The sequence below is a fragment of the Pteropus medius genome, unplaced genomic scaffold, assembly GCF_902729225.1.
Source record: "Pteropus medius unplaced genomic scaffold, Ma_sr-lr_union100, whole genome shotgun sequence".
In the NCBI taxonomy this organism is placed as follows: Eukaryota; Metazoa; Chordata; class Mammalia; order Chiroptera; family Pteropodidae; genus Pteropus; species Pteropus medius.
In genome coordinates, this window is record NW_024341893.1 from 685,566 (window position 1) to 820,589 (window position 135,024).

The window sequence follows — 135,024 nt, forward strand, 5'->3', positions numbered from 1 at the left end:
TTTTTTGGTTTCCCCATTCGTAAAGTTACATTCATTTTATCTTGTAGTCTATTAAATGTGCAATAGCATTATGTCTTTAAATATGTACATCCCTTATTTTAAAAATACTTTATTGCTGTACATGCTATCATCTGAGCCTCCAGCGAGTCTTATTATTTTTGCTGGTGGAGGGTCTTGCCTTGATGTTGATAGCTGCTGACTGATCAGGGTGGTAGTTGCTGAAGGTCGAGTGGCTGTGGCGATTTCTTAAGAGAATACAGTTTGCGGCATCAGTTTGTAACTGAACACAATAGGTTTGCTGCTTGGGGTGTTCTATTTAAGATCGAGAGATGGTAGGTAGTTTTATTTATTTGCAGCAAGTAACAGAGAGGGATTCACATTTAAAATCTCATCTTCCCAAAGGGAAGCTTGGTCATTGTTTATGTACACTCATTGGTTAATTACATGTTGAGTTCTTTGCAGTTGGCTGAACTTGGGCTCTGGGCAGCCCATCCAGTTATAGCTGGGCCTGCAAAATACTGTGCTACATTTTAACATTTAGCGAGAATAGCATGTAGTAAGGACTGCTCAGACCTTGAGACCCTGTCCCCTCTAACAAATTTCTCTGTAGCGTGCCATGCTGTGTGATAGCATTTTATCCACAGTAGGACTTTCAAAATTGGACTGAATCCTATCAAATCCTACCACTGCTTTATCGACTAAGCTTATGGAGTATTCTAAATCTTTTGTTTTCATGTCAACAGTATTAACATCTTCATTAGGAGGATACACATGACTTTTCCTTTCACTTGAACACTTAGAGGCCATTGTAGGGTTGTCGATTGGCCTAATTTAAGTATCGCTGTGTCTCAGGGAATAGGGAGGCCTGAGGACAGGGAGAGAGATGGGGGCACGGCCAGTTGGTGGAGCAGTCAAAGCATACCCGTTTATCAGTTAAGCTCACCATCTAAGGGGTGCAGTTCGTGACGCCTCAAGGGAACGACAATAGTGATATCAGAGATCGCTGGTTACAGATCACCGTGACAAATAGAATAATGAAAAAGTTTGGAATTTTGCAAATGTGACAGGAAATAAATGCTGTTGGGAAAAAGGCTCCAGGCAGGGTTGCCACAGTCCTTTAAAAAGCGCTATCTGTGAAGCACGTTAAAGCAAAGTACAACAAAGCGAAATGTGCCTGTAAACATTTTATTGAAGTATAAATACAGGAAAATCCACAGATTGTTCGCTCGCAGTGCGATGAATTTACACTGCAAGCACACCCACATAGCCAGTACTCAGATCAAGACACCAAACGTTAGCAGCTCCCAGAATCCCTGCACATGCTTCTTTCCACCACCCCATCCCCTATGAAAGTTATCACCTGATTTCTAACAGCATGGATTACTTTTGTCTGTTTCGAACTCCCTAGATACCCATATAGTGTGTATTGTGTGTTTGGCTTTCTTAACATTATGTTTGCAAAATTCATATTGTGTATAGGAATAGTTCTTTCGTTTTCATTTCTATATGGTTTCCACTGTATGAACATGTCTAGAACTGAATAGTTTCCAGTTTGGGGCTATACTGGTGCTATGAATATTCTAGTACATTTCTTTGATGAACATAATGCGGATATATGCAGGCTTGCTGGTCATAGGGCAGGTATGTGTTCAGCTTTGGCGGATGCTGTCAAACTGTACTAACTTGTACTCCCACCAGTTGTGCATACACTTAGTATTGTCCATCCTTACATTTTTTTTTTCCATTCTGGTGGGTGCATCATGGGTTGTCACACCAGACACCATTTGTACATTCCTAGTTTTAGCCAGGCAATTTCCAAACCATGATCTCTGAATTTTTACAACACCCTCAATGGTAGGTTTGCTTTTCCTCATTTTATAGGTGAGGAAGTCGCAGCTCAGACAGGGGAAAGCCACTTCTACTCAGTCACAGAGAGAATTAGCGGCTCCTGCTCAATGCCAGCCCTAAGTTGGAGGAACCCGAAGATCGATCAGATTTAGTCCTCGCCATCCTAGTATTTTTATTTCCACAAAAAAAAGGAAAATAACAATAAAAAGAAATACTTCCTTTTTTTCTCTGCATTGACAACTCTTAGTTCTGTCTTCAAGGTCTCCACCTAACACCCAGAAGGAATCCTCAGTTTCTCCTTGAGGCTTGGAATCCGTCACTTCAAAGGGAATGTATCATTTTCCTCCATGCCTCTTGTTCCCCATCCTCCCAGTTTCCAAGCTTCAGACTCAAATCTATGAGAAGGCTTTGCCTTCGTGACCCCCACGCTCAGTCAAATCATCAGCAAGTTCTCTCTTCTCCTTTGGCAATGACACATCAAGGTATCTCTTTGGAATGTTTATGGAAAATAATCACAAATAACCATTTCCTGAACACTGACGATGTACCTTGTTCTTTGTTAAGAACTTTAGCTCATTATCTCATTTAATCTTCACAACTTTGGGAAGTGGGTAGTAAAAGTAATCAACATTTATACAGTCTTTACCTGGTGACAGAGAGTCCCAAATGCTTTATACATATCATCTGACTTAATCTCAGATTAAAGTGAGATTTGAAGTGGGAACTCTTGTCTTCCTTTTTCAGGTCCTTCATGAGAAATGAGGCCCAGAGAGGTGAAGTCACTGGCCCAAGATCACGCAGCAAGTAAATAGAGCTGGCATTCAAATTCAGAGCCTGTGCTCTTAAGCCCATGTGATAGTTATTATTTAGATTTGCTGATGACATTCGACAGGTAAACCAGTCATTCTCAGAGAGGTGGACTTCAAATTACTTAGGGAGTTTTTCAAGCTAGACCCACCTATCATTTCGACCTTCTCTCCCATCCCCCAGTTAAGAACCAACCATCTAGATAACTTAACAGATGGGCATTTAACTAGAGCCGGAACCAGCTAAGTTGACTAAAATTCATCTCAGTTCAAGCCTAGGGCTTTCTTCCTCTCATCTGCATTGCCTTCTGAAAGAAGCCCTGAGCAGCTGTTTTGAGTGAGGGTGTTCCCAGATCTGGGGCTTTAGAGCCCTGGGTGAGGCCGAGTGCATACGGGAAGCCAGCAGACAAGTAAATAAAGACAGCTGGGCGGGCAGAGAACCTATTCCTCACCTAAAGAGTGGCTGAAACGCAGCTCCAGACACGATCGCCAGGCCTGAACGTGGGCCCATCGCTACCAGGTCTGATGTTCAACGGAAGTTGAAATTTGGAAGCATCTGAAACCTTGCTCCCCAGCCTGTGTTATCAGTTCGGCTCACATAAGCTCTTATAAAAATTATCTACAGGTTTGGGTGTTTCTTACCTTGGATTGGTAGTTTCCAGAGGTGAGTGGTGGGAGGTGGGGGAAGTGGGCGAAGGCAGTCAAAAGATAGAAACTTCCAGTTATAAGATTAAATTAGTTCTGGGGATGTAACGTACAGCATGGTGACTTTAGTTAACAATACTTTATTATATATCTTTTTTTTTTTTTTTGCGAAGAGAATGTATCTTAAAAGTTTTCATCACAAGAAAAATACTGTAACTGTGAGGTGATGGGCATTAACTAAACTTATCGTAGCAATCATTTAGCGATGTATACATTCATGGAACCGTGTCGTGTGTGTACATACAATGAAACAACATTATGTTGTACACCTGAAACGAATACAATGCTATATGTCAATTATATCTCAATAAAACCGGAAAAAAAATCTTAAATAGAAAAAAGAGTGATCCATGGATTTGAGGAGTATTTTTACATGCAGATTTGGAGTTTCACCTTCCATAGAGCACTCTTTTTTAGAATTTCCTTCCCATAAAAAAAACCCTGAAACTAATATAAAATGTTATTGAACGTCGACTATAATTGATAAAAAAAAAAAAAGAAGTAAAGAATCCAGATTTTCAAGCGAAATCTTTTCATTAATGATGACAATAAATTCAAACTCTTAAAAACGTCATGCGATCCAAACAAAACCCATCCAAGGGCTTCAGACAGTGAGCAGGTGACCCCTGGTCTGCGCACACCATCTCCCCCGTGTTGTCATCGAAGGCCCAGGAATGAATAGCTTTACTCATCCCAGGGTGTAGAGAGGGGCCTGAATCATTCAGAAGGCAGCAAGAATATGGGGTAAAGGGTGGGTAAGGATTAAATTCAGGGAGAAGCAAATGTAAATGTCTGATGATAACCGGTGGGTTAAATAAAATTTGAACCATCCATCTATTATGGAGTATAACACAGTTATTTTAAATTAAATGTATTGGGGCGGCATTGCTAATACAATTATATGGGTTTCAAGTGCACAATTCTATAATGCATCTTCCGCATATTGCATTGTATGTTCACCACTCAAAGTCTAATCTCCTTCTGGCACCACATGTTTGACCGCCTTTATTCTTTTCTGCTTCCCCCAACCCCCTTTTCCCTCTGGTAACCACTATACTATTGACACAGCTTTTAAAGGCGGTGTAGATTATTTAATTATACACAATGTCTAAGAGAAGAAATAGATGACAAAGCAATAAAGTATAAACGCTTTTTAGTAATCTTTTCATTTTGAAATTTACAGAAAACTTTTAAGAATGATACCTGCTCTTTGCCCAGATTCCCCAGATGTTAACATTTTAACACATTTGCTTTCTCGTTTTCTTTTTCTCTATTTTTGTGTACTTATATATATATATATGTGTGTGTATGTGCGTGTATTTACACATACATACATATCCCTGCTGGGATTTTTATGGGATTGCATTAAATCTATAGATCGATTTGGGGACAATTGGTATCTTCACAATATTGAGTCTTCCCATCCATGAATGTAGTATGTCTCTCCATTTATTTAGTCCTTTGATTTCTTTCTTTAGTGTTTTGTCCCTTTTGGCATACATGCGTTTTGGTAGATTTATACCTATTTCATTTTTTTCAAGCTATTTAAAATAGTACCTTTATAAAAACAGGTATAATTGATATACAATAAACTATACATATTCAGAGTATATTTTGATACATTTTGTCACATATATACACACACATAAAACCATCAAGATAATGAACATATCTATTACTTTCAAAAGGTATTTTTTTGTAGAATTCATTCATTTATTTGTTTTTTATTTATCAAATATTTATTGAGAATCTAATTTTTTTTAAATTTATTTTTAAATTATAGTCGACATACAATATTATATTAGTTTGAGGTATACAACACAATGATTAGACATTTACATACCTTACGAAGTGATCACCACTATAAATCTAGTATCCGTCTGACTCCATAATAGTTACCATATCATGGGCTATATTCCTTAAGCTGTACATTACATCCCTGTGACTTCTTTTGTAACTGGCAGTTTGTATTTCTCAGTCCCCTTCACCTTTTTTGCTCATCCCCCTACCTCTCCCATCTGGCAAGCATCGATTTGTTCTCTGGATCTAGGAGTTTGTTTCCGTTTTGTTTTGTTTGTTCATTCGTTTTGTTTTTTAGATTTCACAATAGGTGAAATCATATGGTATTCGTCTTTCTCTATCTGACTTATTTCACTTAGCATAATACCCTTTAGGTCCATCCATTGCAAATGGCAAGATTTCATTCCTTTTTATGGCTGAGAAAAAAAAAAAAACATATATATGTTTATACATATATGAGATGTCTTCTCTATCCATTCATCTATCCGTGGACACCTAGGTTGCTTTCATATCTTGGTTGTTGTAAATAATGCTGCAATGAACACAGAAATGCACGTATCTTTTTGAATTAGTGTTTTCCATTTCTTTGGATAAACACCCAGAAGTGGAATCGCTGGGTCGGAGGTAGTTCTATTTTTAATTTTTGGAGGAACCTCCATACTGTTTCCTGCAGTGGCTGCATCAATTTACAACCCTCCGATGGTGCACGAGGGTCCCGTTTCTCCACGTCCTCGCCAACACTTACTCTTTGTTGTTCCCTTGATAATAGCCATTCTAACAGGTGTGAAGTGATAGCTCATTGTGGTTTTGATTTGTATTTCCCTGATAATTAGTGACGTTGAGCATCTTTTCATGTGTCTGTTGGCCATCTGTATGTCAAATGTTTTTTCTGCATCTATTGAAGTGATCTTGCAGTGTTTAATCTTTATTCTGTTAATATGATGAATTTCACTGATTGCTTTTTGAATGTTGAATGAACCTTGTATTCCTAGGATAAACCCTATTTACTTGGCTGTGACATATTACTCTTTTTATATATTGTTGGATTCAATTTGTTAATATTTTGTTAAGGATTTTCCTGTCTATGTTCATGGGAGATATTTACTTATAGTTTTCTTTCTTTGTAATGTCTTTGTCTGGTTTCTGCCCACTGGCCGGCGCACCCACTACCCACGGCCACAGCCCTGGCCTGCTCCTTTGGTCCAGCTGGGCCTAATAGCATCCATGGCCACTAGAGTAGCCCTGGGCTCAGCTGTGAGACAGGTCATGGGCAGCACCCTGATGGAGCCTTCAGCGGGGGGAGCTCAGAGCCCCCCCACCCAGGCTGAAGCTCAGCAGGCCCCTACCTGTGCTGCCCCCCAGCCCCTGGATATGGGGCCTTGCGCCTATGAGATTGAGCAGTTCCTGAACTGCTCCACCACTCAGAGTGACCCATATAATGAAAAAATCTGCCAGTACAATCAAACAGTGCTTTTTCTTGAGACAGTCAACATACATCAATATACAGCTTATATATACCTTGCATCTTGTCACACAGTGTGTTAAAATGATGTGTACTCAAGGGTAGAGATTTAACAAAATTAATAATTTTTACCATCTCATCAAGGACCTTCTTAAGTAGAACTGGTTTTTGTCATTGCTTTTATTATTGTTATTTCTGTGTGTTTGCTTTTTCTGTGAGTGTTTGTAAAAAAAACATAATGACTTCTAGGTCATTTGAGGCAAGGGCCAGCAGTTTTATCCATCATGGTTTTTGCACTGTCTGTGCAAATGTCGACACAATGAAAAATCTGAATAACATCTTAATTTTATTATGAAAATAATTTTGACCTCAGAGATCCTCTGAAAGGGCCAGGGACACACAGGGGCTTGTGTATTCCACTTTGAGAACCACTCCGCTAAGGGCAAAGATAGGGAAGAGTTCGGGGTTCTCCCACAGGAATAAAAAAAAGAGGGCACATACCCCAGCCTGGAGATTGTAGCCAAACCGAGACCTGCAGGAATCAGTCAGATAAGGGATGCATGAGGGCATTCCAGACTAAAAGAAGATGCGGGACCAGTGAGACTGTGTGGGAGACGTGGAGGGTGAGACCAGGAGCGATGGGTTGAGAGAGAAGAGGGAACCTGAGGGCATATTATGGATATATGCTGGATGTCATGCAGGTCCATCGGTGGTACCTGTCGGGACTGGGTGCAAGCCCACCCAGCAATGGGCAAATTAAGCAGACAGGAAAAACAGTGCAAGGGCTGGGAAAACTCAGCTGTCATCGGAACCACAGCACACAAAACTAGCCCAGGACCCGCATGCTAAATCTAAGCAGGTGACTGCCTGCTAAAATGGAAGCGTTAAATAGGATCTAGAGTTTCCTACTATAATATCTAAAATGGTTAGGATATGATAATATCTGAAATGTTCAGGGACATCCTACCAAAACCCAGGACAATTGTAACCTGGTTGACAAAAGACAATGAACAGATGCCAACACTAAGATAAAGTAGATGTTGGAATTATCTGACAAAGGTCGAAAGTAGCTATTATAAAAATGCCTCATCGAGAAATTACAAATACCTTTGAAACAAATGAAAAAAATATAGAGAAAATCTCACCAAAGCAATAGAAAATATAGAAAGGAACCAAACGGAAATGATGAAACTGAAAACTACAATAACTGAAATAAAAATAAAAAAGGACTCAAGAACAGAATGAATATGACAGAGGAAAATACAAGTAACTCTGAAGACAGAACAATAGAAATTACCCAAGACAAAAAATCAGAGAGAATTGACTGGAAAAAAAAAACAAAACTAAACTAACTAACGAAGTCTTCGAGAACCTGCAGGACAATTATGAAATATTTAACATTTGTATTACATTGTAACAAAGAGGGAGAAGAAAAAGAGTGGGGCTGAAAATGAATTTAAACTTAAATTGATTAAAATTAAAATTTAAATTGATTAAAATTAAATTAAAAATTCAGTTCTTCCATTACATTAGTCATATTTCAAGAACTCGATAGCCACACGTAGCTATTGCCTGCCCCATTGTTCCCTACAAAATATAGACAATGTTCATCATCAGAGAAAGTTCTATTAGCTTGGCGGACATGGCCAAAATCTCCTGGAGAAAAGATAGTTAAGAGAAGAAAGCAGAGAAAGAGAATCTGAGCACCACCAATATTAAAGGAGTTGTAAGAAACAGACCAAAGTAACACAAGAGCCAGAAGAAAGTGAGGTCACGAGGCCAAGGCATTAGTAATTTTCAAGGAGGAAGTGCGCACGTCAACTTTTCCAGAGAAGGAGCTAGAACAGGTGAATACGAGGTCACTGGAGAGTTTAGCAAGGCAGTTTCGACGTGCATGAAGTCAGAGTGGGGTGGAGGGGAACTGATGGGTGGGGCGAGGGTGCGGAACAGAACACAGATGTAGCAGGACTAAAACCAAAGGGATTTCCATTGAAGCAAGGCAGCAGAAAGCCAGTGTCACATGAGAGGATTAAAAGGTTAGCCTCAACTTGGGTTCTCTGGAAATGACTCAGGCGGAAAGTGGTGTCCGGATTCCAGATAAGGAGTTCACAGGTGGATGGCAGGGGAGGGTGCACCAGGCGGAAAGAACTGCACAGGCCACGGCCAGGTGGATGGTGCCAGAAGCGGGCTTGAGAGCATCCTGCTCCGAGAGTGGACTTGCATTTACAGGGACTGGGCGGCGTGGAATGGTCCTGAGCAGGGGAGGAACACAGATTGAGGCTGAACCTCGGGGACAATAGCGGTGGTGGCTTATGCTAGATGGGGTTTCCCCAAGCGGGTAGGGAGACCTCTTGTGGGATCCAGAGCACAAAGAAGCGAAGTTAGAAATTACCGCTCGTCTGAATTCGGCTGCAGAGAGCAGATTCGCTCCAGCTGTGCCTGGTCTGTAAAGCCCAGACAAGCCAGAGGGTCCCAGGGGTCTCAGCGGGCACCACCAGATCTGCCCACTGTGGATCCGCCTGCAAGGAGAGGCCGGAAGCTCAGACACACAACCACCGCTAGTTCGGGCTGAGAGAGGCTGCCGGTGGCGGCACAGATGTGGTTTCTCTGACCATAAGAAAGTGGCCCCACAGGTTATCTCCCCCTATAAGAACGTGGCCCCACAGGTTATCTCCCCCTATCAGTGGGATTCCTGAGAATAGATATGAAGTAGGACACAGGGTATAGCATACCACACACCTCACACTCACACCCCACCACACGCTCCTCCTCCTCGCCTCCCCCCGCACCCCACACACCCTGAAAAGGCTGAGAAGGTCCCGGGGGTGTCGAACCCCAAACATAAAAGATTTCCCACACCACCCCACTTCTGGGGACTATGGCTGCAGATAGCAATGACAGAGTCTGAGCGGGGAAGGCTTCTCTCTGGGGTCAGCCAGGGCTTGGAGGAAATTGGAGGGGCAGAATCACACCCTCATTCTCTGCCACTTCTCGTTTCTCTGAGTGTCTCACACTACCAGAGGGGTATCTGACATGGAAGATTTTGACGTCTTGGTTTGCAATGGCTGCTTCCTCCTTAGGAACCCCTGTAGCCCCCACTCCTTCTTTCCCTCAGGGAACCAGATGACCTCTCTGCCCACGCCAGACTCCTCAGGGACCCAGGCACCCCTCTCCCCACAGATCCTCCCGCCCTTGGGATTCCCCTGACCCCTGACTATTTCTTCATAGTTCTGGCTTTTATCCAGTCTCCTGTTTGCTCGCTTCATGTTCCTGGTTAACTTTGTGTCCCAGTAAACTCAGGCTTTATCTCTCCCTCTGGGAACCTGCCCTGGGTGGGGGGTGTCAAAGCCCCCACCCACGCTGGCCACCCAGAGGTGATAAGAGAGGAGGAGTCCTGGGGGCGGCAGCTGCTGGGTGTTGTCCGAGAGGCCATCCATGCTTTGCAGCTGCTGTTTCAAGGGGAGACTCCCCAGCAAAGTCCTGGGGTCAGGAGGAGGGGAGCAGAGCATGGGTCAGGCCAGCCCCCCAGGAGGAACAGACTCCATCTCAGAAAACTCATGCCACCCGTCAGCGGTCTCTTCTCCCTATGTGCAACTGAGACCCATCTCCCATCCCTGGCAGGTCCTGGGGTGATGGGGGACACAAAGTCACCCAAAACTTGTTCGGGCAGTCCCTTTTCAGGGCAAGAAAACCTCCCAGAAAACAAATAATTCTCCAGGAAGTGGAACCTGATATCTGCGTGGAACCAGAAAACAGAGGCCTCCATGCTTCTTCACGCACAGCTCTAGCCCCCAGTTCCCACCAGAGGGGCCCACCTCCCATCTAAGGTCCTTGAGAGTTTTCAGCGTGCCCTCTGGGAGATCAACGAGCCCAGTGAGACGAGTTTCGATGTCCCCATTTCACAGCCAGCGTCTCCAGGAGGCACCATGGGTCCGGGGATGGAGGCATTGTGTCTCTCTCCAAAGGCCTGGGGCAGGTGCTCAGATTCCTGTCCATCCCAGACTCCGGACCCCCACCAAGTGGTGCCTGGAAACAATAGTGGGTGGTTGGAGATTAGCTTGTAGGGGCTGGGGAGCAGCCAGGACCCGGATGCAGGTCCTTTGTTATTATTCCTGGCAGGAGCCAAGGGAAGAATCTGCAGGCAGGTTCTAGTTAGCAAACAAGACCAAATACTGTCTTCCACCCCACTGCCCGCTCCCCAACCTACTCCCCGGGAACCCAGGGCCTCAGCACCCTGCTCCCCAGCTGTTTCCCTCAGGAACACCGCCCTTCCAGAAATGAAGTTCCCAGAAGGCTCCCAGGCCACAGCCACCACCTGTTCTCACACGCCTCAGGACCCAGGTGTCCAGGCTTGCCTTCCACCCTTCGCAGGCCTTTGGGGTCCCCATTCCACCTGGCCCTGGAATCAGCAGCCTCTCCAGGAAGTTAGGACTATCTGCTTGGCAGGTGGCCCAGGGTGTGGCCTGAGGAGCCAAGAAACCCCACTATATAGCCCAGCCCAGGGGCTAGGCTTGCAGCTCCAGGGACCTGCAGGTGAGAGAGGCTGGGGTCTCGTTTGGAAGTGGGACATCAGGTCTCCTACTCTGGCCCCTGTCCTGCCCTCCCCACCCACCCCCAGACCCACTGGACATCCAACTGCCCTACACGCACACGCTGCCTCTTCGATCCAGCCCACCTCAGCCTTCCCGGTGCCCATGGGGCCGTCGTCCAGAGACTGGGCCCTGCTGTCCTCTCCAGGCCAGCCTCCTATGACCCCTTCTCTGTTCTCCCTGCAGACATGGGCTCCCTGCGGAGCTGGTGGACACTCTGGGCCGGAGCAACCCTCCTGTGGGGTAAGTCAGACCGAGAACTCATCCCTGTCCTCGTTCCCGTCCGGGGGACTCTGCCTGCCTGGGTCAGCACCCTCCGTTCGTGCCCCCTCCACAAACCCATCTCCCGACCTCACCCCAGGCTGGCTGCGACGGGAGAGAGGCCCCTTAAGCTCTGCAGAGAAATGTGGTAAAGTTCACCCAGTCTCTCTTCTGTAGTCCCCAAATTCAAGTATGCAAGGACTGCCGTTGCCTTGATGTTCTGCAACTCAAAGTTTGACTATGAGCCTTGTTCTGCTGAGGGGATGGAAAATTTCACCACAGTTATTCTTGGAGGGCTCGGTGCCCAATTCTCCAGAATAATGTCCAGGACTAGAGTCTTGGATGAAGCCGAAGGACTGGGGGAGGGGCAGGACGCCAGGGCCCTCCGGTCACTAGTCAACATCCATTTGGCTTACATTTCGAACATTCATTGTCCCTGATTCCTTGGCCCCGTGGGACACGGGGATACCCTTATTCAGCAGACAGTCCTAGTACAACTCCCACACTCTCTTCAAGACCCTATAGACTACCCCTCTCTTCTGGAGAATCACTTCCCACTTGGGGGTGTTGGAAAAATGCCCACTCTATTATTATTATTATTATTATTATTATTTTATTATTATTATTATGTATGCCTACAGTACCTAGTCTTCCTAGGTGGTCTCCCATCCAAATACTAACCAGGCCCGACCCTGCTTAGCTTCCGAGATCAGAAATCTGGCTTGTTCAGGGTGGCATGGCCGTAGACCATGGACCATGGCTCCACTGGGGCGTGAACCCAGGACCCTCTGCGTGTAAAGCAGACGTGCCAACCGCTACACCATGGAACCACATCTACCCACTGTGTTTCTAGGAGACATTTTGCCCACACTCTCAATCTCCTTCTTCCCTTTACCCACTTAACTCCCACCCCCTCCTCCCTGCCCCACGCCGCCACCAAGTCCTAATAAAACAGAAATCACAACTGGCACCTGAATCCAGCCACTCTGGGCCCCATAGTGCTTAAATCAATTTGAGGTTGGAGATTTCACATGAAATCAGAGAGCCAGTTTCTCTTGAAAAATGGTAAAATTTGGCAGAGAGAGACAGAGAGAGAGAGAGGGCAAGTGAGCACTTATGATGCGTCATAATAACAAAAGGCTAAAGCTAATAGCAACAGCCCGCTGGTGATGGTGTATGAATTCTCCATTTGCACAGTCACAGGCCTGCTGTTTCCCACATTTACTTTACTTGCCTGCCCGCCCTCCCCGCCACCCCTAGCATTTTGAGTTTGAGACCCCTGTCCAAAGCATTCGGGCTTTTGGAAAACAAAAGGCAGAAAGGCCAGTAGGTGAATGGTGCATGAAAAAGGAGAAAGGAAAGAGAAGAGGCGGGGAAAAGCCCAAGGTGACATTTCGACAGGTTATCTAGGCGCGGGGCAAGGGGTCGGTTCTCTGATGGGTAAGTGGACCCACGACTGCTTTTTCTCACTGCAGGGTTGCCGGCCTCAGTGGACCCCGGCAACACTGGAGGGAAGGAATTCCTCACGGCCTTCCTGCAGAACTATCTGCCCGGGTACAGATCGGCCAACCTCCACCTCCTCCTCTCCAGTCTGTCAGACGGCCCCGCCTCCGTTGCCATCCTCAGCCAGGCAGATGGCACCTCGCAGAATGTCACCGTGAGGCCTGGGCAGTCGGTCATGGTCAACATCAGCACCAAGGCCGAGATGATCGGCAGCAGTACCTTCCGGCACGCGGTGCTGATCCACTCTGACCGCACCATCTCTGCGCAAGCCATAAACACGAAGCCCAACACGGGGGAGCTGACGCTGCTGCGGCCCGTCCAGGCCCTGGGAACCGAGTACTTTGTGCTCACACCTGCCGGAATCTTAGCCAAGAATGTCAAGGAGTTTGCCGTGGTGGCCGGTGCAGCCGGTGCCTCGGTCAGTGTGCATCTCAAGGGGGTGGTGACATTCCGGGGCAAGTTGTATCCAGCGGGCAATATCTTGAGTGTGACTCTGGAGCCCTATCACGTGGCCCAGGTGCAGAGCACAACTGATCTCTCAGGGTCAAAGGTCACAGCCAGTAGCCCTGTGGCTGTCCTCTCTGGCCACAGCTGTGCCCAGAAACACACAAACTGCAACCACGTGATAGAGCAGCTGTTACCCACATCTGCCTGGGGCACCCAGTATGTGGTGCCCGCTCTGTCCTCCCAGACCCGCTACGATCTGGCCTATGTCCTGGCCAGCCAGACCACAAAGCTGACCTACAGCCACGGGAGCACCACTGCCTCCAGGAGGCTCCGGGCAGGTGACGTGATCGAGTATGAGGTCCGGCCATCCCAGCCACTCTACCTGTCTGCAGATGTGGGCATCCAGGTCCTACTGTTTGGCACAGGTGCCATAAGGGACGGAGTAACCTACGACCCCTACCTGGTCCTGATCCCAGATGTGACAGCCTACTGCCCTGCTTATGTGTTCAGCAGCATGCCAGGCTCTAAGGGCGTGGCCCTGGTGGTGGCGCGGACCAAGGCTGTGGACGATCTCACTGTGGACGGGCACAGGCTGGGGGCCAAGCTCACCTGGACGGCTGTACGAGGCAGCGAGTTCTCGTACGCTGAAGTGGACTTCGACACTGCTAACGTGATCCACACAGCCAAGGCCACTGCCAACTTCGGGCTGCTCACCTTCGGGCTGGTCCAGTTTGGGGGCTATGGGACAGCAGCTGCCTGTGGCCAGAGTGAGTGATGAGAAACAACCCTTGGCCCCCGTCCACCTGGTGACCCCTTGGTGGGCTCTCTCGCCTCTCCCCTTTACCACCCACTGCTCCTTTGTGGTTTCCTGGCTCAGCTGGGCTGTTCCCGCCTCACCTCCATCTTCCCTGCCATCCTTCCTTTTTTTAAGGCTCCCAGCCCCTCCCTACCTGCACCCTGGGAACAATGCTCTAAATATTAGTAATGGGTATGATCCAGGCTTCCAGCCTGTCAGGATTGATGCCATAACACTGCAGCAGGGTCCCCGGCCCCAGCCCTTGTTGCTTGCGGGGGGAGGATGCGTGTTGGAGAAGCGGTCCCAGGGGAGAGCCAAGGAGCAGAGAGGGAGGGATCTTGGGGTGGTGGGGTCAGGTCAGCAGCTTCTTACAAACCAGTTTGGGACTGTTTCGGCAACTGATGCACAACGATACCAGTTGCTAACTGCCACTCCTCCACACCTCACATCGGGATGTTTATGCCCAAACTAAGGACATCTAAAAGTATAAAAATAATAAGGCCTATGGTGCTCGGGGGTCATCTCTCAATATAACATTCTAGGTGCCTCGCACGAGTTAACGTAGTTCAGCTCCAGGACCTGGCCCTGTTTGTAACCTCGGGCTGGGTGCATTGAGAAGCTGCCTCCAGGCAGTGCAGCGTCGGAAGGCACAGGTGTGAAAGGCAGACTTCTCGGGTTCCAATCCCATCTCTGCTTGTATGACTCGGGGCATGTGACTTCTCTTCTGTGGGCCTCAGATTCCACATCTGTAAAAGGGGTTTGATAACTGCACCCCCTTCACAGGAGTGTTAAGCAAGGGTGTAATGAGTTAACATTTGTAAAGCACTTTGGGGGTACTTGGCAAGTGAATCGGGCGACGTAAGGGTGAGCTGCTATTACGAGCAGACAGAAGCCGAGAGCTTCTGAACACAGGGAGGCAGGGGAAGAGGGTCCTGCCCCTTTGAGCTAGGATGGTAGACACTAGGGTTGCCAGCACTGGCAAAAATGCCCCTCCCCCACACCCTCCATGACATGGAAGCCACTCAACTTCAAAGGGCCACTTCGGGCTTGACTAGTAAAATGGAAAAGGGATAGGTGGTTAATTATAACAGGTAAGAACACCTGAGACAGTTCCAAAGCCTACTTATATTTTAGCTTATTTAAGCCTGGCAGCACCACCCCGTCCCCAAACATCCCTGTGAAGAAGGTGTTATTGTCATCCTCATGTTACCGATGAGGACCCTGAGGCAAAGAGAGTTTAAAATTCCTTGTCCAGTGTCACACAGCTGATTAGTCGAGCCAGGGCTCTAGCCCCGGCAGCCTGACCACTCACATTTCCATTCTGTGGAACAGTCTCTGTGCTCCATCTTGTCCTCAAAGACTACGCCTTAGCCTTTTGACCTGACTGGGAAAGTACAGGGGAGAAGGAAGCAGGGAGGGAAAATGGACAGACTGACACTCCCTTGATCTGTCTGTCTGTCCTTCACTACCTTCCAGTCCTTCTGGGCTGAGCTGCATTAAACTCGAGTATCAGGAGCTCTGAGCTGGGCTCAGGCCTGAGCAGCTCTCCCAGTGAGATTCCAGACCTCAGTTTCTCCACTTCTGGGATGGGCAGTTGCTCCAGGATTCCCACCGGTGTGGACACTCCTGACTCCTTCTCTGTCGCCACCCCTCTTCCCTCCCCAGGCCTGCTCCAGGAGGAGAAGCCCACCTGCCAAGGTGTGCAGTGCCCTCCCTCGCAGCTCTGCCAGGTGGCAGGCGGGAAGGCCAGGTGCGTGCCGGTCTCCGTGGCCACCTGCCGCGCCCAGGGTGACCCCCATTACACCACCTTCGATGGCCGTCGCTACGACATGATGGGCACGTGCTCGTACACGATGGCGGAGCTGTACAGCGAGGACCAGACCCTGCCCGCCTTCAGCGTGGAGGCCAAGAACGAGCACCGTGGCAGCCGCCGCGTCTCTTACGTGGGCTTCGTCACCGTGCGCGCCTACAGCCACTCCGTGTCGCTAGCCCGTGGGGAAGTTGGCTTCGTCCGGGTGAGTATCCAGAGTCCTCAAGGTTTAATGCCCATCGGTCAGAAGGAGGAGGCAAAGCCTGGGTGTCAGGCCCCGGACCCAGCTCTTTGCCGTGAGAACGAGGGGGCGGAGAAGTGAGCCCAGGCATCGGGTTGCGGGGGAGGGATCTGAACATTCGTGCAGGACCTTAAACCCCTTTAGTCCAACGGTTGTACTTGTAAAAACTTTAAGGATGTTCAGAGATATGGTTAGGGAAAAAGTTTATGCCAATGTGGTTTATAATAGGAAAAAATACATTAAAAAATAGAGGTTGGGGTAGGGAGAGGGAGCGAGAATAAAAAATGTCCAACAATGAGGAATTTCTTAAGTGACCAAACACTAAATTTAGTGAGCACCTACTATGCGCCAGATTTGTTTCTTAGCACTTTCTGGGTATTGCTGCCTTTACTGTTCACAGCAATCTGTGGGGTAGGCATTATTTTCAGCCCTTTAGATGAGGAAACCGAGGTCCAGAGAAATGAGATACTTCCCATGGGCTTAGAGCTATGAGACGGAGCTGGGGACAGCTCCCGAGTCCCTGTTCTCAACCTCTAGGCCGTTCTGCCTCTGCTAAACGCATTACTACTCAGCCAACACAAGTAACAGCCTGGAGCAATTACGTATCTTTTCCCCATCACGTTATTATGAAAAGGTCCCAGCATCCTGAAGAGTTGAAATCATTGTGCAATGAACACTCATATGTCAATCAGCTAGATTCTAAACGTTTTATTCTTCTTGGTTTATCACACATCTATCATTTTCCTATCCCTCTGTTCACTCAGTAATCATCTTATTTTTTATGCTCTTAAAAGCAAGTTCTAGACATCACTACATTTCACCTCTAGATACTTCAACATTCACCTCATTAACTGGAATACAATATTTTTACATTTCTCATTGCCTACTTTTGAGATAAAATTTATACATAATAAAATCCACAGATCTCAAGTGTACAGTTCACTCAGTTTTGAACAAATGTGCAACCTAAACCTCCATTAAGATATAGGGCACTTTCATCACTCTGGAAAGTTCCCTCATGCCCCTTCTCGAACAATCCCCAACCCGCCCCCCTCGCGGCAATCAGAGTTCTGACATTCCTTCCACCGTCCATTAGTTTTGCCTGTTCACGAACTTCATGGTAATGGACTCACCCAGTGTGAGAAGCCCCTCGCGTAAGGCTTCGTTCGCTCACCGTAATACTTTGGAGGTTCTTCCATGTTGCCGCGACTTTTTAAAGAGGCGAAGCCTTCACATAGCTCACAACAAAAAGGGCATTCATGAGAGGTCTTGTTTTCATTCCTGTCTTTGTCTGCTCTTCCCCCATTCCGCCCAGGTAATGACTTTTACTGATTTCTTGGGTATTCATCTAGGGTTTCTTTATGCCAAGACAAGCAACCATAAACTTGGTCCCACCTCTCCCCTTTCTTAGTGAAATGTGCTGTACTGTCTCTCTCTGTTCTGCTCTTTGCTTTTTTGCTGCAAGTTGTACATTCTGGAGCGGTTTCTGTGTCCGCGGATACACCCTTTCCCATCACATGGGTGTAGCACAGTGCATTTCACTCAGTCCCCTGTGGAGGGATGCTGTTCTCGATGGCAGACAGCACTGCAGTGAATATCCAGGTACCGCCCTCATTTTGTGAGTGTGCGGGTGGATCTGCAAGATAATGGCCACGTGCATTAAACTGAGTTCTGCACGAGCTCAGTTTCGTGCAGAGTTTTGCACGTGCCATGCAGTTTTCCAAAGAGAGGGGCCACTGCTCTTGTCAGGGTCTCACTGAGGTCAGTGAGTTGACAAAGGTTTAGAGGTCCTGGTGGAATCATGGCGGGACGTCCGCAAGACATTGTTAAGAGGGAAGAGGTGCTCATGAAATGGTGACCAGCATGGTCTCATTACTGTAAAAAAAAATAATAATGATAAGTATAAAGGTATTTAAAGGTAGGAAAATATCTGGCAGGATTTCTAAATCGTATGTGTGTGTGTGTGTCTACAGCAAAATGGATGATTTTTCTCATTTTTGCTCGTGTGCATCTTGTAAGTTTTCTGTAATGAACAAATATTACTGTTTCATTTAAAAATGAAGATCACTGGTCTTAGGGGAGAGACAGATTTGAACAGCGGTCCCTGGACTGAGAACCTGTGATGGATGAGGAAGGGGCCGGGCCGTCTCGGTCACTGCACTCAGTGTCTATAACACTGCCCGGCACAGACCTGAACACACACGACGGCTCGTAGAGGCCTCGCTGACTGACTGACTGACTGATCTGTCTTACCTTTGCCCCATCGCTCATGCTGTTCCCTGATTATTACTCCATTTCCATAACCCATCCTCTTGGATAAGACGAGAATGTGTGGGGAAAGAATAAAAAAGATCCTCCAGAAGAGGCAATGGGTCGAGGAGACAGACACACACGCCATTTCTCCAGGCCAGACTTTCTCTCCACTCAGGACATTTGCAAAGGAACAGCTGTCTCTTCCTCCAAGAAGCTTTCCCTGACCTGCAGGGCTGGGTCTGGCCCCTCTTCTAGGCTCCCACAGCCTCCTGTGCCTCCACTATCCCAGCCATGCCCACTCTGATCCGTCAGTGTCTAGCGACAGGTCTGCCTCTCCCATTGGACTGGGAACCCCAAGAGAGCAGAGTCAGGGGTTGTCCTGGTCATCGCTGGATCTCCAGATCTCCCAGCCCAGGCCAGGCACAGAGTGAGTGCCTGTGATCATTTATTTAACACAGCAGTGCCTTAATTCATTCATTCACCGAACACCTGCTATTTTACCAGGCACTGTTCTAGCTACTGGAGATGACGCAGGAATCGAAGCAGACAGAAATCCATCTTTATGGAGTTGACAGTCTATGGAGTTAGACAGCTGATACATGCAAATTATATTGTGAAAGATTAGGAGCTATAGAAAAAAGAGCAAGAAAGGAAAATAGCGAGCAGGGAGAGGCTGCATATAAAATAGGGTGGGCAGAGCTCACCTCACTGAGATGGTGACATTTGAGCAAAGCTTTTCTGAGAGGCGAGGGCGTGGCCATGTGTGTGCCCAGGGGAAGAGCAACTCAGGCCATGGGGATGGCAAGGACAAAAATCCTGAGGCTTGGTCAGTGGCAGGAACAAGAGGGAGGAATCTCACTATAGCTAGAGTAGGGGAAGAGCGGGAGGAGGTGAGGGGGGAAGGCTGGACCACGGGGATCTGACCGCTCGCTTCCCTGCTCACCCCCTCTGCAGATCGACAGCCAGCGCTCGCGCCTGCCTGCCTCCCTGGCTGAGGGCCGCCTGCGTGTGTACCAGAGCGGCACACGGGCCATAGTAGAGCTGGACTTTGGGCTGGTGGTCACCTACAACTGGGACTCCCAGCTGGCGCTGAGCCTGCCGGCACGCTTCCGAGACCAGGTATACGGACTGTGTGGCAACTATAATGGCGACCCCACTGATGACTTCCTCACGCCTGACTGGGAGCAGGCTCCTAACGCTGTGGAGTTTGCTAAGAGCTGGAAGTTGGACGATGAGGACTACCTGTGTGAGGACGGCTGCCAGAGCAACTGTCCCTCCTGCACCCCAGGCCAGGCCCAGCACTATGAGGGTGACCGTCTCTGTGGCATGCTGACTAAGCCCAATGGCCCATTTGCTGCCTGCCATAATACTCTGGCCCCCCGGCCCTTTCTGGAGGAATGTGTATATGACCTGTGTGTGGCCAGCGGGGACCGGTCCAGCCTGTGCCGTGGCCTCAGCGCCTATGCCCAGGCCTGTCTGGAGCTTGGCGTCTCTATCAAGGACTGGAGGTCACAAGCCAACTGCCGTGAGTGATGCCCTGGTGGGAGCTGGGAGCACATGTGGGAGGCAGGGGACCCCTGACATCTGCTCAGTACCCGAGCACTTCTTGTCATTTGGCATGGAGCTGACCATGCTTGAGGCTGGGGCACTCTGGACGGCGACAGTCCAGAGTAGCCATAGCTGAGTTGGGGGATCACAGGCAGAGTGGTCAGAGCCGACATGGGGGAAGTTCCAGGGGGCTAAGGGAGACCAGAGAAGCTTCTCGACTCGGCCTGGGGGACGGAGTGTCAAGGATGATTTTCTAGAGAAAGGAATGGCCAATTGGCGATGGAAAGGAGGGTTTGGAACTAGACAGGGGAGAGGGAGGAGGAAGTGGGCTCCAGGCTGAAGGAAGAGCATGCGCAAAGCTTGGCATGAGAGGTCGTCTTCAGGGTCCCAAAGCAGAAATGTGAACATCTCTTTATTTACAACCCTTCCCTGACTCTCCAGTGACCTCTGGATAAAGTCCAAGCTCCTTGGCCAGGTGTCCATCCATTTAATCACTTACTCACTCATTTATTCATTCATTTAACAAGAATTCCTCGAGTCCCTATCTGGCCCCGTCCCTGTGCTGGTCATGGACACTCACCTGTCCCTGCCCCCGTGAGGCATTCAGAGAAATGTTCAGGAGGCAGGTAGGCTGGAGGGGAAGGAGGATGAGGCATCAGGCCCAGGCTTGAGACAAGGACTCCAGAGGGGAGTAAGTCTGGGGAAGACCCTGAGGCCATTTGGGGTTCGGCTTGGTCACTGCTGTGTCCTCACTGCCCAGTGAACACCCCTCCTCCCTGGAGTTCCCCAACGCCTGATGCAGAAGAGGAACCAGGGAGATCATTCATCTACCCACTCACTTCCGCAGCAGTTCCTCGGCATTTCCGGTGTGCCAGGCCCTGTCCGTGGTGCTGAGTGAGACAGACCAGGTCCCACTCTCATGGAACTTATATCCCATCAGGAAGACACACTAACAGTAAAATATGAAGTATCTTCAGGGAGCAAGAGAAATAAAGTTCGTGTAATAAGAGCAAATGGGAGGCTCGTGAAGAGGGTGTTCGGGGAACATCTTTCTGAGGAGATGTCATCAGGGCAAAGATCAGGATAAGGCAACTGAGTCAGCTAAGTAATAGCGAAGATGTTCGTGGGGCATCTCTACACAGATGAACTCATTTACTCAGACATCCCTGTGAGGTCAGTACGATGATTATCCCATTTTACTGATGGGAAACTGAGGCACAGGACAGTGGGAATAATTTGCTCATTAGCACACAGCTAAGTGGGGAGCCAGGATTTGAACCCAGGACATCTGGGCCCCAGTAACTTGTCTTAACCACATGCTACATTGCCTCCTGAGGGAAGGCCAGTACAGGCACAGGGAACAGCCAGAGCCACGGCCCTGCACTGGGAGCGTGAGGACCGAGGAGGAGGCCTCTGTGGCTGGGACAGAGTGAGCCAGGGGGAGCGTGAGAGGAGCCGGGGCTGAGAGTAGGTCGTGTGGGGCCTCGCTGGCCACGGGGAAGACTCTGGCTTTTACTCTGAGCGAAATGGAGCCACAAGAGGGTTCCGAGCAGGAGAGGGACATCATCGGACTCAGGTTTTCACAGGATCCCTCTGGCTGCGTGTGAGGAAGACTGTGGGGGAGGATGGGGACCAGAGAGCAGGCAGGAGGCTGCTGCGTGGATAGGGCCAGGGTGAGGACCGTGGTGAGAGGAGAAGCGGGCAGATTCTGGGTAGGTTTTGAATTTGGAGCTCACAGGATTTACTGACTGGTTGTTCAGTGCATGGAGGGGGAGGGGTCGACTACGTCTCTCAGGTTTAGGGCGGAGAGCGCCTGAAGGATAAAAGTGCCGCGAACAGATGAGGCGCGCAGAGGGAGGAGCAAGGCCCGGGGAGCGAAGTCCCGGCGAGTCCCGGACTGGGCGTCCCTCGAGGGCCCCGCTGCGCTGTGCCGGCTGGTCTGACCCGCGTCCCCTGTTCCCCGCAGCCCTGTCCTGCCCAGCCAACAGCCGCTACGAGGTCTGCGGCCCCGCCTGCCCGCCCTCCTGCAACCCCGCGGCGGCGCCGGCCAACTGCTCGGGGCTCCCATGCGTGGAGGGCTGCGCTTGCCTCCCGGGCTTCGTGGCCAGCGGCGGCGCCTGCGTGGCGGCCGCGTCCTGCGGCTGCACCTACCAGGGCCGCCCGCTGGCGCCGGGCCAGCAGGTGTGGGGTGACGAGCAGTGCCGGCGGCGCTGCACCTGCGATGGCGCCACCCAGCGGGTGAGCTGCAGCGACACGCAGGGCTGCCCGACAGGCGAGCGCTGCCGCGTCCAGAACGGCCTCCTGGGTTGCTACCCCGACAGCTTCGGGAGCTGCCAGGCGTCCGGGGACCCGCACTACGTGAGCTTCGACGGCCGGCGCTTCGACTTCATGGGCACCTGCACGTATCTGCTGGCCGGCTCCTGCGGCCAGAACGCGATGCTGCCCGCCTTTCGGGTGCTGATGGAAAACGAGCATCGGGGCAGCCAAACCGTGAGCTACGCGCGCGCGGTGCTCGTGGAGGCCCGAGGCGTGAAGGTGGCGGTGCGCCGGAAGCACCCTGGGCAAGTACTGGTGAGTGACGCTGCACCCAGGGCCGCCGGAGGGCAGGACGTCTCTCCAAAAGAGCGAGAGGGGCTGGGGGGTTGTTAGAAGACCTGTGGCCAGTGGTTGAGGCTCGGGTCCCCGCAGGTGCTGCCTCTCCCTGGCTGTGTGACTTTGTCTCTCTGGCCTTAGTTTCGTCCTCTGTCAAGTCAAACCCGCTTGGCAAAGTAGTTGTGGGAATTTGACCCGTTAACATCTGTAGGGTGTTTTAAAAGAAGGCCTTGATGCCCAGCAGATGTTCAGTAAATGCTGACTTCATATTTCATTGCTATGAACCCTCCCAAGTTAGACGTTTGTGCATTTTCTGGAGGACAGTTGATTTTTCAGAAAGTAAGGTGACCTGTAAACGTTTGAGAACTGCAGGTGGGGTGAGGGAGGGAGGGCCCAAACACTGGCAGGTTTCTGGGCAGAGAGGTGGGGTTATTGTAAGAACCACAACAATAGTTAATAGTTATTATTGAGCAGTTTGGGGCAGTGGCCCATGCTTTTGACAGGGGGATGAATTGGCAATGGAAAACTGAGAACTTTCCATGTGCCAGGCACTCCGCTAAGCCCTTTACAGGCCTTACTCTTAGTCTTCAGAACAGCCTTAGAGTAAAGGAAATTTGGCCCATAAAGCCTAGCGTTAGGAATAGAGAAGCTTCTAGCTAAACAGAGGACACGATTATTAATACTTATGTTCTCACCTCTCTGAGATGACATTTAAGCTGAGGCTCGAATAATAATAACCAACATATATTAAGTTATTTCTATGTGTTGAATGCTCGACATATAGTAACTCATTTAAATTCTATAACAACCTTGTAAAATAGCTAATCTTATTAGGTGAGGAAACTGAGGCACAGAGAGATTAAGTCACTGATTCAAGATCATACAGCTAATGAGCGGCAGAGCCAGGTTTGAAGCCAGGCCGTCCGTCTCCAGAGTCCATAGTCTCAGCTACTACCTTCTGTTGCCTCTCCTGTAGGAAGGGTTGGAATAGTCAGGGAGAAGAATGGATGGAAGGATGTTTACGCAGAAAGAACAGCAAGTGCAAAGGCTCTGGGGCAGGAACAAACATGAGGAGTACAGGAACAGCATGGCAGCCATTGGGGCTGGAATGGAGGGAGAGAAAAAAGAGCGAGGTGGGGCATAACGGGGGGGATGGCTATGATAGAGGCTTTTGATGTAAGCTGAAACCTAGAGAGTGAGGAAGAGACCACCAGGTGAAGAGTGGTTATTCCCAGGCAGAGGGGACGGCAGGTGCAAAGGCCGAGGCTGGACTGAGCTTGAGAAGGGCAGGAGCTGATGAGGCTGCACCTGAGCGTGAGGTTAGGGAGATGGGGTAGAGAGGTTGGTAGGAGACGAGGTTGGAAAAGTGGAGACAAGCAGGGCCTGGTGGGTAGAGGGGTTCAATTTTAAGCTGAGATGAGAGAGATGAGGGGAGGCAGCCAGGTAAAGAACAGGGATGTGGAAGCGGGTAGAAATGTCACAAGCAGATAGTACAGCAAGTGCAAAGGCCCTGAGGCTGGGCTGAGCTTGGCGAATTCAGGAGATTATCAAAAGGCCTGTATGGCCCGAGTTGCAGGGGTATGGAATGGGGAATTAAGTTGGAGATTAGTAGGGCTCACATCATCTAGGGCCTTTTAGACCACTGTATGGGGTTTGCATCAAAGCTAACACCAAAAGATGCAGTAGAGGTGGCCAAGTGAAGAGCGATGGGTGGTATTCCAGGCAGAGGGCACAGCAAGTGCAAAGGCCCTAAGGTGGACGCGTACTTGATATGTTCAGGGAGACAGCGAGGAAGCTAAGTGAGCGATGTGGTAGGTGATGCAGGCACGGAGATGGACAGGGCCAAGTTAAGCAGGGCCTTCTCGGGAGAGGGCATGGGTTTTAGCCAAGTCCTGAAGGATGAAGGGGAAGCCCCCAGGAGAAAAGTGGTGGGTGGTGTTCTCGGCAAAGCGAAAAGGCCCTAAAGTTAGACCAAACTGGGAGAATGAGATGAATATCAAGAAAGCCAGTGTGGCTGGAGCAGAATGAGTGAGGGGGAAGGGGAGAAGGGGTGGTGACGTCAAGGAGATGATAGGGAGACAGATCCTGTCGACTTTAAAGGCCACGGGTTAGGAATTTGGATTTCAGTTGATATTTGAAGGTCAGAGAGAAGCGGTGGTGTGTCAGGCAGAGGGAACAAACAGCAAGTGCAAAAACCCTGAGGCGGGACCAAGCACGATGTGCTTGAGAAAAGAGCAAGGAGCTAAGAGCAGCCGGAGCCGAGGGAGTAAGGGGCGGGCCACAGAGCCATGCATACCCTGACCCCTCGGCCCTCCTGCATCTCTGCCCAGGTGGACGACGTCCTTCAGTACCTGCCCTTCCAGGCGGCAGACGGGCAGGTGCAGGTGTTCCGCCAGGGCCGAGATGCTGTTGTGCGCACGGACTTTGGCCTGACTGTCACCTACGACTGGAATGCCCGCGTGACTGTCAAGGTGCCCAGCAGCTACGCCGGAGCCCTGTGTGGGCTCTGCGGGAACTTTAATGGGAACCCACGTGATGACCTGGCTCTGCGGGCTGGGGGCCAGGCTGCCAATGCGCTGGCCTTCGGAAAGAGCTGGCAGGAGGAGACGAGGCCGGGCTGTGGCACCACCGAGCCGGGTGACTGTCCCAAGCTGGACTCGCTGGTGGCTCAGCAGCTGCAGAGCAAGAATGAGTGTGGGATCCTTGCGGACCCTGAGGGGCCCTTCCGGGAGTGCCACGACACGCTGGACCCACAGGGTGCCGTGCGCGACTGTGCCTATGACCTCTGCCTGCTGCCAGGCCAGTCAGGACCACTGTGTGACGCGTTGGCCGCATATGCTGATGCATGCCAGGCCGCCGGGGCCACTGTGCATCCCTGGAGGAGTGAGAAGCTTTGCCGTGAGTACCAGTAGTGACAACTGGGGGCGGGGGCTCAGCCTTATGGATATTCATTAACATATAAATATCATCAATTCACTTAATCCTTATGAGAACCCTAGAGGTAGAGACTGTAGTTGTATGCATTTAACAGATGAGGAAACTGAGCCTCAGAAAGGTTCAATTACAAGCTCAGGATCATGACAGCTAGGAAGCCAAAGATGCAGTAAATATTTGTAAGATGACCAAATACATCTAATGATGCCGGGTCTGATTCCCGCATGGCAGCTGTCATTCAGGAACAAGTAGTGGTTTGCCTTAAGAAAGAGCCTGGTCCCCTCTCCAGTTCTTCTTGGTCCCCATTTGGCTTACTTCATTCAGTTACAACATCTGCAGTCAGTTTAAGATTCTTGAGTCAGATGTGGGTGCAGGAATGGTCTTCAGATGTTTTTGCTTGCCTATAAGAGAAGTTTGAAAGCCACACATCCCTTCACCTGATTTTTACATTTACAAATTTATTGTTGAAATATAATACATATGTTCAGAAATTTCAGCAAGAGAACAAATCTGCTTAAACTTGCCCCAAGAATCATGGAAAAGAACACACGAGGCCCCCTACCCTCTCAGAAGCCCCTTTATGCCCTCTTCCTAGCACTGTGCCCCAAGAGGTAAATGCTATTCTGACTTCTAAAGTTTCCGAACTTAACAGAAGTGCAAATATACATCTCTAGTTTTCATTCTAAGTGCGAACAATTACACAGCCCACAGAATCATGAAAAATAATAAATACCCGTGGTTTTAATTCACTAAGCTCTGGGGATGTTTGTTACCCAGCAAAAACTAACCGATGATACAGTGATCAAAAAAAGAGACTTCCGTGTATATAACTTTGTTACACGAGGTTAAATTCTGTTGGAATTAAAAACCATTACAATATCACTAATTCATTAACATCATCTAAAACCTGGGATCCAATTTCCCCCAATTGTCTAAAAAATGCGTTTTTTGGTTGTTGGGTTTTTTTTTTTTTTTCAGTTTATTCGCATCTTGATTCAGACCAAATCCACACATTGCATTGGGCTGATTTTTCTTAAATCACTTTTATCTTTTAAGAGCCCCTTTCCTTTTTCCCTCCAACATATTATTATGGAATTCTTCAAATAGAAAAGTTGAAAGACTTTCACAGTGAATACTCATATACTTACCATCTAGATTCTACAATCGATATTTTAATATACTTGCTTTCTCACGTATCTGTCCTTCTATCCACCCCTTCCTTTCGTTCATGCCATTTGTTTATTGAAAAAAAATCAGGTCACTTGTCCCGTAGGATTTCCTAGTTTCTGGATTTGGCTAGTTGCTTCTTTACAGCATTATTTAACTTGTCCTTCTGTCCTGCCAGATTCTCCCGTAAACTGAGAATTAGATCTAGAACAGTTCTGCCCAATAGAACTTCAGCGATGATGGAAACGTCCTCTATCTGAGCTGTCCCAAGCGGTCGCCACTAGTCACCTGTGCCCACGTTTGTTTGTTTTTTCGAGGAAACTGCCTGTCTTTTAATCTGGAGTGAGCGGGGTTTGGAGAGAGGAAAAAGAAGAAGAATTTGTTTTTTTTTCCTTTACAACACGGCCAAATACTTTAATTTACTGTAGAATGGCTACTACTACTATAAATAAGTATACTGCATTCACAAATGCATTGCATAGATTATACACATACACACTATACGTGCATACATATGTTTCCAACACACACCACATCATCCACGACTTGTTTCCAACTTGAACAAGATCACTGTAGACATTACAGATAACCCAAACCACGGTTAAAGAGGAAAAGAATCCTAATTATCAGGATCGGCTTAACCGTTATGCAGTCTGTTCCCTAGGCCCCCTCATCAGACGGTCTCCTTGCAGCCGGACGCTTATGTATGTGTGTGCGAGCGTGTGTGCGCGCATGCATGTGTGTCATGGTCACCTGTGTCACGCGGGGAGGGGAGAAGGGCGGGACTCTCCATCCTGATGGCCGCTCTCCCTGCAGCGCTGAGCTGCCCGCCCCACAGCCACTACGAGGCGTGCTCCCGCGGCTGCCCGCTGTCCTGCGGAGACCTCCCGGTGCCCGGGGGCTGCGGCTCCGCCTGCCACGAGGGCTGTGTGTGCGACGAGGGCTTCGCGCTCAGCGGTGAGTCCTGCGTGCCCCTCCCCTCCTGCGGCTGCGTGTACCAGGGCACCTACCACCCGCCGGGCCAGACCTTCTATCCCGGACCGGGCTGCGATGCCCTTTGCGAGTGCCAGGAGGGCGGCCTGGTGTCCTGTAAGCCCTCCACCTGCGGCCCACACGAGGCCTGCCAGCCGTCCGGTGGCATTCTGGGCTGCGTGGCCGTGGGCTCTGCCACCTGCCGGGCGTCGGGAGACCCGCATTACACCACCTTCGACGGCCGCCGCTTCGACTTCATGGGCACCTGTGTGTACGCGCTGGCGCAGACGTGCGGGACCCGGCCTGGCCTCGGCCAGTTTGCCGTCCTGCAGGAGAATGTGCAATGGAACAGTAGGGCAGTCAGTGTGACCAGAGTGGTCACCGTCCAGGTGGCTAACTTCACCCTGCGGCTGGAGCAGAACCAGAAGAAGGTCACGGTGAGAGCAGGGGCGGGATAGAGGAGGGGCCTGGGATAAAGCGCCATCTGTGGGTGGGACACAGGCGGCGCTCAGCCCAGGGGCCGCGAGCACGAGTGGATGTGGGAGGCCATGGGGTCCCCAAGAAGAGGGGGTGCCAATCAGATCCAAAAGTGGGAGCCAGGGAAACAGGAGGCCTTGGGGACCTGAGACCCGCTCCCCAGTGACTCGGTCGCCCCTCCTCTCTGCTCCCGCGCCTGCCCTCTCCCTGCCCCTTGACTGTCCCCTCAGAATGTCTCTCCCACCCACGTCTCTCTTCCACTCCATCTTCCTCTTCATCCCGGTCCCTGCCCCAGCCGCCTCCCTGGTCTCACGGCCAGTGGCAGGACATGATGCCATCAGAGGTTGGGAAAACTCAGGGACGGGAAAGGTTTAAGGACAGAGGACAATTTGTGGGTGACCCCCATCACCCCTTAACAACCACGATAACAACAATAACAGCAGCTACGGTTTTTACACAGCTGACCCCCAACCTTGGCTGCTAAACGCTTTAGGCTCATGGTATCATTTTAGCCTCACAGCGTGCTAAACCCTGGGTGCTCTGTGGTGCTTTTCAGACCAAGAAGGATTTGGTCTCGTATTGAAAACTGGCATTTGCTCACACTGGAGGGTTTTCCCCAGAGAGCCACTAAAATACAGGCACATGGCCATGCACCAGTAGCAGTAATGACAACTAGGATGCTGAGGAATGGCTGACTTTTTCAGGTGCTCGCTATGCACTGAACGTGCATTCCACTCTATAGTCCCTGATGTAGCTGGACGTGTAGAACAGCGCCTGGCATATAGTTGGCTCTAAATACATATGAGTCGTGGGTGTTCTTGTTCTTGTTATTTCGTCTCACTGAATCATCTGCCTTCTCCATGAGGTGGAAACTCTTAATATCCTCACTTTACAGATGAGGAACCTTGGGTACAGGGGCGAAGTCGCTTGTCCCTGTCTGGGAAGCATGGTGGTTGACGCTGTTTATAGGAGACTCCGCCGGGAGCATGTCTGTCTCCTGCCTTCTCTTCTGATTCCACACACTTCCAAAAGAATCTAATGCTCATCACGTCTGCATTAAGGAGAGCCGAGGGAGCGTGTTAATCAGGATTTACAAGGCTGTGTAGGTGCCCAGCAGCCTTAAATCAAAACTACTGGTTCTTGGCTCATGGACTTGAAGTTCATTTCCCCAAGAATTTAGCCTGACTTTCCACCCACTGATGCTTAAGGCGAAACCCTCAGCACCCACTTACTCTTTAAAATAAAAACTTGCAGCCATAGCTAATAACAACAGCGAATGCACCCATTCTGTGCCGGACGCCGTTCTCGGCTCTTAGCAAATGTGAATTTATTGAATCCTGACAGCAACCTGTGGGGTAGATCCCTCATTCCCACTCAGTAAATGAGGAAACACAAACAGAGAGCTGACTCACCTGCCCAAGGTCACGGAGAGAGCAAGGGGCAGAGCTGCGTTTGAACCCTGGCGTGGTCTCTGGAGTCACTACATTATCCATCACCGCATAAGTGGTGATTGAAGGACAGCTGCTAAGGTCATCCCCACAGCGAGATCCAGATTAGTTTCCTGTGGCTGCCAGAACAAGTTACCACCAACTTGGTGGCTTAAAACAACAGAAATTTATTTTCTCATGGCTGTGAATGCCAGAAGTCCAAAATCAAGGTATTGGCAAGGGCTGCAGCCCCCCAGCCCCCCACCAAAGGCTCTTGGGGAAGAGGCTTCCTTGCCTCATCCAGCTCCAGGTGTCACTCCAACCCCTGTCTTTGTCTTCACGTGGCCTTCTCCCTGTGTGTCTGTGTCTTCTCTTCCGGCTCTTACGAGGACACTCGTCATTGGGTCATTGGGTGTATGGCCCACTCTGATCCAGGATGATTTCATCTTGAGCTCATTACCCTAATTGCATCTGCAAAGACCCTTCTTCCAAATAAGGTCATATTCTGGGGTTCTGGATGAACATATCTTTTGGGGAACACCATTCAACCCTCTGTAAGACCCTATTGTTATACCCTTTTTACAAATATGGAAACTGAGAGCACACAGATCTTCAGTGCCAGGCAGGGGCTTGACCTAAGAACTGCTCTCTCAAAGCACACCCTCTGAAGCCTGGCATCTCCTGCCTCCCAGGTGGACGGTGTGGACATGAAGCCACCTGTGGTGCTGGCCCAGGGCCGGGTCCGTGTGTCCCAGCACGGCTCGGATTTTGTGATCGAGACCGATTTTGGCCTGCGCGTGGCCTACGACCTCGTGTACAATGTGCGGGTCACCGTCCCGGGCAACTACTACCAGCAGTTATGTGGCCTGTGTGGAAACTACAATGGTGACCCCAAGGACGACTTCCGGAAACCTGACGGCTCGCAGGCAGGCAGCCCCAACGAGTTCGGCAACTCCTGGGAGGTGAAGGTGCCCGGCTCCCCATGCCTGCCACCGCCCACCTGCAAGCCCGGCGAGGACTGTGGCCTGCAGTGTGGACCGGCGCTGCAGGAGAAGTACCAGCAGGAGAAGTTCTGTGGGCTCCTTACCAGCCCCACTGGACCACTGGCCGCCTGCCACAAGCTGCTGGATCCCCAGGGTCCCTTGAAAGACTGTGTCTTCGATCTTTGCGTGGGCGGCGGGAACCAGAGCATTCTCTGCAGCAACATTCATGCCTATGTGAGTGCTTGCCAGGCGACTGGAGGCCACGTCGAACCCTGGAGGAACGAGTCCTTCTGTCGTGAGTGCGAGGCAGAGAAGGGGGGAAGTCGAGGCACAGCAGGGGCAGACCTGGGCCCTGCAGCTTCTCCTTCTCAGGAGCTTTGACCCACACCCCCTCTTTGCAGCGATGATGTGCCCTACCAACAGCCACTACGAGCTCTGTGCAGACACCTGCTCGCTGAGCTGCTCCGCACTCAGTGCCGCCCCCCAGTGCCCAGATAGCTGTGCTGAGGGCTGCCAGTGTGACCATGGCTTCCTCAACGACGGCCAAGCCTGCGTGCCCATCCAGAAATGCGGCTGCTACCACAACGGTGTCTACTACGAGGTAAGAACCAGGCCATCCTAGGTGGAGCCGGAGGGAGCCTCATCCTGGACGCCCCCCCATTGCCTCAGCCACACAGCCTGTGCACTTGGCCTCCCGAACACCTCTCCCACCCACCCCCCTTCCACTCCCCAGGGCCCCACTGTGGTGCGGTGTGTCCCCTCCCACCTGACCTCCCATCCTTCACTTTTATTCCCTCTGGTCACCGTCCCCATGGCTGCAGGAAAGACCTTTGTAAATGTGACCGTGGCTCCTGAAACTTTAAACCCTCCCCCGGCTCCCCAGGTCAAGTTTTGGCTTTGCATCCCAGGTATAGAGTTTGTCTGTTCACCAGCGGCCGACGCCCTCCGCTTGCCACTCCCACACTTGCAGTTCCTCCTTTTCCTTCGGTTTGAGTGTGTTTTCTGAATCTGCCTCCGTCAAGGCACGGCCCTCTGTGTGGCTCTCGTATCAATAATAATATTAACAACAGCAGATAGGCAGCTGGTGCTTAGTATGCAGCAGCTACTCTTTTAAGTCCTATACATATAGTATAATATCATGTAATATAATATAAATATTATATCATGATATTTTTCAAACATGCATAAGTTAAGAGAACAATATAATAAAATCTCCGTGTACCTGACACTCAGCTTAAAAAATAAGCAACATTTTCCCAATATTGTTTCATCGCTACCCGTTTCCTTTCCTCTCCAATCTGGATGATTTTCATTTCATCTGTACTTTATATGCATTACTAACTCAGTTATGCGTCCATAGGTAGGTGCTATTATTGCCTGCAACTTACAGGTGTGGAAACTGAGGCACAAAGAGGTTTAAGCCGTTTGCACAGAGCGATACGATCTGGAAATAGCAGAAACAGGCTTGGGACCCAGGCGTCCGCCCCAGAGCCTTTGCCCCTGATGGCTGTTACGCCGCTTCCCTGACACGGCAGAAATTTAGTTTAAACAAATGAGTGAACAGATTAGTGGAAGCGAATGAATTAATAAACAAATTGGACCCCAAGGCCATATGCCTTCGTTTCACAGACCAGGGGCCACCCCTGCTGAAAGATGTCCCTTTCATGTCCTTCGGACCCTCTGTGCTTGGAACACAGAAGATGCTGGAGTCAGCTCCTCCCCTGATGGCTGTGCCCTTTGTCCCCACAGCCAGGGCAGACAGTACTCCTCGACAGCTGCCGACAGCAGTGCGTGTGCCACGCGGGGAAAGGCCTGGCGTGCCAGAACCACAGCTGCGAACTGGGACTGCTGTGCCAGTCCTCGGCAGGCATCCTGAGCTGTGTCAAAGGTGCGGGGCTGGGGCCGGGGCTGGTGTGGCTGGGGACAGAGGACAGCACCTCTGGAGCTGAGGGTGGTGTGACCTGGACCTTTACGTCGAGAGGCACAGAGGACTAAAGATTGAGGTCCCAGAGCTGGGGGCTCCCGGGCCGAAGTTCCTAGGGCCAGGCGCAGAGACCCTCCGGTCTGGGAGGCAGGGACCCTCATGGTGGAATCCAGTCTGTGGGGTCCTCGAAGCTGGGCGTCCTGGGCAGATGTCAGAGACCCTCGGCATATGGCGAAGACAGGCAAACTTTTCCCCTGAGGGGCCAGATGGTAAACATTGAAACTTGCAGCCTATAGAGTCTGTCACAATTACTGACTCTGCCATTGTGGCATGAAACCATGTGAAGACCACGTAAACGAGGGGGTGTAGCTCCAATAACGTGTTATTTACAAAACATGCAGCTGGCAGTGCCAGAGTCTGCTGACCATTCATATTCGGAATTAGGCTCGGGGGCTTCAGACACCAGCCCCAAGGGATAGGGGAGACTGGGACCCATGGGGACAGGGACAGAAAGCAGAATCCTGAGGTCTCACACAGAGACCCCACCAAGACTGGGGTCTTGGATAAGGGTCCCCCTTGAGTGGAGGATCAGGATTTATAGGGATACGGTCTCAGACATGGGGAACCCCCCAGGTTAAATCTAAGACACAGAGCCACCCCCCGGGACTGGTTTCTTAGGGTAAAGGACAGAGAATAATTTCTCGTTTCTGAAGATAGGGAAATGGGACCTCCAGAAATGACAGATGCTGAGGGCTGATGGGTAGGATGACAGGGACTCCCAAGGATGGGGTATATCGGTCAGGGTCCAATTAGAAGACGGAAACCACACAGCAGCTTGAATGAGGAAAGTTTAATCAAATTCTTTACTCATAATGGGGAATTGCCTACCAGGGGGTAGAAACGAACACTAACAAACACAGCGGCAGATGTAAGGAGCAACTCCTGCCCTTAAGGCTGAAGGGAGGAACTGGGCAGAGAGCCCCCACCCCAGGCTGAGGCAGAGCTCATTGGAGGGTGTGGCTGTAGCCCAATGGGTAGCAGAGAGGTGGTGCAGGCTGAAGCCAGCGAGCGGGACGACTCCACCGGGGTGCTGGCAAAACTCACCGGGAAGCCAGCTGATGGGGTGCTGAGTGACTTGCTGGGAAGCCAGTTGAGGCCGGTGGCCCTTGCTGACTGGGTGTCCCACCTGCCGCTGGCTCCCGACACCAGCAGAAGCCAGGAGAGCAGAGGCAGCTGGGAGCGGGTAAGGGAGCCCCTTCCTCCCGTTGGGACTCTCCAGCGCCCTCTACTGACAAAGCCTACCTCTATGGGTGCATTTGGAGCTAGAGGCCATAAATTCAAAACTGGCACGGGAGGAGAGAGGAGGAAGGCTTGGGCATAGGAGTTTTAAAGACTAGGGTCACAGATACAGTGGCCCTACGGACAGAGTCTTGGATAAAGAGACCTTTGGAGGTAGAGCCTCAGAAGTGAGCTCCCGAAGGCCAGGGTCCCGGACACGGCTACCCCGAGGAGAGAGTCTTGCATCAAGGGGTCCCCAGGCCATGAGACTCAGACACAAGGACTCCGGCGTCAGGATCGCAAATGTTGGGATCTCTGGGGTTAGGTTCTCACCAGAAAGTTCTCTAGTACTTTGCTCTTGGCACAGAGATCTCCAGGACCTGAGTCTCAGTGTGGCGGCCCCCAGGAGTCCGGGAGCTCAGGCATGGGGCAACCAGGGCCCGGGTGCTGGACACAGAGAACCCTGGGGCTGCGGATATCTTCACAGATGCCGCCTGGACTTGCATCACAGACACGGGGACCCCTGGGCTCTAGTCTCACATCTGGGTTCCCTGGGCTGAGATCTCAATCAAGGGGACTTGGAGCTTGGGTCTCAGAGAGTGAACTGCAGGGCCTGGGCCTCAGATGCGGGGACCTTTGGCAGGGTCTTAGACTCAGGCCGCCACTGGGCCTGAGTCGCAGACATGGGGGACTCCCAGGGTCTCAGGAACAGCAAACTGTAAGGTCTGCATCACAGACATGAGGCCCCTGGAATCTGGTCTTGCCCGCGGTGGCCCTCAGGGCCAATATTCCTGCACAGATAGGGCAGATGCTGCGGGGGTAGGGGGGGTGCTCAATTCCTCTCCTCTGCCCCCAGAACCTTGCCACGGTGTGACGTGTCGACCACAAGAGACGTGCCAGGAGAAGGGCAGCCAGGGCGTGTGCGTGCCCAACTACGAGGCCACGTGCTGGCTGTGGGGCGACCCCCACTACCACTCCTTCGATGGCCGAGACTTTGACTTCCAGGGCACCTGCAACTACGTGCTGGTGACAACCAGCTGCCCAGGAGTCACCACCGAGGACCTGACGACCTTCACCATCACCACCAAGAACGAGAACCGCGGCAACCCCGCTGTGTCCTTTGTAAGGCTCGTCACTGTGACTGTTCTCAGCATCAACATCTCCATCCACAAAGGCGAGGTTGGCAAAGTCCGGGTAAGTCCTGCAGCATGGTCCCCTGAGCCCCCGGTAGAGTGGGGGATGTTCCCTGCCGGCCATAGTCAGGAGCTGAGCGCTCGCTCTCTCCACCCAGGCCTGAAACGAAATGGCAGCCAAGCAACAGCAATTACAGCAAAAAAAAGTCAGCCCTCTGTGGGGAATTAATTGAGTTCACCCCTTTGTGAAGGCCTTTAATGTCGGACTTCAGCATCTGCCTTTTTTAGAGACCCGGGTTAGAATCCGGGCTCTCCGTATGAGCAGTGCGATGTTGGGCAAGTGACTACTTGGTGGGCCTCAGTTTTCTCCTCCGAGGAATGGGCATCATCGCAGGCCCTGCCCCACAGCGAGGGGGTGCATGTCAAGTGCTCAGCTCAGGGTCTCACCGGGGGAAGCCACACCATGAATGTCTGTGAGAGAACAAACGAGAGGCCCAGAGACTCAGACACAGAGTGACATTCGCGGAGCTGGAGAGCAAGGAACGGACCACTCTTTCTGCCCAGGGTACCGGAGATGTAGACTAATGGCAGCTAGTAGGGAGAGGGGGAGGTGCGAGACAAGGTAGGTACTCAGGAAATGATGATGAGTGAGTGGAAGAGATGCTCAGCCACACAGGTGAGAGGTGCCGAGGGAATGAGGAGGGAGCAAGTGGGCAAAAGACCCCGAGAAAGACCCCAAGAGATGGACCCAGATAAAGAGAGACCCAGAGAGAAGATGTACACACACACATACACACACACACACACACGCACACAGAGCGAGGGCGAGAGCGAGAGAGAGAAAGAGAGAGAGAGAGAGAAATCCAGAAAGAGAGATAGATCTAGATGGAGAGGGAAGGAAAGACAATAGGGAGAGGAAAGGAGGGAGATGGAGATCAAGAGAGAGACCCAGAAAAAGAAACAGATTTAGGTTCCATTCCCCAGGGCCTGTACTACAGCAGCTGTCCACAATGTTTGTCAAATGACTATACAACCGTCAGTTGTGAGGAAAGCCTTGGCAGCTCCCAGCCATGGCAGGCCAGGGCCGGGCCTCCCCGTGTCGAGTGACCTCTTTTTGCCTCCTGACTCTGCCCCACCTTCCTCCAGGTGAATGGTGTACTGACAGCGTTGCCTGTCTCTGTGGCCGGCGGGCGGCTTTCAGTGACCCAGGGCGCATCGAAAGCTGTGCTGGCAGCTGATTTCGGGCTGCGGGTCAGCTACGACTGGAACTGGAGAGTGGAGGTGACGCTGCCGAGTAGCTACCATGGCGCAGTATGTGGGCTCTGCGGCAACATGGACCGAAGCCCCAGCAACGACCAAGCTTTCCCTAACGGCACACTGGCTCCCGCGATACCCATCTGGGGAGGCAGCTGGCGAGCCCCGGGCTGGGACCCACTGTGCTGGGATGAATGTCAGGGGTCCTGCCCAACATGCCCCGAGGACCAGCTGGAGAAGTACAAGGGCCCTGGCTTCTGTGGACCCCTGGCCGCTGGCATGGGAGGCCCCTTCGCCGCCTGCCATGCCCATGTGGCACCTGATAGCTTCTTCAAGGGCTGTGTTCTGGACGTCTGCCTGGGCAGTGGAGCCCATGACATACTTTGCCAGGCTCTGGCTACCTATGCTGCTGCCTGCCAGGCCGCTGGCATTGTCATCAAGGACTGGAGGGCACAAGCTGGCTGTGGTGAGTGTGGGGAGGAGGGCGGGACTTTGCGGCAAGGATCCTGTGTCTGTGGGGCTGGTTTGGTTCCACTCCAGTCTTTCTGGGTCTTTTTGTTCCTTTCTCTCTGTGTGTCTCTGTTTTCGTGTCTTAGTGCTTAGCTCTGTGTCTCCATATGATTGTCTCTTTCTCATTATCTCTTTCCCTGTCTGTGAGTCTTTGTCTCTCTCTCTCTGTCTCTCTGTGTCTCTTGCTCTGTCTTTCTTGGTCTTTGTCTGTCACTCTTTGTCTCTCTTTGTCTCTGTCTCCTCCCACCTCATCCTCAGATCCCGCTCTCTGACACCATTCTCCTCTCCCTCCCACTCCTTCATCCACCTGCAGAGATCGCCTGCCCCAGCAACAGCCACTACGAGCTCTGTGGCCCACCCTGCCCAGCCAGCTGCCCGTCCCCTGCGCCCCTCACAACCCCAGTCCCATGTGACGGCCCCTGCGCTGAGGGCTGCCAGTGCGACTCCGGCTTCGTGTTGAGTGCCGACAGCTGTGTCCCTCTGGATGGCGGCTGTGGCTGCTGGGCCAACAACACCTACCATGAGGCAGGCAGCGAGTTTTGGGCTGATGACACCTGCTCCCAGAGGTGCCGCTGTGGGCCTGGGGGTGGCTCGCTGACCTGCAAGTCTGCCAGGTGCGGGCTAGGTGAAACGTGCGCCCTGCTGTCCTCAGGCCAGCATGGCTGTCACCCTGTCAGCACAGCTGAGTGTCAGGCCTGGGGTGACCCCCATTACATCACCCTGGACGGGCACCGATTCGACTTCCAGGGTACCTGTGAGTACCTGCTGAGTGGACCCTGCCAGGCCCCGCCCGCGGGGGTTGAGAACTTCACCGTCACTGTAGTCAATGAACACCGGGGCAGCCAGGCTGTCAGCTACACCCGCAGCGTCACTCTGCACATCTACAACCGCAGCCTGACCCTCAGTGCCCGTTGGCCCCGGCAGCTGCAGGTGAGGGGTCTGTGGGCCAGACAGGAGCACATGCCAGCCCTAGAGATACTTGGGAGTTAGTCGTCTGCCATTCCGGATCGCCTTTCACAGACTAGCGGCAGCATGATGGAGGGGTTCAGAGAATAGGCCTTGGAGCCAGATGGCTTGGAGCAGTGGCTTCCCCATCTCCATCTCTGAACTTCCTCAGTAAAATGGGTCTAAGAAAAGTACCTGCTTCAGAGGGTAGTGTGAGGAGCCAGCGAGGGAGGTCACGTGCTCAGGGTTCCACCGCGCCCCAGCCCCGCACACACCCAGTGGGTAGTGGAGCCAGGATCCCAACCTGTGTCCACGCCGTTCACTAGCCCCATCTCCACCCCGCGCCCGCAGGTGGACGGCAAGCTCCTGGCGCTGCCCTTCCAGCTGGACTCGCGCCTGCGCGCGCACTTGAGCGGCCCCGACGTGGTGGTGACCGCGGCCAGCGGGCTCTCGCTGGCTTTCGACGGGAACAGCTACGTGCGCCTGCGCGTGCCGGCCGCGTACGCGGGCGCCCTCTGTGGCCTGTGCGGGAACTACAATCGCGACCCTGCGGACGACCTGACGGCGGTGGGCGGGGACCCCGCCGGCTGGAAGGTGGGCGGCGCCGCGGGCTGCGGGGAGTGCGTGCCCGGGCCGTGCCCCGCGCCGTGCACGCCCGAGCAGCAGAAGCCCTTCGGCGGCCCCGACGCCTGCGGTGTGATCTCGGCCCCTGACGGCCCGCTGGCGCCCTGCCATGGCCTCGTGCCCCCGGCGCAGTACTTCCAGGCCTGCTTGCTGGATGCCTGCCAGGTTCAGGGCCACCCGGGAGGCCTCTGCCCTGCCGTGGCCACTTACGTGGCAGCCTGCCAGGCCGCTGGGGCCCAGCTTGGCGAGTGGAGGCGGCCGGATTTCTGTCGTGAGTACTCATTCATGCAGGGGCCACATAGTGGGGAGCGGGGTCTCCCTGCCTTCCCCTTCACAGGGCTCTGGGACAAGAGCCTTCTCCTCCTGGGGCTTAGACATCATCTTGCCTCTCACGAGCCAGATGCCTCCTGTCAAACACCTTGACATTCACACACTGAAATACACCAGGTCACTACTGCAGTGGGAGAGACTCAGACACACCTGGTCAGGAACAGTGGGTCCAATACACTCTCCAGGATCGTGTGCCAGTAGAAGTGGGGTGGCCGACCCTGTCCGAGCCAAACAGTGTGGTACACAAGTAGATTCTCTCAGGTAGCCCTGGTCAGATGTTTCGGACACTGAAATACGTAGGAATTGGTCCGATAACCTCAGACAGGGACTCCTCTGGTTAGAGACACTTGGGTGGATTTACACTGAGACACTGGGCAGGTCCATCCCTGTAGAATCATGACCCTGACATAGCCCCAAGTTCAGATAGTCCTGGGCAGTTCCCCTCTGGCAGATCTGCTCGGTCAAATTTATCCTGTCAGCTTCACCCAATCAGATGCAGCTGATCAGAGTCACACACTGATATGCACCCTGTCAGAGAGACTCGGTCAGAGGCTCAGACATCTGCAGCCAGCTACACTCAGGTGGATTCACACCCCGAGATCCATCCGGCCATATGCCCCAGTCAGATCCACACCCTGAGACACCCCCAGTTAGCTTAGTCTTGTACATCTTAGTTAGATGCGCATGGTCAGATTGATCAGGTTGACACACAACCCGGTCCCCGGAACCCCATACTGACTCCCCCAGTTAGATGTGCTTGCTGGGTTCAACACCCCACTCGTCCCTGCACAGAGTCACTCGTGAACTATGCTCAGGCAGCACATACAAGTCCACGTGGGCGAGTTCTCTCACTCTGTGCCTCCCCCTGGCTCATTCTCTTCTCGTCCCCACAGCCCTCCAGTGTCCTGCCCACAGCCACTACGAGGTCTGCGGCGACTCCTGCCCTGTGAGCTGCCCAAGCCTCTCAGTGCCTGAGGGCTGTAAGCCAGCCTGCCGCGAGGGCTGCGTCTGTGATGCTGGCTTCGTGCTCAGTGGCGACACCTGTGTGCCCGTGGGCCAGTGTGGCTGCCTCCATGAGGGCCACTACTACCCACTGGGCGAGGCCTTCTACCCAGGCCCCCAGTGCGAGCGGCGCTGTGAGTGTGGGCCGGGTGGCCAGGTCAGCTGCCAGGAGGGCACAGCCTGCAGGCCCTATGAAGAGTGTCGCATAGAGGATGGCGTCCAGGCCTGTCACTCTCCAGGCTGTGGCCGCTGCCTGGCCAATGGGGGCATCCACTACGTTACCCTCGATGGACGTGCCTATGATCTGCATGGCTCCTGCTCCTATGTCTTGGCCCAAGTCTGCCACCCACAGCCCGAGGACGAGGACTTTGCCATTGTGCTTGAGAAGAATGCAGCCGGAGACCCACAACGCCTGCTCGTCACTGTGGCTGGCCAGGTTGTGAGCCTGGCTAAGGGCCCGCAGGTGAGTGGACATGGCCTTGCTTCGGGAGTCTGATGGGGACATGGCCCTGCCCTGGGGGCTCTGAGGGGTACAGGGCCCATTCTGGGAGTTCTGAGGGGCATATAATCCCACCCTGAGGGGACCGAGTGGGACACACATCTGTCCTAGGGGTGCGAAGGGCACATAGCCCTTTCTCTGGGGGCTGTGAGAGGGATACTACTCTGCCCTGGGAAGCTGTGGGGGACACGCCCCACCCCAGAGGGACTGAGAGGGACACAGCTCCACCCTGGGCATCTTAAGGGGACTGCCTTACCTGTGGTTCTGAGTCCTTGACCCAACTGACCCTTCCACCCAGGTCACTGTGGACGGCGAGACGGTGGCCCTGCCTGTGGCTGTGGGCCACGTGCGGGTGACTGCCGAGGGCCGGAACATGGTGCTACAGACCACCAAGAAACTGCGGCTTCTCTTTGATGGCGATGCCCATGTCCTCATATCCATCCCCAGTTCCTTCCGGGGCCGGCTCTGCGGCCTCTGTGGGAACTTCAATGGCAATTGGAGTGACGACTTTGTCCTACCCAGTGGTGCTGTGGCCCCCAGCGTGTACGCCTTCGGAGCTGCATGGCGGGCGCCCAGCTCCTCCCAGGGCTGTGGCGAGGGCTGCGGGCCCCAGGGCTGTCCTGTGTGCTTCGCAGAGGAGACGGCGCCCTATGAGAGCGTCAAGGTCTGCGGCCAGCTCAAGGACCCCCAGGGCCCCTTCGTGGCCTGCCACGCAGCACTGAGCCCCTCTGAGTACTTCCGCCAGTGTGTGTACGACATGTGTGCCCAGAAGGGCAACAGCACGTTCCTCTGCCGCAGCCTGGCTGCCTACACAGCGGCCTGCCAGGCAGCCGGCATGGCCGTGAAGCCCTGGAGGACAGACAGCTTCTGCCGTGAGTGTCCGTAGGACCCCCAAAGGACCCCAGACCAGGCTCGGGGACATCCCCTAACCCATGCCCTGTCCTGTCTGCATCTCCCTGTGAAGGGCTCTCCCCCCATCCCACAGCGCGCCCTGCTGGCTCCCCTCGGCCGCCGACTGGCCCTTCCCAGATTCCTTTGCGGGGAGGGGGGCGCCCCAAAACCCAGACCAGCTCTTCCTCAGGGCTCATCCTGGACCTCTCCATGGTGACGTGGGAGGGCAGGGTGACAGGTCCGAAGCTCATAAGACAAAGCCTGAGTCCGCGGCTTACCCAGTCCCCACCCAGGAAGGGACCATATTTCCTCAGATACCCCAGGACAAGGCTGCAGCCCCCTCAGGCCCTAGGACTGCACCTCTCAGACCCCTTCAGTCAGGGGTTATCCTTCAAACCCCCAGGGCAGGGCTGTGTCCTCTCCCACTCCCCAGAACGAGGCAGTGGCCCCTCGCACCCCCAGAGCAGGGCTGTGTCACCTCGGTTCTCTCCAGGGCAGGACCTGCGCCCAGGGCGGTCATCCAGCTCCGCAGCCTTAGATTTGTCTTCAGTGCTTGGCGTAGATATCACCTGCCTTGGGCTCTGAACTTCTCCTGCCTGCCAGCTTCAGGGCTCAGTGGCCTCTGGATACTTCCCCCTGGGTGTTCTCAGGGTCCCTCACCCCTGCTGTGTTCTCATGTGACATCGGCATTTCTCCCCAACCCCCATCCTCCTGTTCTCTGACTCTGGTCCTCATCTCGGCACAGCCACACCATCCAGCAGTTGTTCAGCTGCAGCCCAGGGCCAGAGCCCGGATGCTTCCCCGGGGTCCTCGGCTCTCTGTTTTGCCTCATCCCGGCCCTGACCCCTCTGCTGGGCCAGCAGTGTCTGTCCCACAGATATGAGCTCCATAGAGTGAGGCCTGGGGCCGTCTTCATTGCTTGTGTCCCCAGGGCTGGGTGGGCAGCGGGCCCTCTCTCTCCTCAGTGTCTGGGTGCAGGCGTGACCCCACCCTGCCTCCTGTCCCCACAGCACTCCAGTGCCCTACCCACAGCCACTACTCCGTCTGCACACGCTCCTGCCCGGGCTCCTGTGCTGCCCTCTCCGGCCTCATGGGCTGCACCAGCCGCTGCTTTGAGGGCTGCGAGTGCGATGACCACTTCCTGCTCTCCCAGGGCATCTGTGTCCCCGTCCAGGACTGCGGCTGCACCCACGATGGCCAGTACTTGCCGGTGAGCGGGGTCTCGAGATGGGCGGGGAGGTTGGAGGGGCTTGCGGAAGACTCAGAGCTTCTGTGCCGACCCCCTCAAGGTTGGGGACCGAGAAGCGGCCAGCATTTCCCAGCCGTGTGACCAGTGCTGGTGACGTTCTTGTATTAGTTGCCTTGTGGTTGCTGTGACAAATGACCATGAACTTGGTGGCTTAGAACAAGAGAAATTTATCCTCCCACAGTTCTGGAGGCCTTGAATCAGAAATCACATAACTGGGTCAAAAACCAAGATGTCCTCAGGGTGCCACTCTCTTCAGAGGCTCTGGAAGGACCTTCTCCCTGCCTCTCGCAGCGTTTGGTGGCTGCAGACATTCCTTGGCTTGTCCCGTCTCTGCAGTTTCTGCTTCTGTGTCACCTTCCCCCTCCTCTGTGTGTATCCTTAGGATACACATGACTGCATTTAAGGCCCAGTCAGGTCATCCAGGGTGATCTCTCCAGCTCAAGATCCTTAATAGCATCAGCCTAATGTAAACACCCTTTTTCCATGTGAGGTAGTAGTTACTGGCTCCAGGCATTAGGACCCGGTATCTTTGGGTAGGTTGGGGGGGGGGAGGTGGGGGGAGGCTGAGCTGTTATTCCACCTCATTTTCTTCATCCATAAAATGGGACTTATCATCATCCTGATGCCATAGGCGTCTGAGGGTGGGTGCGATTGCACATGGAAGACACACACTGAGCCCTGGGCCTCGCCCTCCCCTCCGTGTTCATCACACGCAGTAACAATAAGAGCAGTTTACAACAGAACAGCAGGTAGCGCAGCTAACGATAATTTAATTACTTGAAAGCTGATAGCTGGTTTATGTTTGTTATTGATGTTTTTTGAGCTCTTACTAATCACTGAGTTTGCATATTTATCAAATAAAGGAAATTCATCAGAGTTTTATCAAGGGCACAAAGGTAGACTAGAGGGTCTGGGAGTACAGGACTTCTGGGGACGGAGATGCCAGACTTCTGCCTCTTCCTTCAGGTATCACCACCTACAGGAAGCCCTCCTTGATCCCCTAGGCTGGACTCCCACAGCCCCCTGTCCTTTTCCGTCCCAGCCTGGACCATTCTGCCTGTGTTAGGTTTCTTGGATCTGTGAGTCTGGGCCGGAGATACAAATGGGAGTGATCAGTATAGAGTTGTTACTTATTTATTACATTTCTTTATTTATTATAAAGTTTTCAAACTTTTAAAGAATTCAAACTTAAGAAAACCACAAGAATAATACAAAGAACTCTTGCATACCGTTCATTCAGGTTTTCAACTATTGACTTTTTTCCTCTATATAAATACATATATATATGATTTTTTTTTTCCTGAACCATTTGAGAATATGATATAGACACCTTTACCTTTAAATACTTTAGCATGGATTCCCTAAGACTAAGGAAATTCATTTAATATGACCAGAGTACAATTCAAAATCGGGAAATTAACACGGATTCAATACTATTATGTAATCCGAAGATTTTATTCAAATTTTAGCGGTTGTCCCAATAAAGTCCTCTAAAACAGTCATCCCCTTGGGCCAGAGTCCAAGTGAGGATGAGACTCTGCTTGTACTTTTCCGTGAGATTTGATGAAATCACCAGGTGGTAAATGTAGGTAGACAAAGAAAATACCTTGCCAGGGCAGAGCCCCAGGCAAGGTATTGTTAGGATTTGGGAAACCAGGAGAATTTGAAAATGCGGTGAAGGATGAACAGCCAGTCAGGCAGGAAAAAAACAGGAGAAAGTCGTTTCCTGGAATTGGGTTTCTACGCTGCTGCGATGCTTCCTGCCCACCCCACCGGGGTCAGTTAGCTTTTGGCGGCTTACAAACTCCTCCAGAACATAGTAGCATAAAACGATTATTTGTACAGTCCACAATTCTGCAACCCTGCAGTTTGGGCTGGGAGAGAGGGAGGTGGGGGGTGGGGAGAGAAAGAGAGAAGGCAGCTGTGAGGTCTCTTGAGGTTTAGGCTTGAACCTGACACAGCATTGCTTCTGCTGCATTGTGATAACCAAAGCGTAGTCTTAAGGCCACCCCCAGATTCGTGGGGAAGGGGAAATAAGCTCCATTTCTTCATGGGAGTCGTGGCAGAGTCACCTGCATGGATCCAGAGGGTGGAAGGGTTGTGGCCATCGTCACAACCCTCCACACCGCCCTTCCCTGGCCCCCTTCTGTGCACAGGTGAATTCCTCCCTGCTGAGCTCAGACTGCACCGAGCGCTGTTCCTGCTCCCCAAGCACCGGCCTGACGTGCCAGGCGACCGGCTGTCCTCTCGGCCACGTATGCGAGGTCGAGGCCGGGGCCCGGGACTGCTGGGTCCCCCCCAGTCTCTGCACTCTCTCTGTGGGCACCAATCTCACCACGTTCGATGGGGCCCACAGTGCCATCAGCATCCCCGGCATCTACGAGCTCTCTTCCCGCTGCCCGGGACCTCAGAAGACCGTCCCCTGGTACCGTGTGCTCGCTGATGTCCATTCCTGCCATGGCAAAGTTGAAGCTGTGAGCCAGGCTCACATCTTCTTCCAAGGCGGACTGGTGACTGTGACACCACGCAAGGGCGTGTGGGTAAGCCTCGGCCCGGGGTGGGGGTTGGGGGGACATGTCTCCCCCGGGCTTTCGTCTTCCTGTGGCAGTGTCCGTCCATTCCTGGCTGCCTGCCTGTCTTGCTATGTGTTTTCTTTATCCAGGTCTCTGCGGTTTGGCCTCTGGATTCGTACTGGTCTCAATATTCCAAACTTAGTCCCTCTGTCCTGACTGAGTTCTTGAGGTGCAAAAATGCACTCAAGTAACTTACCAGTTTTGATGTTGGTGTTAATCCAGACAGAAGACTGAATTCAAATCGCCTTGAGCAAAGTGAATTTATTGGCCCACATAACTAGAACATCCAGGAGTAGAGCCTCAGGCATGGCTGGATCCAGGTGCCTGACAGTATTATCTGGGTTTATACCTCCATCATTTAGACTTGCCATTCTCCAAATCAGCTATATTCTCCATGATTCCCTATAATATTTCCACAAGACAGGGACTATTATCCCCATTTTACACAGGGAGGAAACTAGGGCCCAAGAAGATGCGATCATTTACTCAAGTCACTCTGAGAGTGCCTGGGAGCTGCAGGTTTGCACCCACCACTGCTTGTGCTCTTAGCCACTTTGATGAGAACCAGGGGCCGGTCGTGCCTACGTGACACTGGCCAGGGCGAATTCCAAGTGCAGTGCTCCCGCGGGAACTTCCCCAGGCTCTGTCCGTTCCGGGCCACTTGACTCTCCCCTCAGTTGTCCTTCCGCTTGCTCTCGGGGACCCCTGACGCCTGTCCTCATTTGCCTCATGAGTCCCTTGCGGCCCCAGGGCCCCCTCCCTTCCGCCTCCTGACTTCCTTTCACTTACGACTGCTTTGCGTTTGCCGAACTCTGTATTTCTCACCACCCCAAGTTCAGATTTCTGAGAGAGAGGGTCTGCTCGGCCTAGCTGATGGGCTGATGCCCACTCATAGCCTGATTGTTCGTGGCCCACGTGGTAGAGCCCAAGACCCAAACCCGGACATCCGGCCGCACCAAAGTTCCCAGATGAGGGTGCCTGTGTTTCAGAACCTGTGTGTTGATTGCAGAGGCATCCACTGACGTCTTCCAGGCCCGCCGAGGAGATGCTCCACCCTCCTCCCCCAGCGGGCGGTCTACACCGCCAGTGCATGGAGATGGACTCACACTCAGCCCCGTCAGAGGCAGGGGGACTGGAGTTCTCTCTTCAGTGTAATCTGGCCCAATCACTCCTTTTCCCTGGCCATCTGCTTGATCCATAATTTAGGTTAACAGACACCTCCTCTTGCATCTCAATCAAGAAACGATTCTCTACACAGTGGATAGATGTTCTAAAAACGTGAAACAAATCAGGTCATTCTGCTGCATAAACCTCTACAGTGGCTTCCCAGAACAGCATTCCAACCTCGAGCCACCTCCCTTCCATGACCCACAAGGCCTCGTGTGATCTGACTCCTTCTGGCTCTCCAACGCCATGTCCTACACCTCCCTCCCTCGTTAGCTATGCTAACGACAGGCCACGCTGGCCTTTATGCTATCTGTACAGCAGACCAAGCTCGTTCCCACCTCGGGGCTTTCGCGTTTGCTGTTCCCACTGGCTCGGCGCTCTTCTCCGGGATCCTCTAAGGGCTGGCTCTTCTCTTGCTCCAGGTCCCGGTTCCAGCACTGCTTCTGCAGACGGGCCTTTCCTGACTATCTGCGCATGCTCTCGCTCTGCATCCCAGTCTTGATGCTGTTACTCTCTCATTTCCTTCAAGGCACTTATCGCTATCAGAAGTTATCCATTTTTAATTTGTGCTTGTCACCTTTCTTCGTCACTAGAATGTAATCCACAGGTGGGCAGGGATCCTGTCCATCTTGGTCATCACTTTGTCCCCAGGACCCAGATCAGGCCTGGCACCTGTAAGGTACCTAGGGAAAGTCTGGTTTTGTGACTGCATTCAGCCCTGTTCGCTCTACTCCAGGCCATGGGCTGGCTAACGCAGGTGACTGAGACCCAGTCCCTGTACTTTTAAAGCTTGCAGCCTGGCTAAACGTTCCATTCACCTCCAGCTCTCCTTCACTGCATCCATCCCTTCTTCCTTCCCTCCTTCCAGCCATCTATTCTCCCACCTCACTTTTCTTTTTCTCTCCTTCTCTTTCCCTCCCATCTTCCCTCTTTCCCTCCCTCTATTCCTTCTTTCCTTTCTTCTATCCATCCATCTTTTCAGATCCATGTACCTGTTTTTTCTATCTGTCTGCCTATCTCTCCAATCATCTGGCAGAAGAAGACTCAGACACAAAAGCACTTAGAAAAAAGGACTCTTCTCTCTAGGGAGTCTAACTTTAGAGAGATGAACTCATTAAGGGAGACAGACAACAGTTATTTAAAGGAAAAAAAACTCGCAAGGTTACCAAGGTTGCCAGGTCCACAGCCTGTGATTGAGAAAGAGTAATTTTCTCACATGATTATTATGCTTGCTAGGTCTTTACTTGTCTCCAGACATCAGCATTGAAAAAATAAGAGAGAAGTTGCTTTCGTTAGGGAACCAGTAACTTACAGGACAAGCTCAAGTGTTCTTTTATTTTGAAAACTAGAACCAGACGGGATGACACTGGGGTTGGTTCGTTTATCTATCTGGTACAAAGTGCATCCCCCCACCCCCGCAGCCTCCCTTGGAATGTTGTGTACATGCATGTTTACCCACCGATCCATCCCTCCACCCACCCATTCTCTAGCCTCCTATCTGTCCGTCCAAATCGCCAACTGTCTTATGTATCTACCTCCCCATACAGCGCCTCCTTCCAGGTCTTCATCTCTTTCAGCACCTGCCTCTTGGCGTTTGCTCCTTGCACTAGTCATCTTGCTTGGGGTCTCCATCCTGGTAACACCCCAGCTCTTATGTGGCTCTGGCCTCACCCCTGCGTCCCCCTCCCCACCACTACCACCAGGTAAATGGTCTCCGAGTGGATCTCCCAGCTGAAGTGTTAACATCCGTGTTCGTGAGTCAGAATCCTGATGGCTCCGTGCTGGTCCAGCAGAAGGCAGGAGTCCAGGTGCAGCTGGGTACCAATGGGCAGCTGGCTGTGGTGGTCAGCAGTGACCATGCTGGGATGCTGTGTGGGGCCTGCGGAAACTTTGATGGGGACCAGACCAATGATGGGCATGGCTCCCAGGGGAATACAACGGTGGAGAGCTGGAGAGCACAGGACTTCTCCCCATGGTGAGGATGTAGCCTGGAGGCCAGGCTACTTGGGGCAGAGGCACCCGGGGCCTCATGGGAAGGGGCAGTCAGGGGTGGGTGCTCAGTCTGCAAGAGGAAGTGCTAAGTGTTTGTCTCTTGCAGCGATGGCTGATAAGTCATCCACTGGGAACGAGGACTTCGGCACCTGAACCCCGGCGGTTGCAGTAATGGAAGGACTCACCATGTCTCTGTGTGCCCTTCCCTGCTGAGCCACTGAGGCCAACTGTGAGAGCATTGAATAAATACCATAAGCTAAGCTACATGCCGATCTGTCTGTCTTACGCCTTCTTATTTCTGACTTTTCTTTCTGCAGAGCAGGTGTCAGATGCCTGGGGCATCTAGCACATGGTGAATGTTTATTGGGGTGTGAGAGGATGGATGGATGGATGGATGGATGGATGGATGCATGGATGGACTGAGAGAAGGGTGGGTGAGGAAATGGGAAGACAGAGATTAGAAGAATGGGTAGATGAAAAGATGAATGATTGGATAGAGGGAAGGAATAGAAAATGGAAAGAAAAATAGCTCCTAGCTTTATCATTTATAACCCTAGCAAGTCAATTTCTCTGTCACTTGGTTTCCTCACATGTCTTAGTCCATTTAGGCTTCTGCAGCAAAGTACCATAGAATGGGTGGCTTATAAACAACAGAAATGTATTTCTCACTGTTCTGGAGACTGGGAAGTCCAAGATCAAGGCACCAGCAGATTCAGTGTCTGGGGAGGGCCCTCTTCCTGGTCCATAGATGGCAAAAGGGCAAGCAAGTTCTCTGGGGCTTCTTTTATAAGAGCGCTAATCTCTTCATCACCTAATCACCTCCCAAAGGCCCCACCTTCTAATACTATCATTTTGGGAATTAGATTTTAACATATGAATTTCTAGGGGACAAAGACATTCAGTCAATAGCATCCTATTTAAGGTAGAGTTAATAATAGTACCCACCTCACAGAGTTGGAGTGAGGATTTGATGTGTTCGTCCAATCCACAAGGCAAAAACTGAAGCCTCTCTTCTCTCCCAACCTGTCCCTACTCCTCCCACCCCAGTACTCAGTCCAGCAGCCGGAGAACGGGGAATGGTTCTTGAGTTCTCCCTCTCAACAGATCAACAAATCCTGCTGGAATGTGTCAAAATATACCTGAAATCTGCCTGCCTGCCTTATCATCCTAACTCATGTCAGCAACACCAATATGCTATCTGCTTTTCCCCTCCTATGATCCATTCTCACAGCCACCGGGGGACTCTTCTGAAAATAGAACCATCGGCCATACATTTCTATTATGATAAAGTCCAATTCCTTTACCTTGTCCTACGAGACCGCTGCCAGTCTCTTCTGATGCATCTATCACTGCCCTCCTTGCCAATTATGGCTTGGGAACCTGATCTTTCACTGTACTGAACATGCCTAATTTTTCCACTTCAGTCCTTTGCCGTACGCTGTTCTCTCCATTCATCACACAACGAGCTGCTTCTCGTCCTTCGAACGTCAGCTCTCATGTTACTACCTTAGAGAGCCCTTCCGTGACAACCTTACTTGAAGTGGATTCCCTCTGCGACCCTCTGTCCCAGAGGCTTGCTTGCTTCTTTCCTTCACTTTAAAATTACTTTTAGTTGACTTTCTGCCCAATTAGAAGTAACTCAAGGGCAGAGACTGTGTCTGCTTCACTCGCCATTTTACGGCCAGCACCTGGCACCGAGTAAGCGCTCGGTATGTACTTGAATCAACAAATGACTGACAACAACTTGGAGGAAAGATTGGGAACGTATCTAAACTAATAAAGGATTCATATCCGCAATATGCAAAGAGCTACTGCAAATCGATAAGAAAAAAGACAACAGCCCAATTAGAAAAAAAATGGTTGAGACTGTAAACAGGCAATTGACAGAAAAAGAACTCCAAATGCGTCGAATGCCTTCATTGTGTCAGGTTATTCATGTACAGCATTTCTCAGCTTCACAACCCCGCAAAATAAGTACAGATACAAAGAAACAGGCTTAGTGAAGTTAAATAACTTGCCCAGGCTAACGGTTTCTAATGATAGAGCCTAGATTTGAATCCAGATATTATTACCAAAGCTGTTCTTTTCCATTGACTTTTTTTTATATATATATATATTTAAAATACAACTTTATTCTGATCCTAAATGAAAAGGAATGGGAATAACAGTAACAAACAAAGCTTCACCTCTGAGTATTGTGATGTGACTGTAGCGGTCCTGCAATGGAAACTCAATAAGGGGACGTGGTTCCATAGTGTAGCGGTTAGCACGTCTGCTTTACACACAGAAGGTCCTGGGGTCACGCCCCGGTGGAGCCACGGTCCATGGTCTACAGCCACGCCGCCCTGAACAAGCCCGATCCCGTCTGTTCTCGGAAGCTAAGCAGAGTTGGGCCTGGTTAGTACTTGGATGGGAGACCACCTAGGAAGACTAGGTGCTGTAGGTGTAAATTTAAAAAAAAAAGGGCAAGAAAAGAAAAGAAAAAAGAAACTCAATAAGAAAACTGCATCCCAAAACAGCTAAATATGCAGGTCCAAAAAATGAAAGTACTTTAACGCCACATTCGCTCCGAAGCCCATTCATCTCCTTCAGCATCTCAAAGCTTGAGCACATGTTCTGTTAGCTAGTAATAATGTGGCAAACACGCTGCGCCACCGATAACTCAGGACCCTCCCCTATAAAACTAGACTTCTGGCGCTGGGCTCCAGCTTCACTTTCTCACGGGTCGGGTCGTCATCCTCATCAGCAGAGTAGTTGTCTGAGCAACCTCTAAATCGTGCTCATGCGGTTCTGTCATAGCTGGGTGCGTGATAACCTCCGCTGGGGTGAGAGCAGGCAAGCCAACAAACTCCCATCGGCTTTCCAGCAAGCCAGAGGGAGCGCTTTTCAAAGTTGTGGTTACTTTTAGCTGAAATGTCACAGTACTGAAGGTTCTTCTTCTGGTGGAAGACAATTGATTTTGCCTTAACTTTCCTGTTCTTAATATCCACTTCATTGCCACACCACATGGTGGGATGTTTTCACATGCTCGGATCAGATCTCCATGCCAGTTAGGCGCATTCTTGTAAGTTACATCAAACGTTACACCGGGCTTGGATGTACTAGCCACCTCTCAGTCCACCAAACTTCTCCTGACCAGCCGTGTCCCACACGTTGAACTTGATAGGTCCTCCATTGGCGTGGAACACAGTAGGTGGACCTCGACACGCAAGATAGCTACATACTTCTCGAATTCACCAGTCAGATGACGTTTTGCAAATGTCTTTTTTCCAGTCCCATCGTCAACAACCGATACTTATTTGAACTGAACTTGGGGCTCTCTTTGGGGCAGCCATCGTGATGTTACTTCCAGAAGTGTCTCCGGGCCCGTCTGACTCCACTGACTCTAGCCGTTGAGTCCCACCTAGGCTCAATCTCCTTTTGAGAAAAAGAATCAAGAGGTCCTAAAAATAAAGAAGAAAAAGCAACAATCCAGTAGAAAAATAGGGAAAAGATCTGAATAGTTCATAGAAAAAGGAATACAAATTGTTCCTAAAGATAAGAAATGCTCGATCCCACCTATATTCAGAGAAATGCAAATTAAACTGTTCTGAGACACCACTTCTCACTTATCAGATAGGTAAAAAATAGAAAAACTCGACAATATATTTATTGGGAAGGCTATGAGGAAAAGAATACTGTCACATCTTAGGTGGAGGTGCAAATGTATAAGTCCAACACAGGGCAACTTGGCAGCATCTGGCAAAATTACAGGTGCATTTTCTCTTGACCCAGGACTCTCGCCTCTAGGAATCTAACCCAAACACACAATGACAATAAAAGGATGTAAGGCCGAGGCTGTTCATGAAAGCCCCCTTCATAATGGAAAAAGACTGCAACGACTCAGACGTCTGTCAGGAGGAGACTGACAGACATCTGAGTCTGTCTACGCTTCGTCTCCATGATGGACAGCTATGCAGATGAAAAATAGGAACTATCTCTAGCCCCTGATCTGGAGTGATCTCCAAGATATATGGGGAAGGGAAGAAAGCAAGGTTAGAAAAGCGTACGTAATAAAGGAGACGTAAGAGAAGGGGCACGATGGGCTTCGGGGCACGGATAATATCTGTTGACCTGGGCGGTGATTAGGTGGATTATTTCCTTTGTGATAACTCATAAAGCTGCACAGTGACGTGAACTTTTCTGTAAGCATCTTGTAATTCCAAAAAAAAAAACAGTTTTAAAATTAATAAATTGTAATCTCTGAAGATCCTGGAGCAAAGAAAATGGGTTCATGTGTATGTTGTGTGTGTGTGTGTGTGTGTGTGTGTGTATGGAGAGACAGAGAGCATGGTGAGACAGAGAGACAGAGAGAGAGACAGAGAGACAGAGAGACAGAGAGACAGAGAGACAGAGAGAGAAGAGAGGTGGGAGAAGACAAAGTATGCAAGGACCTTGCCCAGACCCAGATTTGCACAAGAAGCAATTTTCAAAAATCACATTTTTTAGGCTGTTGAGGAAATATGAATATGGACATGTTACTAGATTATCAAAAGGACTTCTTGTTAATTTCATTAAATGTGATAATGTAAGAAAATGTTCTTTTCTTTTAAGAGATGCATATTTAAGTAGATGGGGTCAAAGAGCCCCATAATATTGGAATTTGCTTTAAAATACTCTAGCAAAAAAGGTGGGGCAATAGATAAGGCTGACGAAATGTTGATTGTTGCAACTGGATGATACGTAAATGGGGGTTTCTGTAGGATTTAACATCTTGTTAAAAAAAATTTTTTTTAATTAATCAAGTTGTGAAAGTCCCAGTCATAACAGCCTCTGAAGAGTTCTATCTACTCGATCCTGATTTAGTTTTTCAGTGACATGTGTATGTGGCACTAGCCCTTAGGACTCCGCTGTGGCCATTCCTTCATTCTAATAAATATGTTTGAGTACCTGCTATGTGTTCAATTTCAGGTACCTTGCGTTAGGCTGAAAACTTCTCCAGAAAGAACAATCATGTGACTAGAAGGTTAGAACTTTGCGGCACCTGCCCACCCACCTCTGGGAACAGAAGGGGGACTGGAGATTGAGTTAGTCACGAATGGCTAATGACTTAAGCGGCCGTGCCTAGCTAATGAAGCCTCCATAAAAATTTTAAACATCGGGATTCAGAGAGCTTCCGGCTTGGTGCCCGGAGGGTGGCACACCCAGAGAAGGCACGGAAGCTCCATGCTGCTTCTTCCATGCCTTGCCCTATGCATCTCTTCATTTTGGCTGATCCTGAGTTGTAGCCTTTATAACAATAAACCAGTAACAGTAAGTAATACATTTTCCTGAGTCTTGTGAGATGTTCTAGCAAATGATCAAACAGAGAAGGTTGGGAAACCTGATTTACAGCCAGTCGGTGAGAAATATGGGTGGCCTGGACTTGCCATTGGTGTCTGAAGTGGGGCAGTCGTGGACTGAGCCCTTAACCTGCGAGGTCTGATGCTAACTCCAGGTAGTTAGTGTCTGAACTGAACTTATTTGTAAGTCACCAGTTGGAGTCTGCAGAGAATTGGAGAATCGTTTAGTGTGGAAAACTCATGCCTTTGGTGTCAGAAGTGAAGTGTGTGAATACAGAAACAGGTCTTCTATAGCATATGAGGTGACAGGTGCACTTGGCTGGTAGATATAGAGATAGGACAGTGCAGTTCTCTTGTGACCGCTTCTGCTCATTCAAATGGGAAGCGAGGTCATCAGCTAGGAGTAAGAAAGGAGGAGGTTTCGGGGTTCGATGAGAGAGGAGAAAGTGTAAAATAATCTTTCAAGAAAATAGATCCAACCACTTTGGAAAACTGTCAATTTCTTTCTTTTCTTTTTTTTTCTAGGCAAGGCAACTCTTGTGACCTCACAGATTGCAAGGACCTTGTCAGCTTACCATCCTTTATTTTTTTAGTTTTTATGCCTACAGCAACTGGTTTTCCTAGGTGGTCTCCCATCTAAGTACTAACCAGGCCCGATCCTGCTTAGCTTCCGAGATCAGATGGGATCAGGTTTGTTCAGGGGGGCACAGCCATAGCCTCAATTTCTTAAAAAGATAAACATACTCTTACCCTGGGACTCAGCCACTTGACTCCTAGGACTCTTCTCAAGAAAAATGAAAGCTTATGTCCACACAAGTATTTGTGCATGAATGTTCATAGCAGCATTATTCATAATAGCCCCAAACTGGAACCAACTCAAATGCCTATCAACAGATGAATGAATGAAAGGTGATATACCATAAAATGGAATCCTCGGCAATTAAAAGGAATGAACTACCAATAAACACGACAGCATGGAACGTGATGCCAAGTGACAAAAACCTGATGGAAAACGATAGATTGTATGGTTCCATTTGCATGAATCGGGGTGACGGAAGTGTTCTGAAACTGGATTGTGGCGAGGGTTGCACAATTGTATAAATTTACTGAAATTCATTGAACCGTATACATAAAATCGGCGGATTTTATGATATGTAAATTGTGCCCTAATAAAACGTTTAAAAATTAACACGTTACCAATAAAACTAATAGGGGAAAAAAATAAAGTGGGAGAATGAATGCATTAGGGACATGTGATAGGATGGCTGGGTGGCACTCGGCTTTGTGGTCATGAGCACAAAATGAGACCAGACAGAGTGGGGAAGGTGTTTTTCTCCATCCACATTCAGCTGCCAGGGTGCAGGTGTAGAGGAGGTGGAAAGTTAATTCGATAGGGTGAAAAAGACAGAAAAAAGTACGTAGTGTGAGGGTATGAGCAAAGAGGTGTTGATAGTGATGGATAGGGAGTCAGGCTGGGTGCGGGGAGTAGTGTGGTCGTGAGCAGGGGAGGGACAGGGCAAAGGTGGTCAGCTTCGTGAATGTGAATCGTTTAGGCTGAAGGATGGTTGGAGCAACAGCTTTAGAGGGAGTGAGCAAGAGAGACAGGAGGTGAGGGGCAGACGGTGAGATGCGTGGAACTGAGATTCTGTAAGGGCTGTTGTCACTGTCTGAGGACTGGTCTTTCTCCTCCACCGGGCTGGGACCTCTGGGCTGCCACAGTCACTCATCACTGTGTCCCCAGCACAAATTCTAGGTGTGACTGTGGGAAGGAAGGGTTGGGCGGAAGACAAGATCGCCAGAGAAGAGGAGGCCAAGGCATCGAGAGGCCAGAATGTTCAAAGGATCAACTACTTGAATTTGCAAATCACCAAGAATTATAATAGGAGCAGCCCGAGTGTCAGGGAGCCTGGAGCTGAAATGTTGATGTGAGTGCGATGACTTGGGGGTTGATAGAGCTGGCAAGGAGAGTGGGAGCAGGTGCTGTAGTATAAACTTCAAAGTTAAGGGCTTAGGGAGGAGGCAGAGAGAATGGTTTAGAAGTGGAAATGAGGAGAAGAGGATCTTATTCCACACACAGGCCCAGTGGGCATGAGGGCTGAGAAGTGGGGAACAGCCCCTGCTTGGAAGGGCTGCTCAGAAAGGCATATCTTCAGAGGAGAGCTAGGAAGGTCAAAGGAAGCTTCAGAGGGAGTCGAGATATAGGAAGATGTTGGGAGAAGCCCTCAGTGCCTCCCCCAGGTCGCCTTAACCATTCTGCCTGTACCTTCCCCATTCTGGCCCTGACCGCTCTGGGCTGACACTAGGTCCTATTCTGTCTCCCCCACTGGACTGGCAGCTCCAGGAAGGCAGGGCCTGGCACCATTTTAGTCACTATTGTGTCCCCAGCACAAGACCAAAAGGCACCCACTAATTCCTCAGTGAGAGTGCGAATTTCAGATCTCAGCAGCAAGTTGACAGGTGAAGTCCCCAGAGTCAGACGATGCCAGGATTCCAGAAAACAGAGCTGGTGACCTTAAATTTGCACTGAACCCTGAGTATTTGTGTCCTTTAGGGAAAAAGAATTTTCGATTGGAAAGCAAACAGTAAAATCCATAAGTAGTAACATTATCCTGAATCAGAGCCAATTTAAATTATTGCACAGCTCCTGGAAATTCAGAATAGATTCAGTAGATTTTCCATCTTAATATTTAAACGAATTGTCAGAAATGTTTCTGTGCTCTGGAACACCCTGCCAGAGAATTCAAAACGGCATGGGTTCATTCACTCATTCAACAATTTACTGAGCATCTGCTCTGTGCCAGGACCTGTTCTAGGCGTGGAGTGATACAACAATGAATGGAACAGACCAGTGGTTTCTCCCGGATGTTGTTAAAATTTCTCATAGTAGCACTTGTTTGGCTTTGGTGAATGAATATAGCGATGAATATTAATATTAAAAACTACAAAGCATAAAATTCTCAATACTTATGCAGAACTGCTCACTCTCCACCCGTTCCTCTGCCTGCACTCCGATCTTGCCCATCCTTGTCGCCTACCTGATCCATTGCAGCGGGCCCCTTCCATGGTCTTCCTGTTCCCACTCCTCCTCCCACACTATTTCCTACATGCAGCCACAGTGACCCCATGTCAGATGGCGTCCCTTCCCTATTCGGGACCCTTCCATAGCTCCATCTCATTCAAAGTAAAAGTTAAAGTTCTCGCCACACAATTTTTCTTGTTACCTCTGCTTTCATCTGCTCCCGCTCTGCCCTGCTCACTCTGCCCCAACCATACTGCTGCTCACTGTTTCTCCAACCCTCCTCGCCTTTCCGGCCGCAGGGCCTTTGCACCTGCAACCCTCGTTGCCTGCAACTTTCTTCCTCCAGATAAATGCATGCCTCACTGCCCACCTCCTTTAGCTTTCTGTTCAAATGTCACTTGATTCATTCCTCGATTGCCCTATGAGAAATTTCACCCCTCCCCCAAAGGAACCTATTCCCCGTTTCTCTGCTGTTTTTTTCTTCAAAGCACTTATTGCTTTCTAACATTCAACGTTAGTAACTAGTTGGGTGTCTGCTTTCGCATTCGAAGATGAGCTCCGGGAGGATGGGGATTTGTATGTCTTGTTCACTGCTGTATTCCCAGCTCCGAGAACAGTGTCTGACACAGACAGGCGGACAGTAAATGCTTTCCTAATGTATGAATGGGAGTCCAGAGTCCCGTTCATGGGAGTGGAAATGGGTCAGAGAAAGCTTTTCGGGGTAGAGGTGATCTTAACGAGTTAACTAGGACTAGAGAAGAAGGGCACAGGGCACGGCCCTTGCGAAGGCTTGGGGATGAGTCCTGATTACTGAGGTGCTCGCACATGAGAAGGCAGAAGCAGGAAGCGCATTTAACGTAGAGACCGCAGCTCAAGAAAGGAACCACGGCGGGGAGTGAAGGGGGCGGTGCCGGCGCGCGCCGGGCTCTGGGCGGGCCTGAGGCTCGAGGGGGCGGGGCTGCGTGGTTGCGTCACACGCCGTACGTCCGCGCGCGCCTGCGCTCCTTTCCACGTGCGAAAGCCCCAGACTCGTGGGGCTCCTGGACGCCGCAGAGTCCTGATCCTCGCACCTCAGCGCTCGCCATGAAGCCAGGTGCGGGCTGGGGTTGGGGTTGGGGGGTCAGAGACGGGCACGGGCTGGAATCGGGGTGCTCGACAGGGATCGGAAAGGCGAGGCCTTGGCCTGGGGACAGAGGTTCTGAGACCTGGACCCAGTCTCGTGTGGGGTCAGGGTCCTGGCTCCGGTAGGAGAGAGTCTTGGTTCTGCCCCATGATTGATTCTGAGCCTGGGGTTCGGGTTCCTGGACTGGAGATTTGTGACTGGCTTAGGAGGTCACGGTCGTGAGTCGAAGGTCTTGGGCATGGGATTGTGGGGGGTCCTGAAATAGGATTCGTCTCATCGAGGCTGTCATTAGGAGCTTTGGATATTGGGCCAAGGGCAGCAGCCTGGGGTACTGACCCAGAGTCTGGATCCAGGCATCTGGGGCGGGTTTTGGTGATCTGTCTCGGTTAGAAGGTGGAGAGTACGGGAGGTGGATCTGGGGGCACCCGTTTGCCTCCCCTGTCGCTGCTGCTACCATCGTCCGCTTGGTCCCCAACCCAGCTTTTCGGAGAGAGCCAGAGTGGATGAGAACTTCCCACTGGATAGTATGTGGTCCTCTCTGGCCGGCTTTCCTGCTCACTACTCTCCCGAGGGGGCGGGTCCCTGAGGATGGAGTGGAGATCGTGGGCCTAGAGATTCTCAGCTCCGCGGTGAGATGCAACAAGCCCACATTTAGATTGGCGTGGGGTCGGAGAAGGAGGTAGTCACAGGACATGAGTGGCTTTATTCATTCGATTTTCCTTGAGATTCCGATGAGCCTACCCCCCACCTCCCGTATGGCAGAATGCTGAGAATCTGGCTTTGACAGCAGGAGGATCTCAGTTCAAAGTTTCCATCCTGGCTCTACTTAACTTACTCGGTGACCTTGGCCAAGTAGCTTTACCTCTCTGAGTCTCAGTTTTCTCATCAATATCATGGCGCCCAGTTACAATTTGATAAGATAATGTTAAAAAAATAACACTTGGTGGTAATCATTTTGCAACGTGTGTATCAAATCAACAGGTTGTACACCTTAAACTTACAGAACGTCGTATGTCAATTATATCTCAATAAAGCTGGAAAAAATAGTACAGTGCTTGACATATAATAGTATTGGCTCTAATTGTTATCTTCTCAAGGGGAACAAAATTAGGATCCTTCTTCCCAGTGTCTCAGCCTTTCCTAAACCAGGTGGGGCCCCTCTCCCCACCTTGCTCCCCTGGAATTGAGGAAGTCTCCCACTGTGACTGAAAGGGTCTGTTTTCTAGCACAGGTTTTCTTCTCCACCCCGCACCCACCACCCCCCAGCCTCAGTGTAGAGGGCCAGGGGCTGGATTTGTGGACTCTGCATTCCCTTTCTCTTCAGTATTTGGAGATCTAATGATGAAGTGGGGTGGAAGGTGCTAGGCTGTGCTAGTCCAAGGAGACCCTGGCATGCCTGCAGGCATCCTGTGGTCTGATTCTCCCAGGAATGGAAGATAGCCCTTCCTCCCGACCCTTTCCCTATTGTGCTCAGATATGAAGTCGAGGAAGTCTTCAGGAGTCAGTTCTTCAGTGGGGATTTTAGTCTGATATAGAGAGGAAGCCTTTGGGAGATTCTGAGCAGGGACATGATGTCAGTCAGACTTGATTGCCACTTTTAAAAGGATCCTCTTCTTTATATAAAAGACTTTAAGGGAGCAAGAGTGGAAGCAGGCACATCCGTAGGAAGTTTGTTGCTGTAATCTAGATGGTGTGGCTGGGACCAGGGTGGTAGCAGTAGACCTGGGTAACAAATGGTCATGATTCGGGAATAGGTTTTGAAGACAGAGCCAACCATTTGTATGTGAATGTGTGAGAGAGAAGAGCCAAGGATGACTGAGGGTTTGGTGTGTGTGACTGACTAGAAGGATGGATTGAGTTGCCATTTTTGAGATGGGAAGGCTGGGAGGAGAGCAGTTTTAAACCAGGGGGTCTGTGGACCCCCTCCCAAAAAAAACTTCTAGAAGAAGAGTATGCAAATGTGTTTTTTTGAGGAGTGGGTATTTTTAGTACATTTTTCTTTTTAAAATTATATACCTATTTTTTTCTGCTTTATTGAGATATAATTGGCATGCAAAGTGGTGTAAGTTTAAGGTGTACAGTGTGCTGATTTGATATATGTGTATATTTTGAAATGATTATCTTAGTACATTTTTTCTAAGAGCCCCAGGACCTGAAATGGATTAAGATGTGTTTTGAGCATCTGGGGCTGAAAATTTACAGTCGTGCCCACTGTACCCCGTGCCGTGCCCACACTTTCCAGGCCTCTCTTCTGTCAGGCCTGGGCTGAGAGTCTCCTAGGCCTAGTGCTTTCTCTCCTAAGTAAGAAGGAGAACTCTTTGCCTTGAGTTTGAATAGTAATATTAAAACTGTGTGCCAGGCAGTGTATTAAGTGCTTTGTGTGTATTAAGTCTTTTAATCTTTTCAACTCCATGTGGTGTGCACTGCGTTATCTCCAGACCTCCGCCTTACAGATGGAATTTCAGGACTCCCATGAACCTTCCCCGCTCTCTAGGGTTGCAAATGGTGTGGTGATTTCCCCTGCTTGAGGAGAGGGACCATGGCTCTGGCCACCATCTGGTCACCTGCTTCCCAGATGAACAAGTGGGCGCTTTCTCCATGAGGCAGAACCCAGAGGTTTAAGATACGTCAGCAGACAGTGTATTTAATATTCCTCGAGCCCATACTTTGTGCTGGGCGTTGTGTTGGGGATGCAGCGGTAACCAAAACAATGAAACATCCCTGTCCATTTGGAGCTTGATTCTGATGGGGGAGGCAGGCAGTAATATTAAAAATGCCATGAGTGGAAATGGATACGAAGAAAAAGAAAGCAAGGTAAAGTCCGGGTAGCCAGAGAAGGTCCTTCTGAGGAAGAGACATGTGCTCAGAGACGTGAGTGCAGCAAAGGAGTGGGGGAGCCAAGCAGATGTCCATGGGAGCCAGGCAGTGGCAACAGCAGATGTTAAAGGTTGAGAGGCTAGAGAGCGAGTTTGTTCTTGGCGGGCGGGAGGGAGCCTGGTGCCCAGCATAGGTCAGAAAAGTCAGCAGACGCCAGAGCCCTGTGTTGGTGCGTCTCAATATGGGCTGCGCATTAGAATCACCTGGGAAACGTTAAAAAGGTGCTCAGGCCCAGGCCCCGACCCCGGACAATTAAATCAGAGTGGCTGGGTTCCAGCAATTGGCCAGAAGTGAGACTCACTGCTTTAGGGCTTTGGAAGTCAGTGATTTCATTTTGAATGTGCTAGAAAACTATTAAAGGGATTTGGGCAGAGAAATGATAAGATCCGATGTGCTGTTTTAAGAGGGGTGGTGCTAGCTGCCATGTGGACAGTAGACTGTAGAGGGAGTGCAAGACAAAGGTGAACAACTCATGGTTCTGTGTGGGAGCTTCGAAACTGTTAAAAATCACATTGGGAATAGTTACAAAAAAGTTCTACATTTTCGTCTTTAATGCCATTAAGATGCATGAAGCTTTCATAGGGATGTAAATATAATGTACCTTTACAAAACCTTTAGCAAGTTTGCTGTTGAATAGTTTACATCAAACCAGATCATTTTAAATCAGCACTCATCCCACAGTATTGTTTTAGAACTCATGTGATTTTTCTGACTATTACTGAAGAGCTTTTGAAACTGTCAAAAACCAGGTATTGGATCCATTAGCACCGGGAGAACTGTTCTGCCTCAAACGTTTTGTGCTCAGTGAAGAACATTTGCACTGTCCCGAAGTGATGTAAACAACAAAGTCTCTGAATCTCTTTTTCCCTTAAACTTTCAATCTCATCATGAGCCCTAAACTGTTTGTGAACTGTTCCTCATCCATAAAGGACAGTTTGGTATTTTTCTTTTTTCTTCCCTTGAGCTGGCAGAGACTTTTACAAACCTGGAAGCAGGGAGATCAGTCAGCAGGAAAGACATCACACCCACCTCCCCTCCGCTTGGAGGTTGGCACTTTTGTCCCAGACACAAGGTCAGCCACGGGAGGGCAGGGCGAAGGTTCCAGGCCCACCAGGCCCCGCCCTGCGCTGCACGCTCGCTCAGTGTTCGCTCTCCTGCAGACTGATTAGTCTTGAAAAATAGGACGAATTCTGCGAATCTGTCATCCAGACAAGAGCAGAATACGGACAGTAACCTACATCTGCCTGTGTACCCTCCCCTGCCCCAGCCCCGTCACTTCTCCCTCCCATTCCCCAGTACCGTGAGTTTTGCATTGATCGGTCCCTTGCCTCTTCTGCGGGTGGGGCATGGGTCACCGCAGCATAGCATTGTGTAATTTCAGTTGTCGAACTTTCTAAACAGGATATCGTGTGCGATGTGACTTCCTTGGACTTGCTTTTTCACGTAACATTTTGATTCTGAGATTTATCAGTTGTGTAACCGTAGGTCCTTCACGTTGCCGATTGTGAATATCCCCGTTTGATCCGCCCGGGCTGCCAGTGGATAGTCGAGTTAGTCCCGATCTGCTGCCACTGCGGGCGTTCGTGGACATGTTCCCGGCGCACATTTCTCCCGTTTCTCTCCTGAGGGGAGCTACGAGGTGCAGGAGTAACTCCTCAAGCTTCATTGCCTGATTCCTGTTTCTGTTTCCACCATAGGTTTCAGCCCCCGTGGGGGTGGCTTCGGTGGCCGAGGGGGCTTCGGTGACCGTGGTGGCCGAGGAGGAGGTCGAGGCGGCTTTGGCGGGGGCCGAGGCGGCTTTGGCGGGGGCCGAGGTCGTGGTGGAGGCTTCAGAGGCCGTGGAAGAGGAGGAGGAGGAGACAGAGGAAGAGGCGAGTGCAGGGGAGCTGTGATGGAGGAGGCTCTCCCTGGGCTTGGGGAGTGAGGGGGATAGAGATGTGGGGTCTCCCTCTCACCGCGTCTCTCCCTGTAGGTGGCGGGTTCCAGTCTGGTGGCACCCGGGGTCGTGGTCGGGGAGGAAAAAGAGGAAACCAGTCAGGGAAGAATGTGATGGTGGAGCCTCACCGGCATGAGGGTGAGTGAGGAAGGCGGGGAGCCCGCGGGGGGTGGGGCGTGGCCCAGCGTCCTCACCCCTTCGCTGATCCCCTCACTCAGGTGTCTTCATCTGTCGAGGAAAGGAAGATGCACTAGTCACCAAGAATCTGGTCCCCGGAGAATCAGTTTATGGAGAGAAGAGAGTCTCGATTTCGGTGAGACGTAGGGTCTCCCTGCCTCCACCACGTGCCCTACATGCGACAGCCACTCCTATCCCCAAATGCCTTCCGTGACTCCCCATTGCCTTCAGGTTTAAGTCCCACATTCTCAGTGTGGCCCCGAAGGCCCTGTACATTCTGGCCTCACTTCCTCCCACTGTCCCTGTGACCAAGTGTCTTCAAGCCACACTGACCTCCTTGCTGTTCTCTCAGCTCTACGTGGCTGTTTCCCTTTCATCAGCGTCTCTGGTCGGGTGTCAGCTCGTCTTTCTCATAAGGCCTCTTTGCACCACCCCGTCTGTCAAAGCAGCCCTCACCGCCTATCCCCTGACCTATTATCCTATGTTGTTGTCTTTACGGCCACTCACACTCCTGCCTCAGGGCCATTCTGCCTTTCCTGCTGCCCGGAATGAGCTTCCCTCCAAATACCTCGACCGCCCCTTACGTCCTGCGGGTCTGCTTCACGCGTCTCCTGGCTCTTCCCTGGCCACCCTTCCTCATTTTCACCTGTCCCTCACCCTGTTCGCCATACCTTATATTTTGTTCCCCAGCTTGATCTTTTCTTCTTAGCACTTGTCACTGGCTACTATGTCGTATATGCGAGTTTGTTCAGAGTATACTTACTCCTTGAGGGGAGGGGTCTCTGTCTCGTTCACTGTGTATCCGCATAGCATCTGCACACGACATGCGCTGGCACCATAAATGTTTGTCGAATGAATGTGTGATCTTGTTTCTGTTTGTTATCTGTTAATCTGTCGCTGCCCCTTCTCCCTGGGTCAGTAACATCCATGAGAGGGCAGGCGCTGCAGTCTGTCATGGTCACTGGGATGTACCCACATGTATTTCTTGTACAATGATCGGGCACCCAGTCCCTTTGAGGACCCTAGGGTTGAGGCCAGTGTGATCTTACAGAAGAACCTGGCACTGACTTCTGTCCCCATCTCTCCTGGCCCAGGAGGGAGATGACAAAATCGAGTACCGTGCCTGGAACCCCTTTCGCTCCAAGCTGGCAGCGGCAATCCTGGGCGGCGTGGACCAGATCCACATCAAGCCAGGGGCCAAGGTGCTCTACCTCGGGGCTGCCTCGGGCACCACCGTCTCCCACGTGTCTGACATCGTAGGCCCAGTGAGTGGACGGATGGGCAAGGGGTGGGGGGTGAGGAAGGGCTGGTGGTGAAGTGGGAGGGAGAGAACGGCTGCCTCCTCTGCCAACCCCGGAGTCAGAAGCCCTGGCTGCTCCCCTGTACTGCATGGCTTGGAGCTAGGCCCTTCCCTGTCAGCGCCTGTTGAGTAAAAGTTGCAGCTTGAACCACCTGTTCTCCAAAGCCTCATCCAGCCTCATTCCTGAGTTCCCCCAGAGGGAAAAAGGGAAGGAGCATGGCCACTGGGGAGACCAGTGTTAGAGGGGCCCAGAGCTGAGCATATAGATACCAGACAATTGGATTTGGTTGCCCTTTACAAAGAAGTTATGCCCCCGAAGTCTGGTCTTCTGGTTTCTCTTGAAAGAAAGGCGATCTCAGTTTCTGGGCCTGCATTTCTGTGATGCTGTTTAGAGGATACCTGTGCATCCCACTTCATGGCCCCTAGCTCATCTGTGTAACTATGAGCTGTATAAGTGGTTAAAAACCCCAGGCTCTGGTGCAGGCATTAAACAGTGACATGGCTTTCAGCACGTTACTCAACCTCTCTGAGCCTCGGTTTAGCCCTGTGAAAAATAGAGTTGTTTTGAAGATAAATGAATTAATTCCTGTAAAGCGCTTAGAGCAATGCCTGGCCCACTGCGGATATTCTCAGCTGTTATGACTTCATTTCTGTGCTCTAGCTTCCTGATTTTAGGACTGTATTGGAGGCCTGGGCTTTCAGATGAGTCAAAGCAGGACTGAATAACCCTGGGCCAGTGCCTGCCCGTCTCCGCACCACAGTTTATTCATCTGTAAAATGAATGTGATAATAGTTGTTAAATGGTAGGTTTTTGAGTTGGAGGTTTGAAGAGATGCTGCATGCAGTGTGCTCCATAGGAAGTGCTCCTCACACGAGAACTAGGATCATTGTTATTATTTGATTTATTTTAGGATGGTCTAGTCTATGCAGTTGAGTTCTCCCACCGCTCTGGCCGTGACCTCATTAACTTGGCTAAGAAGAGGACCAACATTATTCCCGTCATTGAAGATGCTCGGCACCCGCACAAATACCGCATGCTCATTGGTGAGAGGTCTCGGGGTTGGCCAGGTGGGGTTAGAACAGGCCACTCCAGGTTTCCTGGAAGAGGCTGCCAGAGCCCTGATTCGGATGGAATTGGAGTGGATGAGCAGGCCTCTTGAGTCTGCAGGAATGAAACAGGTTGCGAGGGAGCCAGGTGAGGTTGTGGAAGTGGCAGTCCTGCTTCCGGGTCTCAGATGTCTGGCACCCTCAGAGGGCCAGCCTCCTCCCCTCTGATCTCGTTCCCCTCTCCCTAGGCCCCCCATACCTCCTACCTCCCTCTAAAACGTGGTACTTTTACACTGCCCCGGCTTATGTATAAAAGCCTCCTTCAGAGGTCCTTATCATCATCTGGTGAGATCATAACCCAGAAAGCACAAACCGTGGGCTGGCCCAGGAGGGACCCACTGCGAATATTAATGACTTAGTTTTGTTTTGTTTTTTAATTCAGAAGTATAATGTAAAGATGGAATGCTTTATTAATCACCCCTAGAAGTAACTTATATGAACAATTTGATGTCTGCTTTTCCCGATTTTAGTTTCATTACACCATCTTTTCAGTTTTTTTTAAGTCACACTGCCTTAAAAAATATGACTTTGTATTCTGCATTCTGCTGGTTTTTCTGTGAGTTTTTTTCCATGCACTCATACCATACCCTTAGTCTTGCAACTTGTTTCGTCTGACAATCCTTCAGACGCTCTTGCCTGTAAGTGCTCACCTTTACTTGCCTTTTTGATGACGTATCTGTCTCCCCCCCAGACCCAGGAGCGTCTTGAGGGCAGGGTCCGGGTGTGACTCATCTCTCTGTCCCCGATGCCCGGCCCAGGGCTGGCCACAGAGTAGGTGGCAACCATGGTTTACAAGAGGCATGAATGAATGGTGTGACTGGATTTTGGACCCATCTCGGGGAGCACCATGGAGGGAGGAGGATTAAGGGAGGGGGAATTGAGACTGGAGGCAGGGAAGACTGCCAGGAACCTGCTGGTGATGGGGCATAGGCCCCTTGGGAAGAGCTGGGAAGATCCAGGGGACCAACTCTTTAACTTCCACATCTTTCTCCCTAGCAATGGTGGATGTGATATTTGCCGATGTGGCCCAGCCAGACCAGACCCGTATCGTAGCCCTGAATGCCCATACCTTCCTACGTAATGGAGGACACTTCATGATTTCCATTAAGGTGCGGGCTTCATGTCTTCTGTCAGTAACTGCCGAGCAGCCAGTCGAAACAAGGGAGGCTCCATCCCTCCTAATGCAGTCTAATTCCAGCTCTGTCTCTACCCAACTCCCCTGCCCCTAGTCAAACATAACGGAAAATGTCTGCAAAACTAGCAGCTTTGGATTTAAAGAGGCAATAGAATGTAGTGGTCAAATGCATGATCACAAGTCTCACCATCTGAATCTGAATTCCAGCTTGCTGTGTGACTTTGAGCAAGTTACTTAACCTGTGTGCCTGTTTCTTTACCTGTAAAATAGAAATATTAGTACTATTTTTTAGTGTTGATGCAAGGAGTAAATTTATCAATCCATGTGAAGCGTCTAGAACAGAGCCAGGGGTAGAATAAACACTAGATAAACACTAGGTGCATTTTAAAAAACGTTTTATTTTGAAATACAAATCCTGTGTGCCCTTCAATTAGATTCACCATTTTGTCAGCCTTTCACTACATTTGTTTTCTTATTCTCAGCTGCATTATTACTGTTAAGGAAGAGGAAGTAGGAGGAAAAAAAATCTAGACTGTAAAATTGAAACAGTGGCTTTTAGATAAATAGTACTCCGTCGAAAGCTTCCTGTTCCAAATCCAGAGCAAACTGAAAATTTCCAAAACCCGAGTCTCGCCGTTTCCAATAAAAAACAAATACTTCTGGTTTAAAGAGCACAAAATGAAGGGAAAGTAGTCGAAAGCCTTGCTGCAGACTTTAAATCCTCTCTCCTCTGCAGGCTAACTGCATTGACTCCACAGCCTCTGCAGAGGCGGTGTTTGCTTCTGAAGTGAAAAAGATGCAACAAGAGAACATGAAGCCCCAGGAGCAGCTGACCCTAGAGCCATACGAAAGAGACCACGCTGTGGTCGTGGGTGTGTACAGGTGAGTATGGTGCCTAGTACTCCACCAGGGCAGGTATCTCTCCTCCCCTGCACCCAGAGGCATGCCGGACAGTACGTAGGAGTGCCCCCAAAGTGGTGACAAGCTCTGACGCCCCTCATCTTCTCACAGGCCGCCCCCCAAGGTGAAGAACTGAAGCCCAGTACCATCTGGATTGCGAGAGATTATGTTGCTACTGTTACACATGTGTTTTTCTATTAAAAGACTCGTCAGTCGCTCCTGTCTGCTCAGCTGATTGCTTGGCGACCTCCATCGACAACAGGGCGCATGCTCGCTTGCTTGGACTTGGATCGTGGTGGGGGTGGGCATTCTCATCCGGTCACACAGCGCATGCTCTTTTCTTAGGTACCGCTTGCGCCGCCCTAACCCGGTTTCGGCGCTTGGGCGGGGTTGGTAGCCCACTGCGCATGTGCGCCGGTAAGCTCCGCGGAGAGCAGGCGCGGAGTGTTTTCTTGGGTCACGTGAGGGGGAGCAGATGGGGCTGTGGGGCGGAGCCCGGGACGGGGGGGCCGGTTTGTTGTGGTCGCCATTTTGCTGGTTGCATTACTGGGTAATCAGGGCCCTGGCTCGCCGCGTCCGCCGAATACCTTCAGCCGGTGGGCAGGTCTGAGCTCGGGCTTCCCGAGCAGTTCGAGTCCCCTTGCCCGCGCTCTCAGGTAACGATGCGGCTACGGACCGGGAGGGGGGCATTACGGGACCCGCCCTGCCCGCGTCGCAGCGAGACTTAGCACGAGGCCGAGGGAGAAGAGAGGGGCGGCCGGCAGGTGCAGGCCGTGCCTGGCTATTCATAGTCGGATTCCTGGAAGGGGCCGAGCCCGAGGGAGCTGTCCTGGGAGGGGGTAGCAGGGCCCCGCTCCCGCCCTTTGTTTGGGCTCAGCTCTGCCGGCCGCATCGTCGTTGCCTAGCAACAGCTGCCCTGGACTGTGATTGGTTGAGCTCTTGGCAGCAGCGGCCAATGGCACGATTGTTGCCATGGCAGGTGTGGACTGCCAAGTTCAGGCCGACACCGCGGGCCCGGGCGGGCCTCTAGGGAGGGGGCGGGACGCCGGTGTCCCCCGGGGCGGGTGGCTGCGCGGGGCGGGGCAGGCGGGGCGAGGGTTAACCCGCCCCTCCCCCGTCCACCTGCTTTCCCCTTCCCCCGCGTGCCCCGGGCTGACCCTCGTCTCCTCCTTTCCCCTCCCCCGGCGGCGGCGGCGGCTGCTGTTGTCACCCACCGGGCCGCCTGTCCCGCTTGCCCTCCCCGCCGCGCTGGCCGGGCTGGCCGGGCCGGGACAGGCGGCTGTCTCCTCACCGCTGCCACTGCCGCCATGCTGGCTGCTCGCCCACCCCACTGGGGGCCCCACCGCGCCCCAGCCCCCCGTGGGCCCCGCGCCGGCCCTGACCCGGGTAGGGGGTGGGGGCTGGGAGAGACGGTCCTGGTGTGGGAGGGCCCGGGAAAGGTTGTTTTTGGGGGGAGCTCCGTAGGAGAAGAGAGGTCTTGGAGTGGCAAGGTTTGGCATAGGAGAAAGAGAATGACATGAGGAAAGGCCAGTGGGGAGAGGATTTTGGTGTGGCACTCTGGGAGGGAAGAACTATGTGATATTTGGGGACTTTGGCTACGGGGGCCTTCTAGGAATGGGCACAGTTGTGGATTGACCCTGGTGTAGAGAGGAGTGACCGGAGAAACGGCCCTGGTAGGAATCTTGTATTGGGAAGAGGTGGGTAAGGTCCAGTGCGAAGGAGAGGAGGACGATCCCTCTAACATGGGAAAAGACACCTCCCCTCTGCTCCCATCAGGAGGAGTGGGCCTTGATTGGGAGGGGGACACAGGACTAATACGGGAAAGAGCTCTGATGTGGCATGGGGGAACTGAAATGTGGCTTGGAGGGTGATCCCTGATGTGGGAGGGAATGATACAAGAGAGAGGTCTTGGTATGATATGAGGAGGGTCCCCTGAGAAGGGTGTGTCCTGGTGGATGAGAATGCCTTAGGGGTAGGACTCTTGTTATATAGGAGTTCTCAGATAACAGTGGTCAGGAGGTCCCCAAGGACCCCAATGTAGTTTTAGGGGCCTGCGGAGGACTTTGCTATGGTTTGGCTGGGGCCCAGAAGACTCATTTGATTTGCGGGAGATCCTAGAGTTCTCTGAATTGGGGTATCTGCTGGGAACCACAGATCTTGAAGTGGAGGGACCTTGCTTTGATAAGAAATGATATCCTGATGCTGGGAGAAGACTGCAGGAGGGCAGGATCTTGTGCGAGGGGGCCCTGGGGAGGGCCGCAAGTAGAAATGGGAAGAAAAGAGTGAATCCTACTTCCTTTACTGCCTGTGGTTTCTGTCTTTCTCTTCTCTTTCTCCTCCCAATTATTGGCGTCTTTTTGTCCTTTCCTGTCATGACCCATATCCCTGCCTGGCTCCCGATCACTCCCTTTCACACGTACCCCTCTTTGTGCTGCTTACCTCATTTATTTGGTAATCATTTGTTGAGGGTCTCCACTGCGCTTTTCCTCCCCTTCACCCGGCCACTTCTCTCTGTCCCCTCTTTCATGGCCACCCTTTCCCTTCTCCCTCTGTGTCCTGCCTTCTCTCTGATGTCCACCTCTTTCCTGCCTGACACTGCCCCACGTATCCCCTTGTTCCATGTTGTTCCCTGCCTCCCGCCTGCTCTCAGGTCTCAGCGGCGGTGGCAGCCGAGGTGCAGGATGCGAGAAGGCGCCCCCCGGCCGGGCTCCCGCTCCAGGCCTCGCTCCCCTGCGGCCCTCTGAGCCCACCATGGCCGTCCCGCCGGGCCATGGTCCCTTCTCTGGCTTCCCGGGGCCCCAGGAGCACACGCAGGTACGCGTTCAGCTGGCTCCTCACCTGCCTGGGGTAGGGGGCGGCTGGGGATAGAAAGGTCTCAGGACCAAAAGGTAGTGTGGTCGCCCAGGACAGTCTCCCAGGGATTGAAGGGTCCCACGGGAGTGGATGATAGAGGGGTTGCTGGCAGAGTCAGGGTTTGGTAGGCCTGGGTTCAGATCCAGACTGGTGGAAAAACTACTTAGGTTCTCCAGGCTATTCTGTAAAATGGGGCCAATAATGATACCTACCTCACAGGGTTGTTGTGAGGATTAAATGAGTTAATGAAATGCATGTAAAATGCTAAGGACAGTGCCTGGCACATAGTAATAAATGTTCACTAAGGAAAAAAAGTCCAAACTGAAAGATCTTGAGGGGGTGAATGGGGAGCAAGTTGAGCCCGAAGGGTCTTGGAGCCAGCAGGGCCTAGGGGTACAGGGTTAAGACTCCCAAATGGAGAGCTCGGATTGGGAAGTCCAGGGTGCTGGATCCACATCTAAGTTCCTTGGGGTAAAAGAACTGGGCGAAGATGCTCAGAATGGGCTGTGAGTATTGGGAAGGCCCCAAGGGATGAGGGTAAAGCAAGATGGGGGCCCTCGAGATGAGATGCCCGGAATGGATGGTCTCAGGCAAAGGATTAGGAGGGGCAGAGCCCAGGTCTTCTATGGGACCTCCCCCACTGAGGTTCAGAAAGGAGTAAAGGTGGGTGAAAGGGCAGGGGCAGACAGTTCACTTTGCATTCACTCAGCCAGTCTCCACGATCATTCACTTTGTGCCAGGCCGTGCTCCAGGCAGGCACTGGAAGAACAGCAGGAACAAGACAAAGTCTCCGCTCCTGGGGACTTTCTCTTCTAGTGGGTTGTCAGACAATGATCAAATAAGAATGCGTACAGTCATGATGAGCCAGCTGCCCATATAGTTCTCCCCCTTGAAGACGAAGGTGAAGGCCTGTCCTCAGTGCCCCCCCTGACCCCCCTAGCAGGTGTTGCCTGATGTGCGGCTCCTGCCGCGGAGGCTACCCTTGGCCTTCCGAGATGCGACCTCAGCCCCGCTGCGAAAGCTCTCCGTGGACCTCATCAAGACTTACAAGCACATCAACGAGGTGGGCAGGGCTGGGGGACCCAGGCTGGGCGCTGAGGGGTCCTGACCACCGGCACAGGTCATTTACCAGTCCCCATTTCCTGGCTGGCCGGCGGGGCAGGTCTACTACGCGAAGAAGAAGCGGCGGGCCCAGCAGGCGCCCCCTCAGGACTCAAGCACCAAGAAGGAGAAGAAGGTCCTGAACCACGGTTATGACGACGACAACCACGACTACATCGTGCGCAGTGGCGAGCGCTGGCTGGAGCGCTATGAGATTGACTCGCTCATTGGCAAAGGCTCCTTTGGCCAGGTGTGGATGCCCCGCCCTGCCCTGGCCCGGGTTTGGGGAACGTGGGCGCCCGCTCGTGCTGATAAACACAGTCAGTGGTTCAGTGCCTTCGATTTCTGTGCTGGCCCAGGCACCCCAGCCCAGTCACTTGGTTGTCCCGTGCCTCAGTTTCCTTTTCTGTAAAAAAGTACAAACAGCAGGACACTCTGCATAAGGTGGTCGTGTTATTTCACATGTTAACACTAGTGCCTGACTATTGGCGAGCACTGGATTTTGGATCACTTTTAGTAATATCGATATTGATATCGGTGGGTCTGCTTATCTGTAGGGAAAAGAGTGCCTCCTGGCTGGCCTTTTCCTTGCTGCTTCACTTTGCGACGTGCCCTGCCCCCGCAGGTGGTGAAAGCCTACGACCATCAGACTCAGGAGCTGGTGGCCATCAAGATCATCAAGAACAAAAAGGCTTTCCTGAACCAGGCCCAGATTGAGCTGCGGCTGCTGGAGCTGATGAACCAGCATGACACGGAGATGAAGTACTACATTGGTGAGGCCCGAAGCAGCACGAGCTACATAGGGGTGGGTCACCCGGTGTAGGACAGGGCCGGTGTCTTCAGGGTAGGGTTTGGCCTGTAATCCCCTGACATCTGGGATTCTCCTGCCACTTTCATTTTTGCCCTATTCACATGCTCAGTTTATTGGGTGCTTGCTAAGGATCAGGCTCTGTTGTCAGCACGTCACATAAATTAACTCGTGTATGCCTCACCACAGCCCCACGGAAGGGCATCATTGCCCAGGGCTTGGAGATGAAGAAGTTGAGGCCTCGCCGTGCTCTCATTTGCATGAGGGCACAGAGTTTGTCTCTCAGTAGACTGCAATTTAAACAGCCAGAGGCGCCAGAGCCTTTATTTACTCTTCACATCTGTGCTGGTCTTTTTCTTCTTGCTTGTACTGATGCCTCTTAGTAAAAGCAAGACGATTTAGAGAGTGTGTTTCTTTTAATACAAATCCTTATAGTAAACGGAAAACGAGAATCTTTAGTTACCAAAATAAACAGAACTGAGACTAAAACAACGTCAAAATTAGATGAGGCAGTGTAGAATGGTGTTAAAGATCTGTCAGCACCAAATGGAAACTCTTTGGTTTAATCTGACAGAGACTTGAATTCACTTTTCTTAAGAAAGTCAGTCAATCTTTTTCTTGGTTTGAATCGAGTTATAGACCACATAAAAATGTCCTGACGAGCAATCCGTACCTGCGGGCACACCAGACTCTAGCCAGTACTCAAGAAGCCCAGACACAGACCCGCATACAGCTTCTGTCCTTGATTACCGTGGACCCCAGGCCGTCCCCCGGCCCTCTGTGAGCCGCAGTTTCTTCTCCATTGGCCCATGTCCGTCCCCTTCCCTGCAGTGCACCTGAAGCGGCACTTCATGTTCCGGAACCACCTGTGCCTGGTGTTCGAACTGCTCTCCTACAACCTGTACGACCTCCTGCGCAACACGCACTTCCGTGGCGTCTCGCTGAACCTGACGCGGAAGCTGGCACAGCAGCTGTGCACAGCGCTGCTCTTCCTGGCCACGCCTGAGCTCAGCATCATTCACTGCGACCTCAAGCCCGAGAACATCCTGCTCTGCAACCCCAAGCGCAGCGCCATCAAGATCGTGGACTTCGGCAGCTCTTGCCAGCTTGGCCAGCGGGTGCGGCCCGGCCGGGAGGGGGCGGGACTGGGACTGGCGGTGTGGGTGTGGCCAGGCGGGGCGGGGCCAACAGGTAGCCAGAGATTGGGGCGGTGCTAGGCTGGGATGGGTTTTTGTGTGCGGCCTGAAGTGGCTGATGACTGAGGGAATAGTACTTGGAATAAGGTGATCGGCGGGTATGAAGGGTGGGTCCAGTGGGTGAAGGAGGTAAAGGAGAGGGCCACGGGGTACACATACTGCCAGGAGAGAAGAGTGACGCCTGGGGGCAGGTCAGATTGGAGGCTGCCACATGTAGGCAGGGGAGGTTGGGTTGGCTTTGAGCCTGGATGCCACTTTGCTAAGTTTCGTTTACCCTGTGCTCTTAAAGCTGGGGAGTGTGTGTGTGTGTGTGTGTGTGTGTGTGTGCCAGCGCGTCGCGTGCGTGTGTGTCGGGGGGAATGCTTCAGCTTTGCAGCTTCCTGTTAGCCGTCATTTGAGATGATGATGGTGGGGGCATGATAAGGGTCTGGATTGTGAGGGTGGGAAGGGCCTGTGTTTGCGGACTGCCAGCTTCTGACTGGTAACCGGGAGGGGTCCAGAGTCAGGCCTGGGGCTGGAGATCAGGGTCAAACTAGGCCAGCAGAGGCCTGAGGCTGATGAATAAGATGCTGCTGGTGGCTCCTAGAAAGTTGGTGCTGGTTACGTCAGGGTCTGGAGCCTCCATCCCCAGTTTTGGGGGCCGGCGGCTTGTCCTAGCTTTGGGAGCGTCAGTGGTACCAGTAGGGGAGGCTGAGACTTCTGACCATTGCCCACTCTCCTCCCTCAGATTTACCAGTACATCCAGAGCCGCTTCTACCGGTCACCTGAGGTGCTCCTGGGCACGCCCTATGACCTGGCCATTGACATGTGGTCCCTGGGCTGCATCCTGGTGGAGATGCACACTGGAGAGCCCCTCTTCAGTGGCTCCAATGAGGTGTGCTCCCGAGGAGGGGGTGTGCTCGGGGTGGAGGACTGGCGGTCCTGATGGCCCTGACTGCCTGCCTGCTCTCAGGTGGACCAGATGAACCGGATTGTGGAGGTGTTGGGCATCCCACCAGCCCCCATGCTGGACCAGGCACCCAAGGCTCGCAAGTACTTTGAACGGCTGCCTGGGGGTGGCTGGACCCTACGAAGGACAAAGGAACTCAGGAAGGTGCGGCCCCCACCCTATGCCGCTCCTCCCACCCTGGTGGCCCCTCACTCTCTCACACTTGGGGCTCCCTCTCTCCCTGCTTCCTTTCCGTTGTGTCTTCCCATTCTTTCCTCTCCCCCTCGTCTGTCCTTTCCTTCCTCCCCAGCCCACCCTATCTCTGCAGCCCACCCCACAACTCTTCTTAGCTTCTCTCTTTCCACTTTCTCTCTTGTGCTTCTGTTTCCCCGTGTGTGTCTCCCTGCCCCTCCTGCCCACTGACGGCCACTCTCTTGCCCCCCCTCCCACCCCCTCCCTGCCAGGATTACCAGGGCCCCGGGACACGGCGGCTGCAGGAGGTGCTGGGCGTGCAGACGGGCGGGCCCGGGGGCCGGCGGGCGGGGGAGCCGGGCCACAGCCCCGCCGACTACCTCCGCTTCCAGGACCTGGTGCTGCGCATGCTGGAGTATGAGCCCGCCGCCCGCATCAGCCCGTTGGGGGCTCTGCAGCACGGCTTCTTCCGCCGCACGGCTGATGAGGCCACCAACACGGGCCCGGCAGGCAGCAGTGCCTCCACCTCGCCCGCGCCCCTCGACACCTGCCCCTCCTCCAGCACCGCCAGCTCCATCTCCAGCTCTGGTGGGTGCCCAGTGTCAAGTGGGGTAGGACAGGTCGGGGCAGCTCTGGTTTGGCCTGACCTGGGGGACCTTGCCACTGGGCCTCCACATAGTTTGGAAGCTGCATGATCCTGAACTCCAAAGGATGGGGCAGGAGAGCTCCAACTGGCCCTGACCTGATCTCTAAAACTGAGCTTGGGCTCAAACCTCTAACTGAACTCTGACCCCTAATCTCAAAATTGGGCCTGATCCTTCAAATGAGAACAGAACCCAAAGCCCAAACCTGGGCCTGAGCCATGAATCAGATTCAGTCACCGAAAAACCCACCACTTCTCCTTACCGAAGGCCTCTTCTCTCCTCCCCTGGCACTTCAGGAGGCTCCAGTGGCTCCTCCAGTGACAACCGGACCTACCGCTACAGCAACCGATATTGTGGGGGCCCTGGACCCCCCATCACTGACTGTGAGATGAACAGCCCCCAGGTACTAGGGCCTTGAGGCCTTTGGAGGTGGGAGGTGGGATATCTGGGGCTTCAGGACTTATGTCTCCAACACTCACTGTTCCTCTGCCCTTCAGGTCCCACCCTCCCAGCCGCTGCGCCCCTGGGCAGGGGGCGATGTACCCCACAAGACACATCAAGCCCCTGCCTCTGCCTCATCACTGCCAGGGGCTGGAGCCCAGTTACCCCCCCAAGCCCGATGCCTTGGCCGTCCTCCATCACCAACCTCGCCACCACCCCCAGAGCTGATGGATGTGAGCCTTGCGGGCGGCCCTCCGGACTGCTCCCCACTCCACCCAGCGCCTGCCCCCCAGCACCCGGCTGCCTCAGCCCTCCGGACTCGGATGACAGGAGGTCGTCCACCCCTCCCACCCCCTGATGACCCTGCCACTCTGGGGCCTCGCTTGGGCCTCCGTGGTGTACCCCAGAGCACGGCAGCCAGCTCATGACCCTGCCCCTTCCCTAGGGCCCCTCCTGAAGCCATACCCCCCATCTGGGGGCCCTGGGCTCCCATCCTCATCTCTCCCCTCGACTGGAATTGCTGCTACCCAGCTGGGGCGGGTGAGGCCTGCACTGATTGGGGCCTGGGGCAGGGGGTCAAGGAGAGGGGTTTAAGCGCACCCTCCCCACTAAGGATTGGACCCTTGGCCCCTCTCCCCCTTGTTTTCTATTTATTGTACCAAAGACAGTGGTGGTCCGGTGCGGGGGAGATCCCCCCTCACCCCAGGGCCCTAGGAGGGGGTGGGGGCAGGTAGGCGGAGATGGCCTTGCTCCTCCTTGCTGTACCCCCCAGTAAAGAGCTTTCTCACATGCCCGCCTGAGCGTTTGCGGGGCCCCGGCTCACCTCACTCGGCCCACGGAGGCATGATGGGGAATGGTGTTTGGGGAAGGGATGCTGGAAGAGCTTTGTCTTGCGGGATATGTCCATGGGGAAGTTATGGCTATTGGCGCCAACATGGGGCTGCAGGAGGTGTGGGCCTAAGGAATCCTAGACAGAGATCCTGGATAGGATCCTAGCTCGCGTTTGCCTTTTCCAGGGTAAACTGAGACCCTAAAAGGGTAAGGGCCTAACTCTGGCCTGTCGCCTGGAAACATCGGGTTCTGCCCACATAAGCTAGGGCGTCTACAGACTGCGCAGGAGTGGCCCTTTCTGCCAGGCAGGCATTCAGTAGGTGCCGAATACATGTAGTGGACTTACTGGTGCCATCTGGGGAATGGCGGGCAAACAGTGGTACAGACTTTACCACCCACACGTCTGGTTTCACCCTTTGGAACCATTGCAGAGCAAGGCGTTTTGAGATTCTCAGGCAAAAAGATATTCCCGGGGTTCCAGGTAAGCGGGACTGTTTCCATGGCAATTTGGAAACGTCTCCCAAACGGCCAATCAAGAGGCGCCTGATTTAAAGGGCGTCGTCTTCCACCACTGGGGCGCGGCGCCTCCCGGGAAGTGGAGTTCCGCCCGGCGGTCCGCTCCCACTTTTCGTTGGGCAACTACAAAGGCCAGAGTTCCTTTCGCTCCCGTCTTTCGGGGCGGGGAGTCAGGTGGCCAATCGGCAGTCAGGGGCCGGCGGGCCCGAGGGGTTTGAGGCGGGCTGCGGAGGAGGAGGAGGCCGTGATTGGGCGGTTTGGGCCCGAGCTGCGCGCAGGTGTTGACTTCTCTGAGGCGTGTGGCCGCTGCGTGACTGGACTTCGCGGGGAGCTCGCGGCTGCAGAGCCGGAGGTGGGCGCTGAGGCTGGAAGTGGGCCCGTCGTGCGGGGCATCGCTAGCCTCGTGTCTGGCCCAGCTCGCGGGAAAACCCAGTCTGCGTGTGTTCTCTAACGGAGGCAGCGTGGAACGCGGGGGGAACCCAGAGGAAAGACGAGAAACCTTCCCGACCTGAGACCCGAAGACCGAGCGGCGCTTGAGGGCGGCGGCGGTGCGGTGGGACGGCTTGCCAGAAGTCAGCGGTGAGAAACGGCCTGGCAGTCGTGTTGGTGGAGATGTAATTGAAAGTTCTGTATGAATTAAATCGTGGAAGATTTTGTCGGCTATTTAGGGAGCTCGGACCTTGTCTTGAGGGCGATGAGGAGCCACAGGACGATGTCAGGAAGAGAAGGGGCATGGCCCAATTCGATGCCATCTGGCCGTTGATTGACGTGAAAGAGACATGGGTCTGGGAGCCCAGGTTGGCGGCTGCGGCAGGCTCCCAGGCCAGCTACCTCGAGGATGAACCAGGGCAGGGATCTGGGTTGGGAGGGGAGGAAGGGTTGGGTGGGAGAGATGGGCGGAAGGCTGAGTGGACAGGCTGCATGTACGGCTCTCAAACTGTGTGGGAGAGGGGCGGGCAAGGGATATCTCCACCACGTAGGGCAGTGGCCGGTATATTGTAGATGCTTAATTTAAAAAATCTTTTTATTAGTGAACAGTCCTAGGATGCTGGTACCATTATGACCTCCCTTTTGCAAATGAGGATACCGAGGGCAGAGAAAGTTAAGTAACTTGCCCAAGATCACATAGCTAGGAAGCAGAGGGCTCAGGATTCGAGTGTGTGTGTGACTTACTTAGCCAGGCATAAGATGAACCTCGAGTATCAGCAGGAGCCAAATCCTGTAGGTCCTGTAAGGAATTTGGGACTGATAAGCACAGACACATATATCTCAAATTTCTGTTTCCAGCCCAGAACCTCTCCTGCAACCCACTGACTGCCTACATGATATCTCCTCTTAGATATCTAGAGATATTTGGAGAGTAATCTTGGCCACATTGAACTCCTGGTATTATCCCCGAAACCTGTTCTTCCCAGATGCTCAGTAAATGCTGCCCCCATCCTTGTAGTTGCTCAGACCAAAAGCTTTGGAATTGTCCTGGACTTCCCTCTTTGCCTTATACCCACATCTGACCCATCAGCAGATTTCAAAGTGTATTCAGAACCTGACCGACCATTTCTTCCCACTGCCACTGCTGTCGCCTTGGTCCTGTCCACTCTCATCTCCTGCCTAGACTGTCATGGCAGCCTCCTCAGTGGTCTCCCTGCTCCCAAAGTCTGTTCCTCACATGCAGCCAGAGGGACGCTGTGAACACCTAAGTCAGGTCACATTCCTCCCCTGCTCCGTACCCTCCTGTGGTCCCATCCCACAGAGAGTAAATGCCAGAGTTCTCTCCATGGCCCACAAGGCCCTGCCCAAGCGCCCCTGTTACCGCTCTGACGTCAAGTAGTCCCCTCTGCCTGCTCGCTGCTCCAGCCACATTGGCCTCAAGGCCTTTACACCTACTGTTCTCTTAACCCGGAGCACTGCTCCAGGTAGTCAAGGCTCACCTCCACTTCCACCTCCTTTAGGCCTTTGCTCAGATGCCACATTCTCCGTGAGCTCTTCCCCGACCACCCTTGTAGAATTGTACCACTAACGTTCACATGTTAACTTCCCTTTAACTTTTCCTCACCATTCATTAGATCGCTATTTAACACGCTATACAATTTATCTTATTATCTGTCCCCCAGCCCAGCCCCCATCCACTTTCGTCTACCTCATGCTTTATCTCCAACACTTAGAAGAGCTCTTGGCACCTCAGAGACCCTGTCAATCCCCTTTCCACAAACTTTGAGGGGCTGCCCTAAAATTTTCTGAGGTTTCAGACATTCGATAAATATTTCACCTTGCCTCTGCTTCGTGCTCAGCAGTGGAAACACAGCAGAGAACAAAATAATTTCCCTGCTCCCAGAGAGCTCACAGTCTCGTGGTGGGGGTTTGAAATCATCAGCTAATCACACAAATATGAAATCACAAAAAAGGTAGAGTGTGCTGTAGGAGCGTTTGACAGGAAATCTAATCCGGACCCTGGGAGGTGTGGTTTGAGGTGGTGAAGGAGTAGGCATGGGCTCCATCCGTTAAGTGGTGAGAGAGTGTGCGTGCATGTGTGCATGCGTGTGTGTGTGCAACCCGGAGGCTGAGGGGGAGCAAGAGCCAGGCCATGTTGACCCTGTAAGGAAAGTGTCCTTACTCCATCTGTAATGGGAAACTGCAGAAGAATTTTAAAGGTGGAGGAGGCTTGGTCAGTTACGTATATTAACAGATCCGTCAGGCTGTTGCATGGGGAACTGACATAGAGGATTAAGGACTGAAGTAGACACCAGTGCTGAGGCTGTTCCTGTGAAATTAACATAGCTGCTGCCAATGACAGTCTAGGCAGGAGATGAGAGTGGACAGGACCAAGGCGACACATTCTTTGCTGTTTCTCCTGTCGCCTCTTCCCCTTTAATCTGGGCTGTTTTCAGCAGGAGAATGCACTAGAGGTGACACTGTGTCACTTGGGGGGCTCAGGCCTTAAAGGATCTGGCAGCTTCTGCTTCGCTGTCTTGGAGCCCCAGGCTCCTGTGTAAGGAAGTCCAGCTACCCTGCCGGAGAAAGATGTTTAAGAGGCCCAGCCAGCCCCACCTGTCCTACTGTTATAGCCGATGTGCCAATGAGGGATGCCATCTTGCATACTCTAGCCCAGCTCCCAGAAGATACCACAGAGAGTAGAGATGAGCCATTCTGACTCACCTCGCCCTCTGAGCTTTGTCTAAATTACAGACTCAAGAGCAAATAAATGGTTGCTATTTTAAGCCACTGTGTTTTTGGGATGATTTGTTACCCAGCAATAGCTAACTGAAACAAGCTAATGTTTTTTGAGATCTTGCCATTTTATGTATTAGCTCATTTAATCCTCACAGTTATCCTGGGTGGTAATATTATTATTCCAGTTATATAAATGAGGAAACAAGGGCACAGAGAGGTTAAAATACTAGCAAGATGCCTGGCACATAGTGAGGCCTGAGTTACATGATAGCCGTTATTATCAGCCTCATCTTCATCAGCATTAAAACTTACGTGATCGTTAAGGAAGTGGCAGTAAGAGGAACAAACGCATTATTTAACCCGCGTACTCATGATGTGAGTTTAGAATAGCGACTTCATCTCTCTGAGGCTCAGTTTCTTCACAGTAAAATGAAGGTTAGGATAATATTCATCTCACAGGGTTATTGTGAGGAGCACAGGGTCTGGCAGAGAGCACACGGTCCTTAAACAACACGGGTGTGAACTGCACAGGTGCATTTATACGCAGATTTTTTTTTCCCATTGACATTTCAAACCCAAGTTGTTCAAGGGTCAGCTCTGTGATTGAGACTCCACATCCACTTATGCAGAGGGCCAACTAGTTACACATGGATTTTCAACTGCGAGGGAAGTTGGCACCCCTAACCCGCTCATTGTTCAGGGATCAGCTGTGCCTAATATATGGCAGGGATGATAATTATAATTACTAGGGCTTGATGAGACGTGGTAAGGACTCGAATCTGATTCTCAGTGAGATGGGAAGCAGTCGGAGCATTTTGAGATGAGTAGCAACGTGATCTGACATCCTAATGTTAGGCTCCTCTGGCGGCCATGTGGGCACCAGGGTGGAAGCAGCAGGCCAGTGAGGAGGTCGTCACGCCAACCCAGCCAAGAGACGGTGGCGGCTAGGCCGGAGGGGTAGCAGTCGAGGTGGGGAGATGCGGTTGGACTTGGGATATAATTTGAAGGAAGAGCAAGCAGGATTTGGGGTACAGATGCGGGGTGAGAAAGAAGAGCCAGCAACACTAAGGTCTTTAGCTTGAGCAGAGGAAGGAGGGAGCTCCGGGAACTCTGTGGGGAAGACTGAGGGGCTGTGGTCAGGGTACGCATCCTGGTGGACTCGCTGAGCAGGCAGCGGGCCAGAGGGGTCCAGCGAGTGTTCTGGTGTGGGGTTTTGGTGGGACAGACCGTTCACGTGGCTTCGGGTGCGTCCTGGAGTGGCTGAATGGGGAAGAGGAGACCAGGAAGGTGGGGGCTCAGAAGGGGTAGGGTCGGGTTGGGTTGGGTTGGGAGAAGAGGCGGTGATCCCGCACAGCTGCTGCCTGCGCAGGGGTTCCCAGAGTAGTCAGGGAGGCAGGCACTCTACTCCTCCCTTGCCAGAGACACAGCAACACGGAGACAGCCTCCACCTGGGCCTCCAGAGTACGCATCCGGTGGTGGAGACGCCCCCTCACCGTCAGGGATCAGGGCCGGGATGGGGGAAGAACAGGGGGCTGTGGGAGCCCCGAGGAAGCACCTGAGGTATCAAGAAGGACTACCTGGAGTAGGGAACACACGCAATGAGATCCGAAGGGTCGGGTGAAGCGATTTCAGACTCTACTGGTGTCTCCTTGTAGCCAAGTCACTAGATTCTTAAATAATCACTTTAGATTTACAGAAAAGTTACAAAGATAATACAAGAGACGTCCCACGTACCCTACACCTAGCTTCCCCCAATGCTAACACATTACATAATTATGGTACATTTGTCAAAAGAAAGAAATTTACGTTGATTACTATTCTATTAACTGAACTCCAGACTTTATTCATATTCTACCCGTTTTTTCCACTAATGTTCCTTTTCTGTTCCAGGATCCAGTCCAGGATACCAAGTTGCATTTATTCACCACGTCTCCTTGGTCTCCAGTCGGTGACAATTTCTCAGTCTCCCCTTGTTTTTATGACCTTGACAATTTTGAGGAGTCCTGCTCAGGTGTTCTGTAGAATGGCCCTCGGTCTGGGTTTGTCTAGTATTTGTCTCGTGGTTAGGCTGGGGAAGATTGCAGATTTGCGGAAGGAAGGGGCATCTGCCAGGTCTCTCCCCTGTAATGTTACTATTTTTCCTTTTCCTTGTTTGTTAGAAGCAAGTCACGAAATCCAGCCCACACTCAAAGGGAGGAGAATTAAGCTCCAGTTCCTGTAGGGAAAAATGTCAAAGAATTTGTGTAATTAATAAATACAGGAAGCTACTTTGAGGCTGTGCAAATGCCCCGTTTCTCTTCAAAGTTCCACCCACTAATTTTAGCGTTCGCTGTGGGCCTTGCCTGCAACAGTGGTTACTGTGGTGTTCTAGTGACGATTTCCTGTTTCCCTCATTTCTTATTTGGAATTCTTCTGTAGGAAGGTTTGTCTCTTCTACCCCATTTATTTTATTTGTGCAATCATTAATGTTAGCATGGACGCATGGGGATTTATTTTATTCTTTGGGTATAATTTAGTACTACCATAATTAATTTTTTCACTCGAATTATTCCCATTTTGGCTCTAAGGGCTCTTTCAGGTTGGTTCCTGTGTTCTTTACTCCTTTTTCCTTCCTTCTTTTTTTTCTTGAGCACCTCCTGGCGCTGTAAGATGCTCCAGGCTTATCTTGCATTTTCCCTGCCCCGGCCCTAGAAATCAGCCATTTCTCCAGGGGCCCGGTTCCTTTTATTGAAGAATGGTATTAGAAACCAAGGTCTGGGCACGAAGTGTGGTCAGTGCTACTGGGGTGTCACTGTTTCTAGTCCCCATCAGCTGACAGAGCCAGGAGACAAATACTATGTGTACAAACCCGCATTTGTACACTTTTTTTTTTTTTTTGCATGCATGTATGTATATAGACAGAGATAGATATCTGGGGGTAAAAATAATCATGAGTCCACACTGGTGTCTCTGACTCCAGTCCAGCCCAAGATTCGCTCTCACCTTCCCTTCTTGCTTTCTTGGTAGCTTTTTTCTCTGACAATGAGAAACCTGACTCAGTGGGCACCTTTTAGTGCTCATCTTTTTGTCCATCTTGGCAAAAATTGGTAATTAGCCATTCCCTCCTATAAAGACGTTCTCCCCTTGGTTTCTCTGACACCGCTGTCCCCTGATTTTTCTATGTCTTGTTTCTTTGCAAGAAGTTCCCGTTTTCGCCAGCCCCTTAAATGTGGGGGGAGCTCATCCCCCCACCCCCTAGGCCCTCTCATCCTCTTTTATGGTCTGTTTCCTGTCTCTGCTAACGATGCCCACTCTGCCCTTGGCTCCTACCTCTTCCCTGGACCTCGGACTTGGGGGTACTGAGACTTCATGAAGGCCACCCCATCCCCAGCCCTGGGCGATTCCTGGGTCCCTAACATTCAGTTGCAAACCTACTCCCCCTCTCATTCCCTGTCTCAGGGGTGGCCCTTCCATACCCCCAGCTCCCAGAGAGCCCTGGCTTCATCTTTGATGCCGCCCTCCCCATCCCCAATCCCATCCCCACACCCTCCACGGCTTGTCCACTAGGACTCCTGGGTGTGTCCCATCTGCCCCCCTCTTGCCTCACAGCCCTGCCTTGGTCCAGCCCTGTCCTCGCTCACCTTTTCTCTGCCTGGTCTCCTCCCATCTCTCTCTTTAAACCACCTCCACTTGGCGGTGACGGGGATCTGTGTGAAACACGAATCTGGTCATATTCTCCTCTTTCAAGCATTTCTGTTTCTCCAGTCCTAACTCCTTTGCCTGATGCTGAAGGCTCTGTGCGATCTGGCCCCTGACCATCCCCTCAGCCTCTCTCCCTGACTGCCTAAGCTCCAGACACGCTGAACTGTTTCATTGAGCGGCCCTGCCAACCTTCGGCCTAGTTAGGCCTGCCCCATCCACGACCCGCCCCCTTTTCTTCCCACTCATATTATTTTGAAACAATCCCAGACATCATCATCAGTAAGGAGGAAGAACACAGTGTAACCAGTGCTTATTTTTGAGTGTCGGAAGCAGGGGAACGAGCTTTCCTTTAAAACAACTTTTGCAGTGAGCGTGTTTTCATTGAATACTCACGTAACATCAATAGCTGTTGTGGCAGAAAATTTTAACTAAATAAGAAATCACATTGTGTTTGAACTTAAGAGGAAGAAAACTTTCAGGAATCGTTTGATGACTTTAAAAACCCTGCAGCAGCGAGGCGAGAACAGTGGGATGTCGCTCTGTGTGCGGCGCCGGGGGCGTCACGTTGCGCCCTGTAGCTCCCGTTTGAGTCACCTCCGCTGAGCGAATTCTCTCATGAATTTCCACAATTACCGCTGTAAATATAACGTACGTAGTTTCTCTAATCGGCGTCTTACAGGCATTTGGAGTAACTGAATTATGTAAAAGGATTTCGTGCGTGTAGGGGAAGGTTACTAAAGTGTATCGGTGTTGGGAGAATCCTCGTCTTCTGCCACGATATCGACGACAGTGAATTCGGTGTAAAGGAACGGAATGCGTCCTCTTTGAGACATTTGGTGGCGTTAAATCTGGCTAGCATGCTCTTCATGGTAACTGCCAGCGCTTACATGGCGCTTTCTTCATGCCAGGCACCGCTCTGAGCCCTTTCCGCAGATTAATTCGATGATCTTCACGCAGCCCGTAGGCGGCAGCTCCGGTTCTCATCCCAGTATTTCAGCGACGCGTCGCGAGTGGAGCTCGGGTGCTTCGGGTCCCGTAGCTGGTAAGCGGACCGGAACCCGGGAGTCATGGTTGGTGCCTCCGCCTGCGCCTTTAACCGCCTTCCTCCTGCGTCCCATTCCCGAGGAGATGCTCACGTGTTTGATCCTGCAGTTTCTTCTTTTCGGAAGAAGGGCTTAAATTACTTCTTCGGCTGCTAAAACTTTTCCAACATCCCCAATTATTTGTAAAGAAATACACTTTTAACTTTTTTTTTTTTTTTAGAGAAAATTTCAAACGTACACAAAAGCAAAGAGAAAAGTCTACTGAACGCTCATCAGCCGGCTTCAACAGATACCAGCGTGTGGCCATTCTTATTTCATCCATATCCTGTACATTTTTCTCCCCTGGTCAATTATTTTAAAGCCAATCCACATATTTTCCTAAAAGACATTTTCTTCAAAGAAAAGATAAGCTACAGTTCCTTGCCCCGAGTCCTCCCCCTTCCGGCAGACCGACTACCTTCCTGGTTCTCTGTTCCCTCTCCCCTCGTGTTCCAAATGCAGACAGGTCTGTGCGTGGTGTGTGTGACACTATCACCTGGCTCTGTCCCTGGCAGAGTTCCCGGAACCCTGTCCTCCCAGCGTTTATCCTGTTGCTCTGAAGCCTGATCTTTCATGGTGACCGTGGCCGGGCTGGTGCTGCTTAGCAGGCCCCGCCCCTGCAGGGGGACATATAATCTGCTTGTGGCTTTTTGCCTTGATCATGTTCTCTTCCCATATTTGGGTTATTTTCTGGATGCTCACTGCGCTCAAAACCAGGTCAGGCCTCCTGGAACGCTCCTCACACACTGTAAGTTCACTCTAAGCACATTGCGTTTATCATAGAATGAAACAAGGGTTTGGACACTTAATCTGTTAATGGCCCGGGAACTCCATGAGGGCAGGAGTCAGGCCTGTCTTCACGCCTGCTGTGTCTCCGGCAGTACGAACACGGGCAGGGCCTGGCTCTCAGTAGGTGCTCAGTAACAGTGATGAATGAATGAATGATTGCCAAGGTCAATAGCTGGGCATTTATCATGAGGGCAATAACGAGCCACAGAAAAGTGTTTTAGGCAGAACTGGACCCACTTTTCTGAAACTAATGTGCATGTAAGTCCCCTGGGGTCTTGTTAAAAATGCAGATTCTGAGTCAGTGGGCCTAGGGAAGGGGCCCGAGAGTCTGTATTTCTGACAAGCTCCCAAACGATGCCAATGCTTTGGGCAGCAAGGGTCTCACGTGTGACAGCAGCCACCAGTCACACGCAGCTGTCGAGCACTTGAAATGTGGCTAGTGTGAACTGAGATGTTCTCCGAGTGTGAACTATCCACCAGAGTTCAAAGACTCAGTACAAATGAGAGAATATAAAATATCTCAATTTTTATATTGACCACACGTTAATATGGTAATATTTTGGATATATCGAGTTAAATAAAATATATTATTAAAATTAATTGAACCTGTTTTTTGTTTTTGTTTTTTTTTAATGTGGCTACTAGAAAATTCAAAATCACATTTGTGGCTCTCATTATATTTCTCTTGCATCGTGCTGCTCTAGAACACTCCAGACTCCCTCTCACCTCTAGTATTTGTGTACGCTTGTCCCTTTTAACGGAGTGCTCCTCTTTGTCTCAGCTTGCTTCTCACGGATAATTTCATACGTCTTTCAGGTCTCAACTAAGATATCTTATTCTCCAGGAAGCCCTCAGGTGACCGTTCTGAGTTCCCCTATCTCAGCCCTGGCCATCTGTGATGTCCGCTTCTATATGTCCGTCACCCTCTTTAGGCAGATGAATCCATGAGGTTGTGGACATGGTCTGTTCTGGTCACCACTTTATCTCCAGAACCCGACACAGAGTCGGTATATGTTACCCGAATTAAGAAATGACAAGGAAGACGTGGGTCGTGATGTTTTGTGGCTCTCGATCTGGACTGTGAAGCCGGCTTCACCCCCAGTCTCATTTTGGGGTGCGTGGTGTGTGTGATACCAGCGCAGCACTCCGAACTGCTCCCAGTGTTTCACTGGGTGCACGGTAGACACGTGGATGTTGTCAGACCGCGTAGGATTACGCTTCTGCCTCTGTCCCTGAGGTACCCTGGAGCTCCTCTCTTGGGATTCGTCTTCCGCTGATGGCACATTTCCGAACGGGGACTTATCTTTTCTCCGTTATGTATGTCAGCTGTTGTTGATCCAACACAGATTTTGAAATGTTTCCCAGTCTGAGATTTCCCTTATTCTTTTTTTAATTGCCTAGAAACATTGCCTTAAAAAAAAGTCATTAAGAGATAGTCTGTCTTTTCCTTTGAGAGCCTTTTATTCTTTCAATAGTTTTGTAATTAATTGGATATGCAAAGATGCTCAACTTCATTAGTAATCAGGGAAAGACAAATTAAGATGGCACTGAGATCAGCTTCCTCTCATTCCAGCTCGCTTGTCCAATGCCCCCGCCACAGTGTCTGTTTTCAGCATGACATGGCCTTTGTTCCCACACCCTCTATCCATCACATTCCTCTTCCCTTCATCCCCGCCCTGCCCACTGCCCTGTCCATCACAGATCTATAAGTTACAGTCTCTCTCTAAATTCCCTTCCTGTATCTTTTGGTCCCACCCATCTGACAAAAAGCCAGCTCTTAATTCTATAAGCATCTCAAGGAAGGAAAAGACCACACTGAGATTCTATTTACACCCTCAAATTCACAGAATTTAAAATGATTGTAGGTGAGGATGGGGATTAGCAAGACATCTCATACGTTGCTGGTGAGAGTGCAAATGAGTACAACCCTCCAGAGAATAGTTTGGTATTGAAAATTTTCAACCAAGTTAAGATCTCAGTTCCTTATACTCAGCATCGCCATTCCTGGATACTTTCCCAAGAAGAATCTTGAGCATGTCTACTAGGTGGGAGGTCCAAGAACGTTTGTAATAGCACTGTCTGATAGCAAAAAACAAACACACAGAAACCAACCCGATGTCCATTTAAAGGAGAATGGACAAATAAATTGCGGTGAGGGAACCTTTTAGGAGTTGTCAATTGTACACTTAAAATGGGTATATTTTATTGCATATAAATTATACCTCAGTAAAACCAATTTAAAAAGAGGGAGAGGGAGAGGTGGGCCAGAACTAACTCCTTGTTCTGCCTCTGTATATGCTGTGTCAGGAGGTGATGCTCGGGGAAGGAGCCACCGTCTGGTGACTCAGCTGTCAGGCCGAGGATGGCAGAGCAATAAAAAAAAAAGGACATAAGTGCTTGAGGATGTCACTGAGCCACCCTGAGCGACTTTGTTATCTTCGCCGCATCTCCAGCTCCTAGAACTGTGCCTGAAAATTAATTGGCACTCAATAAATATATATTGTTAAGGAAGTTTTTTGTTGAAGTATAGTTTAAAATATTTTTAATGTGTGAATTTAACAACCCCGGGCCACCCTACCTTGGATTTCTCATCTGCAGCCAAACACTCTTAACCGATGCCCCTCACGGTGAGTGGGGGAGCACCTACCACGTGCCAGGCCCTGTGTGGAGGGCTTTACCTGCACGGTTTCTCAGAATCTTCACGCGCTCCTGCGAGATTGGTTTCAGGTCCTCCACTTAACTGGGCCGCAAGAGAGACTACGCATCGTCACGCCTGGTCTTGCCTTCCCCTGGCCGCCTCCTGGGTTGAGACCCACTGCTCTGTCACCCATCACCTTCAAAGAATTCCGGCATTGTTGTCACATATTTAAGATCGGGGGGGAAATTATGTGTTCACCTTAAGAAGCCACTGGAGGCATCCTGCGTGGTTCCGGTTATCCGCTGCTTCGTAACAAGCCACGCCAGATCTGAGCGGCTTGAAACAACAGCTTCTTATTATCTCTTGGTTCTGTGGGCTGTCTGGGCCCAGCTGGCCAGTTCTTAGGGACGCTTGTGCCATTGCAGTTGGGTATCAGCTGGGTCTGCAGTCATCTGAAGGCCCTGCTGGCCGGTTGTTGAGATGGCTTGCTCACATGGCTGGCAGTTGACGCTGGCTGCGGCCTTGGGCTCTGGGCCGCAGTGCCCATACATGGCTTCTCCACGTGTCTTGAGCTTCTCACAGGTGTCTGGGAGCACCCAAGAGGAAGCTTTCCAAAAGACCTAATCAGAAGCTGTAAGGCTCCTTATGATCTATCTCTAGAAGTCCCAGAATGTCACTTTTTCTGCATTCTGTTGGTCGAGTAAATCACTAAGGCCAACCTGGATTCAAGGAGAGGGCAAGCCAACCATTTCTCAACGGGAGGAATAGCGTGTGTGCTATTCCAGGTGTCTATTTACATTAACTTTTTACAGTCGATTGTGACCCATCACCAAGAGCTGCCTGGCATCAAGCTCCTTCTTTCCTTGCTTCCTCTCCATGGTGCCACCCACTCTCCGGGCCCTCGCCTGGCACCAAGACTTCTGCTGGAAGGGCCAGGTGGGGGCTTAGGTTTCACACCCTTCACTCTATCCTTACTTCTCTCTGATGTCCTTCAGCTTTGAAAATTGTACCTTTTTGTTGTAAACTTTTTTTACTGGAAGATAGTAATACACACTGTAAAGTGCACAAATATTAAGTTTAGCTGAAGAAATTTCCACATGGAGCTAGTAGCCAGGGATATCGAGGTGAGCAAGACAGATTATCACCTATCCTTGTGGAACTCAGGGTCACAGTTACGGCCTCTGAAGAGGGCTCCAGTTCTCCAGGGCTTGTCAAGACAGACCTTTCAAGAATAGGAAAATATTTGAGTCAATTTATAATCACTTTTATCTCATCCTCTAAGCATTCCTATTTTAGCACATTTTTATATTATATTAATACCATGAAACTCGTAAATTACATGCACATCTAGGTGAGATGTGTGCTCAAAAACTTTGATGGGGTGTGTGGTCAAAAAGGCTCGAGGACTTCCGGTCTAGACGGGGGAAGATGCGCAAACAGGACAATCTCAGGTAAGGTGATGTGCACTGTAATCGAGGCGTCGCTAGGCCCTATGGCACTGAGAGGACTAAGGTCGGGAGGGGCTGTGGGATGTCACGAGTGGTTTTCTGGACTAGAGGACAGTAAAGCTAAGATGCGAAGGATAAAAAAAGTCTGGAGCTGCGTGTGCAGAGACCCCAGAAATGACATTGTCGAGTAGTTTAAAATTACGGAACTGGTTTTAAGCAGCATATAGGTCAAGAAACAACATTAATAGCCCCCTGCTCTCTACCACCCCCGCCCCCACCACCATGTCCCCTCCCAGTTATTACCTCTCTCTGGCATATATTTTCCAAAAGTGACTATAATAACATCTCCTGTTCCACACGCTGTTCTTCCAACACGCTATTCCACATCAAGAGGTAGAGTCTGTGGCCACTCCTCTTGATCCTGGGCAGCCGTGCATGACCAGGACCACCGAAAGAGTATGTCAGAAGTGACAGTGTGACCTCTGAGGCTATTTCATAAAAGACAAGACGGCTTCCGCCTGATTCTCTGGAAATGCCCGCCTTTGGAACCCAGCCACCGTGCTGCGAGGTGGCCAGGCCCCACGGACAGTTAGTGGGTGCGCGTTCTGGCCGATGGCCAGCATCAGCTGCCAGACGTGTGAATGGGGAAGCCTGGAAGATGACCCAGCTCCAGGCACCATCTCACTAACCACATGAGAAACCCCAAGAGAAAAAGCACCCGGCTGAGCCAAGCAAAATTCCAGAAACATGAGCGGTCATAGTGATCAGTTATCACTTGTTTAATGTCACTAAGTTTAGGGAGGTTGGTTATGCCCCAATAGATAACTGATACACCCCTTCTCCCCAAGGGCAACCACCATGCTAACTGCTAACACGTAGATTATTTTTTCCTGATTCTTTATGTAAATGAAATAATAAAATGTAACAACCTCTGGTTTTTCTCTTTTACCATGATCTGTGTGCTTGGGCCCATCTTACGAGAGTTTAACAAGTGGGTGTATTTTGGGTTCTTGGTACCCTGTCCTTTGAGGGTGGTCTCGTGGACATTGGTGGTAGTGGCCTAACATCCATTCCCTTTTCCAGTTACAGCACCCCAAGTGGTCCCCTACTCTTGGCCTATTTGTTGGTCTGAGTCCACCTGCCGACTCTCTAGGGGTGGGCCCATAACCCGGGCCTGACTAATGAGAACCTTCCATCTCGCTGACCATGTGATTGTTCAAAAATGGGACCGTGACACAAACCTGACCAACGAGAGCCAGGGTGGGGTTCAACCGAGACAGTAGAGAAGGGGAACTCCTTTTGCAACGTGGTCCCCCAGCTGGGAGAGTCTCAGGCCAGAGCTGCTGGAGGCCACTGCGAGAGGAGAACTTGCCCGGGAATGAAGACAACACAGAATGGAAGGCAGAGCCGAGAGATGGAGAGAAAAGTTCCTTCTACCTCCTTGTTCCCTGGGTCCAGCTCTGCCTGAAGGCAAACTTACCTGTTTCGATCAGATGAGCTCACAAAATACCTCTATTCCTTAAGCCAGTGTGAACTGGGTTTTCTGTCACTTGCAGCCAGCAGGAATCTATGCACATGGACTTCCTCAGAAAGCTCAATCAATATTTCCATTTGCTCGACTAAATCCTCATGTGGAAAAGGCAGTATAGCTCAGCACAGTGGTTCTCATAGTGTGGAATCTGCACTGGGAACATCAGCATCACCTAGAGCCTTGTGAGAAATGCAATTATGTGGACCCCAAAATTTAGTGAGTCGCAGACTAAGAATGGATTCCAGCAAGTGTGCTAAAGTATGTGCATGATACAGTAGATAGAGCACAGTGGTGAAGAAAGCTGAGCATGTGCTCGAAATTCAGGTTGTGTCTCTCCCTCTCTCTGGCTCTGACTAGGTAAGTTACTTGAATCATCCCGCTTCACAGTCCCACCTGGAAAAATGGTGCACTTCCTATTTCTATAGTGTTGTTACATGGAACCAAGAGTTAATGGAGATAAATTACTCAGAATAGGGCCTGGCACATAGTCCATCCTCATTAAAGTAGGATGCATGATTCTCAGACTTTGTCAGATATTCCAATCACCTCTGGGCTCTCTCCTCCCCTCAGAGTTTCTGATTCCCACTAAGGGGAGTCTGGGAATTTGCATTTCTAACAAGCCCCCAGGTCAAGCTGATGCCGCTGGTCCAGGGGACCTCACTTTGAGAACCGCTGAGTTAGACATTGTTGTTACTGGTCTCCAGCTCCCTTTCTGGTGGCTCTGCAGTCACCTCAGGTGCTCTGGAATCACTTTTTTTCCGCTGACTCAGGCCTCTGTCTTCTCTCCCTCGCCTCTGGCATTAGTTCTGATAGATAAATTCTCTGTGCTGGTAACTGGAGCTCTGACTACAGCCTTCCTCAGAGAGTAGCCCCAGCCTCCACCTGTTCAGGGCACCTGATTGATGGTTCCTTCAGCCATGACTCTTCGGAACTGTCTCCAGCCTCCTTATATAAGCAGACACCTTCCCTCCTGATCTCTGGGAGGCTGAAATTGCCTCATCATTCCTGACACTAGCTGTCCATTCCAACTCCCATCGCAGGCATTCCTTTACTTTGCTAATACAAATGGCTTTAAATGCAGGGCCAATTAAGCCCCTCCAACCAACTCCTCTGTGACGTGGCCTGCTTGCTGGAGCACTGAGGGCAGTGTGGCTGGAGCTGAGACTGAGGCAGAGGATGGCAGAAGATTAGGTCTGAGAGACAGGCAGAAGACAGATGGTACAGGACTTTATATGTCATGAGAAGAGCTTGGACTCTATCCTAATAGTGGCAAAAATATTAAATCAGTTTTTTTTTAATTGTGAAACATAGTCTATCTTTGTTTACATACAGGCATTTATACATATAAATACAGTTAAAAATTACACAATGAACACACATAGAGCAACCACATAGATAAAAAAAATGGATTTGCCAGTCAAACCATCCCTAACTTTTGTGGATCCTGTTGGTTCAGGATGGAGGCTCCCTGTCTATAGTTCATACCCTTCTATTCCTATTTCTGTCTACATCTGGAACCATATCCCTGCCCATATGTGGACACCCTAGTCTGCATGTTGGAGCTTGGTCTATCTCTCCACATCATCTCTTTTCCATCCTTTGGAGCTAGAGGTGTGCACACCAGCATGACCTGCCCTGGGTGTCAGGTGCCAGTTGGACTGGGAAGAGACCCACACAGGTCTGGAAGCAGGTCCAGGAACACTTAGGTAGAGGAATCTAGAGAATTGGGTACTCTGTGCTTGGTCTAGAACAACATCGTTCAAGAATGTAGCCACTAGTTACATGTGGCTATTTAAATTCAAATTAATAAAAGTTTAAATGTAGTTCCACAGTTACACCAGCCACATTTTAAGTACTCAGTAGCCACATTTGGCTAGTGTCTTATCACATTGAACAGCACAGATATAGAAAGTCCATTAGTTCAGAATGTTCTATTGGACAGTGCTGGTTAGGAAAGAGGAGTGGTGTGGGTTCTGTAAGACAGGAAAGTTTGACCCTTACCCTGGAAAAAAGCAGATAACAAATTGCCTACAAGAATGAGCAGAGGCTGGATTTAACAGACAAAACCTTCAAAGTAATCACTACAAATACATTCCAATAATTAAAAGGCATCATTTAAAAATAAAAGTTCCCTGGTCTTGAGCTACTTTCAGAAAAATAAATAAGTAAAAATAAATAAAAAGAAGTTATGATAACAATGAGTTATCAAATGGCAAATATTGACGAAGAGTGAGACATAAAATAAAACCAAGCTGGAATCTGGAGCTGAAGACTACCATGATGGCAATGATAGCTCATTAGAGGGGCTCAATAGTAGATTTGAAATGACAGAAGAAAGAAGCATACCTGAAGATAGCTATTATGCAATCCAAAGAATGGAGAGGAAAAATAATGAAGAAAAACGAACAGAGCCCTAGAGAAATGCAGCATCTCATGAAGCAAAACGACATACGTGTAATGGGAGTGCCAAAAGGAGAGAGACGAGAGAAAGGAGCAGAAAAGTTATTTTAAAAAATAATGGTACACACACACATATCTATACGTATGCTTGGGCCTATAACACATAGAATTATAATATAATTTCCAATAACAGCACAAAAAAGTACATTAAAGCAAAGCTGTATTGAGCCAAGGAAATGACTCCAGGAGGGAACTTGAATGAGAGCAAATAAAGAGAACCAGAAGTGATAAATAAGAAGGTTAATATAGCAAAAGCTGTAAATATATACTTGCTCTTCTTTCTGCTCTCAGCCTCTTTAAAGGACATAACATTATATAAATTAATAATTATAAAATAAATTCCTGGTAACACATAGATGTCATATGTATAATCATAATACAACAAAAAGTGGGTGAGGGTGGTAATAGGTCCGTATAGGAGCAATGTTTCCACATCTCTCACTGGAATTAGTATAAGTCTGAGGCTCGTTCTGATTAGTTAAGATGTATATGGTAAGCCCTAAGCAACCACTAAGGAAATGACTCAAAAAATTAATAACAATAATCAGTAAAAATGTAAATGCTCTATTAGAAAATATCCGCTTAACGTAAAGGAAAGTAAAGGAAGAATAAAGGAGCCAAAAAAGGCATGAAACACACAGAAAATAAGAAGCAAAATGGCAGGTGTAGATCTAACCATGTTTGTAATAACATTAAAAGTGAACGAATAGCTTAAGCAGTTCAGTCGAAAGAGAGAGGTTGTCAACTACAAAGCTATAAGAATCAGAACGGTATGGCACTAGCACGAAAACAGACACAGGGATCAATGACACAGAATAGGGATCCCCAAAATAAACCTGAATTTATGTGGTCAATTAAGCTGCAATAAAGGAGCCAAGAATATACAATGGAGAAATGACAGTCTCTTTAGTAAATGGTGTTGGGAAAACTGGACAGCTACATGCAAAAAAAGAAAAGAAAAGAAACTGGATTACTTTCTTAAACCATATACAAAAATAGATTAAAATTTTATTAAAGACTTAAATGTAAAACAAGAAATATAGAAGAAAGCATAGGCAGTAAACTCTTTGATGTAAATCTTAGCAGTATCTTTTGGACATGTCTCCCCAGAAAAGGCAACAAAAGCAAAAATTATAAGATGGGGTTACATCAGACTAAAAAGCTTTGCACAGCAAAGGAAACCATCAAGAAAATGAAAAAGCAACACATTACGTGGGAGAAGATATTTGCAAATAACATATTTGATAAAGGGTTCATATCCAAAATAAATAAAGAACTCATTTGATTCAACATCAAAACAAACCATCTGATTTAAAAATGGGCAGAGGATCCGAATAGACATATCTCCAACGAAGACATACAGATGGGCAACAGACACGTGAAAAGATGTTCGACACCACTAATTACCAGGGAAAGGTAAATCAAAACCATAATGAGATATCACCTCACACCATCAGACTGGCTGTTCTCAAAAGGGCAACAAAGATAAGTATCGGGGAGGCTATGGAGAAAAGGGAATCGTTGTGCATTGTGGTGGGATTGCAAATTCATACAGCCACTGTGAAAACTTGTGTGAAGTTTCCAAAAAGATTAAGAGTAGAACTGCCATATGACAGAGCAATTCCACTTCTAGATATCTATCTGAGGAAAATGAAAACACTAATTTAAAAAGGTATATGCACCCCTGTTTATTGCAGCATCATTTACAATAGCTAGGATATAGAAGCGAGCGAAGCATCCACTGACAGATGAATGGATAAAGAAGGTGTGGTGCACATATATAATGGAATATTACTTGGCCGTAATGAAGAATGACATCTTGCCACATGCAGCAACATGGGTGGACCTAGAGCATATCACACGAAGTGAAATAAGCCAAATAGAGAAGGACAAATACGATATGATTTCACTTATATGTGAAATCTAAAAAAAACCAAAGAAAATAAAATAGAATCGGATTCATAGACGTGAAGAAACCAATGGTTGCCAGAGAGGAAGGGGATGGGAGGAAGGGTGAAAATAGTGAAGGGGAATAAAAGGTACAATTTTCCAGTTATAAAATAAATATCACGTGAATGTACTATACAGCGTAGGTAATATAACTGTAGGGTATCAGATGGTTACTAGACTAATCATGGTGATCACTTCATTAAGTATATAAATGTTGAATAACTATGTTGTACACATGAAAATAATGGGCGGGCCACGCGTGGACTAAGATAAGTGTCAGATTCTGACTTAAAGCCTGCCACCAGATGTAACTGTACAATTGAAGTACATCAATTCACTTGCCACTATAAAGCCTGCCACCAGATGCAGCTTAATTGTCACTTGCCACTCACTGATAGGGTTTCGAGATGAGTCTGCAAGCAGTTGATTTATTATGGTCCCTGTGCAGTCGACCCTCTCTGCTAATGTTAATCTGTATTTGCCGCCACCCCCCAGCGCTGGCATCACCACCTCAGCTCCACCTCGGATCATCAGGCATTAGATTCTCATAAGAAGCGTGTGAACTAGATCCCTCACATACCCAATTCACAATAGGGTTCACGCTCCAATTTTCTAATGTTGAGATATTTCTGTTTCTGAAAGCAATCCTATCATTATTGTAAACGATTGTCTTAAACCATTGCTGAGTTTAATTTGTTAATATGTTGTCCGGAATTTTTCTTTCTGTCTTTACAAGTGCCATTGACCTAGTTTTTTCATTCTATTTTATTTCTCTGGACTTGTTGAGGGAATTATGCTAATCATTAAAATGATTTGGGTAGTGTCCTTTCCTTTCTCATTCTCTGCACTACTTTCTATGACTTAGGAATTCTTTCTTTGTATGGTAGAACTGGCCCATAAATAATCTGCCTTTCTTACAGCGTAGAGCTTTTACTTCCTTTGTAACTTCTTCTTTGATTATTGGTCTATTCAGATTTTCTACTTTTTCGTTTGCCAATTACTGTCATTAATATTTCCACGGAGAAACCCCATTTTCATCTAAACTTAAATTTTCTGGTGTGAAATATTCTCTGCTGGCTGGTGCCTGAAGGGATCCAGCCCTCGCTCCTGATTGGACATTAAGTGTGAAGAGTATTGTTGCTGGAATCACAGCAAAAAAACCAACAGACCATCCTCGCGGAAAGTGAGGGTGGCTGCGTCTCAGCCCGTGAACACCCGTGCTTACCAGGCAGTCTGTGGGCGTGGGAAGCAGTGGTCCCTGCGCGCAAGGGGAAAGAGCGCTGCCCACCCGCGTAATAGAAGTCGTCACCACGAACCGCCATCTTTCACGTCATGACCGAATGGCGCCCCCTGGAGTTCAAATGTTGGTGGTAACCCTGGAGTTGGGCAGCAGCTGCGACCGCTCAGGTCTTGACTACATGCGCTGTGCGAAACTCTGGGGACATTGCTTGAGTGCGAGGCTTCTCCAGGCACCCTCCAGGGTCACATTACCCAGTCACGGTTTCACCATCACCACCCCTGCTTGGCTGCTGGATGAGATGCAGCTCACCAATTCCTGAGGACAGACATCTCTGTTACATGTAGCAAATAGGTTAAATACGGGCATAAAGGTCTCTCCTCCACCTCGCCCCCAATTTTTAATGTTTTATTTTTCTTAAATGTCCATACAACAGAATAATAAGGTAAACACCCATGTATTCACCACCCAGTTTAAGAAATACATTGGTTTGGGGGTTTTCTTTTTCAAAGTTTTAACTTTTTTATTGAGCTGTAATTGACATAACGTATTAGTTTCAGGTGTATAACATAATGATTCGATTTTGTATATATTACAAATGATCACCACAATAAGTCTAGTTAACATCCATCACCACACAGTTACAAGTTTTTTTGCTTGTGAAGAGAACTTTTAAGATCTATTCTCTTAGCAACTTTCAAACATACAAGACAGTATTATTAACTATAGTCACCACGTTTGCACATTACATCCTTGGGGCTCATTTCTTTTATAACTGGAAGCTTGTGCCTTTTGAACTCCTTCACCCATTTCGCCCACCCCTTTCTCCCCCGCCGCTGGCAAACACTAATCTGTTCTCTATAAATACATCTGCTTTTAAATTCCAGAAGTAATCTATGCTCACTGTAAAAAAAAAAAAAAAATGTTTAAACACTACAGCTTATAAAACAAACCTCCAGCCTGTGATCTTCCTGCAGCCCAGATGTCACCCCTGAGAACAGGGTTGGGGTGTCTCCGTGTTTGCAAACCTGTACTCAGAGGCTGGGGGAAGAGGGCGGTTATGTAGAGAAGACCACCCTGCGTGCACGCTAGACAGCTGCTCCTATCCTGGTCGGCCACCAAGTGGTGGGACTTCCTTGGATCCACATCTGTAGCTTTGCCTCTGTTGATAGCTTCATAGAGTTAAATGTTCAGAAAATTTTTTTCACCCAGCTTTAGAGCCTAAGAATTTCTTCACATCAGTCACTTATTATTATTTAAGAGTTCTTGTTTCTTCTTTCAGGAGGTTTCTGATCAAGCTGAATTTGCAAAGGATAACAATTCCAGGGATCGACTAGCAGAATCCAAAGCCTCCTGCTCCCACTAAGCTCTCTTAGGAAGAGTCATTTCATTTTAACCAAGTTGGACACTTCTTTTTTTTAATAGATATTTTTAGAGCATATTTAGGTTTACAAAATATTGAACAGGTATCACAGAGTTCCCGTATACCCCTCACCTACCCGCTAAGTTTCTCCTATTCTTAATATCTTGCATTAGTATTATGATGAACAACTGATGAACCAATATCGATACATCATTATTAACTAAAATCTGTAGTTTACTTTAGGGTTCATTCTTTGCATTTTACAGTTCTGTGGGTTTTGACAGATGTATAATATCATGTATCCGCCATTGCAATGTCATGCAGAATAGTTTCGCTACCTTAAAAATTTGCTGTGGGCCACCTGCTCATCCTTCCCTCCCCGTCTCCCAAACCCTTGGCAGCCATTGATCTTTTCACTGCCTCTATAGCTTTGCCCTTTCCAGAAAGCCACACAGTTGGAGTCATACAAGATGTATCGTTTACAGTCTGGCTTCCTTCACCAAGCAATATGCATTAAGGTTCCTCCACGTCTTTTTATAGCTTGATAGTTCTTTTTTTTATAGCTGAAAAATATTCCATTGTCTGGATGTACTACAATTTATTTATCTGTTCACGTACTGAAGGACCATGCTGGTTTTTGTAAGTGTTCCACTGGGTTAAATACTTAGGACTTCGATCGCAAGATCATATGGTAAGACCATGTTTAGTTTTGTAAAAAAAATGCCAAACTGTCTCCCAAAGTGGCTGTATCGTTTTGTATTCCCACTGGCAACGAATGAAAGTTCCTTATGTTCTACATCTTTGCTGGCATTGAAATTGTTAGTTTTTCGGATTTTAGCCAATCTAATAGGTATATAGAAGTATCTCACTGGTGCTTTAATTTGCAATTCTAATGATATATGATGTTTAGCATTTTCATATGCTTATTTGCCATCTGTATATTATCTTTAGTGAGGTCTCCAGATATTTGGGTATTTTTTATTTTTTATTTTTCTTATTATTGAGTTTTAAGAGTTTTTTTTATATTTTGGATGCAAGTTTTTATTGGATAACTTCCAAATATTTTCTCCCAGTCAATGCTTGTCTCTTCATTCTCTTAACTGTCTTTTACAAAGCAGAGGTTTTTAATTTTTTTAATTAAATTTATTGGGGCGACATTGGTTAATGAAATTATATAGGTTTCAAGTGTACAATTCAATAATACATCATCTGTATATTGCATTGTATGTTCGCCACCTAAAGTCAAGTTTCCTTAGTTAATTTTAATGAAGTCCAACATATCAGTTTTTTTTCATGGATTACGCTTTTGGTGTTGTATGTAAAAGCTCATTGCCAAATCCAAGGTCGCCTAGATTTTATCCTACGTTTTCTTTTAGATATTTTATTGTTTAATAATTTAGATCTACTTTAATATAGGTCTATAATCTATTTTGCATTAAGTTTGTGAAATGTGTATCAGTATCTAGATTCATTATTTTGCATGCTGATACTCAGTTGTTCCAATACAATTTCTTGAAAAGACTATCCTTTCTCTATTGAATTGCTTTCTCATAGATCAGTTGACTGTATTTCTGTGGGTCTACTTTTGTTCTGTTCCATTGATCTACTTATCTATTTTTTCCAATACCATGATGTCTTGATTATTGTAGCTTTACAGTACATAAGTCTTAAGGTCGTATAGTGCTAGTCTTCTGTCTTTGTTCTTCTTCAGTATTATGTTGAATATTCTGGGTCTTTTTTGCCTTTCCATATACTTTGAATCAATTTATTGATATCCACAATAAAACCTGCTGGAATTTTTATTGTGATTATGCTAAATCTATAAATCGGGTTGGGAAGAACTGACATCTTAATAATAATAATATCGAATCTTCCTAAACATGAACATGGACTCTTTCTCCATTTATTTAGGTCTTATTTGATTTCTTTCACCAGAGTCTTGTGGTTTTCCTCATGTAGGAAACCTTATGTTTATTTTATTCGATTTATTCCTAAATATTTCACTTTTTAGTGCTATGTAAATCATATTGTGCTTTTAACTTCATATTTCAATCTCAGAAAGAAAGAATCCAGTTTCTCAACATTAAGTATAACGTTTGCTTTAGATTTTTTGTAGAGGTTCTTTATCAAGTTGAGGAAGTTCCTTTAACTTTTTGTCGAGAGTTTTTATCAGGAATGGGTATTGGATTTTATCAAATATTCATCTGCATCTATTGATATAATCATATGATTTTTCTTCATTAGTTTGTTGATATGATAATTACATTGATTTTGGAATGTTGTACCAGCCTTGCATACCTGGAATAAATTCCACTTAGTCATGGTGTATAATTCTTTTTATACATTGTTGGATTCGATTTGCTATTATTTTGTTGAGGATTTTTATGTCTATGTTCATGAGAAATATTAGTCTGTAGTTTTTTCCTTTCTTGTGATGTATTTATCCGATTTGAGTATTAAGGTCAAGCTGGCCTCATAGAATGAGTTAGGAAGTTTTCCCTCTGCTTTACCCTCTGAAAGAGATTGTAGAAAATTGGTATAATTTCTTCTTTAAATGTTAGGTAGAATTCATCAGTTAATACATCAGGGCCTAGAGCTTTCTGTTTTGGAAGGCTCTTAATTATTGCTTTAATTTTTAATTTATTGGACATATTCAGGTGTTTTATTTCTTCTTGTGTGAAAAATTTTTTCAATTTTTTTGGTTAGATACCCAGTAGAGGGATTGTTGGATCATACGATTATTCTATTCTTAATTTTTCGAGTAACTTCCATACTGTTTTCCATAGTGGCTGTACCAATTTACATTCCCATCAGTAGTGTATGAGGGTTCCTTTTCCCTCACAACCTCTCCAATACTTATTACTTGTTCTGTTGATGAAAGAGATTCTAACAGGCATGAGGTGATATCTCATTGTGGTTTTAATTGAATTTCCCTAATAGCTAGTGAAGATGAGCATTTTTTATAGGTCTGTTGGCCATTTGTATGTCTTCTTGGGAGAAGTGTCTGTTTAGGTCCTCTGCCCATTTTTTAATTGGCTTTCTTGTTTTTTTGTCGTTGAGTTGTATGAGTACTTTGTATATTTTTGATATTAGCCCTTTATCAGAGGCATTGTTGACAAATATCTTCTCCCGTTCAGTTGGTCACCTCTTTCTGTTGTTGATGGTTTCTTTCGCTGTGCAGAAACTTTTTAGTTTGATATAGTCTCATTTATTTATTTTTGCTTTTACTTCCCTTGCCTTGAGGTCAAATTTATAAAATCCTCCCAAGATCCAAACTCCATGAGTTTAGTCCCTATGTTTTCTTCTATGCAATTTATTGTTTCAGGTCTTATATTTCAGTCTTTGATATATTTTAAGTTAATTTTGGTGTATGGTGACAGCAGTTTAGTTTCATTCCTTCGCATGTGACTTTCCAATTTTCCCAGCACTATTTATTAAAGAGTCTTTCTGTTCTACACTGTATGTTTTTGGCTCCTTTGTCAAAAATTAGTCGCCCATATATACCGGGGTTTTTTTCTGGACTTTCAGTTCTGTTCCCCTGGTCTGTGTGTCTGTTTTCCTGCCTACAACATGTCTTGGTTATTGCCGCCTTGTAGTATAAGTTGAAGTCAAGCAGTGTGATACCTCAAGCCTTGTTTTTTTTTCCTCAGAATTGTTTGGGATCTTTTGTGCTTCCATAAAATCTGATGACTTTTCGTTCTATTTCTTTTAAAAATGTTAATGGGATTTTCATGGGATGGCATTAAATCTGTATATTGCTTTTGGTAATATGGCCATTTTAACTATTTTGATTCTTCCGGTCCATGAACTCAAAATATTTTTCCATTTCTTTCTGTCTTCTTCAATTTTTTTTCAAACAATGTCTTATAGTTTTCAGTGTATAGGTCCTTCACATGTTTTGTTAAGTTTATTCCTAGATATTTTATTTATTTTTTGTTGCAGTTGAGAAGGAAATTGCTTTTTTAATTTATTTTTCTGAAAGTTCATCATTAGTATATAAGAATGCTATGGATTTTGTATATTGATTTTGTATCCTGAAACTTTATTGTATTTGTTTATTGTTTCTAATAGTTTTTTTGGTGTAGTCTTTAGGGCTTTCCATACAGGGAAACATGTCATCTGCAAAAAGTGACAATGTGACTTCTTCATTCCCAATTTGGATGCCTTTGATTTCTTTCTCTTGCCTGATTGCCCTAGCCAGGACCTCCAATGTTATATTGAATAACAGTGGCAATAGTGGACAGCCTTGTCTTATTCCTGATTTTAGAGAAAAAGCTTTAAGTTTTTCACTATTAGTAAGATGTTAGCTGAGTGTTTGTTGTATGTGGCCTTTATTATGTGGAGGTACTTTCCTTCGATACCCATTTTATCAAGTGTTTTAATCATAAATGGATGCTGTATCTTGTCAAATGCTTTTTCTGAATCTGTTGATATGATCATATGATTTTTATTCTTTGCTTACATGGTGTATCACATTCACTGATTTGCATATGGTGAACCATCCTTATGCCCCTGAAATGAACCCCACTTGATCATGATGTATAATCTTCTTAATATATTGTTGTATTCGATTTGCTAGTATTTTGTTTAGGATTTTTTGCATATGTATTCATCAGAGATATTGGTCTATAGTTTTCTTTTTTTCTGTTCTCTTTACCTAGTTTTAGTATCGGGGTAATGTTGGCCTCGTAAAATGAGTTAGGAAGTATTCAATTTTTTGCAAGAGTTTGAAAAGAACATCTATTACATTATCTTTGAATGTTTGGTAGAATTCACTGGTGAAGCCACCTGGTCCTGGACTTTTACTTTTTTGGATTTTTTTTTTTTTTTTGATGATGATTGTTTCAATTTCCATACTGCTGATGGGTCTATTTAAATTTTCCTAAATAAATAAATAAATTTTCCAGTTCTTCATGATTCAGTCTAGGATGATTGTATATTTCTAAGTACTTTTCCATTTCTTCTAGGTTATTGAATTTAATCGCATATAATCTTTCATAGTATTCTTGTATGATCCTTTGTATTTTGGTGATATCCGTTGTAACTTCTCTTTCATTTCTAATTTTGTTTACTTGTGTCTTTTCACTTTTTTCCTTAATGAGTTTAGCAATTTTATTGATCTTTTCAAAGAACCAGCTCTTTCCTGCATTATTTTTTTTCTATTATCTTTTTGTTCTCAATTTCATAATTCTGCTCTGATATTAATTATTTGCTTCCTTCTGCTGACTTGGGCTTCATTTGTTCTCTTTTTCCAGTTCTTTAAGATGCAATGTTAGGTTGTTTATTTGGAACCTTGAAATAGGCCTGTAATGATATGAACATTTCTCTTATTACCACTTTTGTTGTATCTCAAAAATTTTGATATGTTGTTTTTTCATTCTCGTTTCTTTCTATGTACTTCTTGATCTCTCCTTTTACTTCTTCTTTGACCCAGTCATTCTTTAGGAGCATATTGTTTAATCTCCACATATTTATGGTTTTTCTCACTTTCTTTTTGCAATTGATCTCCAGTTTCAAAGCATTATGGTCAGAGAATATGTTTGGTATGATTTCAATATTCTTAAATTTGTCGAGGCTAGTTTTGTGTCCCAACATATGGCCTACCCTTGAGAATGTTCCATGTGCACTAGAGAAGAACGTATCATCTGGTGTTTTGGGATGAAAGGCTCTGTAAATGTCTATTATGGACAATTGGTCTAACGTGTCATTTAAGGTTGATATTTTCTTATTGATTATCTATTTTGATAATCTACTTATAGTTGACAGAGGAGTATTTAGGCCTCCTACTATAATTATGTTTTTTGTCAGTTTCTCCCTTTAGTTCTGTTTGTAGTTGCTTTATATATTTTGGTGCTCCCTGATTGGGAGCATATATATTAAATGTTATGTCTTCTAGAAGTATTATCCCTTTTATCATTATGAAGTGTCCATCGTTATCTTTTTTATCTTGAAGTCTGTTATGTCAGATATAAGTATGGCTACACCTACTTTTCTCTGAATGCTCTTTGTTCGGGGTATCATTTTCCACTCTTTTACTTTGAGTCTACATTTGTCCTTGCAGCTGAGATGTGTCTCTTGGAGGCAGCATATGGTTGGGTTTTGTTTTCTGATCCAATCTGCTATTCTGCAGTTTTTTATTGATGAGTTCAGTCCATTTACATTTAAAGTGGTTATTGATACATGGGGTTTTCCTATAGCCATTTTATCATTTGTTTTCTGGTAGTTCAGTGTCCTCATTATTTCTTTGCCCTTGTGTTTCTGTCTATTATTTTAATTTGGTGGTGTTCTGGTGTTTCGCCCTCTGTTCCCTTTTGTTTTATGTTATGTGTCTCAGTTCTGGAGTTTTTTTGTGTGTAGTTATCATTAAGTTTATGTAAAAGAAAGTTTCATATATATGGTAGCCCATTTTCTTCTGCGTGAGTCTTATCTCCGTCCTCCTTTGCAAACTCAGACCATTACTCCTTCCCTTTTTCTGTTTTTATTGTCTCAAATTATCCCTATTTATGCTGTGAGTTTATTTCTGAGTTGCAGTAGCTATTGTCATCTTCTCGTTTTAAAATGTTTTTACCTCCTTTAAACCATTATGTAATATTTAAGTTTATAATACTCTATTCTGAATAAGGGTTGCAATTTCCTGTTTCTTTCTGTCTGTTAGCCATCTTTCTTATAGTTTTGTATCTTTATGTCTTTTTATTTCAGGCAGAATGACCCTCTTCAATATTTCCTGTAATGCAGGCCTTGCAGTAGAAAATTCCCTCTGCTTCTGTATGTCTGAAAAAGTCTTTATTTCTCCTTTGCTGGATATGTTATTCTTGGCTGGTAATTTTTCTCTTTCAATCATTTGAATATTTGATTCCACTCTCTTTTAGCTTTAAAGTTTCTGTGGAAAAATCAGATAATAATCTAATAAATTTTCCTTTATAGGTTACCAATTTCTTTTTCCTGGCTGCCTTGAGAATTCTTTCTTTGCCATTAATATTGGGCAGTTTTAATATAATGTGCCTTGGAGAAAGCTTTTTTGGATTGAGATGATTAGGTGTTCTGTTTGCTTCTTGGATTGGAGGATTCGGTTCCTGTCATATGTTTGGGAAGTTCTCATCGACTATTTGTTTGAATAAGCTCTCCGTTCCCTTCTCCCTCTCTTCTCCTTCTGGTACACCCATGATTCTTATATTGCTTTTTTCTGATGATGCCAGGTAATTCTTGTAGAGTTCTTCCCTATTTTTTTCACTCTCGAGTCTCTCTCTTCTTCCCTGTGCATCATTTCCAGATTTCTGTCTTCAAATCACTGATTCTTTCCCCCATCTAGTCTGCTCTATTTCCTAATCTTGCTATTTCATTCTTCATCTCTTTTATTGAGTTATTCAGCTCCAGAATTTCTATTTGGTTCTTTTTTTAAGTTCGAATCTCATTGGTAACGTGTTCCTGTTGTTCATTGATTTTGTTTCTGAGTTCATTAAACTGCCTATCTGAGTTTTCCTGAATCTCATTGTGTTTTTTCAGAACTGCAATCTTGAATTCTCTGTCATTTAAATCGCATATTTCTAGATCTTTAAGATTTTTTTATGGAGATTTTTCAATTTCTTTCTGAGCTGCCTTGTCACCTTGGTTGTTCATGGTGTTTGACGGGTTATTTCTCCATCTAAGCATTTTTGGAAGTGAACTGTGCTTTAAAAAAAAAAATATTATTATTAAGAGTGCTCTCTCTTTAGCAGGTTGACAAGAAGAAGTTTTCCAGTAGGTGGCACACAAGTAGGCCTGCACTGCCCAGGCCTCCCTCATCTCTGCTGTGTGGCATGGGGAGGTACATGTCTTCTCTGTGACCAGGTTGCCATATTCCCAGTGCTTCACCCCCATGGGATAATGTGGTGGACGATGGGGCTCTGAGCCTCTGAAGAGCCCCTGAAGTCCAAGTGCTGCCACAGCAGCCAGATTGTGTTCTGCTGTCTGAGGTGCCCCAGGTGCCTCCACCAGGATCAGCCTGGATGGGTCAGGCGGGGTGGTGTGGGAGAGGCCGCAGGTGTGCTTGTGGCTTTGTTCTCCCAGTGATGGTGACTGCCAGGCCTCAGCAGCCTTGCCTCTGTATCTCCACCCCTGTTACTGGGTCCAGCCACAGTGTACATCTGCCACTCAGAAGCTGTCTGCTCCGTTTTTGAGGCTGCAGACTTCCTGTTCTGTGGCTCAACACTCTCTGCTATAGTTTCCCCTGGGACCCACTGCTGACTCTGGGAGGGTGTGAAGAGGTGATCTCAGGGAGGTTATGGGAAGACAGCCAGCCTCTGTGACTCTGCCTGTCTTTCAATTGGTGCATTTAGACTATTGACATTCAACGTGATTATGATATAGTTAGATTACTATCTACCACATTTGTTACTGTTGTCTATTTGTTCTCCTTGTTCTTACTTCCTATTTTCTCTTTCACTTTTTCTGCATTTTGTAGTCTTAATTGAGCATTCAGTGATTCCATTTTCTCTCCTTTCTTATTCTATCAGTTGTATTTCTTTATATTTTTTAAATGGTTGCTCTAGAGTCTGCAATACACGTTTGCAGCTAATCCAAGTCCACTTTTAAATAACACTATCCTACTTCATGGGTAGTGTGAGTCCCTTATAATAACAAAATAATCCTAATTTCTCACTCCTGTCCCTTGTTTTATTGCTGTCATTCATTTCACTTATCTAGAAACATACATAATCAAATGCTTGTGGTGATTATTCTGGACAAACTCTTATCTGTTAGATTAATTTTTTAAAAAATAAAAATTATTGACATCAGGAAACCATTAATAAGTCATAGAAATACATGGATAATGTGACTTATTAATGGTTCTTTCCCTTCAGGGCTCAAGTTTCTCAAAGCCAGTATTTTGTTTAGATCAGACTCTCCATAAGGCCAAGCAAATTTTTGCTATGAGGCAGGTATTCTGTAATACTGCAGAGAACACATAGCCCAAGATTATCGCCCGATCTTTAGTCGTAGAGATAGTGTCCATTAGTGTCCAGTAGCAAGCTAATAGAAATAGCGAGCTTGCCTCTCGCCACAGTCTACACTCCACATAGGGCTATTGCGGATAATTTGTCCCCACCAGCACTCCAACGTCTAGTCTACACTGTGTGGACTCCAGCAATTTTACTCGTTCCAATTTAGCATGTTCAATTAATGTCGTTGAAGTGTAGGTTTACATGTCCTCTGTTTTCCAAGTCTAGACTGGAGAAACATTCGCATTCAGACACAGTGGTCACCCTGTAATACAATCAGGTAAAAGAGCCGCAACTTTCACATAAAGCCTGTTGAAACATAACCGATCTGCAGACTTTCACCTTAATTCTGTCAACTCTGACATTTTTAATTGTAGGACTTTATTAACACTTTTGGTTTGACAATGCTCAGTAGGGTCAATGTTCCCTGGCCAGACATAATGTCCATTTCTGTAAAACATTCAGGTAAAGGAGACACAACTTTTTCACATAAAACCTGTCTGAACATTCCAACTTTCATAAAACCATCCACCGTTAGGTTGAGAGAACAACCGTTATGTCCTCTCAATCTAACTGTAGCCTGTGCCAGGGCTTCGCCCATGGGTTTTGGTACCACCATTTGTGCGGCTCCTATGTCACAGAGCACAGACGCTTCTCCACCCCTGACCACGCTACTTGCTCTCGTTCAATGGCTTTGGGTCCCCAGTGAGGAGCTGAGTCAGGGAACCCTGGCCCTTTCGTCAAGCTTCATTTCGATTTATTTCCCTAACCACTGCTCGAAGCAATTGCCAGTCAAACTTCTCATTATAATCTTTGAGTCTTGGCTTTTAAAATGTCTCCAAACCATGGTAAATAAAGCAGATTTGTTTGGGGCTCTCTTATCCTGGGTGGCCAGTACGGGGTCCTTTTGGAAGTACTGTGTTAAAAGCTTTGTTTGACCCTATCGAAGTCCATTTTATTTAGACCTTACCATCATGGGTGTGGGTGTTCAGGCACTAGGCCGGGGCCAGTGTGGTTGGGGTCACAGCATTTGCTTCTGCTCTGTGAGTCACAGTGGCATGGATTCTGTGCAGCTCAATCAGCTAAGATTAGCATAGACAAAGACTGAGGGATTCCTTTGTGGCAAAAATTTGGATGTTCCTGGCACCCATGGGGGCTATTTGGGTCCTTGGTGGATCTGCTGGGGTAAGCCTGCTCTCTTTTTCTTCCAAAAGGAGAGGTCACAACTGAGAAGATCCCTTTTGGCAGCAAGCTATGCAGGACTGGGGAATGGGGTGACAGATAAAATGCTGCCTGTGCTTTTCTATGTGGCCATCTTTAATTTTTTGCTCCATGGGGTTGCCGTAGCTCCTTCATTGTGCTCTAGGGCTCTCTCAGAACTATTTTCACCAGTAAATAGTTGTTAAATCATTGGTTTTTTTTCTGCAGGTACAAATATTAGGAACTCTCAGTCCACCAGTCTTGCTAATGTCATGCTCTTATGTGTTTTTTGTCTTTTTTTAAGGAATAAAGCTGGTCCCTGGGGAGCAGGAATTTTTACATGGTATTAACTTTAGTTGGGGAGCTTTTGTGGAGCTAAGCTCTATTGGGTCAAGCTAAGACCTAAGGAAAAGTGGCTGGTTTCTGCTTTCTCCAAAGGCACCAGTGAGTGTCTTTAATACTGATATTTGACTGAGGAGACTCAGAGGACAGAAATTTCAGGCATTGATGAAAGGCAGAGAGATTCCTTTCTCCTTACAGAAAAAGAGAAATTTCCGAGCACAGATCTGTTTAGACTGGAATCAACCCATTAAACGTGTTTGGAAATGTCTTTTATTTGGGCAAGATTTAGATCACAGAACTTTCTCAAGAGCTATAGATGTGTCAGCCATCACACTGAAGAAATTGCCGGACTTACTCCCTCAACCAGGTTGCTTTGGGAAGAGGTATTGATCTAGACTGTTGGGATGATCATCTCCAGGTAAGGCATAGAATCGTATAAATTGATCTATGTCATAGGGAATGGTGGCCCAAGGAATATCGGAAGCCTCCAGACACATCTCTTGGAGATCATGAGGCTGGGAATCCCATGATGCATTCCATGCGGAGGCACCGGCCCCTCCAGGTTGCTCGATGCCAGGAGCCTTAGGTGGATCATGGTCGCGGGCTTCCGAAACAGGATGACTATCCGTAGAAGTTGCAGGTGAAGGAGTCTCTTCCTCCTTCACTGAAATGGTCTGGTTTGGTGCTTCTAGTGGCAGAAGTGGCCGAGTTTGTAGCTGCTGCTGCTTCCTCCTTTTGATGCGCTGGTTCTTGAACCAAGTCTGGGGAGGGAGGAGATAAGCAGGTTACTAAAGTGGGATGAGCCTAAAGGGGAATCCTCATGTTTCGGTGTGAAAAGGCTATAGCCTCACATCTATTCATATTTGTCTGAGCAAGGGAAGTTCTCTCTAGCCTCTGCTGTCCTGGGTTCCAGAGGGCAAAGGGAATGTAAGATTTTGCCAGCAGTGGGTAGAATAGGACACAGCACTCAAATTTTAGATCAGTTCTGTCTTGGTGGATGTTCTGGGTTTTCAGAGAAAAGATTCTCATCTCTGAGAATATGGAGTGGGAGTCTAGCTTGGGGTACCTTCAGGATCCATCCAGGGGGTCTTATGCCGTGAATCCTCCATGGGAACTTATTTGCAAGGCATCTAGATAATTACAAATGTCCTAATTAAGGAAAACCTAGAAGTAAACAAGAGCAGACTCAAACAGGAGTATCTGAGATCTGTCCTCAAAGAGTCTCTTGTAGCATTGTGGGTCTGGAGTCAGAAAGGCCTGGGTTTAAATTCTAGCTCTTGTTTATAATCCTTGGAAGACAATTCCTCTCTGTGAACTTTAGTATTTCTCACTAAAATGGGTGACCATGAGAATAAAAATTTTAAATGCTTAACACCTGTCCTGGCACATAGCAATTGTTCGATAAATATGAATTCCCTGATGATTAACAGTGTGTATGAAACTCTGAGATAAGTGTGCTATCTACACACTCGGGGACTGACCTTTATTACTGATTCATCAAGATGAATAACTGTAGTAAGTGCTGTAATGATAAACCAATGTGGGTACATGGTCTTTTCGAATGTTTCTTTAAGTATTCGAAGCTGTTTCGGACTAAAAGTTGTGCGGTGCCGGCGAGCAGACCTTGGCTTTTCTGCAAAGAGAACAGACAAAAGGCTTTCATGAAAAAATGTATCCATAAGGATGTAAAGTACAGCAGAGGGAATATAGTCAATCATATTGTAATAACTATGTATGGTGCCAGGAGGGTACTCAATCTATCAGGAGGGGGAATCACTATGTAAGTTACATAAATGTCTAACCACTATACTGTACCTGAAAACTGAAACTAATGTAATACCTGAAACTAATGTAATAAACTAATACTGGGTGTCAACTATAATTGAATTTTTAATTCAATTAAGGAAAAAATAGATACATATACATATATATGTGTATATATATATATGTGTATGTGTGTGTGTGTATATATATATATATTCATGAATATATATATATATTCATGTATATATATATTCATACATATATATGTGTATATATATATGTGTATGTGTGTGTGTATATATATATATTCATGAATATATATATATTCATGTATATATATATATTCATACATATATATGTGTATATATATGTGTATGTGTGTGTGTGTATATATATATATTCATGAATATATATATATACACACACACACATACACATATATATACATATATTCATGAATATATATATATACACACACACACATACACATATATATACACATATATATGTATATGTATCTATTTTTTCCTTAATTGAATTAAAAATTCAATTATATATTCATGAATATATATATATACACACACACATACACATATTATATATACTGTAAAGTATACATATACATATATATACTGTAAACTACAGCTTTACACACACACACACACACACACACACACACACACACACAGATATATCCAAAAGTCAACTTCTTTCTTGACCCTGACCAAGAACTTGGTCTAAGAAGCTGACTCGTCGAGCCCATTCCCCCAACTTGCTGGGGATGTTCTGTACCAACAGAACATCATTACCAACTTCTAGTAGGACACATTTTAAGCCATAAACGAGAAAAGTTTTGTGTGTGGCCTCACTTGATAGCCCCTAAAGGAGAGATGTCAACGTTCCCATGACTTTGGGCATCCTTTCTTCTTCCTAGCAACCTGACAGCATCTTTCTGTTTTTCTGAAATTCAGTTTCCCTTAATGAAAATGGTTCAAGCCTACTTTAAAGGCAAGTAACTGTCTACTTGTTCTAGATTAATGTACTGGAGACTAACAGCCTAAGAAAATGAAACAGACTGCTGAGAGAAAAGATATCTGTTACCCTAATCATCTTCATTGAGATAGCATAAGATGGTGACATGATGTCGTCATTGGGTTCATTTGAGTTCACGTGGTTCATAGAGTATTTGAAACCCTGTTATCCTAATCATCCATAGACTCAGGAGCACTACTGTCTATACTGGCTGGCCTGTGAGATCCTGAACCTATTGATTTGGCTATTCGTTAACAGGGCCAGTGAGGAGAACAGGTATGAAGCTTAGCGATCTGAGAATGAATGCTGAATCTCCCATTTATTAGTCTTGTCCTTTTGAAGACTTCATTACACTTCATTCTTTGCCTCTCAGATAGTTTATTCACCTTAAGGAAGATACAAGTACCCAAAAGACAAGTCTATGAATTACAGATTTGGTGCGTAATGGGTGCAGAATGGGAATTTTTACTATTGTTCAAAATATAAATAAAACCATGTCATCTAGCAATACCTGATCCATTTTATATGGAAGATTTATGTAGAAGGTCCTTATTTTTCACACAAACGCATGCCCAAAAAGTGCCAGCATGCAGCCTAATCACCCAGCTGCAAAGATGAGAAGTCAAACACCCAGATTTCTCTTAGCTTTTCAGTGTCTGTTTAAACACAGAGAGGAAACATTTAAGCCATGGAAGGAAGTCCTCAAACATGAGGGAGACAGAGAGAGAAAGAGACAGAGAGAAGGAAGAGAAGGAGCAGCAGCAAATTAATGAACAGACACGTTTTTAAGAAAACTAGGTGAAAATTTTAAAACGTTAAAATCAATATTCTCAGATGAATAAGAAATGATATTGTACTCATCCACGAAGAATGTTTTGAAAATAAAGGAAAATCTCTAAGCCATGCCATGCTGAATGTGCTTGATCTCGACTGATCTTGGAAACTAAGTAGGGTCGGGCCTGGTTAGTACTTGGATGGGAGACCAGCTAGGAAGACCAGGTGCTGTAGGTGTTAAAAAAAATTAAAAAAAAAAAAAAGAAAAGGAAAATCAAGTTGAACAAGTGTTCTTTGAAACCCACAGCTAAAAATAAGCCCCTAAACAATAGAAGAGTTGGCGAAGAAAGCCAAGAAAATATTCCAGAAAGTAAAACAGATAAAGGGTGGACAAAAAGAGTGAAAAGATAGGAAAATAAAGATCCGATCCAGGAAGTCTAATATTTGACTCAGAAATATCACCAATATTTATTTGACTGAAAAGTGTTTACTTGACTAAAAGAAAAAAGTTTCCAGAGAGTGTTTTGAAAGTATTACGCAAGAAATAATTTAAAATTTGAGAAAGTGTGAAGGTCTCCAGACTGAGGCTATTCCATGCCAGAGTACCCTCAATGAATAAAAGTCCCCTGTCGTGTAACCCAGGATACCAGGACAACAGGAAATCCTCAGAGCTTCTAAAGGGAAACAAAATTTCCATACAAAGACATGATCATTAGAATTCCATCAGTCTTCAGAAAAGCAATACTGCATATTAAAAGCCAATGAATCGAGGACCATAACATCCGTAAGGAAACTATTTTCAACCTAGAATTCTCCATGTAGTCAAATGTATTTCTCCATGTGGGAAAAGAATAAAGACCGTTTCGGATACTCATGGACTCAGCCAACCCATTTGCCGTGTACTCTTTCTTAAGGCACCGCAGGAGGATGTAGTTCCACCGACAAAATAAAGTACGGGGAAGGGGAGGGGTTGCGTGGGAGAAAAAAGGATCCGAGAGAGAGAGATGACAAAGGTGAAGTCTCAGACTGATGCTTACCCACCAGGCCTAGAAAGCAAGCAGTGTCACTTCCGATGGAACATTGACTATCTGATGGGTTTGGGTATTTGGAAAAAGTACTATGCCATAGGCCGAATTGGTAAATCATACAGTTGAAAATCAAGAGGCATCTGAAGCATATGAGAAAAAAAGGCAATTATTAATACCTCACATGAAGTTTATGTTACATAAATCATTCTGGTATGGACCTACTCAGCAGTGGACAATATTTACACGAGGCTGATTAAAGTAAATTGATACTGACTTAATCAAAATTACTAATATTAAATTATTTTAAAATAACATTAATTAAAGATTTAAATTATTAATATTAGCCTGTATTGGAAAGTTGACTGGAGTGAAATTGAGGAGGGATGTGGTTGTGGGTCTAAAATCATTACCTCCCAAACTGAGAGGTCAGTATATCGAATTGGTGAATTAATTAATATCTTCATTAGTCTAGTATTAAACAAGATGAAACGTGTATCAGAAAAGGCAGTTACAAGTTCTGATAAGTGGGCACGTTGAGGCGCAATACGACTTTTCCTATGTCAAAAATAAAATCATTTAACAGCTGAAACTTATTGGATTTCGTTAACCAATGTCACCATAAAAAAAAAAAGTAATACAGTAAAATAAAATAATTTAAAAAACAATTTAAAAAAGAAAAGAGAAATGAAATTATATTTGTGTTTCTAGAAAAAAAACACATACATTTCTAAACTATGCTCTCCAAACACAATAATAATAATAATAAGAGGCACATATTGATAAATATCACAACACCAGCACTTAAAATATGTAAAGAATAGCTTCCATGGGGCTGCTGCCGGCCCAGCCCGATCTCTAAGAGGTGGCGGTGCTGTCATAAAAGACCACTAGGAAGAGAGTCTGTGATGCCCTTCCGGCTGGAAAATGCAAGACGGAGACAGGAATCAAGAACAAGAGGCTGCAGAAATCGCAGAGGAAAGCGGAACTCCTTGATGAAAAGCCAACTACTGTGGTTGCTCCTGTTACAACGGGATATACAGTGAAATCAGTACCTTACCTGGAGTTCATCAGGTCCCCACTGAGGACGTGCAGGTGTATTTCACGGCGAGGTCATTTGATCTTTTGGTAAAGGATCTAAATGGGAAAAGTTACTCCGTGATTGCAGACAACTTCTTGAAACCCGTCTCTGTGGACGGCAGTTCATAAAAAGTCGAGACAGATACAGTGACTATCTCCAGTAGAAAGAAAGCAGGAAACAGCCTGACTCGGGTTGGAAAAGAACGCAAAGGGAAAGAAAACCCTTCTTGTAACACTGAAACAGATCCCGAGGGCTAATGGTCTACGGAAAATGGATGAGGCTGGAGATGATGACATGAACCGAATCATCACTAAAGCCGGGGTGGACTCAAGGGAGAAGCCAAAGGAGACACAGAATTTGAGGCTTTATAAAGTCCTCTTGGGAACTGGTGTGAGAAGGTTAACGTTTCCAGTAAGGACATGCTGGTGAGCTGCACAGATAAATTTCATGGGTAACTTTACTGAGCCTTCTTCCAAGTAAAGGCAACGAGTTCTCCATTTCCTCCTGGAATATTTATTTAAATAAAATATGCTTATTCAACACTTCCTCTAAAGAAGGGTTCCTTAGGAACCTGGTGATTTTGTTCAAGAAGGGGCAATAGTGCCACCTCATGTGAAATGCAAAGAAGCAAGTCTTGCCTCGTGAAAATGCCACATTGTGCGTTTTTTTGGTCAGCTAAAAGTTGCAAAAGTTAATGCTTGTTTTTAAGTTCCCAACATCAGTTCTCAGCAGTGTAAGAATAAGTGAAAAATCTGAATTTTTTCATAAAAATAAAATATTTAAAGAATTGAACTCATCGGTAAGATGAATAACATGAGCCACACACTGGGAGAATACATTTGCAACAAATATAAGAGATAAATTATTAGTATCCAAAATACAGCAAAAAAAGTTCTAACAAGACTCAAGAAAAAAAAATTACTAGAAAAATGGGAATGGAGAGAAGTGGGAAATTAGCACAAGAGAAAAGCAGAATGGACTTTAGAATGAAGAGTTTCAATTTCACCGGTAAATGAAGAAATTGAGTTGGATTAAATACCAAGTACTATTTATGACAAAGCGACAGGCCCGAAATGGAGTCACTTTTGCTAAGTCTCACATCACCAAAGGAAGACTTAACTCCAGTGTTGGTTTTCCTGAAACGGAAGCTTAAACCAGTCATTCTGGAACGGCTTCCTCAGCACCAGTTAAATAATTGACGATAGCCTCCTGCCATCCCCTAAAGTGACCTTGCTGTAACCAATCTGCTTTTTTGCCTCGTCCGTTTAACTTCCTTGTTCCCGCTCCCTTCTGCCTGTCAAAGTCTGTCATTTTGGACAGCTCCTCAGAGCTCTTTTCTGTCTGCTAGATCGGGTGTTGCCTGATTCATGAATCACTGAATAAAGCCAATATGATGTGCAAAATTTACTCAGTTGAATTTTGTGTTCTAATGCCACCAAACGGTTGACATCTTAAAAGTGCTAGAAAGAAACAAAAACTCACGTTACTGGTGGGAGCCCGGTTACGATTTTTTTTTCAAATGCTCCCTGTTGGTATGAGCCGGTGGTTCCCCAAATTAACAACCTGCTGTTGGCAAAGCCTAAGGGCTACCAGCAAGTGTCACCCCCCTCACCAACCACTCCAACTCTCCCACCTTAAGCACGTATTGCCTTCGCCCCAACTTACCTGCCATAATATCTTTTCGACGAAGAACGAGTCAATCAGCTGCGCGTGATTCTGGGCTCCTGAATTTTGTCTCTGTATTTGCTGCGTTTAAGGCCTAATATTTAAGCCAAGTTTTGATTCGATCAGGTCCCCACCCTACCGCTCCCTAATGTCACACCTACCAATAATCCGTTCAGTGCAGGCGTGTGGAGAACCTATCCCATGCCCCGTGCTGTGCGGGGCACGGTGCGTAAATAAAACTGTGATTTCAGACTTAATCCCCGACCTCGAAGAGTGGAGGAAACCAAAATGGGATAAAATGTTCAAAAACTTCACTCGAGACAGAAGAGTAAATATTACAGGGTTCTGAGAGAACGAGTAAGCAGGAAAGACAACGGAAACTGGCGGCGAAGGAGGGGCTCTGCGTGACAGCCCCGGGTGGTACCCGGAGTGAGGCCCCCGGGAGCGCTTGGGGGAGATGCGCCGTCCGGCCCCGCACCGTGTAGCGCTTACCCGGCCTTTCCTAAACGCAACAGCAACAAACGAAGGTGACGATCTTGAAAGAAGCTAAGTAACAGACATTCTCGTAACTCCTGTTAAGGAGTTTGGAGTCGGGGCGGTTAAAAGCCCGGGGATCTTAACAGATGAGTTGCAATTCTAAAGAATCACGCCTCTCTCTTGCCCCTTGGCTTCCCTTTCCTTGTCCCTCTGTTTTCCATTTTCTCCATCTTTCAGATGACATATTTTCTCGTACGGATACCTCCCCACAATGTCCTCCTCCGTGACCGATCTTATTCGTGAGATGGTGGGCGAGTGGGCTCTAGTATCGGTTCATAAGCCCAGAACTCCCCACACTCAGCGTGGCCCCAACCGCTCTGAAGCGGAGCTGAGACTCTGACCGTGGCCCACCTTACCCGCGCCCCACTCCACCCTCATCCCCGGTTCTCCCACACCAATCAGTCTGGTTTGGAGAGGTCTGTGAAGAGCCAAAGAACTCTGGCTCCAGGAAGGTTGTAGTTTGCCTCAAAATGATCGGCTTGCCCTCTGTGTCCTGTGCAAGAAGAAAATTAGGGAAACTTTTTAAATGATCACTGCTACCGATGGACACCTAGGTTGCTTTCACACCTTGGTTATTGTAAATAAACCTGCAATGAACATAGGTGCGCATATACCTTATTGAAATAGTGTTTTCATTTCCTAGGTGTCCATCGATAGATGAATGGATAAAGATGTTTTATAGATAGATAGATGATAGATAGATAGATAGATAGATAGATAGATAGATAGATAGATAGATAGATAGATGATAGACACAATGGAATATTATACAGCGATAAAAAATGAAATCTTGCCATTTGCAGCAACATGGATGGATCTAGAAGGTATTATGCTGAGTGAAATAAGTCAGGCGGAGAAGGATAAATACTGTATGGTTTCACTTATATGTGGAATTTAAAAAAACAAAACAAACAAAAAAACTTATAGAAACAAAGACCACAGGGATGGCTACTGGAAGTGAGGGAGGGACTGGGGATGGGTGATAAGCGGAAGGGGAATATAGTCAATAATGTTATGATCAGTTTAAACGGTGACAGATGATCACTAGAACTAGAGGGGTGATCATGTTGTAAGGTATAAAAATGTCAAATCGCTATATGGTACACCTGAAACTAATATAACCAACATAAGATTGTACGCCAACTATACTTAAACATAAAATAAATTTGATCTTAAAAAATCTGTCGGGGATATTACAAAATAATAATAATAAAATGATCAGTGCTAGAAGCCCCTTTTCAAGCACCATTTGAAAGGGTAAGATGGGCCTCGAACTTTCATATACATATTTGAATCGATCCCTAGCGCCTCCTTGTGAAGCTAGAGAGAATGAAAAGAGAGTGATCTATCTATTCAAAGGGGATAAGGGTCTGATTAGCACTTGGATGGGAGACCACCTAGGAAAACCATGTGCTGTAGGCATAAAAAGGTAAAAAATAAGGGATTGTAAACTGACAAGGTCCTTGCAATCTGTGAGGTCAACCAAGGGTTGCCTCGCCTAAAAAAAAAAAACAAAAAAACAACAACAACAACAACAAAATCAAAGAGAATAAACAACAGAACGGGAGGGGTTTTGCAGTAGTAAATGTTAGGGGGGGAAAAAAACAACTGTCCCTCTTCATTTGTTCACTTAACAATTATTTGCGTTACCGCTCTCTCTGCCAAGCCTTTTTCTGGTGAATGAGAAATCAAGATGTATAAAAACAGAACTCATCCCTTCCCTCAAAAGTGCCAGCTCTCTGTGGGAAAAGAAGTAAAAAATAAACAAGTCAACAAGCCAACAGATAGTTTCTGGTTATGATATGTACTGGGGTTATGAATGCCACTCACGCACCGATTAGAGGAAGTATGTTAGGTTGGCAAGTCCAATAAGACATCTCTGAGGAAGTGTCATTTTTACCGAAGGAAAAAGAAGAGTGTTCTAAGCAAATTAAACAGCAAACGCAAAGGCCCAGACATGAAAAGCTTTAAACTTCTGAGGGGCAGATAGAAAGAAGTCCACTGTGACGGAGTTATATTGTGCTCAGGGAAAAGTGGGGAATGATGAGGTGGGAGAGACCAACCAAGACCAGATGACGGTGAAGAACTTTGCACTTCATTCCAAGTGAAGTAGAAAGCCATTCCGGAGGCCTCAGTGGACCAAGAAGACACCCAGCCTGCTTATTACCATGAGGTACCTGAGAAATGAAAGAAAAATAGGCTTGGCTCGGGGAGGGCTCCATGGGGTGCCGGGGATTCATCTGACAGCCGAGGTTCAGTTGCGGCTGAAAAGAATTTGATGTTCTTGTCCCTTTCTCAAGATGCTCTCTAGCTGTTGCCTCTGCTTTGAGCATCAGCTCCCCTTACCTTCCCTGGCCCCATTCCCTACCTTCTCATAGAACACTTCTCTGATCCCCGGACCAAATCAGGACCTTCGTTCATCCTGCCAGCGTTCCTGCACTTCATGGTAAGCTTGCTGTGTTTATTCGTGTGGGTGTTCCGGTAATGCTGACCTCCACAAGGGCAGTCTCCATCCTTCTGCAGTGACCCACAGAGCCCTGCCTTGGACCCGGCCATGGTAGCTGCTCATTTACAAGAGTTTCGGAGGCATGAAAAAAACTTTTTCTGGAAGAAAGCGTGGCTGTCATTGACCTTGCTACTGCAGGATTTTAAACATAAATAACACTTTTGATTATTTAGTGTCTATTGCACTATTTTGAGCATGTTTCTGAATTGTGAGTTACGCGTTTCAATTTAGCTAGTACTTTGGGGCATAAGACACGACCACTAGGCTCTCTTCAGGCATAATCAGTTTGTAAGCTGCAGTTTTATTTTTCTATTTTAATTTAACATACATATAGAAAAGTGCTCAAATGATTAGTATATAGCGGGAGATTTATCACACCCACCTATCGAGATCCAGAAACAGAATATTACCAACATCCTGGAAGCCCCTTTCGGTCTCTGCCCACCCAATGATAGCTAGCTACTCTTCTGACTGGTGACATCATACAGTTCTGCCTGCTTTTGAACTTTATGTAAACGGATCACGTAGAATATGCTCTTTTGTGTCTAGCGTTTTTCGCTAGATAGATGGTTTCCATCAGTGACATAGTTCATTCATTCTCATTTCTGTGTTGTAGTCCGTTATGTATGTACACCATATTTCTTTATCTGTTCATTCACCCATCGAAGGACACCTAGGTTGCTTTCATATCTTGGCTATTGTAAATAATGCTGCAATGAACATAAAGGCGCATATCTCTCTCTCTCTTTTTTAACTTATGATGTGGACTTTGTTTACCAGTTTTGCTTCCTTAAATTTTTTTCCCCAGCTTCATTGAAATATAATAGACAATTAGCATTTTTATTTTCTTCGGATAAATACCCAAGAGAATTGCCGGCTCATATGTTTAATTTTTTGAGCAAGTTCCACATTATTTTCCACAGTGGCTGCGCCAATTTGCGATCCCGCCAACAGTGAGTGCTCAGCAGTTCCTTTCTCTCCAGGTCCTCACCAACCCTTGCTGTTCCTTGTCTCTGATAATAGCCGTTCTGTAAGGCGTGAGGTGGTGTCTCATTGTGGTTTTGATTTGCATCTCCCTGATTGTTAGTGATGTCTAGTAATTGTAGCCATTATTATTCAAAGGCCATAAAGTTACGTAGCAGCTAGAACCCTAACGATCATTCATTCACTTCATTCACGGCCTTACGTCATATACTATTCTGCCCAGCAAATTCTAACTATGAATGAATTCACAGCGAAACTGAAATAGCTCAAGGATTACAAACGCTCCTTTCACTAATGATGACTTTTAGCAAGCCTTACCAACATAGCTTTACCCCGACAATCAATTTTACTGGAGAACTACTTGTAATAATACTATCGTTCTCATGTTCTAGCATTACTATTAATCTCATAGAAATTAATATTGTTATTAATGCCTTGTTCATTCTTTATATATTAATTAGAAGATAATGAAGCAAATATACATACATATTAATAATGTTAAACAAATAATGAAAAAAAAAGTCCTCATAATCTTTCATTTACTACACCTTCTGCTTTTATCACTTAATCTCAAAATAATTTAGGGGCCTACATACTGCAAATAATGTTAATAAAAACATTAGTTTGTGAATAGAATAATAGACAAATATAAAATAGAAAGCCATATAACAATATGGCTTTTCAAACTTTTAAAGGATAGAAGTAAATCTTTGGTCTTAGGAGTTAAAAAATCGGTGATACTGAATAAAAGTAATAAATCTATTTGCCTCTTTTATGTTAATTTCGGTATTCACATTAACCTTACCAATTGTAGTAACTACCTCTAACATCTCCAAAACTATCTAGACCCATACTATGAGTATAAGTTTTACTCTGACATGTGAACTCAACCTAACAAAACAGAATCTGAAATTTGATTATCTCACAAACTTATTCAAATTCTCCGTCTCAGATATAGTCTAACGTTTATACACCTCTTCCCACTGTTTATGAATTTATCAGCCAGCCAAAAATCAGCATCGGTATTAGACTTAATTTGACTAGAAAGTGTGTTACCAAATTCATTACTCACTTCCAAATAAAAATTTCCATATAAATTTCTGACCTAATTAAATTATATTTTTATCTTTCCTCATCACATTAATCCTAAGCCTGATTATATTTAGTATCCACAAGTAACCTCCAGAATAATCAGAACACCAATAAGAAAAGACCAACCAGTAACTATTACCAGTCAAATTCCATAAGCATATAAAGCAGCAATCTCTATAGCCTCTTCTCTAAAAAAAAGAAATACCCAGAATCTCCAGTATCATAAATCACCTAATTCCCCAACCCATTAAACTTAAACAAAACTTCTACCTCATTATTTTTCAAGAAATATGAAACTACCATAACTTCCTTCATCGGCCCCAAAAGAAATACTCCTAAGACAGTTGTGTTAGAAACTCAAACATCAGGATATTGCGCAGTAGCCATAATCATTATATAACCAAAACCAATATTCCCCCCAAATAAATTTAAAATGTATCAACCTGAAAGAGATCCATCATTTCATCTCAATACGACAACTAACTCCACCACTTACAACCTACCTCAACTCACCACAAATAGGTGAAATTTTGAAAAAAAATCCACAAAACTAATCACAAAAATAATACTTTAAATAAATACACTATATATCACCATTAATCTCACACGGATTTAACTGTGACCAATGACATGAAAAACCATCATTGTATTTCAACTATAAGAATACTAATGGCCAACATCTGAAAATCTCACCCGCTAATGAAAATGGTTAACAATTCAATTATTTAATTACCAGCCCCATCGAATATTTTATCATGATGAAACATTTGATCCCTCTTAAAAATCTGTCTCATCTGACAAATTCTAACAGGATTATTCCTAGCCATGCACTGCACATTCGTCATGATAACTGCCTTTTCCCCCGTAACCCAGAGACATAAACTATGATAGAATCTTCTGAAATCTACATGCCAATAGAGCATCTGTATTTTTCATCTATTTATTCATTCTTGTAGGGCGAGGCGTATACTACGAATTTTACACCTTTCTAGAAACATGAAATGTCAGAATCATCCTAGCGTTCACTGATGGACACAGCACTCATAGGTTACATCCTACCATGGAATCAAATACTTTTCTGAGATGTAGCAGTTATTGCAAAACCCCTTTCTGCTTCCTTATTGTCTAGTTGAATGAACCTGAGAAGGGCTCTCAGTGGATAAAGCTACACTCACCCGATTCACCTTCCACTTCAACCTCCCATTATTTCAGTCCTAATAATTGTTCATCCACTTCCTCGAGGAACGGGATCTGATAATCATCCGGAGTCTCATCTAACATAGACAAAATTTCATTCCATCCATACTGCACAAAGAAAGATATTCTAGGACTTTTATTTTTAATTCAAGTACAATTAACTCTAGTCTTTTCACACGACCTACTACGAGACCCAGACAACTACACTCCAGCCAATCCTCTCGACACTTCTCCACAAAGCCAAAAAGATATTTCCTATTCACTTATGCAATTTTGCAATCCATTCCCAATCAGTAAGGCTGTGTAATAGTCTTAATAAATGAATCTCATTTTCTTTCTCCACGCCCCCAGCTTCATTGAAGTATTATAGACAATTAGTTGCCCATATTTACATTGTGCAATTTGATGAGATCTTTTCCAATTAAGTTGGCATAACAATAATATATTAGTTTCAGATGTACAGTGATTAGAGACCTATATAATTCATGAAGTGGTCACCCCACTAAATCAGGTACCCCTTGTCCCCCTTACACATTTTTTACAACATTGTGGACTATTTTCCTTATGCTTCACTTTATATTTCCCTGACTATTTTGTATGTATCCATTTGTACTGCTTAATCCCTTTGCCCTTTGTCACCGTCCCCCCAACCCCCAATCCCGTCTAGTAGCCCTCATAATATTCTCTGTATCTGTGAGTTTGTTTCCGCTTTTGTTGTTGTCGTTTATTTTGTTCTTTAGTTTCCACATGTACCTGAAATCATGTGATATTTGTCTTTCTCTATCTGACTCACTTCATTCAGCGCAATACCCTGTAGGTCCACCAAGGCAAGATCTTTTTCCATCCCCTTCCTTTCAGTCTGTGTGTGTCTTTTAATCTGAAGTGAGTCTCTTATAGGCAGCATATGTAGGGGTCTTGTTTTCTTAACCATTCAGCCACCCTATCTTTTGGTTGGAGCACTTCATTCTTTTCTATTTTGAGGTACTTGTCGATAGGAATGTAGTTATTGCCATTTTTTATTCATGTTTTTGATAAATGTTTTTCCTTCTTAAAGAAGTCCCTCCAACAATTCTTGTAATACTGGCTTGGTGTTGATGAATTCCTTTAGCTTGTTTTTGTCTGGGAAGCTCTTTATCTGTCCTTCGACTCTAAATGATAGCTTTGCTGGATAAAGTATTCTTGGTTGTAGAGCCTTGTGCCAAGCCCTTGTGTCCTGCATAGTTTCTTTTGAGAAATTAGTTGCCAGTCTTATGGGTGCTTCCTTATAGGTAACTAAATGCTTTTCACTTGCGCTTTTAAGATTCTCTCTTCGTATTTAACCTTTGGCATTTTAATTATGATGTGCCTTGGTGTGGGCCTCTTTGGGTTCATTTTTATGGGGACTCTCTGAGCTTCCTGGGGTTGTATGTCTATTTCCTTCTCCAGGGTAGGGAAGTTTTCCATCATTATTTCTTAAAATATATATTTAACTTCTTGTTTTCCCTCTTCAGGTACCCCTATGACCCAGATATTGTTACCCTTAATCGTGTCCCACAGGCTTCTTAAATTATTATTATATCCTTGGTTACTTTTTTGTTGCTATTCTAATTGGGTGCCCTTGGCTTCCCCACCCACTATACTGGTGTTTCGATCCTCTTCTTCCTCCACACTGTTGATTCTTTCTAATATATCCCTCATCTCAGATAATGTGTTCTTTATTTCTGACTCGTTCCCTTTTATCATTTCCATTTCCATTTTTATCTTTTTTATCTCTTTATTAAAGTTTTCACTGAGTCCATATCTACTCTTCCCCTAAGTTCATGGAGCGTCTTTATAACCAGTATTTTGAACTCTGCATCTGTCAAATTGCTTGACTCCATTTTTCCTTGTTCTTTTCTTTCTTGCATATGATTTCAGCGATGACGGTACTGTGTCAGCACATCGGGAGTGGGGAGGGCTCAGCAGAGGAGCAATGGATTCCACCAGCACTTCTGCCTGGGAGAGAGCCTCACCTCTGGCCCTAGCTCTGACAACTCAGTGTCCCTCTGTAAGTCCCTGGTGCCCCCTGAGCAGCCCACGTGGCGCTGGTGCTCAGAGCAAGCAGGTCCATCTCTGCAAAAGTCTAGTTGTGGTCACGGCCCCTTTAAGAGGAGCATCTGCCGCTAGCACAGCCTCTGTCCCACTCAGCCACTGGGGACCGGGCAGCCTCACATCCTTGCCCGCTCCTACCTCCAACGGTATTATTTCTCTCTCTAGTTATAGGGCTCCTGTTCATCTAGACCCCAGGTGACTCTGTTTGTTTGCTCCTTGTTTCCATCACAACCTTGATGTAGTCACAAGAGGGGATGAATGAAGCTTCTATCATCTATGCCATTGTGCCATAAGATCCAATTTCCTGTTTTTTGACAGTGTGCTATGGTTGTGCAAACTGTTATCTCTAGGAAAAGCTGGGCAAAGTGTACATGGGAAATCTCCATGCTATTTTTGGTAACTTCTTGTAAATTTTAAATTGTTTTCAAATACAACATTTAAAAAGAAGGTCCCTGATCTCATAGCCATGCCCCACTCCCCATCCAGAGACCGCCTTCGTTGTGTGGAACTACTAGGAGCCCAAGCAGGGGAATCAAGGACTGTTTCATTCTGTCGCCGCTAGGGGGCACTAGGAGATCAGCTCTTGAATGGCAACCCTTCCTCTCAAGGCTGTGTCTTGCTTAGAAATTCACCTTCTGAACAGGAATCTAAAATACACAACACAGCAGTGCCAGGAGCAGACAGAGCTGAGAGAGACACTGCTGGTGAAAAATTTTTAAAGATGTACTTGCACCACGTGATTAAGATTTTACATTAACGTATGAAACAATCCTTGATCTCGTCACCAAATGTTTTTGTCTCACAAACTTATTCACGATTAATCACCTCCAGTAGGTGCTGAAGACATTAAGTGTGCCTTTTTTCTGCCTTTATTCATCCTCAGTTCCAATCCAGCAAATAATCCTCTATATCTTAGCACACGTGTGCCCTACTTCTGCCATTTTCTCCCGACTCCCCACATACTTCCTTTGCCTCACATGAGGTGAGTTATGTGATCATTTCAATTTTGACGGAGTCTTCAAAACTACCCCCTAAGAAGCCTGTGCTAATTATCACACCCACCAACCTTATATGAAGATGCCCAACGTATGGCAAACATACTCAAAAAGAGTCAGGAGGCTTTGCCTAGAAGTAAATGATAAAAATTTATTTAAGAATCTTAGAGTTTGCAAACCAGGAACACAACTAGGCAATACTCATGATGTTCTGAAGAAGAAAAAGAAAAGGTAAGAATTCTTATAGTAAAAAGTATATTCTTGAGAATAATCGGTTCTGCATTTTTAGCCTTCGAATTGATCCAGGATGGTAATACTTTACATAACCAGTGGCCTGGAGAATGGATGTCAGTTGATCTAAATACATGAACAGTTTTTTTCTTAGTCCTTCAGTGGGTGCTCAAAGGTTTATCTGGAAGTTTGATGTACCTCTTTGATATGAGCCATCACTTGCGAAATTCTTAATCTTTTTAATAAACCTAGTTAAGTCCTTTCTTTCCTCCTTTCTTTAAAGAAAGACCTCCCTCAAACTTAGATAATTACCTTGAAACTGATGACTCAGGTCCTCTGGCTATTGATAAGGATCGCTGAAACTCAGCATTCTCCTTGGCCCATTATAAGGCAGGAATGGCTCTACGCCAAAACAAGGCCCTAAAACCCAAGGTTTTTTTCTCTTTTTTTTTTCCTTTTACATAATATATTAACCAAACCTGTTTTCCTTTACCTGTTTGATAAGCAAATCAATAATAGAAACGTAACCAGATATATGATTCAAATAACAAGTTTGTATGTTCGTTTTTCCTTGTCTCGGGACAGAGGTGGCACTTCAGCAGAAAACCCAAGACCGGGTCCTGACTGAGACAGAGAGGGAAAGAGCTCCATGAAACCCCAATCGGCAGGGACTACGACTCTCCTCAGCAGGGAACAGATACAGAAGAAACAATCTCCCGTCTCTCAACATCCGTACTAATAAGAAGGGGTTCATAGCTCTTAGAAAAAAGGATAGGCAGGAACAATAGACAGGGGGTTTGGGGTCTGCCTGCAAAATGCTGAGGCCATCCTGTTCTAGCAAAGCCCGCCGCAGTCTGCCCGCAATTAAGCAAGCCAAAAGGCATTTGGGGGCTAAAAAGTAACCTCCACAAAGAAACAGGTAGGCAGAGAATTAGGTACCAGTTTAAGCCGGTCACTCGCATCTGCATAATGAAGACCATAATAACCTCCAACTCACCTGAGCCTCATTATGCCTTCATTATAATATGCCGATGCCCCATAAGTTCAGTAATATCATTATAACAGACTGAATTCTGGGAACGAACATGCGCAGAAAGTAAACAATGAGTTACTGGGTCCTGTCAATCTTAGTCGTCCATCAAGAAAGCCCACTCCTCTAAGAAAAGGGACCACCCACAGCAAATAGGGATAAAACCCCAAAGGCTTTGTTACTGGGCGTTTGAGCCACCTTCTTCTTGCTGGGGCCGCTTCCACGTCTGGAAATGTACTGTCTCTTTTCTCTCCCTTGTCAGACATGTACTCTCCTTAGATTCAACAGTTTTTAGCGTAAGATTGATTCTTGCGTTTTCTGAGGCATTTCAAAGTAAATATTGTAAAATGTTGCATGATAAATTATGTATTCAAGAATATCTGAAATTTCTGGATTTTTTTTCTTTCATTCCATTTTTGATTTTTTCTTCATAATCCCCTCAAAATATAAAATATACAATGAGAAGTCTTCTATCCCTGTCCCCCATCCACCCAGTACCTACCACGACCCCCATTTGGAACCACAGAACCTCTTCTGTGGTTTTCTTATGTATACACAAGCAACTAAAAGTCCAGATGGTGGTCGTTTTTTGTTTTTTGTTTTTTTTTTATTTCTTCACAAAAGTCGGCATATTATATTTACTGATTTATACGTTGTATTTTCAGTAAAAACATATCGAAGATCCTTCCAAACCTTTGCATTTCCTCATTCTTTTTCAGAGCTGCATTTTAGTCCATTCTGTGGTTATGTTGTAATTTACCTAACCAAGACGCTGACCGTGTAATCAGGATTTTTGTAAAAATAATGGCATATCGTATAATCAGCAGCTTCTTGGATTCTTTGCTTTATAGACCACTTGTACAATGAATTTCCAGAAGTGAGAATTCCGAGCCAAAGTTATTCATTCAAAGCGTTATAGTTATTGCTAGGTTGCCTTCCACATGTACAGTTTTGCACTCCTCCCAGACACCGAAGAAGCTGGACGTGTTCTCACAGCCCAGCCAACACAGTAAGCCATCAAATGTCTGGATTCTGCCAATCTGTATAGTTGAAATATGGTAGATCCGTCTTAATTTGCTTTTCTCTTATGAGTGAAGTTGAGTGAAGTTAAATATCTTTTCATTTAAAAGTCATACATTCCCGTTTCCATGAACTCTCCATTCAAATGCTATACATTTATCTCCTGAATAATTTTGTTCTTTCTTTTTTACTTTAGTAAACAAAGTTAAACAAAGTTAGCGGGGAAAAGATAGACTAATTAGTGGTGTCAGGGCAACCAGGTCGACACCTAAACAAGAAATTTTGGATCCTCTCTTACATAGATATTTATGTAAAAGTTATATGAGATACAATAATGGCTTATGATGTGAGTTATGATCTTTTTTCCCAGTTTGTCATTTGGTACTCCTGAAAGCCTTTTGGCATGGAGATTTTTGCTTTTGTTTTTGCTTCCTGTTTTCTTTTAAACCTGCAAGATTTTGAATCTCAAGGTATTCTTGATGTGTGTGTGTGTGTGCGCGCTTTCATTGTTTATTTTTGAATCTTTGAACCATTTGGAATTGATCCTGATGTACAGTATAAAGTGAGGATCCAAAATTTCTCGTTTAGGGGTCGACCTGGTTGCCCTGACACCACTAATTAGTCTATCTTTTCCCCACTAACTTTGTTTAAAGATGTCCTTTGCCTGCTATGCTATAGTGTCCTACAGACCTTACTCTAGCCTGGGCTTTTGTGGAAACCAGGGTTCTAGCAGGATCAGTGAAGCCATGAGTGTCTTATGGGTGATGTAGAGTGGACAGTCTGTGTGAATGAAAAAGAAAAAAAACTAAGAACTCAAAGCGCCTTCATCATGTGAACATTCTCACTGCGCGTCTCTTCTTTGTATCTGAGTTGACAGTCAAGGTACTAGAGTCGTGATATGATACTGGTTTGCCAACAGGCTGATCCTCAACCCCAAAGCTGTCCTCGTGGGGCTGCTGAGGTGGCTGGGAGGTGTTATTGCGCCTGGTCTGTGAGAGCTTCGGAGATGAGCTCCAGCAGGACCTGTCGGCCCTGAAGGATGTCGCCACCAGGAAAATAATCACTCCAGTGATTGCCAAAAAAAATAAAAATAAAAATAAAGGAAAGAGAGCAAATACAAAAGCCAAAAGGGAAATTGGAGGCCTCTGTGTTTATGTTAGTCCTTTTACAGCATCTTCTGTCAGCTTGCAGCTTCCTCTCTCAGGAGCAAGTCTTTTTCTTTTCCACTAAAGTCTCCTCTATGAACTTTAACTGCAGCACTCTGCATCTGGGTGGCGTTGTCTCTTTGCCTCTAAAGAGTGTCAGCTGTGTTGGGTTTCTGTTGTCAGCTTTCGTAATGGTTTGTTTAGCTTGCCACCTGTTCCCTTCCTACCCGCAAGCCATGTATTTCAATTCAATTCTAACACTATCCAGGTTTAAGGATTCAGTCTTCAAGACAGTCCTCACCTCAGATGCCAGCAGCAAATATCAGGATATTTCTGGCTGGCTATGAATTTGGGGCTTCCCATCATCCCCCCGGTTCGACGATTCTCTAGACCAGCTCACGGAATTCACTGAAAGTGTTATACTAACAGTTTTAAAGTTTTACTATAAAGAACACAGCTCGGGGACAGCCAAATTGAGAGACACGAAGAGACAGGATCAGGAAGGGCCCCAGAGGCAGAGGTTCCGTGACCTCTCCCATGGAGTCAGAGCGCATCACCGGTCATGGCACTGAGTCCACCAGACCAGGAAGCTCCCCTCAGCATCACCATCCAGTTTTCGCACGGGCACAATTGATTAAATCACTGGCCAAGTAATTAAACTCAGTCCCTGTCCCCCTTCCCACCCCCCCACCCCCACCCCACCCCCACCTCTAGGTTGGACTGGCCCAAAGTCCCAACCTTCTAATCATGTGGTTGATCTTTCTGGTGACCAGCCCCAATCCTGAAGGGATCTAAGGTCTCACTTCATTAACATAACAAAGCCACTCCCATCACTCAGAAAACTGGATTTTTGAAGCTCTGTGCCAGAAACCAGGAAGAAGACCACATACAGTCTCCACTATACCGCATTACTTCATACAAATTGTTCTCAGTGATTTTGCATTTCTATAACCTGAAGAATCACAATTCACCCTAAGATGAGCAAAGGACAGACCAGGGAGCAAGGCACTCGCTGATCGTGCAATAAAACAATTTTAAGAATTCATATTTGCATAGCCCTGAACACCCAGAAATGAGCTCATCTGACCTTGACGCCAGCCCATCCTCGTGGGGTCTGTGAGGTCTGCCCAGGAAGAGGAAGCCAGGACCATTGCCAGGGAAGCAGCTGTCCTTCATTCCCCAGGTCCCACAGAAGCAGGACTAGGTTTTGGCCTCATCCTCCCGGCCTCGGAGGGGGCATGGGGCAAGGCAGGAAGGTCCCACGACCGTGCCGTGAGTGTCTCCCATCCCTCCTCCCCACTGCCCATCGCCTTTCTGACAGTTTCTGTCTGGGTCAACCTATGAAGACTTAAGAAACACGTGACCCAGACAAAGTGGACACCCAAAAGGGAGCTGTGGCATTCAGCTGCTTTTCAACTTTGATTAAGGAAAATTTCAAGCACACGCAAAAGTGGAAAGGATAGTACGATTCTCAAAATTCTACACACTATCCAGTATTTGCTTAAAAACGATGGTGGGAGGTGGGTGGTGGGTACATTGTTGTGGCCTGTATAGAATAGACCAAACCAAGTATGCTCTCGAAGGCTGTTTATTAGCCGGCGGCTGCCCTGTACAAAGGAGCAGCCCCGAAATGCCAAGATACAAGGTTTTTAAGCCCTAAATCCCATTCTTCATTCTATCTTAAACACAAAGGTCCATCTTTCTCCTATTCACTACCTGTCAACCCACTGGTCAGGTGTGCAAGCGGGGAGTACAGAAGCAGAAAGCTTGTTGTTAGAATGTTATGTTCCCATGGGCGAAGGCTAAACAGTAATTTTCAGCTTATATACAATTATTTTTCATGCCACGCAAGCAAGCAGGGTTACACAGGCTAAAATTGGCAGTTAGCGTATGAGCTCATTGTTACAAGTTTCATGATTAACAGAATGCGGTTAGGGGTTCCAGAAACTAGGCCTAAGGTATAAACTTCCTTTGTCCAGTTTCAGGTTTTAATTATCCTTTAACCCTTTCACATTTCAGCAGGCTGTCACAACATGAGAACTTATACTCTGTACTTTTATATGTCCTAGCATTTTCCTATAATAAAGGTTTTTTTATCTCAGACATTACATCCTTTCCCTTATAAATATTTCAGTACATGTTTCTGCAGATAATGACTTTTTAACATCTTTATCATAGCTAACAAAATTAACAGAAATTCTTTATTATATAATATTCAGTCTGTGTTCAGATTTCTCCGGTGATCTTTAAAATGGCTTTTTACAGTTGTTTTTTTTGAATCAGAATTCCAACAAGATCCACACGTGGCATCTGACAGATATGTTTCTGAAGTCTCTTTTAATCTATAACAGTTCCCCTTTCCATCCTTTTTGTGCCATTTACTTCAATGAACTAGGTCGGTGTCCTGTATTAATATTAATAAAGTGACTTAATTCTATTTTGCTACAATGTACAGATAAAATACTGTATTTTAAAGTGTCTGTGCGGTCATGCCGCCAGCTTGAAATACAGTTAGCTTTATTGGTTCCGGTTTGTTTTTTTAATTTGTAGAGATTGCTTTGTAATTTTCTTATTTAGTTTTAGATTCGTTAATACTTACAACCCAACTGAATAGAGCCTCTCTCCAAACCCCACAGAATCTCCAAATCCCTTGGTTAGGGTGGCATGTAAAGCCAAGTGGACAAAGGAAGTCGGAGAGACTCCCCCAAAACCCACTTTGAGGAGCCGTCTCTTGAGAGTCCCTCAGGAGACTGTCACCATGCAGCCAAGGCAGGGAGGGGAGTCTCTGGAAAGACCCGGACTCGTCCGCAGCCTCCCCTTCCATGGCTCCCAGGAGCAGAAGGACCAAGGGGGAAAGCCTGTAGCTAGTGGTGTGAGCAACTGGCTCGAGTGAGTGTGACTGGGCACGTCTCTTCCTGCACGCGAGTGACCACGTGGGCTCCCGCATTGCCGGAGTGTGTGCGACAAAGCCGCTGTGCGGTGGGGCGAGGCTGTGTTTCTTGGTGTTCCTTTGTGAGAGCTGGTGTGACTGAGAAGCTGAATCGGAGAATAATAATACTAACCAGCATCCGGGATTCAAAACTGAGTTCCTTCACACTTTTCCAACAATCCACTCACACTGTAAATCCCCTCACTTTGGTATACTTGAGGGAGGATCTGGGGGATCCCAGGGCTGGGGTCACCCGGTGGAGGACACAGCCTTCCCGGCTGGCTGGCTGCTTTTACCTTCTCTGTACCTCGACCCTACCTCCCCTTCTCGCCTCTTCCCCTTCCATCTCAGGAGCAAAATCAAGTCCTCTTCTTATCTCTCAAAGCATTTTAAGGGGCATTTTCTGTTGAACAATTTAAGCTGCATGTCTGCATGGATAACGGCTTCTGACACCAACTGCTCAGAGTCAGCCCAAACTTCATAGAGTAGGGACAGAATCCTCCACAAGACTGGCCTCACTCCAGACACCAGCTTCAAGTTCGGGGTCCCCAGACCACTCTCACTTCTGGGTACAAGTTCAAGAATTCCCACCGCCCCCTCAGGCTCGATAATTCGCTAAAATGATTCACGGGACTCGGGAAAGCACTAGAATTATGAACACGGTTTTATTATAACCAAGGATACAAGTCATAAGCAGCCGAAGGGAAAGACGCGTAGGGCAAAGTCTAGGAGAACCCCAAACGTGACGTGTCTGTCATCCCCAGGGACGCGTCACACTCCCACACATTGCACATCGGTGTTTGAGAATATGCAGAAGCTTGTCCGCCGGCGAAGCGCATGAGCCCTGCAGTCAGACTACTGACTCGTGGCTCAGAGCCCCAGCTCTGTAAAACCATCAGGTGCGGTGTGAGGAGCCCTCCGTGAATAACGAAGATGCTCCTGTCACTGGAAATTCCAAAGATTTACAGGTGACCTTCTGGGAGCCAGGGACAAAAGCCGACTAAACTAGTTATGACACAACACGATGGTTCATGCAAACGAATGCTGTTTTCTCCATAAGAATTCTGATAAAAACGAGTCTCCACATGCTAACCTTGATGTTTTAATTACCCATCTCTGTACAACAAACCACCCCAAAACCTACCGGCTTTAAACAGCAACTGTTATTATCGTCTCTCACTATTCTGTACGTTGGCAGGGTTCAGCTGAGCAGTTCTGCTCCACGTGACGTTGGCCGGAAGTTCAGCTGGGCTGGAACGCCCCGGATGGCTCACTGCACGCCTTCCCAGTTGGTGGGAAAGGCTGGAGGGCTGAGCCTCTCACCTCTGCTTCTCCACGTGTCTCTCCAACAGTGTGGCCAGACTTCTTGTATGGTGGTGGCCTCAGGCTCCCAGACGTGCAAAGACAGAAGCTCCCAGTTCTTTTTAAGGCTCAGGCCCAGAACTAGCACACTCCTGCCTCATCCGGTTGGTTCCGTAGACCCAGCCCATTGCAAGGGGAGGGCACGATCCACGGGAGTCCTGAGAGTTGTGATCCCTGGAAACTCGCTGCCATGGATGACGTAACTAGCAATGCCATCGGTGGGAGTTTACGGTGAACCAGGCACAGACCTTCCCACTTTACATATGGTATCTCAGTGAATTCTCATAATGGTGTGAGGTAAAGAATATTAGTATATCCTTCCGAAAGATGATTTCTCAGAACCAGGCACCAGTGTCCGAGGCTGTGGGAATCTGAATTTGCAAATGATACTTGCTGTATCTACGAATGTGAGATGAAAAAAGGGTTGTGCAGGTTTATGGAAGTTAGGATTTCACGAGTGAGCGGAAGAGGACTCGACAGGGGGAAAAATTGTCTGCCGGACCCTCGCAGTATCCCCCAGTTAACAGAGGACAATATCTTGATTACCAAAGGGTATGGAAGGACTACTCCATGCCTACATACAGGCCCATAAACACAGTCTCCACAGCAAAAGCCGTGAGTCCAAAACAGATTAATTTCATCACGGCAGAACTAAGGATTTCTTCTCATCAAAGGTTATCACAGGACGAAGTTAATGGACGACAGGCAGGAAAAATTACTTGCAATATCTAAAACTAAGAAAAGTTAGTATCTGGACTACACAAGGAACTCGTGCCAATCGGCAAGAATAAGACAGAAATTCCTGTAGAGAAAAGAGCGTAAGATACAAACAAGCGATTTGCAGAAGAAACCAACGAGGCTATCGAATATATGATGAGTAATCAAAGAAAGGCCAACTAAAACGAGGAGATGCCATTTACACCTAGCAGACTGGCAAAAAGCAGAAAGCTGGATAATGCCAAATGGGGGCAGGGCTGTGGGAACCCACGAACCCACATACACCATGGGTGGAATGTAGCCTGGGACAGCCACTTTGGAGGGCGGTATGTTCCCCACTCGAGTCCAAGTAGCCTGCGACCCAGCAGTTCGGCTCCTGGGTGTCATCCTAGAGAAGTTCTCACACGGATGGCTGCGGGGTGGGGGGGGAGTCCACTGCAGATTATTTACAATGGTGGCCAGAGCCTGAGACAGTCTGGGGGTCCTCTCACCCCCACCCCCCGGGCAGAATAAACCAAGGGGAACGCACGACAGGCAGTCCTGTCCAGCTCTCAGAAGTGGCAGACTCCACACACATGGAGAGACACAAGGACGTTTAAACATAGTGCTTACGGTAATGGACTATGAGGCACTGGAAAAAATAGGAACTCATGAGTCCACACCTATGACAAATAGATAAATACACACGTGCATACTAAATAGGGAGAAGATGATACTCTTGCCCACGCTAGGATGCTGAGAGCTGGCTGGCAGATATGGAAAGAGCGTTGAAGCTGGAAAGTCGTGATATAAGCATCATGGTAAAGACTGGATCAGGCAAGAATCATCAATGAACGCTAAGTCTGTGGAAAACCTTTGGTGAAGAACAGAATATTTGCAACATTCACAGCACTTCTCCCCAACAGATTGCTCGTTGGCTGCAAAACGACAGGGGCAATGGTAACTATACAGAGGGGAATGCACGTCGCCGTGGCTGAGTGAGCAAAGCGAGGGGCAAATGGACACTCCCCCCTCCAGATGTCCTTGAGAAGAACACACGTCCCTTCTGCAGTATTCCACCCGAGAACCAATAATCTCGACCTGATCTCGAGGAAGCATCGGACAAGCCCCAGATGAGAATGGTCTATTGGAAGGGCAGAGGCTGAGTTCACATATGCCGGTGTCATGAAAAAGCAAAGGCAGGCTGTGGAAATGGTCCAGATTCAAGCAGGCTAAAGAGACCTGACAACTAAGGGCAATACCAGATCCTAGACTGGCTCCTGCGATGGGGAGGGGAGATGCTACAGAGCACATGATCATGTCACTTGACAAAACTGGGATATGAACAGAATGTGAGACGAAAGTGTGGACCAGTGTCGAAATGCTGTGGTTTTATAAGAGAACATTCCAATTCTTAAAAGACCCACTCCAAAGTATTTAGGGGTAAAAGGCCAGGATGTATGTAACTTACCCTCAGTTGGTTCAGGGGAAAAAAGTGTGTGAGAGAGAGAGAAGAAGTATATGAGGTAAAACGTTCATAGGAAAATCTAGATAAAGAGTATGGGGTGTTCTCTCTGTTTTTATTCTTGCAACTTTTTTGTTAGTTTGAAATTACTCACCGGTAA

The 135,024-nt window shown here is 47.7% G+C and overlaps 4 protein-coding genes, 1 long non-coding RNA gene and 5 pseudogenes across 18 annotated transcripts; 5 read left to right on the forward strand and 5 right to left on the reverse strand.

The window, feature by feature from the left end:
* The first annotated feature begins 11,398 nt into the window (after positions 1–11,398).
* Positions 11,399–48,256, forward strand: FCGBP (Fc gamma binding protein). The gene is made up of 20 exons (XM_039854170.1): positions 11,399–11,453; positions 12,947–14,188; positions 15,883–16,232; positions 19,476–20,046; positions 22,036–22,640; positions 24,992–25,559; positions 27,579–28,171; positions 30,331–30,916; positions 31,023–31,222; positions 32,371–32,509; positions 34,680–35,017; positions 36,103–36,676; positions 37,034–37,650; positions 38,017–38,560; positions 39,513–40,084; positions 40,419–40,992; positions 42,022–42,221; positions 44,417–44,800; positions 47,704–47,975; positions 48,099–48,256. The coding sequence occupies exons 1-20, from the start codon at positions 11,399–11,401 to the stop codon at positions 48,106–48,108; spliced, it is 8,994 nt and encodes a 2,997-aa protein (XP_039710104.1). The 3' UTR covers positions 48,109–48,256.
* On the reverse strand, positions 12,104–12,219 carry LOC120596855 (uncharacterized; annotated as a pseudogene).
* Positions 48,257–50,319: 2,063 nt separating the features above from the next.
* LOC120596808 (uncharacterized) lies at positions 50,320–50,438 on the forward strand (annotated as a pseudogene).
* A 229-nt stretch (positions 50,439–50,667) lies between these two features.
* On the reverse strand, positions 50,668–56,357 carry LOC120596702 (GTP-binding nuclear protein Ran-like; annotated as a pseudogene).
* On the reverse strand, positions 53,913–54,031 carry LOC120596839 (uncharacterized; annotated as a pseudogene).
* Positions 56,358–57,275: 918 nt separating the features above from the next.
* FBL (fibrillarin rRNA 2'-O-methyltransferase) lies at positions 57,276–67,103 on the forward strand. The gene is made up of 9 exons (XM_039854159.1): positions 57,276–57,425; positions 62,030–62,203; positions 62,305–62,406; positions 62,487–62,581; positions 63,540–63,710; positions 64,657–64,789; positions 65,849–65,961; positions 66,724–66,869; positions 66,999–67,103. The coding sequence occupies exons 1-9, from the start codon at positions 57,416–57,418 to the stop codon at positions 67,021–67,023; spliced, it is 969 nt and encodes a 322-aa protein (XP_039710093.1). The 5' UTR covers positions 57,276–57,415; the 3' UTR covers positions 67,024–67,103.
* Positions 67,104–67,370: 267 nt separating this feature from the next.
* Positions 67,371–75,840, forward strand: DYRK1B (dual specificity tyrosine phosphorylation regulated kinase 1B). 14 transcript variants are annotated; one of them, XM_039854135.1, is made up of 12 exons: positions 67,376–67,543; positions 69,538–69,701; positions 70,684–70,803; positions 70,903–71,091; positions 71,467–71,614; positions 72,481–72,767; positions 73,573–73,719; positions 73,798–73,938; positions 74,238–74,273; positions 74,358–74,553; positions 74,906–75,012; positions 75,107–75,840. In XM_039854135.1, exons 2-12 carry the CDS (start codon positions 69,639–69,641, stop codon positions 75,476–75,478), a joined length of 1,806 nt encoding a protein of 601 aa, XP_039710069.1. In that variant the 5' UTR covers positions 67,376–67,543; positions 69,538–69,638; the 3' UTR covers positions 75,479–75,840. The 14 variants fall into 14 exon arrangements, with proteins under 14 accessions (XP_039710049.1, XP_039710041.1, XP_039710069.1 ...); XM_039854080.1 differs by lacking the exon at positions 67,376–67,543 and adding an exon at positions 68,058–68,273; XM_039854115.1 differs by having other exon boundaries at positions 67,371–67,543; positions 74,238–74,553.
* A 5,347-nt stretch (positions 75,841–81,187) lies between these two features.
* Positions 81,188–87,992, reverse strand: LOC120595999 (uncharacterized). Its single transcript, XR_005651057.1, has 3 exons — positions 87,796–87,992; positions 83,186–83,251; positions 81,188–81,780 (listed from the first exon to the last, which is right to left on the reverse strand). It is a non-coding gene; the product is annotated as an uncharacterized LOC120595999 (long non-coding RNA).
* Positions 87,993–108,623: 20,631 nt separating this feature from the next.
* On the reverse strand, positions 108,624–129,563 carry LEUTX (leucine twenty homeobox). The gene is made up of 3 exons (XM_039855185.1): positions 129,500–129,563; positions 109,746–109,897; positions 108,624–109,025 (listed from the first exon to the last, which is right to left on the reverse strand). Exons 1-3 carry the CDS (start codon positions 129,561–129,563, stop codon positions 108,624–108,626), a joined length of 618 nt encoding a protein of 205 aa, XP_039711119.1.
* On the forward strand, positions 113,689–114,311 carry LOC120595290 (calcyclin-binding protein-like; annotated as a pseudogene).
* Positions 129,564–135,024: the final 5,461 nt, after the last annotated feature.

Coding starts and splice junctions, on each gene's coding strand:
- FCGBP (XM_039854170.1), top strand. CDS start 11,399: ATGGGCTCCCTGCGGAGCTGGTGGACACTCTGGGCCGGAGCAACCCTC. Junction 30,917..31,022: donor GAGGAACGAGTCCTTCTGTC/GTGAGTGCGAGG, acceptor CCCTCTTTGCAG/CGATGATGTGCCCTACCAAC. Junction 31,223..32,370: donor ACAACGGTGTCTACTACGAG/GTAAGAACCAGG, acceptor TTGTCCCCACAG/CCAGGGCAGACAGTACTCCT.
- FBL (XM_039854159.1), top strand. Junction 62,407..62,486: donor GGAGCCTCACCGGCATGAGG/GTGAGTGAGGAA, acceptor CCCCTCACTCAG/GTGTCTTCATCTGTCGAGGA. Junction 64,790..65,848: donor CAAATACCGCATGCTCATTG/GTGAGAGGTCTC, acceptor CTTTCTCCCTAG/CAATGGTGGATGTGATATTT.
- DYRK1B (XM_039854065.1), top strand. CDS start 67,860: ATGGCAGGTGTGGACTGCCAAGTTCAGGCCGACACCGCGGGCCCGGGC. Junction 71,092..71,466: donor GCAAAGGCTCCTTTGGCCAG/GTGTGGATGCCC, acceptor CTGCCCCCGCAG/GTGGTGAAAGCCTACGACCA. Junction 75,013..75,106: donor GTGAGATGAACAGCCCCCAG/GTACTAGGGCCT, acceptor TCTGCCCTTCAG/GTCCCACCCTCCCAGCCGCT.
- LEUTX (XM_039855185.1), bottom strand. CDS start 129,563: ATGGTCCTGGCTTCCTCTTCCTGGGCAGACCTCACAGACCCCACGAGG. Junction 109,898..129,499: donor GAGGATGGGCTGGCGTCAAG/GTCAGATGAGCT, acceptor TTCTCTTTGCAG/AAAAGCCAAGGTCTGCTCGC. Junction 109,026..109,745: donor TTGATGAATCAGTAATAAAG/GTCAGTCCCCGA, acceptor CTCCCTCCCCAG/ACTTGGTTCAAGAACCAGCG.